This window comes from Symphalangus syndactylus, chromosome 12 (assembly GCF_028878055.3).
Source record: "Symphalangus syndactylus isolate Jambi chromosome 12, NHGRI_mSymSyn1-v2.1_pri, whole genome shotgun sequence".
Classification (NCBI taxonomy): Eukaryota; Metazoa; Chordata; class Mammalia; order Primates; family Hylobatidae; genus Symphalangus; species Symphalangus syndactylus.
In genome coordinates, this window is record NC_072441.2 from 42806320 (window position 1) to 42949330 (window position 143011).

General features: G+C 39.1%; 4 protein-coding genes and 1 long non-coding RNA gene across 7 annotated transcripts; 1 reads left to right on the top strand and 4 right to left on the bottom strand.

Moving 5' to 3' along the window:
• Nucleotides 1-13593: 13593 nt before the first annotated feature.
• On the bottom strand, nt 13594-25873 carry LOC134734074 (uncharacterized). The gene is made up of 4 exons (XR_010117469.1): nt 25840-25873; nt 25110-25265; nt 17611-17701; nt 13594-13999 (listed from the first exon to the last, which is right to left on the bottom strand). It is a non-coding gene; the product is annotated as an uncharacterized lncRNA (long non-coding RNA).
• Nucleotides 17457-34317, top strand: GBP3 (guanylate binding protein 3). Its single transcript, XM_063625355.1, is given in 11 exon segments — nt 17457-17633; nt 19520-19731; nt 25156-25283; nt 25912-26021; nt 26290-26486; nt 27142-27384; nt 28543-28823; nt 29765-29977; nt 31348-31450; nt 31681-31874; nt 32970-34317. Coding segments are annotated over 10 exon segments (1779 nt in total). The 5' UTR covers nt 17457-17633; nt 19520-19541; the 3' UTR covers nt 33090-34317.
• Nucleotides 28352-54899, bottom strand: LOC134734063 (guanylate-binding protein 1). 3 transcript variants are annotated; one of them, XM_063625351.1, is made up of 12 exons: nt 54653-54868; nt 52546-52754; nt 49707-49834; nt 48081-48190; nt 47615-47817; nt 46769-47011; nt 45626-45906; nt 44787-44999; nt 43888-43990; nt 43460-43653; nt 31556-31710; nt 28352-28443 (listed from the first exon to the last, which is right to left on the bottom strand). In XM_063625351.1, the coding sequence occupies exons 2-12, from the start codon at nt 52733-52735 to the stop codon at nt 28371-28373; spliced, it is 1893 nt and encodes a 630-aa protein (XP_063481421.1). In that variant the 5' UTR covers nt 52736-52754; nt 54653-54868; the 3' UTR covers nt 28352-28370. The 3 variants fall into 3 exon arrangements, with proteins under 3 accessions (XP_063481421.1, XP_063481422.1, XP_063481423.1); XM_063625352.1 differs by lacking the exons at nt 28352-28443; nt 31556-31710 and adding an exon at nt 41096-42242 and having other exon boundaries at nt 54653-54899; XM_063625353.1 differs by lacking the exons at nt 28352-28443; nt 31556-31710; nt 48081-48190; ... (1 more) ...; nt 52546-52754; nt 54653-54868 and adding exons at nt 41096-42242; nt 47943-48037.
• Nucleotides 54900-71866: 16967 nt separating this feature from the next.
• LOC134734070 (endogenous retrovirus group K member 19 Rec protein-like) lies at nt 71867-76657 on the bottom strand. Its single transcript, XM_063625369.1, has 2 exons — nt 75862-76657; nt 71867-72579 (listed from the first exon to the last, which is right to left on the bottom strand). The coding sequence occupies exons 1-2, from the start codon at nt 76108-76110 to the stop codon at nt 72514-72516; spliced, it is 315 nt and encodes a 104-aa protein (XP_063481439.1). The 5' UTR covers nt 76111-76657; the 3' UTR covers nt 71867-72513.
• An 18738-nt stretch (nt 76658-95395) lies between these two features.
• Nucleotides 95396-134254, bottom strand: GBP7 (guanylate binding protein 7). The gene is made up of 10 exons (XM_063625354.1): nt 134046-134254; nt 127043-127170; nt 115007-115116; nt 114606-114802; nt 112675-112920; nt 111643-111923; nt 109914-110126; nt 103920-104022; nt 97001-97194; nt 95396-96144 (listed from the first exon to the last, which is right to left on the bottom strand). The coding sequence occupies exons 1-10, from the start codon at nt 134233-134235 to the stop codon at nt 95926-95928; spliced, it is 1881 nt and encodes a 626-aa protein (XP_063481424.1). The 5' UTR covers nt 134236-134254; the 3' UTR covers nt 95396-95925.
• Between the last annotated feature and the right edge of the window lie 8757 nt (nt 134255-143011).

A 143011-nucleotide genomic window follows, 5' to 3' on the forward strand; every position in this document is an offset into this window, starting at 1 on the left:
ATGGAGAATAGTTTGGAGGTTCCTGAAAAAAAAAAAAAAAACCACAACAAAAACTAAAAACAGAGCTACCATATAATCCAGGAATCCCACTAGTGGGTATATACCCAAAAGAAAGGAAATCAGTATATCAAAGGGATGTCTTCACCCCCATGTTTATTGCAGCAGTGTTCACAATGCTGGCCCAAAGTTAGTGCTACATGCTTCATGCTAGTTAGATCCCTAGAGCAATGTTAGGAATATTAATCAACACCAGCTTCTCTAGGTCTTTAAAGAAGGGATACTGATGAAATCCTTTGTGGGGAGTAGAGGGAGAAGATTCTATTATAAATAGCACAAGAATATAAATAATTATCAAACTCGTGAAATAATATGATGTTTAATAATTGTAAACTTTCAGGTAGAAGTGTTAGGAATGGAGTTGGGATAATAAAGTGTATATAAGATGTTCATTCATTTAAAAAAATTATTTATTGTATATATATGTGCCTGGCAACCTTTCTAGACTCTACTGATGCCATGAGGAACAAAAAAGACAAAGACCCTGCCCGCTGGACCTTATTTTCTAGTAGGGAGGGGAGACAGGCAGTAAGTTTGAACAAACTGATCAGTAAGGTAGTGATTAAATATTGTGAGGAAAAATAAAAATTCTGGCCACTAGATGGTGTTCATTGCTTTCTTAATTTCTTTCACTTACCCAGTTCATTCAACTGGGTAGGGATGCTGACTGCATGATGCTCTATTAAAGTTGTGTCTGGGGCCAGGTGCAGTGGCTCATAACTGTAATCCCAGCACTTTGGGAAGCTGAAGTGGGAGGATCGCTTGAGCCCAGGAGTTCAAGATCAGCCTGAGCAACATAGCCAGGCCTCATATCTATTATTATTATTATTATTATTATTATTATTATTATTATTATTTTAAAGTTGTGTTTGGGTCAAAGTAATAGGTTCTTTCTTTTCCTGTCTCCCTTCTCCCAATTTTGATTTGTTTAAATTTGTTTTTTATTTTTTAGAGACAGGGTCTCATTGCTGTGTTGCCTAGGCTGGAGTGCAGTGGTGGGATCATAGCTCATGGCAGCCTCGAACTCCTGGGCTCAAGCAGTCCTCCTGCCTCAGCCTTCCAAAGTGCCGAGATTACACGCGTATGCCACCATGCTCAGCTTCCTTAGAGATTTCCAAGGACATTTTTTTTTTTTTTTTAAGAGGCAGGTCTTGCTCTGTTGCCCAGGCTGGTCTTGACTTCCTGGCCTTATGCAATCCTCCCTCCTTAGCTTCTCGAGTACCTGGGACTATAGGCACACACTACCATGCCCTACTGGATTTCTCTTTCTTTCCTCCCTCCCTCCCTCCCTCTCTCCTTCCCTTCTTTCCTTCCTTCCTTCCTTTCCTTCTTTTCTTTCTCTCTTCCTTTCTTTTTCTTTCTTTCTCTCTTCCTTTCTTTTTCTTTCTTTCTTTTCTCTAATTGACTGATAAGGTGAAATAGGGCTAAGACATACTAAAGAGCTGTGTGAACTGTCTTGTTATAGGGGGATTAGATTAACTCCTCCCTGAATCATAGACATGCTCTCCCCTCAATTTCCTGGGTATTTAATTTTCTTTCATTTGTTTAATATATGTATTCAGCATAGACTTTTAGCTCTTTAAGAGAGAAACACAACCATGTTTCCTAGTCCTTGGCGGAGTATCTTGTAGATAACAAATGTCTTGAATGAATAAATTCCTCTAGCCTAAGCAATTGCTGTTTTCTTTGTAGTCTTACCTAACTTCCTAAAAGGACTGTTTTAGAGTTAGACTGGGGGGAAAATCTATATAATAAAACATGGGAGAACATTAAAATTAGTCTTTGTTAAGGCTAACTCTAGAAAGAAGGTCTTGAGCCTTCTTTTCTATTGTGAGTAGAAGGAGCATTGTAAGAACTACATGGTGATGGAATCTACGGAGATACAGGAATTGTGATCCATCCTGACAGTCTCTTGGTCTTAAAGTAGTTTTAATATACAGATCCTGTTCATGCTTTGTTAGATTTATATCTATGTGTTTCCTTTTTTTGTAGCTATTGTAAATAGTATCCTTTTTAAAATTTTGGTTTCCAGTTGTTCTTTGCTTATATACAGAAACTGTTGAAGGTTGTTTTTTGTGTGCTGACCTTGTATCTTTTGACTGTATTAAATTCATTTATTAGTTCTAAGAGTTTTATTGTAGATTACCTGGGATTTTCTACACAGGCAATAATGTTGCCTACAAATACGGACAGTTTTATTTGATCCTTTCTGATCTATATGCCTTTTATATCCTTTTCTTCCCAAATTGTACTAACACTTCCATTGTACTAACAATTCCGGTGTAATGTTGAATGGGAGTGGTGAGAGTGAACATTCTTGTGTTGTTCCTAGATCTGAGGGGCTTCCAAATCATTTATCCTCTTTCTTTAGCTTCTAAATCTCCCAGAAAGCCACAAAACAACAAAACACATAAAGTGAAACACATGTCATCAGGCTATATTACTCACGACTCCTTTGCTTTAGGTATTCTGGATCTCCCAACCCCTTTATTCACTGAATATTGTAGCACCTGACTCTTCCTCTCTTTACCACTACTCTTGTTATTAATCTTTGGGACTTTTTGCATGGGGTAGACAAGTATCTAATACCCCAGCCTCTCAGCTACTTGACCTTTGAGAAAGTCTTTTCTATCATCTCACCTCAGCCTCAACCTTTTATTTACCAGTAACTAAACCTCCCTCCATAATCTCAATATCAAGTGTCCCACACAATCAGCCCCTGTCATGACCTGCCTGTTCCATGTTGATATGTCAAATTGTTGATTCTCCATTCTCATGTTATGTCTCAGCAATATGACAAAGATAATCATCCCTTCCTTCTTCAGGCATTTCATATTTCGGGCTGCTTATGTAGCACACAGTCTTTGTTTTTCTCTGTCTTATTGGCCATTCTTTTTCAATTTCCTTTTCTGAATTCTTTCTACTTCTTAATTTCTAAATATTATAGCTCTTCAGTTTTTGAGCCCATTTTTTTTCTTTAATCCACTGTCTTGGCTTCAGCAAATCTCTATTCAACGTGTCCAAATTAACAGCTCTAACTTCACTGCCTGTTTGGCATTCCCACGTTGATGTCCAATAAATATCTGAAGTTTTACATATCCAAACCAAAACTCTTGATCTCTCTTGTGATCCTAAACTTCATCCTCCCACAGTCTCCCCTATCTTGGTAAATATAATTCCTTTAACCCCATCCTTGATCCCTATTTTCCTCTCTGTCCTCAAAATCAATTCAACAGCAAGTCCTGTTACCTCTAAATTGGAAATGCATCTAGAGTTGAATAGAACCTCACCATTTCTAGTCTAAGTCCATATTGTCATTCACCTGGAATTCCACACTAGACTCCTACTTTGCTGTATTCACTTTTGCCCTTCTAGATCTACTCTAGTCTTGGTGACTTTTACTTTTTTAAAAATAAAATGAAAAACAACATACAAAAGGAATAATAGCTAAATTATAATCTTACAGTGGATGATTTTTGAGAAGTACATCTGTTCTCGCACTATCATGTAAGGAACTAAATCAAGGAACTAAATTTTGCCAAATACCCTCAGAATCTTAGTCATAGCATCACCCAAATTTCCATCTTGCTAGCCCATGTGCTCTATCGCTTGCTTACTCTCTCTCTGTGTGTCTCTCTCTTTCTCATTAGCTCACACACTCTCTCACTCTCTCCTCCCCTTTCTTTTTTATCTCCCTCTCTCTTTCATGGCTTGCTCATACTGATGAAGGAAGTTATCATGGCAGAAATCTCACATGGCAAACAATTGAGGATGACCTTTAGTCGACAGCCATAAAGGAACTGAGGACCTTAGTCTAACAAGTTAATGATAAAATGAATCCTGCCAATGACCATGAGACTGAGTTTGGGGAGTGGATTCTTCCCCAGAAAAGCCTTGAGATGTCTAAAGCCCAGGAGGCACTTTGATTGCAGCCTGTGAGAAACCACAAAGAAGACACAGCTAAACCTTACCTAAAAGATTCTTGTGAACTTTAGAAAATATGAGACAATCAGTGCTGTTTCGAGTCACTACATTTGGGAGCATATTTCTTATGCAATAGCAGATACTAATACAGAAATGTTATCTGACTTTGAACATCACAGCTTGTTATTGTCTGCTTTTTGTCTTTACATAAACTGAAATATATACCATGTTTTGTTTTTTGTTTGACTTCTTTAACTAAACATTATGTGTTAAAATTCATGCAAGCTTTTGGGTTCTGTAATAATATTTCATTACAGATAACTAGGAGTGGAATTATTAAATATATAGTGTGTATTTTTCACCTTATAGTAGATCATATCAAATAGTTTTTTAATACCATTGTCACCATTTATACTCTCACCAGCAATGTGTAAGAATTTCCAATGCTGCACACTCTCATCGTCACCTGGATAGGTCAGCCTTTTGAATTGTAGTCATCTTAGTGGGTACATGGAGATTTTATTCACAGTCTAATTTGCTTTTCCTTGAGAATGAGAGATAATTAAGGAAGTTGAGCCCCTGTTCATGTCCACTGTTCATTAGGATATCTTCTTTGGGATGAGACTGTTTAAGACTTTTCTTCTATTTCTAGTGAATTGTCCTTTTTTCTTTACTTGGAGACGTTTTTACATATTCCATTCATGTGTATATACATATTTACTTTTTTAAATCTTTACTCTTTTTTTAATCTTTGCCTTTCAGTCTCTTCATTGTATCTTTGGATAAATAGCAGTTCTCAATTTTAATAGTTAAAGGTATTGATTTTTTATTTAAACTGAATAGTTTTGTATCACATTTCCCAACTGGGAAAACCTGAAAATAATGTCTTTGATTTTTTTCTAAAAGTTTGATTGTTTTGTCTTCCACAACTATATCTATAATCCATCTGGAATTGATTGGTTTTTAATGTCAGGAGAGTAGGAACAATGTTTAATTACTTTTTAACACGTGTATAGTAAAGCCCTAATGATGGCAGCCATGGCCCATCTAGAGTGGCTGCTGCCATGACACTGGCTGCACTGGGGAGGTGAGGCTGGGGCTGCATGCTCCATGGAGCCGGTGGGAGCCAGAAACAGGTGGAAGGCCTGCCCACTTCTGATTTGGCAGGGCGGTAGCCTCATGCTCCCTGGGCGCAGCTGCAGCTGCCCAGCCATGGCTCCAAGCCTAGACATCCCTGTGCTCTTGAGGACTGGGAGCAGGCATGAGCTCCAGGCACAGCTGCAGCCACCCAAGCCACAGCTGCAGACCCAGGCAACTCTGCACTCCCAGGGGCCTGGGAAGTCCCTCTTGCCCCTGCAGGCTTGGAAATGCCTGCTCCTGCTTCCTGGCCTCTCCCTGCTCCTGTGCCTGCTCTGATCTGGAGCAAAATTGAGGCCAAGACTGGGTACTACTGCAACCTGGCCGGGTGTGCACACACTTAGGGCAGCCCTGACACACTAGCCCCTGCTGCCTTGTCCCCCTCCAGACTTTGTGCACCACTGAGCACCAGAAGGAGGCTGAGGCAGGGCTGAGGGCAGCTCAATGCTGGCTTATAGGCACCCCTCAGCAGGAAAAGCCTGGGTTACATAAGCAGCAGCAGGAGGCAGACAGGCTCCAGGGTAGAAACAGGTAGGCCCTTGGTGAAGCCCCACCTTCAAGCCAGGGAAGGCCTGAAGCCTGGGAGCTGGGCTGCCAGTCCTGCAGATCAGAGTGGGAACTTATGTTGCTTTTTCCAGGCCAACCCATGGCCACCCATGGACCAATCAGCACACACTTCCTCTCCGCTGAAGCCCATAAAAACCCTGGGCTCAGCCAGACTTGAGGAGATGACAGAATAAGCTGCCTGTGGAGAGGAGCTACCCTCTCTGGGTTCTCCTCTCTGCTGAGAGCTGAGCAGACATTGGGACTTCCAGCTGCAGAGAGGAGCTACCTACTCCAGGGTCTCCTCTCTGCTGAGAGCTGAACACTCATCAGGACATCCCAGTTGAGGAGAGAAGCTACCCACTGTGGGTTTTCTCTGAGCTGTTCTACTGCTCAAAAAAGCTCGTCTTTATCTTGCTCACCTTCCACTTGTCTAGGTACCTCATTCTTTCTGGACACAGGACAAAAACTAGGGACTTGCCAAATGGCAGAGCTGAAAGAGCTGTAACACAAACAAGGCTGAAACACGCCCCTTGCTCACCATGTTGTGGGCAACAAGAAGGAGAGAAGAGAGAAGGAGAGAAGATCTGTGGCCCTTTGGGGATCCCAGACCTAGAAGTTCCCCAAGCCAGGGCTGTGATAACCTCTTTGGGGCTTCACACTTTCTGGTGACTACAAGCTTCTGGGCACCACCGCATTCCCTGGTGCCAGCCATGGAAGCTGCTTGTGGTTTGCCTGGTCCAGTTTCAGCCTCGCAGGGAGCCAGCACCCATGCCAGTGCCTGGAGCTGCCCACCCTGCCACAGCCAGCATGCCTGGCTATGAGCAGTGGCTGAAACCCATGCTCACTCCCACACCCCTCCCCACTCAGCTCACTCTTGGCAGGCACGGGATCCAGGAGGGTAGCGTAAGCCAAGTGCAGCCTGCCAGACTGAAGGGGTGGAACAAGCCCAGTGAGCCCAAGAAAAGCTCAGGCAAAGGATCCACTGGCCACAGAGGTTTCCAGCTGGTGAAGTGATAACCCAAGAATCCCGTGATACTAACACGTTTATTGAAAAGATTATCTTTTCACTATAGTTTCTATAAATCAACTCACTGTATGTATGAGTCTTGCAATTACATTCAATCTATAGATAAATTTGTGGAGAAATGAGATTCATAAAATAATCAGTATTCCAATCCCTAATCATGACATGTCCTACCATTTATTAGCCCTTTTAATTCTCTCAGAAATACTGCATTGTTCATGGTGTATAGTCCTTGCATATTTTGTTAGACTTATTTCTAGATATTGTTAGATGACTTAAGTAAACTACTTTGGAGCATAAATACACATATAGAAAAGTGGACATCATAAATATATAGCTCTATGGATTTGCACAAATGAAACATATCCAGAATGCCAGCACTCAAAGAAAATTCAGAATATAACAGTTGCCACGAAGCCCTTGTCATGCTCCCAAGCAGAGACTACCACCTCTTCCTACACCCATGAAGATTACTATCCTGTTTTGGTACTTTATATAAATGAAATCATAAAATATGTATTTGTTAGTATCCAGTGCCCTTTACTCAATAGTAGATTGCGTAAATATAAGATTGAGTAAATGTAAGATTGGTCAATATTTTTGTGTTTAGCTGTATGTTAAATTATTCTCATTGTTGTATAGTATTTATTTATTATATGACTATATCATAAATCATCTATTCAACTATTTTTTTGAGGAAGAGTCTCACCCTGTCACACAGGCTGGAGAGAAGTGGCATGATCTCTGCTCACTTTAATCTCTGCCTCCCAGTACAAGCAATTCTTGTGCCTCAGCCTCCCAAGTAGCTGGGATTACAGGCGTGTGCCATCACACCCAGCTAATTCTTGTATTTTTAGTAGAGACATAGTTTCACTATGTTTCCCAGGCTGGTCTTAAACTCTTGGCCTCCAGTGATTCACCTGCCTTGACCTCCTGAAGTGCTGGAATTACAGGCATGTGCCACCACATTCAGTCCCACTCAACTCTGATGAACATTTGACTACTTTCACTTTTATGTCTATTATAGTAGTGTTATGAGCATTCTTGTGCATGTCTTTTAGTTCACAAATGTTCAGTTCTTCATGTGTGTGTATTTAGAAATGGATTTCTATAAATGCATATGTTCAGCTTTAGAAGATACTGTCAGTTTCATAGCGCTACTAAGTTATATTTACATGAGTAATGTATGAACATTCTAGGTGCTCCACAAGCTCATCAAGCCTCAATATAGTTTGCCTTTTTTCCACTTGGCAGATGTGTAGTGGTAACACATTGTAGTTTTTCATGACTCATATATTTAATAATTTTTATGACTCAGTAGTGTTATTTACAGACCACATTCTTAAAATCTTATATTACTTTTGTTAAGAAAAATTATGTTATCTATGTATGGATGTATCTCTTCTTTTCATTTTTCTCTTCCTCTTTATTTTTCCCATTCTTTCTTTTCTCTCTCCCTCTTCCCTTCCTCCCTTTCCTCCCTCCCTCCTTTTCATCTTCCTCTTTTCCTTCCTTTCTTTTTAAGAAAAATGTTATTTTAAGTTCAGGAGTACATGTGCAGGTTTGTTACATAGGTAAACTTGTGTCATGGGGGGTTTTAGTACAGATTATTTCATCACCCAGGTATTAAACCTAGTACCCATTAGTTATTTTTCCTGATACTCTCCCTCCACCCCACCCTCCACTCTCCGATAGGGCCCAGTGTGGGTGTTCCCCTCTGTGTTCTCATCATTTAGCCTCCACTTATACGTGAGAATATGGGGTAATTGGTTTTCTATTCCTGTGTTAGTTTGGTAAGGATAATGGCCTCCAGCAATCTCTTAATATTCTTTCCCACATAATCATTTGTATGTGTGTGTATGTGTGTACTTGAATAGCTATTTAATATGGATACAACATTTGTGCTTTTGCATTGAAACATATGGAGGCAGGCCAGGCATGGTGGCCCAAGCCTGCAATCCTAGCAATTTGGGAGGCCATGGGAGACGGATTACTAGAGCCCAGGAGTTCAAGACATCTTGGGCAACATGCCAAAAACCCTTCTCTACAAAAAATACAAAAATTAGCCATGTGCCTGTGGTACTAGTTACCTGGGAGGCTGAGACAGGAGGATGATTGAGCCCAGGAGGCAGAGGTTGCAGTGAGCTGAGATCATTCCACTGTACTATGCCTAGGTGACAGAGCAAGACAAGAAAGAAAGAAAGAAAGAAAGAAAAGAAGAAAGAAAGAAAGAAGAAAGAAAGAAGAAAGAAAAAAGAAAGAAAGAAAAAAGAAAGAAAGAAAGAAAGAAAGAGAAAGAAAGAAAGAAAGAAAAGAAGGAAAGAAAGAGAAAGAAAGAGAAAGGAAGGGAGGTAGGGAGGAAGGAAGGGGAAGGGGAAGAGAAAGCGGAAAGGGGAAGGGGAAGGGGAGAAGGAAGAAAGAAAAAGAAAAAGAAAAGAAACATACTTAGGCTGTTTTTAATGTTTCAATTTGTCTAAGATCATCCCTATTTTTTGCCACCACCTCATCTCTTGCTCATCTTCCAGTGCTTATATCAAAGCCAAACCAGAAGTGAGTCTCCAGGACATTCTGACTTCCACATGAGACATAATAACAAACTTAGAACATTACAAGAATTCTAGCATGTGCCTCCATTCCCTTCCCTGAGAATTCACTTTCAGAGCTGACTTTATTTGCTAATGCATGATGAACTCATTTGCTCTGCTAAAATCAAGTATTGGAACAAAAACAAAATACTCACTCAAATAGCCAAACTGCATGCCCTCCCAAAAGAAAGAGTAGGTTAAGCAGACATTTCCCTTATATTTCTATGGCGTTTGGGTGGTTTTCCAGGGCTAGCTGAGAAAATGCTGTGTCACCGACTGATCCCTTCCAATATGCCTTTTCCAATCATGATGAAGAAGACCTCTCAGTTTGGGGCTGGCAGTTTAATCTGAGATAGAGCTGGACATGGTGCTTCATCTAACCCTCACTCCCAAATGTAAGACAATTGAAAGAGTACATTCGAGCGTAGGAGATTTTGTTAAAGATGTGGGTGTGGAAAGTTTATTCCCTAAGATTTCTTTGATCTCCGGGAGGCTGAGACAAGAGAATCACTTGAACCCAGGAGGCAGACGTTGTGGTGAGCCAAGATCACGCCATTGCACTCCAGCCTGGGCAACAAGAGCAAAACTCCATCTCAAAAAAAAAATATTTCTTTGCTCTCGTAACCTGGAGGAGAACCACAAGCCCTTCACTCCACAATAGCCCAGCCCAGCCACTTCTACCTTGCTAGTTCCCATCTGTCCTCTCCCATGTTCTATCCTCTTCCCTCTACTCACTATCTGGTTTTTCAAAACAAACAAAATTTCTTTCACAAAGAAATTTAACAGTCATTTTTTCTCACTTAGGTTTCTGCTGATACTTAAATTCTTGGAGTCCCATCTCTGTTTCAACAGTCATTTTAAATCTGCTTACAAATACACATATTTCCTTTTCTATCAGAAATTTTGGGACAAGATATTAATACATTTAACTTTTTTTGGCCTTTTTATAATATGCCAGCCCAATAACCATTCTGCTACAAGTAAAAAGGAAACTGTATAAAACCTGTGAGAGTTCCAAATAGTGCACAGACACAATTGGTTTGGAAACTCTGCAGTAAAATAGATCACACACACACACACACACACACACACACACAAACAAAAAAAAAAACAGAGGCATGCAGCTTAAATTAAATTATATATTTTGAGGACTCTGAGGTTTAGGTACCATGGTTTTATATTTTTAATCATGCTCTTCATTAGGAAAAATAGCTAATGCATGCTGGGATTAATACCTAGGTGATGGGTTGATAGGTGCAGCAAAACACCATGGCACAGATTTACCTGTGTAACAAACCTGCACATCCTGCACATGTACCCCAAACTTAAACATAAAAATTTAAAAAAATAGGCTCTTGTTCTGCTAGAATGGAAAAGGAGTAGATCTTAGAAACAAGTCTATTATGGGGCCAAGCACAGTGGCTCAACGTCTGTAATCCCAACACTTTGGGAGGCCAAGGCAGGAGGATCACTTAAGTACCAAAGTCCCATTTGTCTATTTTTGCTTTTGTTGGGTGCACTGCTGAAGTCTTACCCATAGAATATTTGCCTAAACCAATGTCCTGAAGTGTTCCCCCATGTTTTCCTCTAGTATTAATAGTTTTATGGTTGCCTGGCACCATTTATGAAGAGGGTATCCTTTCTTCAATGTATGTTTTTGGTCTCCTTGTCAAAAATAAGTTGGCTATAATATGCGGATTTATTTCTGATTTCTCTCTTCTGTTCTACCGGTCTATGTGTCTGTTCTTATTGTCAGGTCATTTTTTAGAAATCTAAAATTTAATCCATTTCACATAAGTGACATCAGGGTAAATTCCTCATGAGTAAAAGTTTCAAATGTTCCGATTTGTGATCTGAGGCTACATATTTTGGTGTTCAGTGCTTTTCTCTTCCTATTCTCTCTAATCGTTTGATTTTATTAATCTGGGTGTAAGTCACTCTTACCCACTGGAGTAAGTCCTACTGAGGGCAGTGGTTGTATCTAATTAGTCTTCATACCCTCAGCATCCAGCCCAGTGCTGTGCACACATGAATATGGTTCATTATTTTCATAACTTGCAGGTCATGCCTCCCTTCTATATGAGACTAAGTAACCCCAGCTGAATCAATGGATCTCTGCTGCTGTGTACCCTAGAGCATGCTGCCTGGAGTTCTTTATGTAAAAAGCAGCTTAATATAAAAACCTACCATACCTGAAATTTAGAGTCTTCTTTATGTAAAAAGCAGCTTTATATAAAAACATACCATACCTGAAATTCAGAATCTGTTCATGGGATGCTAATATTTGGGACAGTCTTTGAAACACTAAGCATACATACATAAGTTAATGTATTGTATAATAATACTAAATTATGAATGAATTTGATCTGTGACCATCTATTAGGATACAAGGATTCCATAGACTGCAAATCAAGTAAACTGGAAAGTGGAAATGTTGCTTCCACCTACCCACCATTTAAAAGAAAAAGTCCCTAGAAAATTTTTCAAGCAGTCTCATGTAAAAACAAAATGCGCAAAAACTGTTCCCACCTCATTGTAATAAACAGAAAAGAGCAGTTTTCTTAACATCTAGGCTATCTCCCAAAAATGAAGAACTTGTCCCTGCTTCCACTTTCAATCTGACATGTGTTCAAAATAAAAACAGTTTCGAGTTGTTCTGAATTGATATCAGAAATGCTTCACTCACAACAAAAAGTAGAAGAGAGCCTGAGACTTTTCATTTACAAGTACTAATCAGACTTCACAGTTAGAAAGAGTAAAGGGAGAGACATATAGCACCAGAATGTTTCAGTCCACCTTGGCAGAATATAGAACCACCTACGAACCCAATTTGATCCTCTTAAACACACCAATTCATCATTTGAAGAAACCTCAAATCAATCAACTGTCAGGGCCTTGTGGCCTGATAAACTGGTATTAAAAAGCCATTAAACAGCCGTGCTTAATGGTTCACACCTGTAGTCCCAGTACTTTGGGAGGCTGAGATGGGCGGATCACCTGAGGTCAGGAGTCTGAGACCAGCCTGGCCAACGTGGTGAAACCTCGTCTCTACTAGAAATACAAAAATTATCCAGGCATGGTGGCGCATGCCTGTAATCCCAACTACTCGGGAGGCTGAGGCAAGAGAATCGCTGGAACCCGGGAGGCAAAGGTTGCAGTGAGCCGAGATTGTATCCTGGGCTACCGAGCTAGACTCCATCTCAAAAAATAAAAATAAAAAAAAGCCATTAAACATATTTAAACTGTATTTACTAGTCTTTAAAATGCAAATAATACTACCTACATTATAAGCATGTACTGAAGAATGGAATTAACTAATAACACCTGTAAAGAATTTAGCACAATGACTACCATGTAGTAGACACCAGATGCATTTTCCTTCTTATCGTGACACTAACTCAGGCTTCATCGCCTCAAGGAAGCCTATATACTACAAGATAAAAATGTGGTAAACATAGTTATCTAAATATATATTCTTTTTGAGTTGAAATGTTAAAACTGCTTATTTAGAAAACATGTCATTTTATACCTATTAATGGAAGTAAGATTAAAAATACTGATTCTACCTGGTTGGGAAGGAGGTGAAAGACGTGATAAACACTTGAAGGAGTGGGAGGGACTGCATATATTTACAGAGGAAAATTCTATAACATATCTCAAAAATCTTGAAAATGAGCATAACGAACTAACATGTTCACTTCCACAGTTTTGATTTATTCAATTAACAAATAGTTATTAAAAGCTCATTATGTGTCAGGCACTGATTTGAGGTGCTGGAGAGGATTGATCAGTTAGACAAAAAATATCTGCCTTCAAGGGACACAACATTCTAGCAAGTAATAAACAAAAACATAAAACATACAGAATATCAAATAACCACAACTTTCATGCAGAAAAGTGAAGCAGCGATAAGGGAGCGAAAGAGCTGGCAATTTGGAGTATAGCAATTTGACACAGGGGATCAGAAATAGCATCAATGAGGTGGCAGTTCAGGGAAGACCTAAAGTAGTAAGGGGGAAGTCGCCTGGATATCTGGAGAAACAGCATAAGTAGCAAAAGGAACAGCAGGTGTATAGGCCTAAGACATGAACATGCCCAGCATGTTTGAGAGAGGCCAGGAAGGACAGGTTACAGAGTGGGTATACCAATCCCATAAATCCTGTAATCTCTTATACAGATACAGGTTTTATATTACCTAATACAACATGCTATAAGCCTGAAATGAGTCCAGGTCTCCTTTCAACTGCCCAGCACTGCCACAACTGAGATGAGAAGAGAGTTTGACGGGATGAGTCAGTGCATCAGATGCATCTGATACAGTTCACCCCTTCACCACTCTGATCACTGTGCCCTATATTAAACTCAATCCATTGTCAATTCTTCATGTTAGTGACCAGCTGCAATTTATAAAGGACCTAACACACAGGATTTAACAGCACACGCCCCAGACTTCACTCCTGCAACTTGTCTCAAGGCCATAATTGATATTCATCATCTCTCTCCTCTACCATCCATTCCAGATTTTCCTCTCCTGGTCATTGCCAAAAGCAGTTATCCCATTTAGACTTTTTTTTTAACTTGAGCTGTGTGCTTAAAGCACTCCTTCTATAAGACTAACACAAAAAGAAAACATAACTTGAAAGAAACTGAATTATTCAACAACTTCAAGGAACTCACCTTATTCTCTGGTGAAAAATTGAATGATTTCTGTAGTATATGACATAATCTGAAATTAAAAAAAGAAAAATGAGAGCACTACATGGAATGAGTACCACACAACACAGTCTATTTACTTATAAATGATTTATAAAAAGTGCATGTGAAGAAGTTCCATTCCAAGATGGCCAAACAGGAACAGCTCCAGTCTACAGCTCCCAGTGTGATCGACGCAGAAGATGGGTGATTTCTGCATTTCCAACTTAGGTACATGGTTCATCTCATTGGGACTGGCTGGACAATGGGTGCAGCCCACGGATGGCAAGCTGAAGCAGGGCCAGGTATCACCTCACCTGGGAAGCGCAAGGGGCCAGGGGATTTCCCTTTCCTAGCCAAGGGAAGCTGTGACAGGCTGTACCTGGAAAAAATGGGAAACTCCCACCCAAATACTGCCTTTTCCAATGGTCTTAGCAAACGGTACACCAGAAGATTATATCCCACAGCTGATTCCATGGGTCCTATGCCCATGGAGCCTTGCTCACTGCTAGCGCAGCAGTCTGAGATTGACCTGCAAGGCAGCAGCCTGGCAGGGGGAGGGGCGTCCACCATTGCTGAGGCTTGAGTAGGTAAACAAAGTTGCTGGGGAAGCTCAAACTGGGAGGAGCCCACCACAGCTCAGCAAGGCCTGCTGCCTCTGAACAAAAGTCAGCAGGAACTTTTGCAGACTTAAACTTTCCTGTCTGACAGCTCTGAAGAGAGCAGTTGTTTTCCCAGCATGGTGTTTGAGCTCTGAGAATGGACAGACTGCCTCCTCAAGTGGGTCCCTGACCCCCGTGTAGCCTAACTGGCAGACACCTCCCAGTAGGGGCTGACTGACACCTCATACAGCTAGGTGCCCGTCTGGGAAGAAGCTTCCAGAGGAAGGATCAGGCAGCAATATTTAGTGTTCTGCAATATTTGCTGTTCTGCAGCCTCTACTGGTGATACCCATGCAAACAGGGTCTGGAGTGGACCTCCAGCAAACTCCAACAGACCTGCAGCTGAGGGACCTGACTACTGTTAGGGGGAAAACTATCAAACAGAAAGGAATAGCATCAACATAAAAAAAAAAAAAAAAGGACATCCACACCAAAACCTCATCTGTAGGTCACCAACATCAAAGACCAAAGGTAGACAAAACCACAAAGATGGGGAGAAACCAGAGCAGAAAAACTGAAAATTCTAAAAACCAGAGCACCTCTTCTCCTCCAAAGGATCACAGCTCCTTGCCAGCAAGAGAACAAAGCTGGACGGAGAATGACTTTGACAAGCTGACAGAAGTAGGCTTCAGAAGGTTGGTAATAACAAATTTCTCTGAGCTAAAGGAGGATGTTCAAACCCATTGCAAGGAAGCTAAAACCCTTGAAAAAAGATTAGGTGAATGGCTAACTAGAATAAACAGTGTAGAGAAGACCTTAGATGACCTGATGGAGCTGAAAATTGTGGCACGAGAACTACGTGACACAGGCACAAGCTTCAATAGCCGATTCAATCAAGTGGAAGAAAGGGTATCAGTGATTGAAGATCAAATTAATGAAATAAAGTGAGCAGACAAGTTTAGAGAAAGAAGAGTAAAAAGAAATGAACAGTGACTCCAAGAAATATGGGACTATGTGAAAAGATCAAATCTATGTTTGATTGGCATACCTGAAAGTGACAGGGAGAATGGAACCAAGTTGGAAAACACTCTTCAGGTTATTATCCAGGAGAACTTCCCCAATCTAGCAAGGCAGGCCAACATTCAAGTTCAGGAACTACAGAGACCACCACAAAGATACTCCTTGAGAAGAGAACCTCCAAGACATATAATTGTCAGATTCACCAAGGTTGAAATGAAGGAAAAATGTTAAGGGCAGCCAGAGAGAAAGGTCAGGTTACCCACAAAGGGAAGCCCATCAGACTAACAGCTGATCTCTCAGCAGAAACTCTACAAGCCAGAAGAGAGTGGGGGCCAATATTAAATATTCTTAAAGAAAAGAATTTTCAACCCAGAATTTCATATCCAGCCAAACTAAGCTTCATGAATGAAGGAGAAATAAAATCCTTTACAGACAAGCAAATGCTGAGAGATTTTGGCACCACCAGGCCTGCCTTACAAGAGCTCCTGAAGGAAGTGCTAAACATGGAAAGGAACAGCTAGTACCAGCCACTGCAAAAACATGCCAAATTATAAAGACCATCAAGGCTAGGAAGAAACTGCATCAATTAACTAGCAAAATAACCAGCTAATATCATAATGACAGGGTCAAATTCACACAGAACAATATTAACCTTAAATGTAAATGGGCTAAATGCCCCAATTAGATGACACAGACTGGCAAATTGGATAAGGAGTAAAGACCCATCAGTGTCTTGAATTCAGGAGACACATCTCCCATGCAGAGACACACACAGGCTCAAAATAAAGGGATGGAGGAAGATCTACCAAGCAGATGGAAAGCAAAAAAAAAGCAGGGGTTGCAATCTTCGTCTCTGATAAAACAGACTTTAAACCAACAAAGATCAAAAGAGACGAAGGCCATTACGTAATGGTAAAGGGATCAATTCAACCAGAAAAGCTAACTATCCTAAATATATATGCACCCAATACAGGAGCACCCAGATTCATAAAGCAAGTCCTTAGAGACCTACAAAGAGACTGAGACTCCCACACAATAATAATGGAAGACTTTAACATCCCACTGTCCATATTGGACAGATCAATGAGACAGAAGGTTAACAAAGATATCCAGGACTTGAACTCAGCTCTGCACCAAGCAGACCTAATAGACATCTACAGAACTCTCCACCCCAAATCAACAGAATATACATTCTTCTCAGCACCACATCCCACTTATTCCAAAATTGACCACATAATAGGAAGTAAAGCACTCCTCAGCAAATGTGAAAGAACAGAAATCACAACAAACTGTCTCTCAGACCACAGTGCAATCAAATTACAACTCAGGATCAGGAAACTCACTCAAAACCACACAGCTACATGGAAACTGATAAAGTCTTTCTGTGCCTTGGTTTCTATAAAATCATAGGGAAATACTTGTTATGAGATTTAAGTAGTGAAATTCATGTAAAGCAGTCAGCACTGAGCCTGGAACTTGAGTACAATGCATGGAGCCCCCTCCTGACTGTGTGCTGGGCATTAAGTGCCAGGGACTAGGTGTTCATGAGTGTGTAAAACATGCCCTTTCCTCACTTACTGCACCTCTAAAAGAATAGGCAGCTCCATTGTGAATTGTCTCTTGTTATAGGAAATTATATCTAAAAATTAATGTGATGCCTCCTCATTCCACAATTCTCAAACAGATCTCCAATCTTGAGATATATTCCATTTTTTTCAATACCTAATGGACATGTTTTAAAATGATAAATGGTCTCTAAGATCTCTTCCAACAAAAAAACTTTGAAACTTGACTTTAAACCCTCCTACTAGCAGAATCCAGAAGTTGCATTTATGGTTACTGAGTCACTGCCTTGAAAGAAGTACTTTCAGTTTCATTAGGCTCTGAAGCCATTACAAAGGTTGCTTAACTTCTAATTATTTGATCACTGAGGAAAATCCAGAAAGCTACACAACACTGAAGGGGTGAAATAAAAGTCCAGCGATCCAGTGAAAGAAAAGAGAAGTGACAGAAACAACTTTACCTGGACTGAAGAGAAAAGCACAGGTAAGAACTCCTATTGCTTCCTCTCCAGCTCTGAAGTACCTCAGCTCAGGGACATGGAGTCTATAACGCTGTGGATGGGAAGGAATTTATAAGTCAGTTCATTTTCTTAAAAATGACCAGGACCAAATTAGGCTGCAGCTGAGCCTGATGTGAGACACAGGTCAGATGAAATCCTGGTGTTATCAGAAGTACCATGGCTCTAAGTGCCACCACAGTGCTTGTGTTGAATTAGGCACCAGCAGACAGCAACTAAACTGAGAGTTTGAAATGCACTAGAATGGTCTTTCTCTTTGTTGACATTGTCTGTGTTGACCAGGGACATGATTACATTTCCATTGTCAGTGATAGAGCTTGCTGAATCCTGCTCCTATGCAGCTAAGAAATGGAAAGAGCTATAAATGGGTTCTTTTCACCAGAAGGAAAGAACAGCAAAGGTAATGCAGAGTAAGCAGCCCACTGACACGGTTATAGACAAAGGAAAAACTGAAACCCAGCATCAAAGAGGAAGATTCATGAAAACAGTATACTTTTTATTACACATTTGAACTTTGTTTCAGATTGTTTCTCTAGAAATAATCAAGGCTAAAGAGCTTCCTCTCCTTTTTTTTTTTGAGAGAGAGAGAGAGAGGGCGGTGGCCTAGTTTTTCCTCTGGAGAATTTCAGGAGAATTTCCTGTAATGCGTCACTACTAAAGCCAGTATCTTTGCTTACTTTAACCTCTCCCACGCACTCAGACAACTTAGATCCCACCTTCTGGAAACTCCTCCCCTGAATTCCTTGGCAAAACACTAGCTTCACTCATCACCTTGTCTGACATCTCCCTTGCTGGCACTTTCTCTCTCTCTCTCTCTCTCATCTTTCCAGCCCTCTCTCCTCGTCCTCCTCACTTCTATTTCTCCTCTTCCCATTTCTCTTTCTCCTACTCTACAAAATGGAAAAACAGAACAAAACAGAAAACCTAAAGCTGTATTGCTGGAAATATATTTTCTTTTAACATCTTCCCATGTAGCTCTCTTTATGTGCCTCCTGGTCTTTCAGTCCTTATTTCATGGGGTTTTTTGTTGTTGTTGTTGTTGTTTGTTTGATTTGGTTTTCTGGGGATGTGTGCGTGCGTGCGTGCGTGTGTGTGTGCGTGTGTGCGTGTTCTTAGCAACATTCAGTACTGGCAGTTTTGCATTTATACCCACACTGAGTTAGAGGCTACCTTATCATGACGCTAATGAAGCTTAAGTTTCAGGGCCCTTCTCTTGCAAGTGCGCCTTCAAAGCCCTTGGAAAGGTCCCTAGCCATGTGTTTCACATGGTTATGTAGTTCTATAGAATTTGCAAAAGTATGTTACATTGGTTCCACTTCTAGAATGGCACTGTGAGAAGTTTTGTGGATCCTCATTACAGTGAAATAAGCATAACCAGTTGAAAATGGAGGAAGGAACACATTTAAAAATCTCTGGAAATTGTCCTAAGGGCATAAGTTAAACAATGAAACATTTACGCATGGGGTTCTTTATTCACCATAAGAATTCATGAATAAACAAATCAATATTTAATTTCTTACATATAGCCAGGATGTAAAAAAAATTCTCTATATCCTATTTTATCTTCCATTTATTGTCTAGTATAAATTTTTTAATGAGAATCCAAGGGAAGCTTTTCCACAATAAATTAAAGTTCTAGGTTGCAAGAGTAGTTGACTGTTGATAAGTTACTGTTATACCAATATTTAATTTGATGATAATACTTCCATAATTTTTTTAAATGATACAGATTTTCCCTCATCTCTCTCACTGACACACACAAAACTTTTGGCCATCCTGGGGAATTTTGTGACTCTATCCTCTAAATGCAAAAGACTGGAAATTCTAATTCATTCCAACTCTTCCCTTGCAGACAAGAGAACAACGCCCTGGACATGGCTCCAGAGATCCACATGACAGGCCCAACGTGCCTCATTGAGAACACTAACGGGGAACTGGTGGCGAATCCAGAAGCTCTGAAGATCCTGTCTGCCATTACACAGCCTGTGGTGGTGGTGGCAATTGTGGGCCTCTACCGCACAGGAAAATCCTACCTGATGAATAAGCTGGCTGGGAAGAATAAGGGTGAGCAGCATGAGCAAAGCTTTGCCAAGTCCCTTCTGTCCCCCAACACAGTCAGCATCCATTATGAGGATGTGAGGAGAGAAAGTTGGCACTGGGAATAAGCTAACTTTCCATTCACAGTTGGGCTCCTTATCTTCACTCTTCTAGGGGATAAGCGTCAGCTCACGGCTGTTCTGAAGGTAGTGAGTTATCTCAATTGACTGTTCACCATGAGTTACAGCTGAACTCCTTGTTCTACTCTTTCCCCTCACCCTTCTCACTACTGACTGCACTTGACTAGTCTTTTTTTTCTTTTTTTCTTGAGACAAGGTCTTGCTCCTTCCCCAGGCTGGAGTACAGTGGCAAGATCTCAGCTCACCACAGTCTTGACTTCCTGGGCTCAAGCAATCCTCTCACCTCAGCCTCCTGAGTAGGTAGGACTACAGATGCATGCCACCACACCCGGCTAATTTTTGTATTTTTTGTAGAAACAGGGTTTCATCATGTTGCCCATGCAGGTCTCAAGCTCCTGGGCTCAAGAGATCGCCTGCCTATGTTCACATAGTAACAGCAAGTTTACACTGATCTTTAAGGTTGAAAAAATGTTTCAGTCTGTATTGGTTATTCTTGTTTCAAAAAATATGTAAACATAAAATTTATCCTTGTAACCATTATTAAGTATGTAGTTCTGTGGTATTAATTAAATTCAAATTGTTGTGCAACCATCACTACCATCTATTTCCAGAACTTTTTAATCTTCCCCAAAAGAAACTCTGTGCCAATTAAACAAAAGCCCCACCTACACTCATCTCCTACCACAATTCTACATTCCATCTCTATTAATTTGACTACTCTAGGAATGTTATATAAGTGGAGTCATTCAATATTTGTCCTTTGGTGACTGGCTTATTCTAATTCACATAATGTCTTCAAGGTTCACTGTGGTAGCATGTGTCAAAATTCTTCCTTTTTGGCTGGGCACTCATGCCTGTAATCCCAGCACTTTGGGAGGCCAATGCAGGCAGATCACCTGAGGTCGAGAGTTCAAGACCAGCCTGACCAACATGGAGAAACCCCGTCTTTACTAAAAATACAAAATTAGCTGGGCATGGTGGCACATGCCTGTAATCCCAACTACTCAGGAGGCTGGGGCAGGAGAATCACTTGAATCTGGGAAACAGAGGTTGCGGTGAGCCTTTGCACTCCATGCCTTTGCACTCCAGCCTGGGCATAGAGCAAAACTCCATCTCAAAAATAAATAAAGAAATAAAAAATTCTTCCTTTTCAAGACCAAGTAATTATATGTGTATACTAATTTATCTGTTCGCCTGTCAGTTGACACTTGGGTTGCTTCCACCTTTTGGCTATTATAAATAATGCTGATAGGATCATGGGTGTTTGAACACCCGTTCAAGTCCCTGCTTTCACCGCTTTTCAGTATACACCCAGAAGTGGAATTGATGGCTCATATAGTCATTCCATGTTACATTTTTTAAGGAATTGCTGTATCATTTTCCACAGTGACTGCACCATTTAGCATTCCCAACAGAAATGCACAAGGGTTCTAATTTCTCTTCATATTCACCAACATTTTTTTATTTATTGCGGGATCTGTCCAGCAGCCTGCAATGCAACAGGGCCCTCTCTTTGTTCCCAGGCAGATCGGCAGGTCGAGAAATAATAGATACACACAAGATAGTGAAAGCTGGGTCCAGGGGGGGTCACAGCCTTCTGGTCCCACGGTGCCGCCAATGCACTGGATATGCCAGCATTTATTATTAAGTTTAGTGAGGGCGGGGGTAGGTTAGTGAGGGATTTTGGGTCGTTTGATTATGAGGTGAAATGGTCACATGGGGATGAAGTAATTCTTTAACATAACATCTGTATGCAGAAGTACAGTATACAGGGATAAGAATTTACAATATAGTGTGTGCATCAGTAATTTCTAACAGAGTCTTAAAACAGAAACACAGTCTTTCCATAACCTATGATTAGCAAGATATTAATCAGCAGTAACAGTTGCAGCAAAAGCTGGTTACAAACAATCCATAGAAAGAGGATGTGAAGCTAGACAACCAGTTAGACCAGAAATTCTCAGGAGTATGCCTTAACCCTAAAGAGGCCTAGAAGAGCCGTGGCAAGATGAGGGGATTTATAGCCCTATCTTATCCACATGGATAGGCGCCCCCTCTCTCCACAAGGGTCGCATTCCATTCTCAGAGCTATGAATATCTGCTTTTCTGGGATAGGAATCTTGTTGAAGTGAAACCTCCCTGACCGCAGGTCCATTCATAGGCTCTTTGCAGGGGGAAGCACATCACGCGCTGTTGGCTCATTCTGGCAGTCCAACCTGGCATTGTCTTTACACAATCCTGCATGCAATTTTGCATTTACAATAATCAGGAGCATTTCATCTTTTATTCCATAGCAATAGTTTCAGGGGGTCTCCCTACAGTTATTTTAACTTTTTTTTTTTTTTGAGACACAGTCTCACTCTGTCACCCAGGCTGGAGTGCAGCGGCATGATCCCAGCTCACTGCAACCTCAACCTCCCGGGTTCAAGCGATTCTCCTGCCTCAGCCTCCCAAGTAGCTGAGATTATAGGCACCTTCCACCACGCATGGCTCAGTTTTGTATTTTTAGTGTAAATGGGGTTTCTCCATGTTTGCCAGGCCAGTCTCAAACTCCTGACCTCAGGTGATCCACCTGCCTCAGCCTCCCAAAGTGCTGGGATTTCAGGCGTGAGCCCCCGCACCCAGCCCTTTTCAATTTTTTTGATAGTCACCATACTAATGGATGTGAAGTGGTATCTCACTATGGTTTTAGTTTTCATTTCCCTAACGACTAGTAATATTGAGCATCTTTTCAGGTGCTTATTGGCCTTTCTTTAGAGAAACGTCTATTCAAGTTCTTTCTTTACTTTTTTTTTTTTTTTTTTTGAGACGGAGTCTCGCTCTGTCGCCCAGGCTGGAGTGCAGTGGCGCAATCTTGGCTCACTGCAAGCTCCGCCTCCCGGGTTCACGCCATTCTCCTGCCTCAGCCTCTCCGAGTAGCTGGGACTAGAGGTGCCTGCCACCACGCCCAGCTAATTTTTTTGTATTTTTAGTAGAGACGGGGTTTCACCATGGTCTCAATCTCCTGACCTCGTGATCCGCCTGCCTCGGCCTCCCAAAGTGCTGGGATTACAAGTGTGAGCCAGCCACCGCGCCCGGCCTTTCTTTACTTTTTAATCTGTTTGTGTTGCATTGTAGGAATTCTTTATATTTGCTAGATATCAATTCCTTATCAGATACATGTTTAGCAAATGTTTTCTTCCATTCCATGTGTTGCCTTTTTATTCTGTTGATAGTGTCATTTGATACACAAAAGTTTTTCATTTTGATGAAGTCAAAGTTATCTGTTTTTCCTTTTACTGTCTGTTTTTTCTCCTTTGTTTTCTCCCACGAGTTTTATAGTTTTAGCTCTAATGGTTAGTTCTTTGATCCATTTTGAGTTACTTTTTGGATTGTGTAAGCTAACAGTCCAACTTTTTTTTTTTTTTTGGCATGTGAGCATGTGAATATCCAGTTTTCCCAATGTCATTTGTTGTAAAGACTCTTCTTTCTGCGTTGAATGATCTTAGCACCCATGTTGAAAATTATTTGACTATAGATGTGAGAGTTCATTTTCTAGGCTCTACTTTACTCCATTGGTTGATAATAGTGTTTAAGCCAATACCAAACTGTGTTGATTATCCTGGTTTTGTAGTAAGTTTCAGAACTCAGAAACTGTGAGCCTCTGACTTTTTTCTTTCTTTTTGAGATTATTTTGACAATTTGGGGATCTCTTGAAATTTCATATGAAAGTTAGTGTGGATATTTTTGATATTTTTATTTATAAAAAAGTCATTGGAATTTTGATAGGGATTGCATTGAATCTGTATGTCACTTTTACAGGATGTCTTTCTAATTATTTATCTCTTCCTTAATTTCTTTTAAGAATGTTTGGCCCAGCACAGTGGTTCACACCTGTAATCCCAGCACTTTGGGAGGCTGAGGCCAGCAGATCACTTGAGCCCAAGAATTTGAGACCAACCTGGACAACACAGGGAAACTCCATCTCTACAAAATACACAAAAATTAGACAGGCCTGGTGGCACGTGCCTGTAGTCTCAGCTACTCGGCAGGCTGAGGTGGGAGGATTGCTTGCAGCTGGGAGGTCAAGGCTACAGTGAGCAATGATCACAGTCTAGCCTGGATGACACAGTGAGACTCTGTCTCAAAAAAAAAAAAAAAATTTGTAATTTTCATTATACAAGTCGTTCCCCTCTATAGTTAAGTTTTTTGGGTTTTTTGTTTGTTTTGTGACAGTCTTGCTCTGTCACCAGGCTGGATTGCTGTGGCACAATCTCGGCTCACTGCAACCTCCACCTCCTGGGTTCTGGCAATTCTCATGCCTCAGCCACCCGAGTAGCTGGGATTACAGACGTCCACCACCACACCCAGCTAATTTTTTTTTTTTTTTTTTTTTTTTGTATTTTTAGTAGAGACAGGGTTTCGCCACATTGACCACATGGTCTCGATCTCCTGACGTTGTGATCACCTGCCTCAGCCTCCCAAAGTGCTGGGATTACAGGCGTGAGCCACTGTGCCCGGCCAATTTTATTCTGAAGTAGTTTGCCCTTTTGGTGGTATGTTAAATGGGATTGTTTTCAAAATTTCCTTTGTGGATTGTTCTTTGCTACTGTATAGAAATGCAACTGATTTCTGCATGTTAATTTTGTATGCTGCAACTCTGCTGAATTCTTTTTATTAGTTCTAACAGTTCTGTGTAATATTTAAAGTTTTCTGCAGAGATCATATCATCAATGAATAGAGATTATTTTACATCTTCCTTTCCAATTTAGATGCTTTCTGTTTTCTTTTCTCACCTAATTACTCTGGATAGGACCTCTAGTACTTTGTGGAAAAGAAGTGGCAAAAGTGGGCATCTTTTCCTTGTTCCCATATTAGAGGAAAATTTTCAGTCTTCACCATTGAGTATGAAGCGGGCTGTGGATTTTTCATGTATGTCCTTTGTTTTGTTGAGGTAATTTTTTTCTGTTTCTCTATCCCTCTTTTTTTTTTTTTTTTTTTTAAAAACAGAGTCTCACTCTGTTGCCCAGGCTGGAGTGCAGTGGTGCTATCTCAGCTCACTGCAACCTCCCTGTCCTGGGTTCAAGTGATTCTCCTGCCTCAGTTTTTTTCTATTTCTAATTTGTTGATTGTTTTTATCATGAAAGGTCCTGAATCCATTTATGTACTGGATATTCAAATTTTTCTATTTTTCTGATTATAAGTAAGGTAAGTACTGATTGTGGTTTTGGTTATCTCTCTTAACATTAATTATGATGCTACATTTGCCTCAATTTCCCGAAGTACCTGCTATTAAACCTCCAGCCCTTCTTATCCCATCTCTCCTTTACAGGCTTCTCTCTTGGCTCCACAGTGAAATCTCACACCAAAGGAATCTGGATGTGGTGTGTGCCTCACCCCAAGAAGCCAGAACACGCCTTAGTCCTGCTTGATACTGAGGGCCTGGGAGATGTAAAGAAGGTAAGGGTTAAAGATTCAATTTTGAAATAAGCCCCACATCTCTGAATATTTTAAGCACCATTTAGTTTTTTCTTAAAGAAGAGTTTGCATTTAACTATCATTTGTCTTTTCATTTCTGTGTACATGTCATAAGGCCAAACTTAGCAACCAGAAGTGAGAAAAATATTCATAAGACAGAATCCTAGCAAAGCATGGTGGTCAACACACAGTATTCTACTAACTATAGGTTGTAAGCTATGTGAGTTAACACAGATGCATAAAGGCAGCACAAATAAATCCAATGTCATGAGTCCTATCCTGCAGAGAACTTATAATTCAGTAGCCTGAGCAAATTTAAATTATACTTCAGGCTTTAGAACGCCCACTAACCTTGAATGTTTATTTTGCAATTGTCTGCCAATGATCATAAGAGGACCTAGTGAGAATCAGTGTATACCAAAAAACACTAATCAAAAAACTAAACACATTCCACAGCTGAGTAACAATCATTTTGTTTGGATTTGGGTTCTTTTCATAGGTCATTGGTCTTAAAAGAAAACTCTAACTTATGACATACCTTTACTACTGTTAGTCTGGAAAGTGCTGTGACGATGAAACTTGCTCCTGACTCCAGTGTCTTGACTTCCAGGGTGACAACCAGAATGACTCCTGGATCTTCGCCCTGGCCGTCCTCCTGAGCAGCACCCTCGTGTACAATAGCATGGGAACCATCAACCAGCAGGCCATGGACCAACTGCAGTATCCTTTTGTGACCCAGAACAGCACCAAGGTCAGAAGGGACACCTGTATTCATAAACCAGCTGCCTGACTATGAATCCTGATGAATCAAGCTCAAAAGGAGAAAACAAAAAAATAATGCGAGTACAGAGGAGAGATCCCATGTATTCACTTTAGAATTGACACTTAGGTTAGGAGCAAAGGAAAATGGAAGGTTTGGGAATGTGTTGAACTAATATGGGATGAGGTCCCTGTTCATTTTGTCACATTTCCTTAGTTAGCTACTCAGCTATGTGACAGAGCTGACACATTGAGTCCAATCAAAATCCTCACCTGATGAGAATGAGAATGAGGATTCAGCTGACTTTGTGAGCTTCTTTCCAGACTTTGTGTGGACACTGAGAGATTTCTCCCTGGACTTGGAAGCAGATGGACAACCTCTCACAGCAGATGAGTACCTGGAGTATTCCCTGAAGCTAACACAAGGTAACAGGGACGTACCATTGATAAATGAGGATGACAAAACACTAGAAATTATCATTTTTTAGTTTACTACTGATAGTTTTCTCACATTTACAGTTTTCTATATCTCTAGCTTGCTATTCTTAAGAATTAATGCTTGCTATTAGCAATAGAAAAGGTTTTTTGAAAAAAGGAAAAAAGGAATGAATGCTTGCTGAATATCTAAATTAATAGATTAGATTTTAAATTATATTCTCCTGTGTTCTAAAATACGTTTCTTTTTCTTTCATTTTTCCCTATTTTACAATTTAGGTAAATTTTATCTCCTTATGTAGGGTTTGTGATTCTGTATTTACCTGTAAAATATGAAGGACAATGGATATTTACTTAAAGAACATAGATTAAACATGAACAGTGTACTAGTCCAAATGCTGGCAAACTGCAGCCTAAGACAAATCATGGCCAATTCTGCCTGCCAGCTGTCTTTCTAAATAAGGTCTTTTGGGAAGAATGCTATGCCCATTCATTTACATATTGTCTAAAGCTGTTGTCATGCTCCAATAACAGAGTTGAGTACTTGCAAAAGAGACCACCTAGCCTGCAGAGCCTAAAATATTTACTATTTGACCCTTTACAGAAACACTTACATTAAGCAAATTTCTTTATTATGTTTCTCTAGGTACCAGTGAAAAAGATAAAAATTTTAATCTGCCCAGAATCTGTATCCAGAAGTTCTTCCCAAAGAAAAAATGTTTTGTCTTCGATCTGCCCATTCACTGCAAGAAGCTTGCCCAGCTTGAGAAACTACAAGATGAAGAGCTGGACCCTGAATTTGTGCAACAAGTGACAGACTTCTGTTCCTACATCTTTAGCAATTCCAAAACTAAAACTCTTTCAGGAGGCATCAAGGTCAATGGGCTTCGTAAGTCCCCTTCCTAGTACTTCTGCTCATTGTTAAAACTAAAGGATGGCCAGGCATGATGGTTCATGCCTGTAATGCCAGCACTTTGGGAGGCTGAGGAGGGCAGATCACTTGAGGCCAGGAGTTTGAGACCAAGCTAGCCCGCATGGCAAAACCATGTCTCTACTAAAAATACACAAAAAATTAGACAGGCATGGTGGCACATGCCTGTAATCCCAGCTACTTGGGAGGCTGAGGCAGGAGAATTGCTTGAACCTGGGAGGCAGAGGTTGCAGTGAGACGAGATCGTGCCACTGCACTCCAGCCTGGGTGACAGAGGAAAAAAAAATATGAAAGGAGCATGGAATAACTCCACCTAGTATCAGCATTGAACAATCCCAAGCTACTGCTACATTTGTGTTAAATTCTAGATGACACCAACATTTCTAATAGATTTTGTTGGTCAACCTTCTTGGTGGGAAAAGATAGGAAAGCAAAGGAAAAAAGTTTTATTACTTAAAATTGCCACAGTAAACTGGACCTGCACTGTACAGTACAGTAGCTGCTAGACAAGTGGGGCTATCTAAATGTAAATGTAAATTAATTAAAATAAGGAAAAATTAAAGGTCAATTCACATGGCTATATTTCAAAGGCTTATATTTACATGTGCTTAGTGGCTAGCATACTGAACAGCACATACAGAACACTTCCACCATTACAGAAAGTTTTCTTGGACAATGCTGTGCTAAAATAAACCAAATGGAGGGTTCTTTTTGAATAGGAGAGTATCATTTGTTCCATAAGTATTGATCAAATGCTACTGTGAATAAGTTGAGGATACAGTCATAAATGGAATAGCTATGGGTTCCTTTCCTGATGGTGCTTGGGGTTGAAATGGATGCAAACATTCAACTAACACAGGCCTAGGTCATCTAGAACAAGGAATCTCAAATGGTGATATGCATACGTATCATCTAGGGATCTTACCCAAAGAGAGAACTCTAATTCAGTAGATCTGGGACAGAGGCTGACAATAGGCATTTCCAGCAAGCTTCCAGGTGATACTGAGGACCTTGATGCTGTGAGGAAAATAGGTGGAAATTGACATGTTCAGAATTACACAGAATAGAGAGTTTTCTTTAGTACAAGAAACATTATCATTTGTTCTTTATATGTAGGTCTAGAAAGCCTGGTGCTGACCTATATTGATGCTATCAGCAGAGGGGATCTGCCCTGCATGGAGAACGCAGTCCTGGCATTGGCCCAGATAGAGAACTCAGCTGCAGTGCAAAAAGCCATTGCCCACTATGACCAACAGATGGGCCAGAAGGTGCAGCTGCCTGCGGAAACCGTCCAGGAGCTACTGGACCTGCACAGGGTTAGTGAGAGGGAGGCCACTGAAGTCTTTATGAAGAACTCTTTCAAGGATGTGGACCATCTGTTTCAAAAGAAATTAGCGGTAATTTTTCTATCACGTTTACATGGATTTGGATTTTTGAAGGCAAAGTACTGTTAAGAAATGAAATTGGTATTTATTTTGAGAGAAATAATTATTCTAGATTTTAAAATGGTGACAACTAGCTCTTGGTAATCATAATAATCAGAAAAAAAAAATTTTATTATTTCAGACTCAAAGTTTAAAAACATTGCTTGGCCGGGCGCGGTGGCTCACGCTTGTAATCCCAGCACTTTGGGAGGCCGAGGCGGGCGGATCACGAGGTCAGGAGCTCGAGACTGGTGAAACCCCGTCTCTACTAAAAAATACAAAAAATTAGCCGGGCGTGGTGGCGGGCGCCTGTAGTCCCAGCTACTCGGAGAGGCTGAGGCAGGAGAATGGCATGAACCTGGGAGATGGAGCTTGCAGTGAGCCGAGATTGCGCCACTGCACTCCAGCCTGGGAGACAGAGCGAGACTCCGTCTCAAAATAAATAAATAAATAAAAATGAAAATAAAAACATTGCTTATCAGTAAATGGTCTTCCCTTTATTAAATTCATGTAACTGACACTCAGAGCTTCTAATCAAATTACATGCCCACTTTTCTCAGACTGATTTGATATTCTAGCCAAATGCAAAGAAAATTTTCACCTTAGTTATCTTGAGCAGGCTTCTGCTCAGCCACATTTATTCCACATGAAATCATTAGTCCAATATGCAAAAGCAGAGTTTTCCTCTAACAGTTGACATAAAGCTATCAATCTCAGCCCTGAACCTCACCTCGAAAGAGAAAGCGACTTCAGTAGAAAGTGAGGTCAGGAGGAAGAGTGTGGTCCTGGTGAGGAGTCTGTCAGTTTCTCCAGCGTCATTGACTTTTTATTTTCAGAAGTCTTTCCCAAAATTCTGAGGTCAAGCTAACATCCTTTCCCTGTTACTCTTTTTACTTCCTATTTTTACATTAAAGGCCCAGCTAGTAAAAAAGCGGGATGACTTTTGTAAACAGAATCAGGAAGCATCATCAGATCGTTGCTCAGCTTTACTTCAGGTCATTTTCAGTCCTCTAGAAGAAGAAGTGAAGGCGGGAATTTATTCGAAACCAGGGGGCTATTGTCTCTTTATTCAGAAGTTACAAGACCTGAAGAAAAAGTACCATGAGGAACCGAGGAAGGGGATACAGGTAACCAAGATTCATCTGTCGATTATGGAAACCTGCTGACCTGCCTCCTACAAACGCCAAAGTGGCCAAGCTTCATTGCACACAGATGTGCTTTTTTGTCTGTATAACATTCATGCTTTCATTCAATAACACATGCAGGGAAACTGTTATATCAGATATGTCCCAGGTGCTCATCAAAGAGAGTGCAGTCGGCGGGTGCAGTGGCTCAAGCCTGTAATCCTAACACTTTGAGGGGCAGAGGCAGGCAGATTGCTTGAGCTCAGGAGTTTAAGACCAGCCTGAGCAACATGGTGAAACCTGTCTCTAGTAAGAATATAAAAATTAGCCGGGCACTGTGGCACATGCCTGCAGTCCCAGCTACTCAGAAGGCTGAGGCAGGAGAATTGAGCCTGGGAGGTTCAGTGAGCCAAGATTGCACCACAGCACTCTGGCCTGTCTTTCAAAAATTAGTTAATTAGGCCGGGCGCAGTGGCTCACGCCTGTAATCTCAGGACTTTGGGAGGCTGAGGCAGGCAGATCACGAGGTCAGGAGATCAAGACCATCCTGGCCAACATGGTGAAACCCCATCTCTACCAAAAATACAAAAATTAGCTGAGCATGGTGCCAGGTGCCTGTAATTCCAGCTACTCAGGAGGCTGAGGCAGGAGAATCACTTGAACCCAGGAGGCGGAGGTTGCAGTGCTCCAAGATCACACCACTGCACTCCAGCCTGGCAACAGAGCAAGACCTTGTCTCAAAAAAAAAAAATTAGTTAATTAATTAGTCAATTAACTATTGAGTTATAAATTCAATGATCAGATTAACCACCAAGTTGTTGTCATGATCATTACAGCTGGATTTTTTTCTGTTCCAAGAGACAGAAACCCAATGATGGTTGCTTAAAAAAAAATGGTAATTCATCATTTTAGGTTTCAAACTGGATTTAAAGGACATCTGGATCCAAGATTTCAAATAATGTCATGATCTGTCTCTCTGCCCGATGTCCTCCCTGTATCCCCACAGTTCTCTCCCTCTCTTCCTCCCTCTATCTGAATCACTCTGATTTGCTCTCTCAAGAAGGGCTTCATTCTCCAGTCAGCTCAGCCCATATGGAACCACAGCATCAAATTTAGAGCCCTCAATTTGAAAAGGACAGGGAATCTTATTTCCCAGTATCTATATCATCCGCCTAAATAAGACTCTGCTAAGTAGGGTCATCTGATTGGCCAGCTTGGAGCATGTATCTGGCCCTGTGATAGGGAATCTTGACCACCAGGCACACCAGGGCCAAGAGGAAGAATTCTCAGAAGAAAAGATGGCGGGCAGACGAACAGGAACACCTGCTTACAGCCATTTCCTACTTCTCACTCTATGTTCTCTGGGTCCTAAGGCTGAAGAGATTCTGCAGACATACTTGAAATCCAAGGAGTCTCTGACTGATGCAATTCTCCAGACAGACCAGAGTCTCACAAAAAAGGAAAAGGAGATCGAAGGTGAGGAGCAAGTCAAAGGATCAGATTCTCCTAAAGCCTTTCAAATTTTAAATAATTTGACTGGATAAACCTAAGTTCCATAAACTAAGGCAAGACGTGTCTTACTTGTTGAGGTTATCTCTAAGTAGGGCATATGCAGTCAGCAGCAACAATGGCAGGTAAGTGTATAAGGAAGAATGGGGCAACAAGATAACTCCACACAAATTTTTCTTCTTCCTTTTCCTCCACAGTGGAACGTGTAAACGCTGAATCTGCACAGGCTTCAGCAAAAATGGTGGAGGAAACGCAAATAAAGTATCAGCAGATGATGGAAGAGAAAGAGAAGGGTTATCAGGAACATGTGAAACAATTGACTGAGAAGATGGAGAGGGAGAGGGCCCAGTTGCTGGAAGAGCAAGAGAAGACCCTCACTAGTAAACTTCAGGTATCCAAATGCATCACCTTGTGGTTTGCTTTTCTGTTTTCTCTCTGTTCTTCCTGATCACAAACTTAGTATGGCAGAGAGAACATAAAGTCCAGAGGAAGGATTTTGCTTGCTCACTTGTACCTTCTTGTTTCTGTCTGTCTGACTTGAAATGGCCACTGCCCACATGTGGTCACTAAAGTTTATTTGCAGGGTGTCACATTCTGTCCTTTTTTAGTGTATCCTTCCACTTATGGCTGTCATATGCTAGGCATCATAAAAATGCCTTATCTATTATCTCTTGCTTAATACCATATGAAGCGAGAACTTTATCCCTATTACTTAGGAGAGGAAACAGAGGTTCAGAAAATATTAAATAACTTTTATAGTGTCACACAGCTAGTAAATATCTGACCCATCTTCATCACTTAGTGGAATCCACAGTAATATTTTTTCTATCCCATCTAGTATGACTTTGGCTCTAATAGAACTTTTATGAGCAGAAGGACTCCCTAACCCTCACACCTGTAGGGCAGTCTACCACTCCTGCCTGTTTTCTGTGCCCTACTCACAGTTTGTGTTGAGTTGGGAGCTATGTGCAGAAATTCTATATGATAAGTCTGGCACTTGGATTTCCTTGCCTATCTTCTGCTACCCCTGCCAACAGGGAGTAGACACTTAGATCAAATTTCCTGATCTAAGATTCGTATACCTAATCAGATCTTGAGAGCACCTTATTTCTGTATTATGTGTATATAATAATAATATATGTGTAGGTAGGTGTGTTAAAAAGTCTATAATGCATAGGGAAGATTTGAAGTCAAATATATTGTTAAGATTGCCCACAAAGGTTTTATATAATTAATAGGGGGGAAAAAGCAAGACCTTCATCGATAGAGCAGAAGGCATAAGCTGAAACTCTTTTGGCTATAGAAAACCCAGGAGAAATAATCACACAGCCCAAATGCCCAAGAAAAACTATAATTAAAATCAAGGGTAGAGAAAATTTCAAGAAAAAAATTAAGTACTAAATAAATCAATGCATGTGGAAACTAGATAGCTTACAGAGATTTACTTAATTCTACAATTATTTAGCCTCCATTTGTCCCTTTTTAGGAACAGGCCCGACTACTGAAGGAGAGATGCCAAGGTGAAAGTACCCAACTTCAAAATGAGATACAAAAGCTACAGAAGACCCTGAAAAAAAAAACCAAGAGATATAAGCTAAAGATCTAAACAACAAAGCTTTTCTGTCACCCTGACCCAAGGCATAACTGAAACAATTTTAGAATTTGGAACAAATGTCACTATATTTGATAATAATTAGATCTTGCATCATAACACTAAAAGTTTACAAGAACATTCAGTTCAATGATCAAAATCATGTTTTTTCCTTAAAAAGATTGTAAATTGTGAAACAAAGATGCATTTACCTCTGTACCAACAGAGGAGGGATTATGAGTTGCTGCCACTCAGAAGTTTACTCTTCCAGATGACCAGTGGATACTGAGGAAAGTCTCAGGTAAAAATCTTGGGACATATTTGGGCACTGGTTTGGCCAAGTGTACAATGGGTCCCAATATCAGAAACAACCATCCTAGCTTCCTATGGAAGACAGTGTACAGTTCTCCATTATATCAAGGCTACAAGGTCTATGAGCAATAATGTGATTTCTGGACATTGCCCATGGATAATTCTCACTGATGGATCTCAAGCTAAAGCAAACCATCTTATACAGAGATCTAGAATCTTATATTTTCCATAGGAAGGTAAAGAAATCATTAGCATAAGTAGGAATTGAATCATAAACAAATGGGCTAATGAAGAAATCTTTTCTTTCTTGTTCAATTCATCTAGATTATAACCTTAATGTGACACCTTAGACCTTTATACAGCTGACACTGAATTAAATAGTCACATGATAACAATTATGCACTGTGTAATTTTAGTAATGTATAACTTGCAATGATGCACTTTAACTGATGATAGAGAACATGTTAGAAAATTGAACTAATTTAATTATTTGATTGTTTTAATCCTAAAGCATAGGCTAGTCTTTTCCTAATTCTTAAAGGTCATACTTGAAATCCTGCCAATTGCCAATTTTCCCCAAAGGGAATATGGAATTTTTTTAACTTTTTTTTTGAGCAATAAAATAATTGTCTTGTTATTACTTAGTATATGTAGACTTCATCCCAATTGTCAAACATCCTAGGTAAGTGGTTGACATTTCTTACAGCAATTACAGATTATTTTTGAACTAGAAATAAACTAGAAATAAAATAAGTTTCATTAGTTTTTTTATTTCCAATTTCTTTTTTTAGTTTTTCACCAACAAATAAGGTTTGAGTCTTTATAGCAGTGGTTGGCTAACTTTTCTGTAAAATGCCAGATAGTGATTATTTATGGCTTTGCAGGTCAACTGTCTCAACTACTAAACTCTGCATATAGTACAAATGCAGCCATAGACAATACATAAGTAAATGGGTGGGGCTATGTGCCAATAACCCTTCATTTTCAAAACCAGGTGGCACACACAAGCTATATTTTGCAGACCTTTGTTTATAGAAACATTGATCGAAGTTTCATTATATACCTGCCTTATTTTACTTACATTTATAAGAATCATAAGGATTAGATTGTATATTTTAGAATCTTGAAATAATTATGTAGTGTTTCAAAATATTATACGATGAATCCCAAGAGGACCCACAGACCCTCTGAAGGAAGCGGACTGCTCCTGCAAAACCCAGGAAACACTCCAAATATTCTGACTGCCCCAACTGCAGAAGTGGGAAAGGGAGACCCTCCTCTCCGGAACACACACCCACTGGAGAAGCTGAAGGTCTGTGTGCGAGAGGAATTTCCGACTTTACCTGAAGCTGAGTCAAGTTAGAGAGCTGAGCGAAATACAGGGGTAGAGGAAGTAGTTGGAAGGCCCTGGGGGTTCACTGTGTCCCCAGGCAGGCCATTCCTGCCTGGCACCACAGGGATCTATCGGGAGGTCAGCCAGAGGAGCAATGCGTAAAACTCCACAGAAAGAAGGAATTCTCCAATCGAACTTTGTAACAATTTGAATGGGGCGAGAAGCCTCCTACCAGAACTCGGGGAGGGCACAAATCCAGCATGCAAACTTCACAGGCTGGTGAAGAACTAAAGTCCTTTTCTTTTTCAGCTGGGAGGCAGAAAGGCTCAGCCAAATTTTAAGCCCGCCCCTCTTGCCCTCTGCCTGGAAACAGACTCAGGGCTGTTGGCAGGGAGAAGGGCACAGTGGGAGTGAGACCGGCCTTCCAGTTTGCATCAGAGCTGGGTGAGGCCTGTGACTGCCAGCTTCCCCCACTCCCCTGACAACCTGCATGACTCAGGAGAGGCAGCCATAACCCTCCTAGGTACACAACTCCAGTGACCTGGGAATCTCACCCCCATCCCCCACAGCAGCCACAGCAAGACCCAGCCATGGAGAGTCTGAGCTCAGACACTCCTAGCCCCACCCCAACCTGATGGTCTTTCTCCATCCACCCTGGTAGCCGAAGACAAAGGGCATTTAATGTTGGGAGTTCTAGGACCCTGCCCACCACCCGTCCCTCTCCCACTGATGCTTTCTGGAAAGTGCCACCTCCTTGCAGGAGGCCAACCAGCACAAAAATAGAGCATTAAACCACCAAAGCCAAGGACCCTCATGGAGTCCATTTCACCCTCCACCACCTCCACTGGAACAGGCACTGGTATTGTAGCAGGACAAGCCACCAACAAAACCCCTCAGACACTGAGTTAAAGAAGGAAGGGCTTTATTCAGCCAGGAGCTTCAGCAAGACTCATGTCTCCAACAACTGAGCTCCTGAGTGAGCAATTCCTGTCCTTTTTAAGGGCTCACAACTCTAAGGGGGTCCACGTGAGAGGGTCGTGATCGATTGAGCAAGCAGGGGGTACATCTTCGAGCTCTCAATGAGCACAACAATATCCAATTCAGCAAATAGGAGTGGAAATGAACTTCTTTAAACCGATCAAGGGGCAATTCATATTGTTTTGTGAGGCTGAATTGAGATAATGTACATAGAAGTCTTATCTTATTTTGAACACCGAAAATTTAGTAAAACTTTCCATTAAGTATTAAATATCAACACATATCCTAAACATGATATTTAAATATATGTTCTTTCTAAAAAGGTTTCCAGAGCATAAAATTTGTAATAAGGTGTGAATGTGTGATCTTTTATGTAGTTATCATTAATATTTTTCATAATTTCTGTTTTGATTTTTTTTTTTTTTGAGACAGAGTTTGGGTCTGTTACCCAGGCTGGAGCACAGTGGTGCAATCTCAGCTCCCTGCAACCTCTGCCTCCACAGCTCAAGTGATCCTCCTGCCTAAGCCTCCTGAGTAGCTGGGAACACAGGTGTGCACAACAACCTCTGACTAATTTTTATTTATTTATTTATATTTTTTTCTGTAGAGATGGGGTCTCCCCATGTTTCCCAGGCTGGTCTCAAACTCCTAGATTCAAGTGATCCACCTGCCTTGGCCTCCCAAAGTGCTGGCATTATAGGCATGAGGCACCATGCCAGGCCTGTTTTGAAATTTCATACATTATTTATAAAACATATGTTCAGGATGAGAGAATATATGAAGAAGTTACATAGCATCGTGTATCTGTATAGAATAAAAATGGTCTAAATCAATGTCATCAGACCTTGGCTTTATAGACATCATCTTCTAGTCAAATCACTCATCTGTTTTTACCCAGTGCTCATATTGTGGGAAAAGTGTAGGAGCACAGAACAGTGAACACTTTCGGGAATGTTGGAATCATTCTCTATTAGAATTTTATTCTTATACAAAATATTGGTGAATCAGTCTGGATTTGGTCATGGAAACAATGCCACCATCAATCATTATGGAAAGAAAGTGTTTCATGTGGGAATTTTAAGAATATAGGACAAACAGGATGTGGGAGAGCTGGGGTTTCAAGGTCTGATAAGGGAACGTTTGGTGGGATAAAGAAATAGTGACCAAGCACATGAGCCTGAAGAGACTTCTTAGAAACCTATCAGGCCCATATTTCCTTCTCCCAAAAGGCAAAAATAGTACTTAAGTCATTCTCACCACGAGATTTGGCTACAGAAATGAATAACCCAATTTTTAATCTATTCAGCTAGTCTCACCACTGCTACCCAAAGAGCTACCTGAGAGTCTTGGAGACACAACCGAACACCAATGATAATCTCTTAGATTATAGCTGGGGATATTACCAAAGATGTGATTTACCCAGAAGGATTAACTCTAGTGAAGCAGCTAGATCAGGAAGGTTACTGGGGTCTGGGTTTGGACTATGCCCTGCTTGGAATGAATATATGGTCAGAAATCTTTCTTGTACTGTTAATAGAATGACCTGCTCCACTGGCCAAACCATCAGAGAACAGCAGAAGTCCCAAACTCCCTTGCTCATGTGGTCCTAGACAACTACATTGTTTTCGACTATCTCCTTGCTGTATAGGGTGATGTTTGTGCTGTTGCTAACATTTGCTGCTGCACCTGGGTAAATACATCCAGTTAGCTTGAATTGGAAACATCTAAGATCCTAAAGTTAGCCAAATCTCTGAAAGGGAAACCTTCAAAAAGCCTCCTGGCTGGACTTCCTGGTTTGAATTTACAATTTCCAGATATTTTCAACTGGCTTTTGTCTCTAGTCTAGGATACCTTCTGTGTTCCATCCTACAGATCTTAATGATCCTTCTATTTGGGCTAATCATTTGGGTACTCTTTTGAATTGTTCTAGCCTGTTTTTTTGTTTGTTTTGCTTTGTTTGGAGATGGAGTTTCACTCTTGTTGCCCAGGCTGGAGTGCAATGGTGGGATCTCGGCTCACTGCAACCTCCGCCTCCTTGGTTCAAGCGATTCTCCTGCCTCCGCCTCCCGAGTAGCTGGGATTACAGGCATGCGCCACCACACCCGGCTAGTTTTGTATTTTTAGTACAGACGCGTTTTCTTCATGTTGCTTAGGCTGGTCTCAAACTCCTGACCTCAGGTGATCCATCCGCTTTGGCTTCCCAGTGTGCTGGGATTACAGGTGTGAGCCACTGTGCCCAGCTCTTCTAGCCTGTTTTAACAGATATCTGCAAGAGACTTGGATCATGCTGACCTAACCCACGAAACTTTAAATTTATTCCAGACAGGAACCAGAATCAACATAACCTACGAGACTTCGATTAGAATCTAACAGGTACCTGAGTGCCTTTTGTAAGTAAATGGCTCTAGTTGCTCAATTGGCCACTGCTCTGCCACCAGGATCCCTAGAAGAGACCAGATAAACCTGAAGCACGTAGCTAATCACTTCCATGCTGTGATGGAATGCAATGCTGTCTGCTAACGAGTTTGAGCCAATCTTTCAAGATGCATCCTGAGTGGCTAACTGGGCCTACATTTCAAGTTGAGCCAAGGGACCACTTGCGAATGAGGGGACACATACATGTTCTGAGTTCACCCAAAACACATACCTTATTATTTTGGGGCTTTTCAGCTCACCTGCCTCTGCCAATCAGGGCTCAGCTGTATTGACCAATTAGAACTCAGCTGGGTTGACCAATCAGAACTAAGTGAGTTTCAAGTTTTAATTCTCAATTGAATGAACAGACCTGATTGGGAACCTGCGTGGGAACTTTGGCTATAAAACCTGAGCATTCTTTCTGTTCTCTGGAAGAAATAATGTTTAAGTTGCTAACGCTTTATGCATTTTCCTAAAATTGAATCAAACAACTCCTTCTGAAACATAACCCTGATATCAGGGAAGTCATACAACATCGTGCTAAACAATTTTATTCCTCTAACGAAGGTCTGTGCTCTAATCAGCAGGAAGTGCTAGAGTGCCTGTCGCCCATTCTCCCTCAAGATTGAGAAATGAACAATGAAAAAACGGGGATTTGAAAATGCAGAACCAGCCCAATGTGGTTCGAGTTTGTGTAATAAAATAATGCATTGTTTTACAGTTGCCACGGACTCCTGGTTTCAAGTTATGTTACCTGAGCATGCCCAGACACACTCTGCATGCAACCACGGTGGAACCTAAGTACTTGGACCAAGGAGCAGGGCTGAATTAAGGAGACACCTCAGGGCTTAATCTGTGATCTAATCGGATCCAGCCCTGACATCACCTCATGGCACGACGCAGTCAGATCGCACCTCATTACCCTCTGTCTATAAAACCTGCCTCAACCCCCAGATCCGAGAGACAAATTTTTAGATATGCTTTCCCCATCTCCTTGCTAGTCGAATAAAAATAAACCTTTCCTTCTACAAAACCCTTGTGCTTCCTTGTTTGGCTTTCCATTGCAATCAGGCAAACGGCCTCTATTAGTGTAGGTAACTAACACTCCCAAGACTCAAGGAGCTGCCGCGCAGCACTATTTTGAGAGCCCAGCCCCCATCAGACTGTATCTTGCTCTGGGGCAAACAGCCCCATCATCTCCACGTCCCTGAAGTCCTGCGGACATCTCTTCATTTCCACCCAGAGGGCTGCAACTTTGTCCTGTGGGCTGAATCCAGTGGTGCAGTAAGGAACAGGCAGTGCACCCGACCGGGGAGGCTGCTCCCAGGACAAAGGGAGCCCAAATGCACACTCCTCAGTTTCTGAAAGTCACTTGCCTGGGGCCACTGTCACTGACAGCAACGCTCTCAACCTTCCACCCGAAGCAGGGCCACCAAGCATCTGCATGTGCCTCCAGTGGTCCTGGAGCTGGTCTGCCCAGACACTGTTCTGTGTCCTGAGGACAGGCTCTCACACCGCCCACCACGCAAACATGCTGCCCAGGGCCTGGGGATCATGCTGCCTCAACTGTAGCTGCGGGCGTGTGCACACAACATCAGGAAGTCTGACAGCAGGCTCAGGTCACCTGCCACTGGGACCCAAGCATGCCATCCAGGGGCCTGGTGATTGCCCGGCCCCACTCGCCATAGCCTGCACCCTTGCACACCATCGGAGGGCCTAAAGGCAGGAAAGCAACATGCCTCCCTGGAGAGAGCTTGATTCTGTTCTGGCATATGCTAGAGAAAAGTACTAAACCAAGTCAGATGGTTTGGAATGTGGTCTAATTTTTTTTTTTTTTTTTTGGACGGAGTCTCACTCTGTCGCCCAGGCTGGAGTGCAGGGGCACGATCTCGGCTCACTGCAAACTCTGCCTCCTAGGTTCACGCCATTTTCCTGCCTCAGCCTCCCGAGTAGCTGGGACTACAGGCGCCCACCACCACGCCCAGCTAATTTTTTGTATTTTTAGTAGAGACGGGGTTTCACTGTGTTAACCAGATTGGTCTCCATCTCTTGACCTCGTGATCCGCCCGCCTTGGCCTTCCAAAGTGCTGGGATTACAGGCGTGAGCCACCGCGCCTGGCCAGAATATGGTCTAAATATTAATACTACCAAACTGGGGAGGAAGTAACTTAATTTTGCTGATTTTTCATTTTCTTATACTTTATTGGTTTATAAAGAAACCATTATTTACTTTTGAAGGCAGAGTTATTCTTTTCTACTGTGAAGTTACTTCAACTCATAAAAATGTATTTTATTTACACCTTTGTAGCAATAGAGTTTGGAAGAAAATATAAAGCATATCTACATGAACATTTCATCTAGTATTCTGTGGTCTCACCTGGTCTTCTATGAAGTTTCAGTTCAAGTGAGGAAACAGCACCATGCTCTATTGTGAAAGGAGGCATTTGCCATGTGATTGGATCACAGGTAGTTCAAGGTAATAAAAGGCCTCAAAGCAATTAGGAAAGACAGGATTATTAATGTGGATTTAATGGCATTAGCTGCTTCCTTGCTTTTTTCTTACTGTGTTATTTTGAATAACCACATAGTTTTTTCAAGATTCTAATATATATAATCTAATCCATATGACTTTTATACATGTGAGTTACACAAGGCAGGTATATAAAACTGACCAATGTTTCTGTAAAACAGAGTTCTGCAAACTATGGCTTATGGGTGCCATCCTGTTACTGAAAGTAAAAATTGATTGGAACACTGCCACACCTATTGGTTTATGTATTTTCTATGGCTGTGTTTGCACTACCTGCAGAGCTGAGTACTTCAGACAGAGACTGTATGACCTGCAAAGCCATAAATCGTTACTATCTGGTGTTTTACAGAAAAGATTACCAGCCATTGCTATAAAGACTAAAACCTTGTTTTCTGATAAAAAGAACTACAAAAGAGAAAATCAGAAATAAGAAGCCTAGTGAAATACATTGTATTTTCAGTTCAAAAATAATTTTTAATTGCTATAAGAAACATCAACCACTTTCCTAGGACTTTTGACACATGAGATAAAGTCTACATATACTATGTAAACACAAGAGCATTATTAAATGGGTCAAAAATGTCAAAAAACATCCTATATTCTCTTCTGGGGAAACTCAGCAAGATTTCAAGTATGAGTGTTAAGAATTAGAAAAGACTAGCATAAGCTTTAGCATTCTAAATAATAAATAATTGAATTAGTTCAGTTCTGTTACACAGGATCTTTTAAAGTCCATCTTTGCAAATTATACATTGCCATAAAGACAGTGTGTAATTGGCATTATGTGACTTTGTTTAATCCAGTGTCAATTGTCTAATGGTCTAAAGTGTCCCATTGAAGTTATAATCTGGATGAACTGAACAAGAAGAAAAGTTTTCTTCTTTAGCTCATTTGTTTATCACTCAATTCCTGCTTCTGCCCATGGTTTCTTCCACCTACCTCTGGAGAACTTAAAGAGATTCTAGATCTCTGTATAAGGTGGTTTGCTTTAGTTTGAAATTGTCAGTGAGGATTATACATGGGCAATGTCCAGAAGTCACATTATTGCTCATAGACTGTGTAGCCTTGATCTAATGGATAACTGTACATTGTCTTCACTAAGAAGCCAGGGTGGTTGTCCTTGATATTGGGACATTGTAGACTTGGCCAGACCAATGCCCAAATATTTCCCAAGACTTTTACCTAAGACTCTGCTCAGTATCCATTTGTCTGCTGCTGGTCATCTGGAAGAATAAACTTCTCCTGAGTGGTACCAGCTTATGAGATTTCCTGAGTTGATAACAGAGGTAAATGCATCTTTGTTGCACAATTTACAGTATTTTTTTTTAAGAAAAAACATGATTTTGATCATTGTACTGCATGCCTTTATAAACTTTTGATGTTATGATGCAAGATCTAATTATTATCAAATGTGGTGACGCTTGTTCCAAATTCTAAAATTGTTTCAATTATGCCCTGGGTAGGGGTGACAGGAAGGCTCTGGTCTTTAGCTTATGGTACATGGCCTTCGTCGTCTCATTTTCGTCTGGAGATCCTTTATCTCATTTTGCATTATTCTGCTTTCTTTTTGAAATCCCTCTTTTAGTAGTCGCTCCTGCTCCTAAAAAGGGACAAACAGAGGCTGAGTAAAGTGTAGCATCAGGCAAATTGAAATATTCTATCTGGTTTCCACATTCAATGATTCGTTATTTAATTTTCTCTGAGTCACGCAAGATGTAAACGTCGTACTTTGGTCTATCCTTGACCAAAGCACAGCCATGTCCCTTATCCTATTATGTATATGACATAACACAGAAATAAGCAAAGTATCCTCAAAATCTCATAAGGTATATGAATCATGGATTAGGAAATTTGATCTAAGCTGCCACACCTTGGTGTCAGGGGTAGCAGAAGACAGGTAAGAAATCTTAGTGCCAGACTAACCATACTGAGTTTCTGCACATAGCTCACAACTCAAAACAAACTGGGAGCAGGACATAAAAAAAACGTCAGAATTAGCAGAGTATCACACAGGTGTGATGGTTAGGAGCCTTTCTGCTCATAAAGGTTTCTTAAATCTAATTTCGTACTAGGTGTCACGGAAAAAAAAAATCATTGTGGATTCCACTAAGTGATGAAGACAGCTTTGATATATTTACTAGCTGTGTGAACTTAATTATTTATTCTTTTTAGAACCTTTGTTTCTTCTTCTAAGTAATAAGGATATAGTTCTTGCTTCATATGTTATTAAGCAAGAGATACAGATTTTTTTTTTTTTTGGAGTCTTGCTCTGTTGCCCAGTTTGGAGTGCAGTGGCACGATCTCAGTTCACTGAAAGCTCCGCCTCCTGGGTTCACTCCATTCTCCTGCCTCAGCCTCCTGAGTAGCTGGGACTACAGGCGCCCGCCACCACATCTAGCTAATTTTTTTGTGTTTTTAGTAGAGACGGGATTTCACCATGTTAGCCAGGATGGTCTCGATCTCCTGACCTCGTGATCCGCCCGCCTTGGCCTCCCAGAGTGCTGGGATTACAGGCGTGAGCCACCACACCCCACTGAGATACAGATATTTTAATGATGCCTAGCAGATAATAGCTGCCTTGAAATGAAGGATATACTGATAAAGGACTGAATGTTACACAACTGCAGATAAAAAACTTTTAGTGACCAGACTTGGCAGTAGCCAGTCAGGTTGGACAGACAGGAATTGAAAAGTACAAGTAAGCAAGCAGGGTCCTTCCCCTGAGCTTCAAGTTCTCTCTGCCACACTAAGTCTGTGATCGGGGAGAATGGAGGGAAAACAGAAAAACAGAAACCTCAAGGTGATGCAATTAGATACCTGAAGTTTAAGAGCGAGGGTCCTCTCTTGCTCTTTCAGCAACTGGGCCCTGTCCCTCTCCATCTTCTCAGTCAGTTGTTTCAAGTGTTCCTGATAACTCCTCTCCTTCTGTTCCATCATCTGCTCATTCTTTCTTTGCATTTCCTGCAACATTTTTGCTGAAGCCTGTGCAGACTCAGCTTTCACACGTTCCACTGTGGAGGAAAAGGAAGAAGGAAAATTTGTGTGGGGTTATCTTGTTGCCTCATTCTTCCTTATACACTTACCTGTCGTTGTTGACTGCATATGCCCTACTCAGAGATGACCTCAGCAAGTAAGACACACCTTTGTGGATCTTGCTCTAGTTAAAGGGTCCCATGTTTATCCAGTCACGTTATTTCAATTTTTGGAGCTTTTGAGGCCATCTAATCTCTTAACTCACTCCTCACCTTCAATCTCCTTTTCCTTTTCTGTGAGACTCTGGTCTGTCTGGAGAATTGCATCAGTCATAGACTCCTTGGATTTCAAGTATGTCTGCAGAATCTCTTCAGCCTTAGGACCCAGAGAACACAGAGTGAGAAGTAGGAAATGGCTGTAAGCAGGTGTTCCTGTTTGTCTTCCTGCCATCCTTTCCTCTGGGAATTCTTTCTCTTGGCCCTGTTGACCTTGGTGGTCAAATTCCCTGTCAGAGCGAGAGGCACATGCTCCTGGCAAGCTGATTGGAGCATCCTCCTAAGCAGTCATTTTTAGTAGGCTAATATAGGTACTGGGAAAAGGAGAGTCTCTGTCCTGTTTAGATTAAGGGCTCTAAGTTTGGAACTGTTAATGCTGTGGTCCCATATGGGCTAAGCCTGCTGGGCAATGAAGCCATCATTGAGAAAGCAATATCAGAGTGACTCAGATAGAGGGAGGGTGGGAGGGAGAAAACTGTGGGGATGGGGGAACACTGGACAGAGAGACAGTTCATGACGTTACTTGAAACCTTAGACCCACCTGTCCTGTAAAGCCAGTTTGCAGCCTAAATCAATGAATTACTATTTTTGTTTAAGCAGCCACCATTAGGTTCCTGTCTCTTGCAACAGGAAAAGCCCAGCTGTAATGATGACAATAATAACTTCGTGCTTCATCTGCTAATTGAATTTATAACTTAATAGTTAATTGACTGCACTCTCTTTGATGAGCACCTAAGACATATCTGGTATAACCGCCTGTTTGCATATGTTATTGAATAAAAGCATGAATATTATGCAAACAAAAAAGCACATCTGTGTGACAAGGCTTGGTCACCTTGGTGTTTGTAGGAGGCAGGTCAGCAGCTTTCCATAATTGACAGATAAATCTTGGTTACCTGTATCCCCTTCCTTGGTTCCTCACAGTACTTTTTCTTCAGGTCTTGTAGCTTCTGAATAAAGAGACGATAGCCCCCTGGTTTCGAATAAATTCCTGCCTTCACTTCTTCTTCTAGAGGACTAAAAATGACCTGAAGTAAAGCTGAGCAACGATCTGATGATGCTTCCTGATTCTGTTTACAAAAGTCATCCCGCTTTTTGTCTAGCTGGGCCTTTAATGTAAAAATAGGAAGTAAAAAGAGTAACAGGGAAAGGATGTTAGCTTGACCTCAGAATTTTGGGAAAGACTTCTGAAAATAAAAGTCAATGACGCTGGAGAAATTGACAGACTCCTCACCAGGACCACACTCTTCCTCCTGACCCCACTTTCTACTGAAGTGGCTTTCTTTTTGGAGGTGAGGTTCAGGGCCGAGATTGATAGCTTTATGTCAACTGTTAGAGGAAACTCTGCTTTTGCATATTGGACTAATGATTTCCTATGGAATAAATGTGGCTGAACAGAAGCCTGCTCAAGATAAGTAGGATAAAAGTTTTCTTTGCGTTTGGCTAGAATATCAAATCGGTCTGAGAAGAGTGGGCAGGTAATTTTATTAGAATCTCTGGTTGTCAGTTGTATGCATTTAGGTAAAGGGAAAATTATTCAGGAAAAAATGTTTTAGAACTTTGGGTCTGTAATAATACAATTGGTCCTTCTGACTGATGTGATTACAGATCTGTTGTTGTCACCATTATGGAAGCTAGGAGGAATTACTTCTATCGAAATAAATACTAGTTTTCTTTCCTTGTAGTACTTTGGCTTCCATGACCCTAAACCGTATACATTTGAGACAAAAATTACCGCTAACTCCTTTTGAAATTGATGGTCCACATCTTTGAAGGAACTCCTGATGAAGACTTCAATGGCCTTGCTCTCACTCTCCCTGTGCAGGTCCAGCAGCTCCTGGAGGGTTTCCGTGGGCAGCTGCACCTTCTGGCCCATCTGCTGGTCATAGTGGGCAATAGCCTTTTGCACTGCAGCTGAGTTCTCTATCTGGGCCAATGCCAGGACTGCGTTCTCCATGCAGGGCAGATCCCCACTGCTGATGGCATTGACATAGGTCAGCACCAGGCTCTCTAGACCTGCATATGGAGAACAAATGATAAATGTTTCTTGTGGTAAAGAAAGTCTCTATTCCCTGTAATTCTGAGCATGTCAAATACCACCTATTTTCGTCACAGCATCAATGTCCTCAGCATCACCTGGAAGCTTGCTAGAAGCACAGACTCTTAGACCCTGTCCAAGATCTATTGAATTAGACTTTTGTCTTTGGAAAGATCCTCAGAAGATATGTATGCATACCAACATTTGAGAGTTCTTGTACTAGATAACATAGACTTGTGTTAATTGAATGTTTGCATCCGTTTTAACCCCAAGCACCATTAGGACAGGAACCATATCTATTTCATTTATGTCTGTATCTTCAGTCTATTCATAGTAAGCATTTGATCAATATGTATGAAACAAATGACACTATTCCAATAAAAAAGAGTCCTCCATTTAGTTTATTTTATTGCAGTATTGTTCAAAAGTGCTTTCTGTAATGCTGGAAATGTTGTATATGTGCTTTTCAGTGTGCTAGTCACTAAGTACATGTAAATATTAGTCCTTGAAATACAGCCATGTGAATTGACTTTTAAATTTTCCCTATTTAAATTATTTACATTTATGTTTACATAGGACACACCTGTCTAGGGGCTACTGTATTGCATAGTGCAGGTACAGTTCACTAGAGCAATTTCAAGCAGTAGAACTTTTTTCCCTTTGGCCTTTTCCTAAACTGGAAATGTGATTAACAATATATATTAGAAACATTGGTGTCATCTAGAATTTAACACAAATATAGCAGTAGATTGGGATTTTTCAATGCTGAAACTAGGTCGAAGTTATTCTATGCTCCTCTAGTCTTAAACAATGAGCAGAAGTACTAGGAAGGGGACTTACGAGGCCCGTTGACCTTGATGCCTCCTGAAAGAGTTTTAGTTTTGGAATTGCTAAAGATGTAGGAACAGAAGTCTGCTACTTGTTGCACAAATTCGGGGTCCAGCTCTTCATCTTGTAGTTTCTCGAGCTGGGCAAGCTTCCTGCGGTGAACGGGCCGATCAAAGACAAAGCATTTTTTCTTTGGGAAGAACTTCCGGATACAGAGTCTGGGCAGGTTAAAAGTCTTATCTTTTTCACTGGTACCTAGAAAAACATAAAAAAAAAAAAATTGCCTAATATAAGTGTTTCTGTAAAGGGCCGAATAGTAAATATTTTAGGCTCTTCAGGCTGGATGGTCTCTTTTCCAAGTATTCAACTCTGTTACTGGAGCATGGCAACAGCTTTAGACAATATGTAAATGAATGGGCATAGCATTATTTCAAGAAAACCTTATTTACAAAGACAGCTGGCAGTCAGGATTTGCCATGATTTGTCTTGGGCTATAGTTTGCCCATGCTTGGACTAGCACACGGTTCATGTTTTAGTCTATGTTCTTTAAATAAATATCCATTGTACTCCATACTCCATGGCTAAGTAGAAGATCACGAACCCTAGGCAGGGAGAAAAAATTAACCTAATCACAGCATACACAAAGGTGAAAGAACAAGAAACTTGTTCTAGAACAATGACAAATGTAATTTAAAATAACATCTATTAATTCGAATATTCAGCAAGTATTAATTTCTAGGAATAGCCAGCTGAAGACATAGAAAACTGCAAATGTGGGAAAACCAGCAATAGTAAACTGAAAAATTATAATTTCTTGTGTTTTCTCATTCTCATTTATCAGTTGAAGCTCTCTGTTACCTTTCTTCAGCTTCAGGGAGTTTGTCAGGTACTCATCTGGTGTGAGGGGTTGTCCATCTGCTTCCAAGTCCAGGGAGAAATCTCTCAGTGTCCACACAAAGTCTGGGAAGAAGCTCACAAAGTCAGCTGAATCCTCATTCTCATTCTCATTCTCATCAGGTGAGGAATTTGATCGGATTCGATGTGTCAGCTCTGTCACATAGCTAAGTAGCTAACTAAGGAAATGTCACAAAATGAACAGGGACCTCATCCCATATTAGTTCAACACATTCCCAAACCTTCCATTTTCCTTTGCTCTTAACCTAAGTGCCAATTCTAAAGTGGATACATGGGATCTCTCCTCTGTACTCGCATTATTTTTTGTTTTCTCCTTTTGAGCTTGATTCATCAGGATTCACAGGCAGCTGGTTTATGAATACAGGTGTCCCCTCTGACCTTGGTGCTGTTCTGGGTCACAAAAGGATACTGCAGTTGGTCCATGGCCTGCTGGTTGATGGTTCCCATGCTATTGTACACGAAGGTGCTGCTCAGGAGGACGGCCAGGGCGAAGATCCAGGAGTCATTCTGGTTGTCACCCTGGAAGTCAAGACACACTGGAGTCAGGAGCAAGTTTCATCGTCACAGCACTTTCCAGAGTAACAGTAGCAAAACTATGTTCATATGTTAGAAGGTTTTTTTTTCTTTTTTTTTTTTTTTTTAACACTAATGACCTATTAAAGGAAGACAAATACAAAAAGTATTCTCAGTAGGATGTGGCTTTTGGGTAGTTTTTCGATGAGTGTTTTTGGGTTGCCATGATTCTTACTAGGTCTTCTAATGGTCATCAACAGATAATTGTAAAATTAAAATTCAAGGTTGGTGGGCATTTTAAGGCCTGAAGTACGATTTAAATTTAAAATTTTTTATCCTTTTTTCAATAACAAAATTCACATATAAGATTGATACTATTAGTTGCTATTTTATTGAATAATTAATATACACCTGAAATGTATTATCTTATTAAATATTCAAAATAATACTATATGGCCAACATATGTCTTTCCATACATTTTAAAGATTAGAATGTTGAGGCGAAAATAAGTCAATTTTCTCAGGCTACTGAATTAGTGACAGAATTTAAATTTGAATACAAAGTCACGGGGCTTTGGCACCCAAATTCTTTTTTTTTTTTTTTTTCATATTCACTCTATTTTATCTTAAAGGCATATTACTTCATATGTTTCAGGGAGATTCACATAATAATACTTCATACTTTTCAGGAAGATTCACATAATTATGACATAACAAAATATGGTAGCAATTAAAAATCTTGGGAAAATTTTTTTTTTTTTAATTTAAAAAAAATTTTTTTTATTATTATACTTTAGGTTTTAGGGTACATGGCAGGTTTGTTACATATGTATCCATGTGCCATGTTGTTTTGTTGCACCCATTAACTCGTCATTTAGCATTAGGTATATCTCCTAATGCTGTCCCTCCCCCCTCCCCCCACCCCACAACAGTCCCCAGAGTGTGATGTTCCCCTTCCTGTGTCCATGAGTTCTCATTGTTCAATTCCCACCTATGAGTGAGAACATGCGGTGTTTGGTTTTTTGTCCTTGTGATAGTTTACTGAGAATGATGTTTTCCAGTTTCATCCATGTCCCTACAAAGGACATGAACTCATCATTTTTTATGGCTGTATAGTATTCCATGGTGTATATGTGCCACATTTTCTTAATCCAGTCTATCGTTGTTGGACATTTGGGTTGGTTCCAACTCTTTGCTATTGTGTATAGTGCCGCAATAAACATACGTGTGCATGTGTCTTTATAGCAGCATGATTTATAGTCCTTTGGGTATATACCCAGTAATGGGACAGCTGGGTCAAATGGTATTTCTAGTTCTAGATCCCTGAGGAATCGCCACATTCTTAACTAAAGTTCTGTGCAGGATAAGACTCATGACACTGGGATTATTTGTGCTCCCTTTATGCATCTGTGTTAACCCACACATATTACAGCCTGTAGTTAATAGTTAATAAACAATTAACCAGTGCATAAAATATTCAGAGAAGAGGGGCTCACTCCACAATTGGATCCTTGAGTCTCACCTTCTCTACATCTCCCAGACCCTCGGTGTCCAGCAGAACTAGGATGTGGCCTGGCTTCTTGGGATGGGGCACACACCACATCCAGATTCCTTTAGTGTGAGACTGCACTGTGGAGCCCAGAGAGAAGCCTGCAAGGGAGAGAGGAGACCAGAGATGGGGATTTAGTAACAGGCAGTTCTAGCAACTGAAGGAAAAGGTAGCATATTTTAAGGTTAAGAGAGAGAACCGAAACAACAATCAGTATTCACCTTACTTACTTACAATCAAAGAAATAGGAAATTTGAATATGCAATGCATGGAAACATTCAGGAGGCTTTCATGATAAAAATAATCAACAAAGTAGAAATAGAAAGACAGTACCTCAACATAATGAAGGCCATATATTAAAAACCCACAGCTCACTTCACATTTAATGATGAAGCGTCATAGCTTTTCCTATAACATCAGGAACAAGAAAAGGATGCCTACTTTTGCCCATTGCATCCCACAGAACACTGCAAGTCCTATCCAGAGTAATTAGACAAGACAAGCATAAAGGAGGCATCCTAATTGGTAATGAAAAAGTAAAATTATCTCTGTCTGCTGATGATAGTATCTAATTTGTAAAAAACATTAACTATCGAACAAAAAACTATTAGAACTATTAAAACAATTCATCAAAGTTGCAGCATGCAAAGCCAATATGGAGAAATCAGTTGCTAGAGTAAAAAATAGAAAAGGAAATTTTGAAAACAATCCCATTTAATAGCATCAAAAGAATAAACCACCTAGGAATAAGCTTAACCAAGCAGGTGAAAGACTTGTAGAGTGAAAACTTCAAACACCCTTTAAAGAAATTATAGATGACATAAGTTATTAGAAAGATATCCTGTGTTTATGGATTGGAAGACTTAATATTCTTAAGATGTCACTACTACCCAAAATGATGTACAGGTTTGATATAATCCCTACCAACATTCCAATTACTTCGTATAAATAGAAAAATCCACCATAAATTTCATATGAAATTTCCAGAGATCCCCTAATTATAAAAATAAAAAGGAAGAGCAAAGTTGGAGTCTCACAGTTTCTGAGTTGTGAAACATATTACAAAACCATGTGTGGTACTATTATAAAGACTGACATATAAACCAATGGAATAGAAAAGACAGCCCATAAATAAACTCTGATATATATGGTCAAATGATTTCCAGTACGGGTGTCAAGATCATTTAATGAAGAAAGGAGAGTCTCTTTAACAAACGATGTTGAGGAAATGAGATATCTCCTTAAAAAGTTGGGCTGTTACCTTATAACTTACAAATATGAACTCAAAATGGATCAAAGAACCAAACATTAGAGTTGAAACTATAAAAGTTGTAGAAGAAAACAAAGGGTAAAGGTTTTATAATATTGGATTTGGCAATTATTTTTTGAGTAAGAAACCGAAAGTATAGATGATAAAAGAAAAAATAGATTAGTGGGACTTCAGCAAAATTTAAAACTTTTGTGTATTAACAGACACTATCAACAGAGTTAAAAAAGGCAACACACAGAATGTAAGAAAATATTTTCTAAACATGTATATGATAAGGGATTGATATCTAGAAAATATAAAAAAATTTACAAAGCAACACAAATAAACAACTAGATTAATAAATGAACAAAGGACTTGAATAGACATTTTCCCAAAGAAGATATACAAGTGGCCAATAAGCACGTGAAAAGATGCTCAACAACACTAGTCATTACGGAAATCAAAATCAAAACCACAACGAGATACTACTTAACATCCATTCGTATGGCCACTATCAAAAAAAAACACTGAAAATAAAAAATGCTGAGGATGTAGAAAAATTAGAACCCTTGTGCATTTCTGTTGGGAATGTAAAACGGTACAGTAACTGTGGAAAACGGTACAGTGATTTCTTAAAAAAAGTTAACATGGAATGACTGCATGAGCCAGCAGTTCCCCTTCTGGGTATATTCCCAAAAGAAGTGAAAGCAGGGACTTGAACAGATATTCAGAAACCCATGTTCCTATTAGCACTATTTATAATAGACAAAAGGTGGAAGCAATCCAAGTGTCCATTGACAGGTGAACAGATAAACAAATTAGTATACACGTACAATTACCAACCTTAAAAAGGAAGAGTTTTGACACATGCTAACACACTGATGAACCTTGCAGACATATGAATTGAAATAAGCCAGTCATAAAAGGACAAATATTGAATGATTCCACTTATATGAGGTTTCTGTAGTAGTCAAATTCATAGAGATAGAATGTAGAATGATGGCAGGCAATGGGTTTATGTGGAGCTTTAGTTAGTACAGAGTTTCTGTTAGGCAAGATGAAAGAGTTCTGGATATGGATCGAGGTGACAGTTGTATAACAATGCGAATTTCATTAATGCCACAGAGCTGTACCCTTAAAAATGGTTACGAGGTTAAATTTTATGTTTTTTTTACAACAATAAAAGAGAATATCCACTACAGACTGAAACATTTTTTCAACCTTAAAGATCACTGTAAACTCTCTGTTATTGCATAAAAATTGTAATAAACATTGTATAGTTTATTATAGTTATTATTATGTACATTAATTGTTTTTATTACTGTCTTACTCCTTTTAGGAAAGGCATAATTTGTGCTTTTCAAAGGGAAACTAAGGTATCATGGGAATAATTAATGAATTGATTCTTATCCCCTAGAACAGCATGAAGATAAGGAGCCTGTGAATGGAAAGTTAGCTTTCAGTATTCATCCTCATCTCTTTCTCTCCTCACATCCTGATAATGGAGGCTGACTGTGTAGATGGACAGAAGGGACTTGGCAGAGCTTTGCTCATGCCACTTACCCTTTTTCTTTCCAGCCAGCTTGTTCATCAGGTAGGATTTGCCTGTGCGGTAGAGGCCCACAATTGCCACCACCACCACAGGCTGCGTAATGGCAGAAAGGATCTTCAGAGCTTCTGGATTCGCCATCAGTCGCCCATTAGTGTTCTCAATGAGGCACACTGGGCCTGTCATATGAATCTCTGATGCCATGTCTGGGGTGTTCCCTTGTCTGCAAGAGAAGAGGTAAAATAAATGAGAATTTCTAGTGTTTTGCAATTATAAGGGAGAATCATAAGATTCCCCAGTATGGCCAAGTTTTGTGTGTGACAGCGAGAGAGATGAGGCAAAATCTGTATCATTTGAGAAAGTCATGGAAGTATTGTCAAAGTAGGTCATTATAAAAAATGTTAGCATGACAGTGATTTATCAACACTCAACTACTCTCACGACCCAAATATTTCGTTTAGTTTATTGTGGAAAACTTTCTTTTTGGATTCTTATTAAATATTTTCACTAGTCAATTAATGGAAGATAGAATAGGATTTAGAGGATTTATTTAGCATCCTGGTTGTATGTAAGGAATTCAGTATTGATTTACTTATTAATTCTCACAGTGAATAAACATCCAACACAGTGAATCAGTATTCATAGTTTGATGTTTACCCTTAGAACAATTTCCAAAGATTTTTAAATGTGTTCCTTCCTCCATCTTCAAATGGTTATGCTTATTTCACTGCAATGAGGATTGACAAAGCTTCTCACAGTGCCATTCTGGAAGTGGAAACAATCTAGCATACTTTTGCAAATTTTATAAAACTATACAAACATGTGAAACACATGGCTAGGGAACCTTCCAAGGGCTCCTAAGGGTCATGTCCAAGAGAAGGGCCCTGAAGCTTAAGCTTCATTAGAGTCACGATAAGGTAGCCTCTAACTCACTGAGGGTATGAATGCAAAATTGCAAATACTGAATGTTTCCCCCAGATAATGAAATAAGGATTAAAAGATCAAGAGGCACATAAAGAGAGCTACCTAGGAAGTTGTTCAAATAAAATATATTTCCAGCGATACAGCTTTAGGATTTCTGTTTTGTTCTGTTTTCCATTTGGTAGGGTAGGAGAAAGAGAAATAGAAAGAGGAGGAATAGTAGGAGTGGAGAGGAGGAGGCTAGGGGGCTGGGAATGTGTGTGTGTGTGTGTGTGTGTGTGTGTGTGTGAGAGAGAGAGAGAGAGAGAGAGGAGCTGTCAGACCAGAGGCGATGAATGAGACAAGTGTCTTGACAAGGCATTCAGGGGAAGACTTTCCAGAAGGCAGGATCAAAGTAGTATGAGTGCATGGAGAGGTCAAAATAAGCAAAGATATTTTCTCTAGAGATGCATTACAGGAGAATTAAAGAGGAAACACTTTAGGCCCCGCTCTCTACTAAAAAAAGACAAAATTGGAAGCACTTTAGTGAAGCAGTGGGGTTGAATTTCACTTCTAAGGGACAGGGGATCAGTGGGCACTAGGAAATTAGTAAGTCTGGACTATTTCTAAAGAAAGTAATCCATTCTGAAACAAAGTTCACAAATGTAATAAAAAGTATACTGTTTTCATGAATCTTCATCTTTCAGACTGAGTTTCAGTTTTTTCTTTGTCTTTAACCGTGTCAGTGGGCTGCTTACTCTGCTTCTCATTTGCTGTTCTTTCCTTCTCATGAAAAGAACCCGTTTGTAACTCTTCCATTTCTTAGCTGCATAGAAACAGGATTCAGCAAGCTCCATCACTGACGATGGAAATGTAATCATATCCCTAGTCAACATAGATAATGTCAGCAAAGAGAAAGACTATCCTAGTGCATTTCAAACGCTCAGTTTAGCCCGTCTACTGGTGCCTAATTCAACACAAGCACTGTAGTGGCACTTAAGGCCGTGCTGTCCCTGATAACACCAGGATTTCATCTGACCTGCGTCCCACTTCAGGCTCATCTGCAGCCTAATTTGGTTCTGATGATGTTTAAGAAAATGAACTGACCTTTATAAATTCCTTCCCATCCCTGCTACAACCTTATAGCTTCCATATCCCTGAGCTGAGATCCTTTGGAGCTAGAGAGAAAGCTGCTTAATGAGAAGTAGTAAAAGTTCTTACCTGTTCTTTTTCTCCTTAGTTCACGAGGACTGGCTTCTAGCACTTCTGTGTCTCTCACTGGATCCCTGGACTAATATTTCACTGTTCCAAAGTTGTAGGGCTGGGATTTCTTAGGTGATGAAATATTTAGAAGTTAAGCAGATTTTTAATGGATTTAGAGTAATATGAAACTGAAAGTACTTCGTTCAAGTCACTGACTCCACTACCATAAATGGAATTACTGGAGTGTGCCAGTGGGAGGGTTTAATGATTGCTCAACCGGAAGCTTCAAAGTTTTTTTGTTGTCGTTGGAAATCTTAGAAACCATTTGTTGTCTAACAAAATGCCCATTAGGTTTTGAATACAATAATACATGTCTCATGGATTGAGTCAGTTTGAGAATCCTAGAATGAGGAGGCATCATGTTAATTTTCAGATACAATTTCCTAAAATAATAGACATTGACAATGGAGCTGCCTATTCTTTGAGAGGTGCAGTACATAAGGAAAGGGCATGTTTAACACACTCATGAACACCTAACCCCTGGCACTTAATGCCCAGCACACAGTTAGGAGGCGGCTCCATGTGCTGTACTCATGTTCTAGGCTCAGTACTGATGGCTTTACATGAATCACACAACTGAAAACTCAGAATATTTCCTCATGGTTTTATAGAAACTGAGCACAGAAAGACTTCATTAGTTGTCTAAAATCGTAACACTGTAACTAATCTGAACCCAAGGACTCATGATCCCATACCCTCTTCTTGAACCACTTCACTATGCTGCTTATTTGCTAAGTGAAAAATTGTGGAAATATTTTATTTATAGGTTTTTTATTTTTAAATTTATTATAGTGTGATTTTATTTTTACAGATTGTTTTCTAAGAGCTGTTTGTGTTTTGTGTCTAATTCAGTAATGACTTCTAACATAGAGAATAAATGGCATTATCTCTATTTTACAGCAAAAACAAATAAAATAGTAAAAAGCCTGAGTGAACATTTCATTTAAAAAATATATTTATAGTGATGTGGTTTCGCTTCATTGCTTAGGTTGGTCTTGAACTCCTTCCTTCAAATGACCCCCTGCCTCTGCCTCCCAAATTGCTGGGATTATAGGCGTGAGCCACCAGACCCAACCTTGTGTGAGCATTTCTTTTTTTTCTTTTTCTTTTCTTTTCTTTTTTTTTTTGAGATGGAATTTCACTCTTGTTGCCCAGGCTGGAGTGCAGTGGCACGATCTTGGCTCACTGCAACCTCCACCTCCTGGGTTCAAGCAATTCTCCTGCCTCAGCGTCCCAAGTAGCTGGGACTACAGGCATGCACCACTATCCCGGCTAAGTTTGTATTTTTAGTAGAGACGGGGTTTCTCCATGTTGGTCAGGCTGGTCTCGAACTCCCGACCTCAGATGATCCACCCACCTTGGCCTCCCAGAGTGCTGGGATTACAAGTGTGAGCCACCAGGCCCGGCCAAGCATTTCTTACTTACACATTAAAATTATATATTAGATGTATATAAATTGCAGATATAGTGTCTTTTCTCATTCATACTTTGTAAAATAATTTTATCTAAACTCTTTCTATCATCCTTCCTTAACACTGTAGCTCCTTTATTATTAAAACTACTTTAAAGTCTTTTACTTTTTAAAGCATAACATTCTTACATCTGTCAAAATTATTTGAACCATTTAAAATCTCTGCAAATTGTCCTGGAAGCATACATCACAAGGAAACATCTGTTCAAGCAGAGCTCCTATAACTCTGGTAAGAATAACAAGAGTCTGTGGCACTTGGCCGTTGGGCCTCTTCATCCTCATTTTCAGTTCGGGTTGACAAAAGGTCCACTACTGGGGGCTATGGAAAGAAGGTGGGGCTGCCTCTTCTCTCACATTCTGAGCAGGGATAACATCTTCCATCAGGAGTGCCAGTCCACCAGCATTTTTCATCCCCTCCAATAGTGAGTTGTAAAGACTAAATTTCTGGTGAGTGTGACCAGAAGTCAAGGGCTCCCAACCTTTCCCAGGCCCACTCATAGAGCAGAGGCTCTGTAACTGCCCAACAGGTTCTCCTTGCCTGTTGCCTAGATAGAGCTGATTTATCAACACAGAGGAATTGCGGTAGAGAAAGTGTTTAATTCATGCAGAGCTGGCTGTATGGGAGTCTCAAGTTTTATTATTACTCAAATGAGTCTCCCTGCAAATGTGGGTATGGGGGTTTCTGAGGATAATTTGGTGGGTAGGAGGTTGGGAAGTGGGGAGTGCTGATTGGCTGGGTTAGGGATGAAATCATAGGGTGTCAAAGCTGTCCTCTTGCATGAGTCAGTTCCTGGGTGGGGGCCACAAGACCAGATGAGCCAGTTTATTGACCTGGATGGCAATTGGAGAGGTCTTGTGGCCTCTAGCCGCATGACTCTCAGACCATAATTTCTAATCTCATGGCTGATTTGTTAGTCTTGCGAAGTCAGTCTAGTGCTCAAGGAAGAAGGGCTTTTATTTTGGGAAGAGGCTGACTAAATTCCTTCCAATGCCAGTTCAGCCTATGCTCAGGGATGAACAAGGACAGCTTGGAGGTTAGAAGTAAGATAGAGTCAGGTCAGATCTCTTTCACATAATAATATTCTCAGTTATAATTTTTGCAAGAAGATTTCAGCTTTAGCTCAGGAATGGCAGAATGAGAAATGCTGGCCTGTCACCCTCACTCTGGTTCACTTGTAGGGTGGTTTTTCCATGTTGGGAGGGGCAATTGGCAAAGACCAGAAGCTACCATCTCTCCCCAGTGGAAGGGGTCATGGCTCAGAGATATTTTCCAGAGAGAGAGAGGCAGTCCATAAAATCAGAGCTCTAAAGCTTTTCCCACAGAAACTGACTTTATTTGAAAAAAAGTGTGGGCCGGGGGGAGATTCAAGCCTGGAAACATAAAATCTACTACTAGATGATTGACTTTATAAGAAATACTATTAATAAAAGAAGGTTTTCAGGCAGAAAGCAGATGACTCCAGATGGCAATACACATCCACATGGACAAACAAAGAACACCAGTAAGATAATTATATAGTTATAAAAGACTGTATAAATGCATATTTCTTCTTATTTCTCTTTTTAACTAATTTGTAGAAGACAGTTATATAAAACAGTATGTATATAATTGTGTTTCAGACCCATAATATATAGAAATGTGATATACTTAACAAGAACAGGACAAGAGAGGACAGTATGAGCAAAGCTGCATTGGAATAAAGAAATGATAGCAGATGTTAACTTGAACCCCCAGGAATACAGTAAGAGAACCTGAAACTGTAAGTTAATATAACAAGCTCTATACATTTATACCTTCCCCTTCAGCTGCTTTAAAAGACATAAAATTGCATGAATTAATTATAACAATGTATTATATTGTTTGAACATATATTTAAGATATTTAATAATTTAGATATTTAATAATTTAAGATATTTAATAATTTAGATATTTAATAATTTAAGATATTTTAAAAAGTGAGAAAAACTAGTATTTTTAGACTTATAAGAGTAAAAATTGTCTCATCGGAATTGATTTAGCATAAATGTGAGATACATTCTCATAAATTATATATATGATATGCTCTAGAGCAATTAGTAAGGAAATATTAGAACTCAAATCAATAACCTAATCTTTTACCTTAAGACACTGGTAAATGAAGAGCAAACTAAATCTGAAGCTAGCAGAAAGAAGAAAATAATAAAGAATTTTGGAAATTAAGAGTAGAAATTAATGCAATAGAGAATAGAAGACAAAAGTAGAGAAAAACAATAAAACCAAAAGCTGTTCTTAGAAGAGATCAACATAATTGGCAAAACAAAACTGTTTTGTTAGACTGGCCAAAACAAAGCAAAACACCCAGCAGAAGAACAGGAGACTCAAATTACCAAAATCAAGAATGAAAAGGGGGACATTACTTCTGACCTTACAAAAATAAAAAAGATTTTAAGGTGATGCTATCAACAACTGTATGCCAACAAATTAAATTAGACATAATGGACAAATTCTTAGAAAGACTCAAACTACCAAAATTGCCCCAAATTGAAAGTGAAAGCAGGAACAAGCTCTTCATTTCTGGGAAATAGACTAGATGTTAAGAAAACTACTCTTTTCTGTTTAGTGCAATGTATTGGGGACAGTCTTTGTGCCTTTTGTTTTTATGTCAGACAGCTGGGAAAAAATATCTAGGGTATTTTTCATTTAGATGGTGGGGATGAGGAAGCATCATTTCCTCACTTTTCAGTTCACTTAGTTTGCAGTCTGTGGAATCTTTCTAGTAGGTGGTCACAGATCAAATTAATTCACAGTTTAGTATTATTACATGATGCAATAATTAATGTATATATGCCTAGCGGTCTCAATATTAGCATCCAATGAACAGACTGAATTTCAGGTGTGGAATGTTTTGATAATAAGCTTATTTTCACACAAAGAGCTCTATGCGGCTGGCTGTAGAGTGCACAGCAAGAGGGATTCAGTGATTCAGCTGGGGTCACTGAGTCTCATGTCAAATGGAAGCAAGACCTGCAAGCTAGAAAAACAACCATATGCACGTGTGTGTATAGAGACCAAATATACTGCATGCACAGCACTGTACTAGGTGCTGAGAAGTGTATGAAGGTTAATTAGACACAGCCACTGCCCTAAACTGGACTTACTCTAGTGGGTAAGACTGACTTGCACTCAAAGCATAAAAGCAAAGGCCTGGAGAGGAGTGGAAGAATGGAGCACTGAACACTGAAATACGTAGCCCAAGATTGCACATTGGAAGATTTCAAACTTTTATCCATGAAGAATTTCTTTTCATGTCACTTAAGTGAAATGGGTTGAGTTTTAATTTTATAAAAAATGACCTGACAGTAAAAAACAGACACATAGACCAATGGAACAGAATAAAGAATTCAGAAATAAATTTACATATTTAAAGTCACCTTATTTTTGACACAGAGGCCAGCAATACACACTGGGGAATGTATGTTCATAATTGATGCTGGGAAATGTGGATATTAATGTGCTGTATGAAAAATCAATTCAAAATGGATTAAATATTTAAATGTAAGACCCCAAGCTGTAAAACTACTACAGAAAAACATAGAGAAAACACTTGCAGACATCTGTCCAGGCAAAAATTTGATGGGTAAAACTTCAATAGCACACTCAACAAAAGCAAAAATAGACAAATGAGACTGTTAAACTAAAAGGCTTTTGTGCAGCAAAGGGAAAAATCAACAGAATGGAGAGTCATCTTATGTAATGGGATAATGTATTTGCAGCTATTCAACTGAGAAAGGACTAATATTCAGAATACACAAGGGTCTCAACTCAAAAACAAACAAACAATCTTATTTAAAAAATGGGCAAAATGTATGAATAGACATTTCTCAAAAGAAGACACACAAATGGCTAACAAGTATATAAAAAATGCTCGACATGTCTTAGATCTGGTAAGATGACTGAATAGGAACAGCTCTGGTCTGTAGCTCCCAGTGAGACCAACGCAGAAGGTGATTTCTGCATTTCCAACTGAGGTACCCTGTTCATCTCATTGGGACTGATTAGGCAGTGGGTACAGCCCATGGAGAAGCAGGGTGGGGGCGTTGACTCACCTGGGAAGTGCAAGGAGCCAGGATCCTCCCTGCCTCAGCCAAGGGGAGCCCTGAAGGACTGTGCTATCCAGCCCAGATACTATGCTTTTCCCATGGTTTTTGCAATCCACAGACAAGGATATTCCCTCTTGTGCCTACACCACCAGGACCCTGGGTTTCAAGCACAAAACTGACTGGGCAGCTGTTTGGGGAGACACCAAGCTAGCTGCAGGAATGTTTTTTTCATACCCTAGTGGCACCTGGAACCCCAGTGAGACAGAATTTTTCACTCCCCTGGAAAGGAGGCTGAAGCCAGGGAGCCAAGTTGTCTTGCTCAGCAGGTCCCACTCCCACAGAGCCCAGCAAGCTAAGAACCACTGGCTTGAAATTCTCACTGCCAGCACAGCAGTCTGAAGTTGACCTGGGACAATGGAGCCTAGCGGGGAGACGGGCATCCACCATTAGTGAGGCTTTGAGTAGGTGATTTTTCTCCTGACAGTGCTAAGGAGGCTGGGAAGTTTGGACTGGGTGGAACTCAACACAGCGCTGCAAAGCAGCTGTGGCCAGACTGCCTCTCTAAATTCCTCCTCACTGGGCACAGCATCTCTGAAAGAAAGGCAGCAGCCCCAGTCAGGGGCTTATAGATAGAAAAACTCCCATCCCCCTGGGACAGAGCACCTGGGGCAAGGGGCGGCTTTGGGCACAGCTTCAGCTTTAAACGTTCCCGCCTGCTGGCTCTGAAGACAGCAGCGGATCCTGACAAGGAGGATTCTCCCAGCACAATGCTCGAGCTCTGCTGAGGAACAGACTGCCTCCTCAAGTGGGTCCCTGACTAGGAGAGACCTCCCAACAGGGATTGACAGACACCTCATACCAGAGAGTTCCAGCTGGCATCAGGCCGGTGCCCCCCTGGGACATAGCTTTTGGAGGAAGGAGCAGGCAGCAATCCTTGCTGTTGTGCAACCTCTGCTGGTGATACCAGGCAAACAGGGTCTGGAGTGGACCTCCAGCAAATTGCAACAGACTTGCAGAAGAGAGGCCTAACCATGAGAAAAAAACTAACAGAAAGCAATAACATCAACATCAACAAAACAGACACCCCCACAAAAACCCAGTCCAAATGTCATCAGCCTCAAAGATCAAATGTAGACAAATCCACAAAGATGAGGAAAAACCAGCACAAAAATGCTGAAAATACCAAAAACCAGAATGCCTCTTCTCCTCTAAATGATCCCAATTCCTCTCCAGCGAGAGCACAAAACTGGACAGAGAATGAGTTTGACAAATTGACAGAAGTAGGCTTCAGAAGGTGGGTAGTAACAAACTCCTCTGAGCTAAAGGAGCATGTTCTAACCCAATGCAAGGAAGCTAAGAACCTTGATAAAAGGTTATGGGAACTGCTAGCTAGAATATCCAGTTTAGAGAAGGACATAAATGACCTGATGGAGCTGAAAAACACAGCACAAGACTTTCCTGAAGCATACAAAAGTATCAATAGCCAAATCAACAGCGGAAGAAAGGATATCAGAGATTGAAGATTAACTTACTACTATAAGGCATGAAGACAAGATTAGAGAAAAAAAGAATAAAAAGGAAGGAACAAAGCCTCCAAGAAATATGGAACTGTGAAAAGACCAAACCTACAATTGATTGGTCTACCCAAAAGTGATGGGGAGAATGAAACCAAGTTGGAAAACACACTTCAGGATATTATCCAGGAGAACAGCAAGACAGGCCAACATTCAAATTCAAGAAATATAGAGAACATCACTATGATACTCCTTGAGAAGAATAACGCCAAAACACATAATTGTTAGATTCTCCAAGGTTGAAATGCAGAAACACACGTTAAGGGCAGCTAGAGAGAAAGGTCAGGTTGCCTACAAAGGGAAGCCCATCAGGCTAACAGTGGATCTCTCTACAGAAACCCTACAAGCCAGAAGAGAGTGGGTGCCAATATTCAATATTCTTAAAGAAAAGAATCTTCAACCCCAAATTTCATATCCAGCCAAACTAAGCTTCATAAGTGAAGGAGAAATAAAATCCTTTCCAGACATGCAAATGGTGCGGGATTCTGTCACCACCAGGCCTGCCTTACAAGAGCTCCTGAAGGAAGCACTAAATATGGAAAGGAAAAACTGGTACAAGTCACCACAAAAACATACCAAAATATAGGGACCATCAATACTATGAAGAAACTGCATCAACTAATGTGCAAAATAACCAGGTAGCATCTTAATGACAGAATCAAATTCACACAGAACAATATTAGCCTTAAATGTAAATGAGGTAAATGCCCCAATTAAAAGACACAGACTGGCAGATTGGATAAAGAGTCAAGACCCATTGGTGTGCTGTATTCAGGAGACCCACTGCACGTGCAAAAACACATATAGGCTCAAAATAAAGGTACGGAGAAAAATTTACCAAGCAAATGGAAAGAGAAAAAAAAGCAGAGATTGCAATCCTAGTCTCTGACCAAACAGACTTAAAACCAACAAAGATCAGAAAAGACAAATAAGGGCATTACATAATGGTAAAGGGATCAATGCAACGAGAAGAGCTAACTATCCAAAATATATATGCACCCAATACAGGAGGACCCGACCTAAAAAGAGACTTAGACTCCCACACAATAATAGTTGGAGACTTTAACAGCCCACTGTCCATATTAGACAGATCAACAAGACAGAAAATTAACAAGAATATTCAGGACTTGAACTCAGCTCTTGACCAAGCAGAACTAATAGACATCTACAGAACTCTCCACCCCAAATCAACAGAATATACATTCTTCTCAGCATCACATAGTACTTATTCTAAAATCAACCACATAATTGGAAGTAAAACACTCCTCAGCAAATGCCAAAGATTGGAAATCATAACAAACAGTCTCTCAGACCACAGTGCAATCAAATTAGAAGTCAGGATTAAGAACCTCATTCAAAACTGCACAACTACAGGGAAATTCAACAACCTGCTCCTGAATGACTACTGGGTAAATAATGAAATTAAGGCTGAAATAAAGAAGTTATTTGAAACCAATGAGAACAAAGAGGCAACATACCAGAATCTCTTTAGCTGGGACACAGCTAAAGCAGTGTTAAGAGGGAAATTTAAAGCACTAAACGGCCCCATCAGAAAGCAAGAAAGCTCTAAAATTGACACCTTAACATCACAATTAAAAGAACTAGAGAAGCAAGGGCAAACAAATTCAAAAGCTAGCAGAAGACAAGAAATAACTAAGATCAGAGCAGAACCGAAGGAGATAGAGACTCAAAAAACCCTTCAAAAAATCAATGAATCCAGGATCTGTTTTTATGAAAAAGATAACAAAATAGATAGAACAAACTACCATCAGATAATACTATAAACACCTTTAGACAAATAAACTAGAAAATCTAGAATAAATGGATAAATTCCTGGACACATACACCCTCCCAAGACTAAACCAGGAAGAAGTCAAATCCTTGAATAGACCAATAACAACTTTTGAAATTGAGGCAATAATTAATAGCCTACCAACCAAAAAAAGTCCAGGACCAGACAGATTCACAGCCAAATTCTACCAGAGGTACAAAGAGGAGGTGGTACCATTCCTTCTGAAACTATTCCATAACTTGTTTTATGAAGCCAGGATCATCCTGATTCCAAAACTTGGCAGAGTCACAACAAACAAAGAAAATTTCAGGCCAACATCCCTGATGAACATCAACGTGAAAATCCTCAATAAAGTACTGGCAAAATGAATCCAGCAGCACAGCAAAAAGCTTATCCACCAAGATTAAGTTGGCTTCATCCCTGGGATGCAAGGCTGGTTCAACATATGCAAATCAATAAACGTAATCCATCATATTAACAGAACCACATAATTATCTCAATAGATGCCAAAAAGGTCTTCAATAAAATTCAACACCCCTTCATGCTAAAATTCTCAATAAACTAGGTATTAATGGAACATATCACAAAATAATAAGAGCTATTTCTGACAAACCCATAGCCAATATCATACTGAATGGGCAAAAGCTGGAAGCATTCCCTTTGCAAACTGGCACAAGACAAGGATGCCCTCTCTCACCACTCCTATTCAACATAATATTAGAAGTTCTGGCCAGGGCAATCAGGCAAGAGAAATAAATAAAGCACATTCAAATAGGAAGAGAGGAAGTCAAATTGTCTCTATTTGCAGATGACATGATTGTTTATTTAGAAAACCACATCATCTCAGCCCAAAAATCTCTTTAAGCTGATAAGCAACTTCAGCAAAGTCTCAGGATACAAAATAATTGTGCAAAAATCACAAGCATTCCTATTCACCAATAATAGACAAGCAGAGCATCAAATCATGAGTGAACTCCCATTCACAGTTACTACAAAGAGAATAAAATACCTAGGAATACAACTTACAGGGGACGTGAAGGACCTCTTCATGGAGAACTACAAACCACTGCTCAAGGAAATAAGAGAGTACACAAACAAATGGAAAAACATTCCATACTTATGGATAGGAAGAATCAATATCATGAAAATGGCCATACTGCCCAAAGTAATTTTGAGATTCAATGCTATTCCCATGAGGCTACCATTGACTTTCTTCACATAACTAGAAAAAACTACTTTAAATTTCATATGGAACCAAAAAAGAGCCCATATATCCAAGGCAATACCAAGCAAAAAGAACAAAGCTGGAGGCATCATGCTATCTGACTTCAAAGTATACTACAAAGCTATAGTAACTAAACAGCATGCTATGGTACCAAAACACATATACAGACCAATGGAAGAGAACAGAGGCCTCAGAAACAACACCCACAACTACAACCATCTGATCTTCGACAAATCTGACAAAAGCAAGCAATGGGAAAAGGATTCCCTATTTAATAAATACTGGCTAGCCATATGCAGAAAACTGAAACTGGACCCCTTCCTTACACCTTACACAAAAATTATTTCGAGATGGATTAATGACTTAAATGTAAAACTCAAAACCATAAAAACACTAGAAGAAGACCTAGGCAATACCATTCAGGACATAGGCATGGGCAAAGACTTCATGACTAAAACACCAAAAGCAATTGCAACAAAAGCCAAAATTGACAAATGGGATCTAATTAAACTAAAGAGCTTCTGCACAGCAAAACAAACTATTGAGTGAACAGGCAACCTACAGAATGGGATAAAATTTTTGCAACCTATCCATCTGACAAAGATCTGGTATCCAGGATCTACAAGGAACTTAAACAAATTTACAAGAAAAAAAACCAAACAACCCCATCAAAAAGTAGGCAGAGGATATGAACAGACACATCTCAAAAGAAGACATTTATGCAGCTAACAAACACATGAGAAAAGGCTCATCATCACTGGTCATTAGAGAAATGCAAATCAAAACTACAATGAGATACCTCTCACACCAGTTAGAATGGCGATCATTAAGAAGTCAGGAAACAACAGATGCTGGAGAGGATGTGGAGAAATAGGAATGCTTTTACACTGCTGGTGGGAGCGTAAATTAGTTCAACTATTGTGGAAGACAGCGTGGTACTCCTCAAGGATCTAGAACCAGAAATATCATTTGACCCAGCAATCCCATTACTGGGTATATACCAAAAGGATTATAAATTATTCTACTATAAAGACACATGCACATGTATGTTTATTGCAGCACTATTTACTATAGCAAAGACTTGTAACCAATCCAAATGCCCATCAATGATAGACTGGATAAAGAAAATGTGGCACATGTACATCATAGAATACTATGCAGCCATAAAAAAGAATGAGTTCTTGTTCTTTGCAGGGACATGGATGAAGCTGGAAACCATCATCCTCGGCAAACTAACACAGGAACAGAAAACCAAACATCACATGCTGTCATTCATAAGTGGGAGGTGAACGATGAGAACATATGGACACAGGGAGGGTAACATCACACATCAGCCCTTGTTTGGGGGGTGGTGGGCAAGGGAGGGAGAGCATTAGGACAAATACCTAATGCTCGCAGGGCTTAAAACCTAGATAATGGGTTGATAGGTGGAGCAAACCACCATGGCACATGTACACCTATGTAACAAACCTGCACATTCTACACATGTATCCCGTAACTTAAACCTCACTAATCATCAGTGAAATGCAAATCAAAACCACAATGGTATATCATTTATCCTCAGTTAGAATGGCTATTAAAAAAGTTAATGCAAATACTAAGAAAGATGAGGAGAAAAGAGAACTCTTATATGCTATTAGTGGGAAAGTAAATTAGTAAAGCCATTCAAAAAACAGTATGGATCTTTCTCAAAAAAACTAAAAAGATGGAACTACCATATAATTCAGTTTTTTCCATGATTAAGTCTTTATCCAAAGGAAAGAAGGAAACAACAGACATTGGGGCCACCTTGAGGGTGGTAGTTGAGAGGAGGGAGAGGATTGAAAAACTACCTGTTGCATACCATGCCTATTACCTGGGTGATGAAATAATTTGTACACCAAAATCCCATAACATGCAATTTAGCTATATAAGAAAATTGCACATAACCTAAAAGAAACCTAAAATAAAAACTAAAAAGGAAATTAGTATATAGAAGAAATATATGCACTCCATGTTTATTGCAGCACTATTCAAAATAGCTGATACTGCATCAACCTAAATATCCATCTACAGATGAATGCATAAAAACAGTATAGTGTAGCTACACAATGGATTAGTATCCAGTCATAAAAGTGAAATCCTGTCATTCATGACAACATGGATGAGCCGACATTATTAAAATGAAATAAGCCAGGCACAGAAAGATAAATACTCATGCATATGAAAGCTAAAATAAGTTGAGCTTATGGAAACAGAGATTAAAATTGTGATTATTAGAGGCTGGGAAAGGTAGACAGGAGAGGACAGTAGGGAGAGATTGGTTAACAGATACAATAATATAGCTAGATAGGGGGAATAAGTTTTAGTGTGCTATAGTATTGTAGGGTGAATATAGTTAACCATAATTTATTGTATATTTTCAAAATGCTAGGAGAGAGGATTTTGAATCTATCTAACACAAAGAAATTATAAATGCTTGAGGTGATGAATGTGAGAAATATGCTCACCTGTCCAAACCCAAAGAATTGACTTAGAGGTATGAAGAACAGCAAAAGTGAGACTTTTAATAATGGTGTTGCAAGATTGGGCACATGGTAGGCACACGTGGGGCAGTTACAACAGGTAATTTACCTCCTAGCATGCAAGTCCCTCCCCCAGTTCCTTGTTGGTTGAGTACTATGGGGTTAAAATCTTCCCAGACATTGCCTAAGTTTCAATATCCCCCTTATAAGGTTATACTCCCTCCCCTTCCCCACTTAAGTTTCGATTTCCCAATAATGAAATTTTCTTCCCTTTTATGTGCTGACTCCTCATCTACATTCTGTTTGCTTATTGTGATCTTCTAGGTGCATGAGCCATGTGGTTTGTTCCATTTGCCTGCCAGTACTTAGATTTATCGTGTCTTGAAAGTGGACCATTTAAAATGTTTTCTCACAATGAATATGCTAATACTCTGATTTGATCATTACACATTATATATATGTATCAAAATATCACTCTATGTCCCATAGATATGTACAACTATTATGTGTTAACTAAAAAAAAAGCCTGACAGTTGTTCTTATATACACTTAAATTTGTTTCTCAATCATCTATTCTGTTCTATTTTCTGTATATTCTAGTAAACTCAGTACTACACTAAAATGACTCATTTATGTTGTGTTTTAACACTGGAGCTAATTCTTTTCCAATACATTGTTTTGTCTCCTATTATCAACTGTTGTGGGAAGTCAGGGACCCCAGACGGAGGGACCAGCTGAAGCCATGGCAGAAGAATATAAATTGTGAAGATTTCATAGACATTTATTAGTTCCCCAAATTAATACTTTTATAATTGCTTACACCTGTCTTTACTGCAACCTCTGAACATAAATTGTGAAGATTTCGTGGACACTTATCACTTCCCTAATCAATACTCTTGTGATTTCCTATGTCTGTCTTTAATCTCTTAATCTCATCATCTTCATAAGCTGAGGATGAATGTTGCCTCATGACCCTGTGATGATTGCGTTAACAGCACAAATTGTTTAAACAATATGAAATCTGGGCACCTTGAAAAAAGGACAGGATAACAGCGATGTTCAGGGAACAAGGGAGATAACCTTAAAGTCTGGCTGCCTGTGGGCTGGGCAGAACAGAGCCATATTTCTCTTCTTTCAAAAGCAAATAGGAGAAATATCGCTGAATTCTTTTTCTCAGCAAGGAACATCCCTGAGAAAGAGAATGCGTTCCTAAGGGGAGGCCTCTGAAATGGCCGCTTTGGGAACGTCTGTCTTTTACGGTTGTAGATAAGGGATGAAGTAAGCCCCGGTCCCCCTTAGCGCTCCCAGGCTTACAGGATGAGGAAATTCCCTCCTATTAAATTTTGGTCAGACCAGTTGTCTGCTCTTAAACCCTGTCTCCTGATAAGATGTTATCAATGACAATGCATGCCTGAAACTTCATTAGCAATTTTAATTTCACCCCATCCTGTGATCTCACCCTGCCTCCATCTGCCTTGTGATCTTTTGTTGCCCTTGAAGCATGTGATCTCTGTGACCCACACCCTATTTGTGCACTCCTTCCCCTTTGAAAATTGCTAATAAAAACTTGCTGGTTTTATGGCTCAGGGGGCATCATGGAACCTGCTGACATGTGATGTCTCCCCTGGACACTCAGCTTTAAAATTTCTCCCTTTTGTACTCTTTCCCTTTATTTCTCAGACCAGCCGACACTTAGGGAAAATAGAAAAGAACCTACGTGAAATATCGGGGGTGAATTTTCCCCAATAATTAACCAATTTTTCTGAGTGAAAATTAGGATCACTTTGTGAATTGCACCAGCACTGGATTTTTACTGGATGTGTGTCAAATATACACTGATTTATAGATACCATTTTTAGTTAACTGCCTTAGTTTTCAATCATGGCTTCTTGCTGTATGTATTCAAAACTCTTTTTTAATCTCATTATTATTTGGTAGTTTTCTACATTTCAATTCAAATGTAAATTTCATAATCAATTTGTTGATGTATTAACTTTTTTCCTTTTAAATTTTTCTCTAACGAGCTTTACATATTACATACAATTTACCATCATAACCAGTTTTAAGTGTACAGCTCAGTAGTGTTAAGTGTATTCACATTGCTGTACAACAGCCTAGGAATTTTCCATCTTGTGGAACTGAAACTGTGTGCCCAAAAAATCCCCAGCTTCCTAAAATGAACAGCCTCTTTGTAAAAAGATTTCAAGAAGTGACTGCCTTAAACACTTGCTATTGAAAACAACAGCAAAAGGAAGGTGTTTCTCCTCTGTCCCCAGCAAGTTGCACACACTTCCAGTCATTGTGTTTAAAACAGTCTTGTATATGGTCTTGCATAAAGGGTTTCTGGACCAAAGAAAAGCTCTTTGGTCAATCCAAGGCAGCTGGAAATGTTGCTTTCTGTGATTGTGATTGAGATTAAAACTGAAATCAATGAATAGCTACTTACATAGCAGGCTTATTTCTAAGATCCACTCCTTTTCTGTTCTTGTAGAACAATAACTTTATTTTTAAAAATATAAATCTATAGAACTCTTCATGAGAGCCATCTGCTAAGGATTAAATAAACCACTGTACCTGAAGTTGCCTTCAGACCCAACATTCTTCCACTGGAGCTACATCTGTTTCAACTGCCAGGACATTTCATGACATGTGCAGCTGATGCTCTGCTAAAAATTCACCTAAACCTCAGGGTCCTCAAAATGCCTAATTTGATTTAAGCTCTTGCCTCTGTTGTGACATATTTTGCCACAAAGTTTCCAAAGCAATGGTGTCTGTGCACTATGTGGAACTCCCATAGGTTTTCTGTAGAATTTCCTTTTCACTTGTAGCAGAATGGCTATTTGGATAATGTATTATAAAAATGTAAAAAATAAAGTTCATTGTTTAATATTAACGTCAGGCTCCAAAATTCCTGATAGAGAGGGAAATGTATGTTTTTGGAAACAAACTTGAAATGCATATTGGAGAAGAGGCATAGCTCCAACAATTTAAGTATCAGCAGATACCTAAGCAAGAAAAAATGACTATTAAATTGCTTTGTTAAAAAATTTTGTTTGTTTTGAAAAACAAGGTAGTGAGTAGAGGGAAGAGGATAGAATATGGGAGAGGACAGATTGAAACTAGCAAGGTAGAAGTGGGCTGGGCTATTGTGGAGTGAAGGGCTGTGGTTACCCTCAAAGTTATGATGGTCAGAGAAATCTTAGGAAGAAAACTTCCAACACTTACCACTTTAACTAAATCTACTACACTCAAATGTGCTTTCTCAATAGTCTTACATTTAGGAGTTAGGGTAGATGAAGCACTACGTCCAATTCTATCTTATGTTAAACTGCCAACCCAAAACTGAGAGGTCTTCTTCATTATGGTTGGGAAAGTCCTATTGGAAAGGATCTGTCAGTGACACAGCATCATCTCAGCTGGCCCTGGAAAACCACCAAATGACACAGGAATATAACGGAAAACTCTGCATAACCACAGACACCAGAGTTAGACATAAAAGTGAAAGCACTCAAATGTTCATCAAGAGTTGAGTCATAAATAATTCATGATATATTCATATAATAAACACTATAGAGCAATGAGAACAATTGACATACAGCTAAACCCAAAAATATCTACCAATCTTACATGTTTATTATTGAGTAAAAGACACTGGATACTAAGAAATATGTACTCTAAGATTCCATTTGCCTAAAGTACCAAAGCAGGATAGTAGTCTTGATGGGTGTAGGAGGAGGTGGTAGAGCATGAAGAGGGCTTCATGGCAACTGTTGTATTCTGAATTTTCTTTGGGTGCTGGCATTCTGAATCTAGTTTGTTCAAATCCACAGAGCTGTATATTTATGATGTGTCCACTTTTCCATATGTGTATTTATGCTTCAAAGTAATTTACTTATCTAACAAAATATAGAAATAAATATAACAAAATATGCCAAGGACTATACACTGAAAACTATGCAATATTTCTGAGAGAATTATAAGGGCTAATAAATGGTGGAACATGTCATGATTACGGATTGGAAGACTGACTATTTTATGAGTCTGATTTTTCCACAAATATATCTATATATTCAATGTAATTGCCAGACTTATACATATAGTGAGTTGATTTATGGTAACGATAGTGAAAGGATAATCTTCTCAATAAATGGTGTTAGGCCTTCTATACACATGTTAGAAAGAAATAAAACCTGGTTCTTACCCTCCTGACATTAAAAACAATTCAATTCCAAGTGGTTTATAGATCTAAATGTGGAAGATAAAACAATCAAACTTTTAGAAAAAAAGTCAATGACATTATTTTCACATTCTCCAGATTGGGAAACTGATACAAAACCTATAATATTAAGTGTAAACAAAAAGTCAATACGCTTAACCACGTGAAAATTGAGAACTGACAAAGATATAACTAAGAGACTGAAAAGGCAAATCAAAGGTTAAAAACATATTATATATATAATTAGAATATGTAATGCAGTCTTCAAATCTACAAAAAAAATAGAAGTAAAAGTCCTAAATAAGCTCATCCAAAAGAGGATATCCTAATGAACAGCAAACATGAACACAAGTTCAACTTCTGTAATTGTCTTTTATTCCCAAGGAAAATCAAATTAAACTGTGAATGAAATCTACATGTACCCACTAGAATGACTATAATCCAAAAGGCTGACATATCCAAGTGATGGCAAGAATGTGGAGCATTGGGGAGTCTTAATATTGCTGATGAGAGTATAAATTGTGACAATCATATTAAAAACCTATTTGATATTATGTACTATGAGGTGAAAAAATGCATGCTATATATTGAATACTTCCACTCCTAAGTATCTGTAGTGAAATATTATTACAGAACCCAAAAGCTTTCACACATATTTTAACACATAATATTGAGTTAAGGAAGTCAATCATAAAGCAAGACATTGTGTATGTTTCAGTTTATATAAAGACAAAAAGCAGACAATAGCCAGATGTGGTGGCTCATGCCTGTATTTCCAGCACTTTGGGAGGCTGAGGCGGGCAGATCACGAGGTCATGAGTTCGAGACCAGCCTGGCCAACATGGTGAAACCCCATCTCTACCAAAGATACAAAAAATTAGCTGGGTGTGGTGGCATGTGACTGTAATTCCAGCTACTCGGGAGGCTGAGGCAGGAGAATCGCTTGAATCTGGGAGGCTAAGGTTGCAGTGAGCCGAGATTGTACCATTGCATTCCACCCTGGGTGACAGGGAGAGATTCTGTCTGAAAAAACAACAACAACAACAACAACAAAAAAACAGACAATAACAATCTATGCTCTTCCAAGTCAGGTAAAAGTTTCTGTATTAATTATCTGACATTGCATAAGAAATACCCTCCAAATGTAGTGAACTGAAACATTTATTGTCTCATAGTTTCTAAAGTTCACAAGAATCTAGGAAGAAGGGGGATAATTATCTTTGTCATATTGCTGAGACATAAAATAAAATGAGGATGGAGAATTGACCATTCGACCTATCAGCATGGAGCAGGCAGGTCATGAGAGGGACTGATTGTGTGGGACTCTTGATATTGAGATTATGGAGGAGGTTTAGTTACTGGTAAGGAAAAGTTTCAGGCTGAGGTGAGATGATAGAAAAGACTTTCAGCTATTAGGAGGTCAAGGAACTGAAAGGCTGGGGAGATGCTTGTCTACCATATCTGAAAGGGCCCAAAGATCAACAAGAGTAGTGGTAAGGAGATAAAGGGTCGGCTGTTAAAATATTCAGTGAATAAAGGGCTTGGGAGATCCAGGATGCCTGGCACAAAGGAGTTTTGAGTAGTACAGCCTGATGACATGTGCTTCACTTTATGTGTTTGTTTTGTTGTTATTTTGTGGTTTTCTGGCAGGTTGAGGAGCTAAAGAAAGAGGGTAAGTTATCCGGAAGCAACAATGAAGAGGAAGAAGGGCATCTAATCTGTCACTTCAAGCTCTGTCAAATTAGGAATATGGAGGAAAAGCACGGTGTCAACACTTGAGAAAGGTGCTGGCATATCGCATATGGAAAGGAACTCTGCCAGTCGTCAGCTTTGTGAGTTCTCTATGCCTCATTTCATCATCTTCTCAATAAGCACATCAATACCTAATTCATATTGTTTTGTGAGGCTGAATTGGGATAATATACATAAAAGTCTTAACACATTATTAGAGGCTCATTTTGAACTTTGAAAATTTAGTAACACTTTCAATTAAGTATTAAAACACATTTCCCAAACTTAGTATTTGAATGTATGCTCCTTCTAAAAATGTTTTCAGAGCACAAAATATGTAATAATGTTATCTTTTATGTTGATATCATTAGCACGTTGCTTAATGTCTCTTTTGATATTTCACATATATCTATAAAATGTCTATTCAGGATGAGAGGACATAAAATAAATTACATAGCATTTTGTATCTGTATGAAATAAATATGGTCTAAATAAGTATTGTCAGAATACTATGCAGCCATAAAAAAGATTGAGATTGTGTCCTTTGTAGCAACATGGATGGAGATGGAGTTCATTATCCTAAAGAAACTAACACAGGAACATAAATCCAAATACCACAAGTTCTCGCTTATAAGTTAGAGCTAAACATTTATTACATAGGGACACAAAGAAAGGAACAGCAGACACCAGGGCCTTTTTGAGGGTTGAGGGATGAGAGTGAGGGTTGAAAACTACCATCAAGTACTATGCTGATTACCTGGGTGATGAAATCATTGATACACCAAATCCCTGTGACATGCAATCTACCTATATAATGCTTGCACATGTACCCCTCAACTTAAAAGTTGGAAAATAAATAAAAATAAATGTTGTCAGACCATGCTTTATTGACACCATATACTAAGCAAATAACTGTTTTTGTCTAGTGTTCATACTGTAAAAAAAGGTAAAGAAAGAGGATAAATGATTTGGAAGCAAAAAATAAGAATAAAAGGCATCAAATCTGTGACTCTGAGCTTTGTCACATCAGGAATATGGAGGAAAAGCATGGTGTCACCACTACAGGGAGGTGCTGTCATATCACATATGGAAAGCAACTTTGCCACTCCTCAGCTTTGTGAGCTCTCCATGCCTTATTTTGTCGTCTTCTCATTGAGCACATCAATATCCAGTTCGTATAGTTTAGTGAGGCTGATATAAGATAATGTACATAAAAGTCTTGGCTCATTTTGAACATTGAAAATGTAGCACTGTCAATTAATTATTTAATATCAAGATACCTTTCCCAAACATATGTAAATACATGCTTTTTCTAAAAATATTTTCAGAGCATAAAATTTGTTATAATGTGTAAATATGTGATCTTTTATTAAGGAATTTTTTTGCCAATCATTTACATATTCCACAGTTTGAACAGAGGAGTGTAAAGCAATTCCAGCAGCCGCAGCAGTACCTGTGACTATAATAAGGCCCATAATGACTGTTATAAGGGTAAAAATAAATCTTTTTGTTTTGGTAAACACTCCCCTTAACATTTCTGTGATGATATGAATGGAAGGAGAGGCTTCCCAAGGTCTATTGAGGGAAACCTGTATCCAAACTCCTTCTCTAGCCCTCACCAGCAAAACAGATGTTTTTACACCAAATGTGCAATCAATACAGATGAAAAGGCAACAGTTTTGACAAGTAATGGTTTGAGAATTTGGTCAAATATTAATATTTCTGACAATTAACATAAAAGGAGGCTTGACACAACTCTGAATGGGTATAGTTTGGTTGGAAGAAAACTGATACGTAAATGGATGTCTCCCACCTTCTCCATTAATATGATTTTTTTTCCAAACCCGAATATGAGATTGGGCCATCATTAACTTTCATAATTCAGGATGCTTAGGGTCTATGATTGGATTAATCATTTTTGGATGTGGGTTGGCCATACCAAAATTGGTCCAAATTATGGGAAAATGAGCACGTTTTTCAGTGTAAATGGTGTCATCTCTTTGATAATATAGTTCTTGGTTTAGTCCTATCTTGCATCTATCACTCTGATTGGTACAATTAACTGCAAAGGTCCCCTTAGGGGCCCAGTCAATGCTGATTCCATAGGAATTATTTTGCAGTACCACGGCGTGATCAGCGATGCAATCCTTCCAAATCAATATTTCTAAATCCTTTGACCATTATTGAGGTTGTTGACACCTCTCTTTTCTGGGCTTAGACTATTCCAATTGAACCAAACTTTGTAAAATAAATGACAGGATACTGGTCTTTTATTATGACCTGGAATCTTAACTAGCCAATGTTGTCAGTAGCCTTTTAGGCAACAGATATAGCTGGCCCTGTGCAAACAGGCGGGAACTGATAACCCATGGACACATTTATTAACATTCCTTCCTCCTCTGGGTGAGAGGGCCCACGAGAATCTGCAGGCTCAGGCATCCAAACACTACTATTAACATAAACCTCAACCGGGGTTTCCAACCATGTGACAGCCCTAATTAAAGGCAGGAATGGGACATATGCCCAACAGGCATAATTAGCTGCAGTTGCTCCTGCAGGCCTGGAGAGACTTACCACCGTTGACACAATCATCAAGGCTGCAAGCTGCATATTCTCTGGAGTTTGGATTACCCTTGTGTTCTTTAGGCTTTTTTCAGCTAACTGTGTCAGCTTCTTTAATTGTGCCCAAGTCGGCGGCTCCACTTTCTTGGTGGATGACAACTGTATCTGTGAGTTGTAGGTACCTAAACTAGAAGCTGGTTTTTTCCTGGGGAAATACAAGCAAAACCTCTCCCACATGTTATCACTTTCCCTGTTTCCCATGTTTTATTTTTATTATCTTTCTACCAAATCAGTTTTCCTTCATGTGGGCTGTTCCTTTTACCAGTAAGATGTTCTGCAGGGGTAATGGTCTGATTTCTATAAATGTTCAAAAAATTTAAAGTATAGAGTACTAGATTAAGTTGCATCTAGGGAGTGTTAATACTCCTTATTGTCTTTTCCTTTTTTGTTTGTTTAACCACTTGAGATTTGAGTGTTCTATTAGTTCTTTAAATTATGGCCTGTCTTCGGGAATTATAGGGAATTCCTGTTGTACGTGTAATTTTTCACTGATTTAAGAATTTTGAAAAGCTTCACTACAGTATCCTGGCCTGTTGTCTGTTTTAATTTTGTTTTTTGGAACTCCCATGACAGCAAAACAAGATAATAAATGTCTTTTAACATGGGAAGTACTTTCTCCTCTCTGGCAGGTTGCCCGTATGAAATGTGAATAAGTATCAACTGTCACATGGACAAATGACAATTTTACAAATGAAGGTACATGTGTGACATCCATTTGCCATAACATATTAGGACTTAGACCTCTGGGATTAACTCCTGCCTCCTGAGTGGGCAGGTGTAGAATCTGACACTGAGTGCAATGTTGTACAATATTTTTTGCCTGTTTTTGTGTGATATCAAATTTATTTTTAATCCTGCTGCATTTACATGAGTCAAGGCATGAAGTTCTTGTGCTTCCATGAATGCAGATGATACTAGCAAGTCAGCTTGTTCATTTGCTTTAGCTAAAGGCCATGGTAAATTAGGGTGTGCTCGAATATGAGTAATACAAAGTGGGAAATTTCTTTTTCTTACAGTTTGTTGTAACAAATTAAACAGCTCATTTAACTGATCATCCATACTATATTTGATTAGGGCTGTCACATGGTTGGAACCCCCGGTTGAGGTTTATGTTAATAATAGTGTTTGGATGCCTGAGCCTACAGATACTCATGCGCCCTCTCACCCAGAGGAGGAAGGAGTGTTAATAAATGTGTCCATGGGTTATCAGTTCCCTCCTGTTTGCATAGTTCCCTTGGCTGCGGATGGGAGGTCCCTGGCTTCTTGCACTTCCCGGGTGAAGCAACGCCCCACCCTGCTTCTGTTCGCCCTCAGTTGGTTGAACCTACTGCTTAACCTTCCCAATGAGATGAACTGGGTACCTCAGTTGGAAATGCAGAAATCACTTGCCTTCTCCGTCGGTCTCGCTGGGAGCTGCAGACTGGTGCTGTTCCTGTTCGGCCATCTTGGCCCCTCCCCTCAACTGGCACTCTTTAAATAATAAAAATCTTACGAGAATCATCAAACCATTTGCTGAATTTGATCCATTTTCTCATGAGTACTTGGAAAAATGGCAATGTGTGAAAATAAATACGACATTTGTATCCAAAATAAATTATGAAGACTTAATTGAAATAGAAATAGGCACATAGAAAGTGAAATGTTAAATAAATAAAGCAGGTTCTAAAAACTACTTCCTTATTAGATTTTATATGATTGGATAAATACTGATCATTGATTCTTACAAGCTAATGCTTTTACAAAAAATCTTAAAGTATTTTTTCCAACTCAAATTATTTATCTGACTATATTCAACAAATGAAGCAAATTCTAGTTGATTGTAACATGCCATTGAACAGGATTTGTGGGATTAGTCTGACTCTGTCCTATGACAATATAGCTATTATGAAAAGTAAGGATTAAAGATGTGTGCACTCCTTAAAAACATCAGTAAATAAACAGAATGTGCTATATGGAGCTTATTCTCTTTTATAAGGGAATAAACTGACCTCATAGTACTCAAAATGTTAAATACTAAGGTACTTTCAAGTTATATTTTGTTTTTGGGTTCATCATGAAGAAGAGTGTATTATGCACACAGATCAATGTGCATTTTCTTAATTTTTATTCTTTATGGATACATAATAGTTGCATGCATTTATGGGTTACATGTGATATTTTGATACAAAAATAAAATATGCAATGATCAAATCAGGATAATTGGGATATCCTTCACCTCAAGCATTTATCATTTCTTTGTGTTCGGAATATTCCAATTCCACTCTTAGTTTTTTGAAATATGGGTACAAAAATATAGTTAGAAGAAATAAGATTAATGTTGTTAAAAATAGTTTAAATGAAATGTCTACTTCTTGTGATGACAAAGGGAAGGAAATATAAGTGGTAGGGGAGGGATAGGATGAACGTCAATTCTGCCTTTGATTGAAGTTGCAGGAGCAAACTGTGGTATGTGCCACCAATTCCTGTTTATTAAGTTTTTTGTAGAACTGTAGCTGGTTATGAACTTGAGGACTTGGTAATAGACTGAATTTAATGTAGGGTGGGCACAGTGATCAGAGTGCTGAAGGGGTGAACTGTATCAGATGCATCTAATACACTGACTCATCCTCTCAGTATCTCCTTTCATCCCAGCTGTGAATGGAATGAAGCATTCAAAGGAATTCAAGCTGATAGCACCTTGCTTTAGGGCAGGGGTTGCTTGTCTTTCTGTTTAATCCTAACGCCATTTCTATAAAACAGACACTTTTTTTTTCTGTATTAAGAGTCTGTTTATCACCGGGCGCGGTGGCTCACGCTTGTAATCCCAGCACTTTGGGAGGCCGAGGCGGGCGGATCACGAGGTCAGGAGATCGAGACCACGGTGAAACCCCGTCTCTACTAAAAATACAAAAAATTAGCCGGGCGTGGTGGCAGGCGCCTGTAGTCCCAGCTACTCGGAGAGGCTGAGGCAGGAGAATGGCGTGAACCCGGGAGGCGGAGCTTGCAGTGAGCTGAGATCGCGCCACTGCACTCCAGCCTGGGCTACAGAGCCAGATTCCATCTCAAAAAAACAAAAAAGAAAAAAGAAAGATAGATGATTTCCAACTGATAGGTTACTACATAACTCAAGACTAGGGCAAGTGTTTGATCAGGGAATTTAGTACAGGTCTCCAAAATTCGGAGGTAACAGAAATAAATTGAGGAGATCAGGGCTTATGGTGGGCCATAGGGTATTTCTGGGCAAACGTAAATGTGGAAAAGAGCCCAGAGAACAAGAAAGTGTTGGCACTATGGGCACTTAACAGTGTGCTTAAGTGGGTAGATGGTTAGGGAATCTTTCTTTCTTTTTTTTTTTGAGATGGAATTTTGCTCGTTGCCCAGGCTGGAGTGCAATGGCGCCATCTTGGCTCGCTGCAACCTCCGTCTCCCAGGTTCAAGCGATTCTCCTGCCTCAGCCTCCTGCATAGCTGTGATTACAGGCATGCGCCACTATGCCCAGCTAATTTTGTATTTTTGATAGAGATGGGGTTTCTCCATGTTGGTCAGGCTGGTCTTGAACTCCCGACCTGAGGTGATCCACCCCCCTTGGCCTCCCAAAGTGCTAGGATTACAGGTGTGAGCCACTGCACCCGGCCTGGTTAGGGAATCTTTCTACTCATAACAGTGCTTCCAGACATAAAGTCTTAGCAGGCATGACAGAAACAAAATCCCCATGGATCCCTCTCAGTAGGAAAGACTGGCTAGATATTTCTCCAGGTAGTCTGATGCAGAAAAGTTACTTATTGCTCATGAAATTAAAATTACTTCATTTAGCAAATGAGAAACTAATAGTTCCTCTGCCATTAGAGGAAAATTTGATCACATAATGTAAAATACTTGTGCAGTGCCTAGCAATGTTTATTAGTGATAGCGTAATAAAGAATTCCATGTGATTGTATCCCGCAAGTAAACAGTCTTTACTAACCAGAGATGACTGGCATAAAAATAGTTAGGGAAGGAAAAATGTAGTAGTGTCTGGGCTAGAAAGTTTTTTGGGAGGCATTAGGTTCTCAATCTTATACTTCATTTTTGATATGGGGCACTGGAAGAGAAAATTGAGATGATGCAATTGAATACCTGAAGTTTAAGAGCGAGGGTCCTCTCTTGCTCTGCCATTAACTGGGCCCTGTCCCTCTCCATCTTCTCAGTCAATTGTTTCACATGTTCCTGATAACTCTTCTCTTTCTGTTCCATCATCTCCTCATTCTTCTTTTGTGTTTCCTCCAATATTTTCTTTGCGGCTTCTGCAGATTCAGCCTTTATACGTTCCACTGTGGAAGAAAAATAAGCAGAAAAAAATATGAATATTCAATTGCAGGTGTTCCCTTTTCCTTTCCCTTGTTTTTGTTTGTCTTATCCTTACATCATTGAGAAAACTTCTTGTAATTTTGCCTTGGGTAACCAGAAAACCAATGATCATACAGATTCGTTAAGAAAACTCTCATAGAACTATGAATGATACTTGCCATTCTTTCTCTACAATAATAATTCCAGGTGGACCAATATTACTAACATTTTGTGAGCTTTCCAACCATGTAGAGTGTTTTCAGCTGTTCTCACCTTCAATCGCTTCTTCCTTTTCTGAGAGCGACTGATCAGTCTGTAGAAGTGCATCAGCCACATCCTCCTTGGACTCCAAGTATTTTTTCAGCACCTCTTTGGCCTGGTTATACAGAGAAAGGTAGAATGAAGAAAGAGTGATTGTGGGTTAGAGCAAAACCCTGCAATACATCTGTTAATTCAATTTAATTTTAGCATTCATGTAACAATTCACTTTATAATTCAAATAGTATTTCAGATTTAGTAGGTCTGAAATGCAACTCTAGATCTCCCTTCAAACCTATTCCTTCCCAATCACCCCAATTTTAGTAATTAATAACTCTGTTCATCTAACTGTATCCTGGATATCCTTCTTGTCTCACATATCCCGTAAACAATCATCTGCAAATTATGTTAGCTTTAGCTTCAAAATACAGCCAGAACCCATCACTTGTCACCTGCTTCATCCAAACACCTTAGTCCAAGACGGCATCACCTCCAGCCTGGAGAACTGTTAAAGCTTCAGAATTGGTCTCTCTGCTTCCACTCTTTTTTTCCCTACAGTCCATTCTCCTCAGAGCGGCCAGAGTTTTGCTATATTATTTAAAGAAAAATCTTACCACTCTTATAATCAAAGCCCTCTATTGACTTTCCAATTCATCAAAAAAAAAAAAATTCAAACTTCTTTCACTGGACTTCAACATACTCCCTGTCTGGCCTCTGGTATCTGACCACTCCTCTGAACGTATCTCTCACCAATCGCTCCTTGGTTCACTGCCTGCCAGCACATTAGCTTTCTTGCTATTCCTAGGACACAAGCCAATTTATTTATCTGGATCATTTCTGTTATTTGAAGTTCTCTTTTCCTAGAGTCCATTTGGCTCACTCTTTAACTTCTTTGAAGATTCTGCTGACACTTTATCTTATCTGAGAGACCTTCTGTAATAACATACACATAAAATTGGTGCACTTTTCCTTCCTCTTCTATAGCTGTATCCTGCTTTTTCTTCACAGTGCTTTTTGTCACTGTGACAGGGACTGCTAGAGTCATTCTAAATCTCTATTATCCTCTGTGTACTTTGTAACAGAACTGTGATTTTTTTCCCAGCTGGGCACATGGCGGGTCGTGGTAAAACACTGTCTTTTCTTTTTATTTTTTTCTTTTTGAGAGGGAGTCTTGCTCTGTCACCCAGGCTGGAGGGCAATGGCGTTATCACGGCTCACTGCAACCTCTGCCTTCCGGGTTCAAGTGATTCTTCTGCCTCAGCCTCCCGAGTAGCTGGAATTACAGGCGTGCACCACCATGCCTGGCTGATTTTTGTATTTTTTTTAGTAGACACTGGGTTTCACCATGTTGGCCAGGCTGGTCTCGAACTCCTGACCTCAGGTGATCCACCCACCTTGGCCTCCCGAAGTGCTGCGAATACAGGTGTGAGCCACTGCACCCAGCCAATATTCTCTTTTCTACTCAACCTCCCTTATAGCTGAGGTTCTCATATGGCCAGACTAAATTCTGGCCAATAACATATACTCAGAAGTGTTATATAGTATATCTTGAAAATCTCTTTAAAGAAAGTTGACTCACAGCCCTTTTACTCTTTTCTTTTTCCTTTTTTACCCCATCTATAATGTGGAACCAAAGGCTGAAATTCTAAGAGCCATCTTATAGCAGAAATTGACATTGAAGATCAAGGCCATGTGCTAAGGGGCTGGAGCAGAACAAGGGAGGACCTAGAATCAAGATGAATGTGAAGTCATCACAGCAGCATTCAGCTCTCTCTTCCTGATTTCTTACAACATACATACATACAAGAAAGAAAGAAACTTCTACCTTTTAAAGCCACTGTTGTTTTTTCATTTTAAGTAACATATAGCCAAACCTAATTCTAACTTATGTAACCTGAGTATACCAGCATAGAAAAATTGCTAAGAGCATAGATTGTGCTACCTGCGTTTGCATCCAAGCTGTATCATTCATTATTTGTGTGATATTGGTAAGTCCTTGCACTTCCCTGTGCCTCAATTTTTTATATAAAATTGAGTTGTTGAGGGGGCAAAGCAAGATGGCAAAATAGAAGTTTCCACTGATCATCCCCCAAGTAAGGACGCCAATTTAACAACTATCTACACACACAAAAAGCACCTTTATGAGAACAAAAAATCAGGAGCACACTGACAGTAACTGGTTTTATCTTAATATCACTGAAAGAGGCACTGAAGAGAGGTTAACAAAAAAAAGAGTCGTGAATCGTTGAAGCCACCCCTCCGCTAACCCCTTGGCAGAGGCAGTGTGGTATGGAGAGTGATTCTGTGTTCTAGGGACAGGGAGAGCAAAACTATTGTGAGGCGTTGACCTGAATACTGCTCTGTTATAGCAGAAAGCAAAATAGGTCCAAACTCAGCTGACACCTGTTCACAAAGGGGGCATTTAAACCAGACCTAGCCAGAGCGGAAATGCTGATCCCAGTGGTTGGAATTCGAATTCCTGCAAACCTCACTGCTGCAGGCTGAAGTTGTTGGAGTGCTCAATAAACCTGAAGGGCAGTTTAGGCCACAGGAACTGTAACTCCTAGGTGAGTCCTAGGATGAACTGGGCCCATAGTCAGTGGACTAGGGGGCACATGACCTACTAAGACACCAGTCAGGATGGCTAGGGGAGTGCTGGCATCATTACTTCCCTGACCCCAGGCTGCAAAGCTTGTGGCTCCAAAAGAGAATCTTTCCTTCCTCTTGAGGAAGGAAAGAGAAGAGTGGGAAGGACTTTGTCTTGCATCTTGCATACCAGCTCAGCCACAGCAGGATAGGGTATCAGTCAGGGTCATAAGGCCCCTGTTCCAGGCCCTCCTGGATGACATTTCTAGACACACCCTGGGCCAAGGGGAATCTGCTGCCTTGAAGAGAAGGATCCAGTCCTGGCAGGATCCATCACCTGCTAATTGAAGAGCCTTTGCTCCCTGAATAACCAGCAGCAATACCCAGGTAATATGTTGAGGGCCTTGAGAGAGACTCTGAGACTTGCTGCTTCAGGTGAGACTGAAGCACATTCCCAGCTGTAGTGGCTATGGGGTGAGACTCCTTCTGCCTGAGAAAAGTGGAGGGAAAAGTACAGGGGATGGTGTCTTGCACTTTAGGTACCAGCTCATCTGCAGCGAGAGTAGAGCACCAGGCAGGCTCTCGGGATACCTGATTCCAGGACTTTAATCTTCGATGGCATTTCTGGACCTGCTCTGAGCCAGAGAGGAACCCTCTGTCCTGAAGGGAGAGTCCCAGGCCAGGCAGTATTCACAAGCTGACGAAAAAGCCCTTGGGTCTTAAGACAATATTGGTGGTAGTCTGGCAGTACTCCCAATGGGCCTGTGGTGGCTGTGGCCATGGGGTGATGCTCTGCTGCCTTTGGAAAGGAGAGGGAAGAGTGGCAAGGACTGCATCTTGTGGTTTGAGTGCCAGCTCAGCTGCAGTACAACATAACACCAGATAGATTTCTAAGGTTTTTGACTGTAGTCCTTGGCTCAAGGATGGCATCTCTGGACATGCCAGGGGCCTGAGGAAACTTACTGTCCTAAAGCGAAGGACACAGGCCTGGCTGGCTTTGCCACCTGCTGATTGTAGAGCCTCAGGTTCTTGAGTGAACGTAAGTGGTAGTCAGGGAGTTGTTATAGCAGGCCTCAGGAAGGACCCAGTGCTGTGCTGGCTTCAGGTCTGACCTAGCACCGTGCCAGTTGTGGTGGCCACAGGGGTGCCTGTGTCACTTCACACCGAGCTCCGTTTGGCTCAGAACAGAGAGAGAAAGACTTCACTTGTTTGGGAGAAAGTAAGAGAAGAGAACAAGATTCTCTGCCTAGTACTCCAGAGAATTCTGGATTTTGCTCAAGACCATCAAGGCAGTACCTCTGAGTCTGTAATAATCATGGTGTTACTGGGTTGGGGTGCCCCCAAAGCAGATACAGCTTAGATCATGATACCCAAGTCCTTTTGAATATCTGGAAAGCCTTCCCCAAAGGACGGGTACAAATAAGCACAGACTGTGAAGATTACAATAAATACCTAACTCTTCAATGACCAATTCATCTTGTTGATAAAAATGAACAAGTATCAAGACCATCCAGGAACGTGACCTCTCCAAATGGACTACATAAGGCATCAGGGACAAATTCTGGAGAAACAGAGATATGTCACCTTTCAGGCAGAGAATTCAAAATAGTTGTTGTATTAGTCCATTCTCAGACTGCTGATAAAGACATAGGTAATTTATAAAGGAAAAGAAGTTTAATGGATTCACAGTTCCATATGGCTGGGGAGATCTCACAATCATAGTAGAAGGTGAAAGGCATGTCTTACATGGCAGCAGACAAGGGAGAATGAGAGCCAAGTGAAAGGGGCTTCCCCCCTTATAAAACCATCAGGTCTCATGAGACTTATTCACTACCACAAGAACAGTATGGGGAAAACTACCCCTATGATTTAATTATCTCCCACCAGGTCCCTCCCACAACACATGGGAATTATGGGAGCTACAATTCAAGATGAGATTTGGGTGGGGACACAGCCAAACCATATCATTCCACCCCTGGCCCCTCCCAAATCTCATGTCCTCACATTTCAAAGCCAGTCATGCCTTCCCAACAGTCCCCCAAAGCCTTAACTCATTTCAGCATTAACTTCAAAGTCCACAGTCCAAAGTCTCATCTGAGACAAGGCAAGTCCCTTCTGCCTATGAACCTGTCAAATCAAAAGCAAGTTAGCTACTTTGTAGATACAATGGAAGTTATAGGCATTGGATAAATATACCTGTTCCAAGGGGCAGAAATTGGCCAAAACGAAGGGCCTAAAGGCCCCATGCAAGTCCAAAATCCAGCAGGGCAGTCAAATCTTAAAGCTCCAAAATGATCTGCTTTGACTCTATGTCTCACATTCATGTCATACTGATGAAAGAGGCAGACTCCCATGGTCTTGGGGAGCTCTGCCTCTGTGGCTTTGTGGGGTATAGCCCCTTCCTGGTTGATTTCATGGAATGGCATTGAGTGTGTGCAGCTTTTCCAGGCACATGATGCAAGCTGTTGGTGGATCTACCATTCTGGGGTCTGGAGGATGGTGGCCCTCTTCTCACAGCTCCACAAGGCAGTGCACCAGTGGGGCCTCTGAGTGGGGGCTTCAACCCCACATCTCCCGTTTGCACTGCCCTAGCAGAACTTCTCCATGTGGGGCCCACTCCTGCAGCAAACTTCTTCCTGGACATCCAGTCATTTTCACACTTCCTCTGAAATAGAGGTGGAGATTCCCAGACCTCAATTCTTGACTTTCATGTACTCACAGGCTCAACACCATGTGGAAGCTGCCAAGGCTTGGGGCTTGTGCCCTCTGAAGCTATGGCTGGAACTGTACCTTGACCCCTTTTAGCCATGGCTGGAGTGGCTGGGACACAGGGCACCAAGTCCCTAGACTGCACACAGCAGAGAGGCCATGGGCCTGGCCCACAAAACCATTTTTCCCTCCTAGGCCTCTTGGCTTGTGATGGGAGGGGCTGCCATGAAGACCTCAGACATTCCCTGGAGACATTTTCCCCATTGTCTTGGTGATTAATATTCAGCTCCTAGTTACTTATGCAAATTTCTGCAGCTGGCTTGAATTTCTCCTCAGAAAATGGGGTTTTCTTTTCTATTGCATTGTCAGGCTGCAAATTTTCTGAACTTTTATGCTCTGCTTCCCTTTTAAAATGAAATGCTTTTAACAGCACCCAACTCACCTTTTGAATGCTTTGATGCTTAGAAATTTCTTCCATCAGATACTCTAAATCACCTCTCTCAAGTTCAAAATTCCACAGATCTCTAGGGCAGGGGCAAAATGCCACCAGTCTCTTTGCTAAAGCATAACAAGAGACATTTTTGCTCCAGTTCCCAATAAGTTCCTCATCTCAATCTGAGACTGCCTCAGCCTGGATTTCATTGTCAGCATTTTGGTCAAAGCCATTTAACAAGTCTCTAGGAAATTCCAAACTTTCCCACATTTTCCTGTTTTCTTCTGAGCCCTCCAAACTGTTCCAACCTCTGCCTGTTACCCAGTTCTTTCCTGCCCTAGGCATTTCCACATTACATTATTTGCTATAAAGCTATTCCTCTATGTGCTTTGGTTAGCTCTTAACCATTTATTTAAAATATGTATATGTGTATATATATATATATATAATATATATAAGTTACTGTGATGTTTGACTAAAAGTAATTTTCTATTTTCATTCCTTCTACATGTATTAGAGTTCTAATGTGAGCAAGAACTGCCCTTTCTCCTCTATTTATTTTATTTACTTATTTAATCATTTAGTTGTATCAGTGTAGATCTATAGATATTTATTTTATCATACAGGTAACACTTTACTATCACTATTTTATATATATAAAATATATATTATAATATATATAATATATAGTATGATATAAATATATATCATATGATATATATGATATGATATATATTTATATCATAATATATAATATATAATAATATATAATTATATATTATAATATATGTAATATATATAATATATAGTAATATATAATTATATATTAATTAAATTAATTAATATTAATTAACTAATATAATTATTAACATTGTGTTCCTTCCAGAAAGGCACATTTATACTCTTAGTATAAAATAAAAGTAAAGTGGGAAGAGTCAGTTGACTGTAATCCTCCAAAGTCAATGTAAAGAGCTCATTAATGGACTGAGAGTTAGCTTTCAATATTCATTCTCATCTCTTTCTATTCTCACATCCCTAGGCTGGATGTTCACCATGTGTATGGACAGAAGGGGCTTAGAGCTTTGCTGATGTCACTCACCGTTTTTCTTCCCAGCCAGCTTGTTCATCAGGTAGGATTTGCCTGTGCGATAGAGGCCCACAATCGCCACCATCACCACAGGCTGCGTAATTGCAGATAGGATCTTCAGAGCTTCTGGATTGACCACCAGCTGCCCTTTAGTGTTATCAATGAGGCTCATTGGACCCGGCAAGTCGATCTCTGGAGCCGTGTCCAGGGTGTTGTTCCCTTGTGTGCAAGGAAAAAGATGAAATGGAAAGCAGTTTTTAGGTAGCTAGCTATGCTGAACTTTACAATATGGATTAAATTTTTGTTTTCTGTGCTTGAACTTCTTTACATACACGTTTTTTAAAGCCCGGTTTCTCTTTAAGGCTGTCTTACAAATTGGTTCACTGGCTTAGAAAGCTGAAACTGGATCCCTTCCTTACACCTTATACAAAAATTAATTCAAGATGGATTAAAGACTTACAGGTTAGACCTAAAACCATAAAAACCCTAGAAGAAAACCTAGGCAATACCATTCAGGATGGGCAAGGACTTCATGTCTAAAACACCAAAAGCAATGGCAACAAAAGCCAAAATTGACAAATGGGATCTAATTAAACTAAAGAGCTTCTGCACAGCAAAAGAAACTACCATCAGAGTGAATAGGCAACCTACAGAATGGGAGAAAATTTTCGCAGCCTACTCATCTGACAAAGGGCTAATATCCAGAATCTACAATGAACTCAAACAAATTTACAAGAAAAAAACAAACAACCCCATCAAAAAGTGGGCGAAGGACATGAACAGACACTTCTCAAAAGAAGTGCAAATAAAGATTCATCATACTTCCATAAGTTTTTCAGTCACTATTTTTAGCATCTGTTGGTAATTCTTGTTTATAAGTTACTGTGATGTTTGACTAAAAGTAATTTTTCTATTTTCATTCCTTCTACATTTATTAGAGTTCTAATGTGAGCAAGAACTGCCCTTTCTCCTCTATTTATTTTATTTACTTATTTAATCATTTAGTTGTATCAGTGTAGATCTATAGATATTTATTTTATCATACGGGTAACACTTTACTATCACTATTTATCTCATTGTTCAACTCATCCCAGATTAGTTCACTGAGAGCTCCTTTAAGCTATAGCCCAGGTTCTATGGACATGCTTCCATCATATTTTCAGTGCTTCTTTCCTTCTGGCATTACAATATATGCCAGGCTTATCTAATATTTTTTCTGCTTCAGCCTTAGAATCGACCATTTCTCCCAAGGGCTCTGGTTGCTTTCATTGGATAATGGTAGATAGACAACAAGATTATCACACTAGGTGTGGTCATTACTTCTAGGCCCTCTCAGGGGGAAAGTTAAGAAATCTATGTTTGTATACCAGCACATGAATACACACATCTACATTTATTTCTCATCTATCCATTCCTATATATGAGCTTAAGTTTCTTCTCATATTTCTAATTCCAATTCAACAAAATAAAACTTATTCATGTTTTCCCCTTGTTTTTAAAATCTTTTCTCTGAGTGTGTCATTATACATAATAAATTTAGTTATTTGCTCAATTCTAGTACATATAATTTGTTTTAAAGTTACTAACTCGTAAGTGTTTGAAAGATAAATTTGCTAACTAGAGTGCACTATTAGTTAAAAGTTCTTCTTGTCTTTGGTCTTACACATACAGTCAAAACACTGTATTCCAACGTTGCTTAGACTACTTTTTCCTTCTCCATTCTCTTTGGTGTAGTTAACTTATTTATTTGTAATATAGTTAGGTTCATTTGTTGGTTGATTTTAAGTATGCATTTATTTTTGAGTATGCGAAATATCATAGTTCTGAAAGTCAGAGCTTTACAACAAGCTGTAGTCAGAGAAGTGTCACTTTTCCTTCATCTTGCCACTGCATTCCCATTCCATCTGTCTTTCTATTCTTTCCACTTCATGCCCACTTATCCTCCATAGATATCCAATCTTGTTAGTTTCTAGTTTACCTTTCTTGGACTTTTTTTTCATTAATGAGCATATACATGTATATTTTCTTATTCACATTTTCCAACATAAAGATCACATCACATAGAAGTATGGGAGTCTTTCCATATCAGTTCATAGGAAGATTTCTCAGTTCTTTTGACAGATATCTACTCCATTTATGTGGACATACCACAGTTTATTCAACCATTCTTTTATGTATAGACATTTAGATTGTTTCTAATATTTAGCAATTACAAACAATGCTGCAATGAAAACCTCTGCTAACCTTGTGAGTGTATATTTTTATATTGCTATAGGAGTAACTTTAGGATAGCGTCCTGTAAGTGAGATTGCCAGATCAAAAGGTAAGAGCATTTTATTTTGTTAGATATTGCCAAGCTCCTCTCCAGAAGGATGTACCAGGTTGAATTCCCACCAGATCATCTTGTATCTCACTGTTCAGAAAATGGATTTTTTTTCTAGATATGTCACATTTTCTGATTTAATTACAAAATTTTCTTTGGAAACTTTTCACATTCACATTTAGATATTTGGACTGAGCAAAGCTGAGCTTGCTAAGCTCACATACACAGTAATAGGAACTTTTACCTGGGGAATCTTGTGTCATACATATCTCCATACTTTGAAACATAGATACCATTCTAACCCAGCCTTGGTCCTGATTTCTTCCAAGCCCCTCTACGGACTCAGGTTACCCAGTGGCTTCTTCCTATCACTATGCAGGAAGCCCTTTGAGCTACCACAGGACATCACTTGTTCTTAATATTTGCTGTGAATCAGCATTCACCTGCTGTTCACTCAAGCTTGGTATCTCAAATCTGACATGTAGAAAATCTGTTGATATTTTACTCAATTATGTTACCAGATTTTAACCTCTCTGTGTTTTAAGACTGATTCTTTATTACCTGCATGTATATCAGTTTGCATATTGCTTTCAGTTATTTCAGGTAATGAAGCCAGCATCAGGAAACATTCTCTGATGAACCAGGGCTTGTTTTTTTCTGACTTCTGCTTCATGGAGAGCAGTATATACACAATTGTAGGCATATCCTGTTTAACCAGGCCTTGATAATTTGATAATTTTGTAAATTTAGAATGAGCAAAAAGCCTTCCTGTAGTAACATCTTAATTTGTGTTTTTGCCTTGAATGTCTCAATCCCTGTAACTTAAAATGATCATGATATAACATTTATAATTTCTTTAACATACAATCATAGACTGTAAGCATTACAGCTTTCCTTCTTCTATAATAAAGAGTGCTTTGTTTATAATATGGAGTCAATTACTTCTGACTTGCTCTGATGAAGGCTTATATCTAATTATCTGTTTCCCATCTCTTCAGGGGACAATGGCCAAAAACTATTTATTTTTCTGTGGTCAGGACCCATTTTCTCTTACAGCAATGGCTCACAGAGACTTCTGGCAAGACTTCTGTTTCATTTTATAGCATGATGTACACCACCTTAAAATGGGAATCAATCAATGACTGACTCAGAAAAGTAGCTGCACAAAGATTGTATAAGCTCCCTAATTATAACAACTTGTTCCCTCTCTTCGCAGATCCCAAGTTGCCTACCTTCATTTACCTAGAGCTCTACAAGTGGCAATAATGAATGTGATAGAGCCCTAACTTTATTAAGCAGATACTAATAATGATAAAGTTAATTTAAGATGGTGTCAAGAAAGAAATAACAATTTCGAAACATTCCCATCTCTCTATGTAGGCTCCACCTCTGCTGGAGACCAGTTCACAGCAGGAGCAGAGAGCACTAAGGAACCTGCAGCCACTTGATAGGGCCAGGATAGTATGTGGACTTGTGTCCCACAGCAGCCTCAGCTGCGGCCTATCGTGGGAATGGTCAATTTAGATAAAACTGATGAACCCTGGTAAGTATTTTCCCAGCCCTGCCCCAGTCTTGCCCAGATCAGAGATCCTTTAGCGTTGGAAAGAAGGTTGTTCCAACGTGGAAGTCGAGTCCTTTTCCTCCTCTCTTCTGAGTTTGGCTGCACTGCTTTCTCCCTCTTTTTTCTCTCACAGTAACTGTGGACTTTTACTTTACCCCTCCGACGTCCTGGGGCTTCCTCCAACGTCCAGGCTCTGTCAATGTCAGAGACCTGACCAGAGACAAGAAAAAGAGGTAACCTCTGCAAAGAAATGGACTAATATGAAACAGAAAGTATCAACTAAAGCAGTGACTCATTCACCATAAAAAGAATTGTTGACAGCTGTGCTAGTAAGAGGGTTTGTCATGATTTCTCAACCAGGAACTTCCCATTTTATTATTGGAAAAGATCTTAGAGACTGCTTGCTATATTAAGTTTTAAAAACCCCTTCATTGGGTCATTTAAAATAGTGCTATTTATCTCATGTTTGTAGGCCAGTTTGAGAAGCATGTGGATGAGAAAGCCTCATATAATATTTTCTTAGGTCCAATTACCTTGAATATTAGCTTGAGCACTGTTAGGTTCCCTGAGGGAATATCTATGCCTTATATACTTTTGAATTATCAGCACCTAACCCAGGTCCTGACACTTAACATTTAATAAATAATAAATAATGATGAAGGTAACTCTCATTTATTGCACACTTGATACAGACACAGTAATAACTTCTTTATATTAATCATACCATTGTATTATTTTGTATTTGTTTATTTTTTAGAGACAAGTTCTTGCTCTGTTGTCCAAGCTGGAGTGCAATGACATAATCATAGTTCTCTAACCTCAAACTTCTGGGCTTAAGTTATCCTTTTGCCTCAGCCTTCTGAATAGGTGGGACTACAAATGAGGCATCATACCAGCTTGTGTGTGTGTGTGTGTGTGTGTGTGTGTGTGTGTTAGATATGAAGTCTCACTATGTTCTGAGGCTGGTCTCCAACTCCTGGTCTCAAGTGACTGTCCTGCCTTGTCCTCCCAAAGTGCTGGGATTACAGGTTTGAACCACTGCACCCGTTCCCCCTTGCATTCTACAGTAATTTCACCACAATGTTACCAAGAAATTTAACAACTTGTTAATATTACAGAGCTACCAAGTAAGGTTTGAACCCAAGTCTTCCTCTAAAACCCATATTATCAACCACTTCACTAAAATACCTCTGTGTTTGGTGACTGAACAACAATAACATTTCTTATTTATCAACTACTTTCTAGGCCAGATTATTTACATATATTATTTAAACAACACAATACTGCTTCAAAATATGGGGTGTTTGTTATTCCTTTTGTCCAAGGAGGAAAAAGAGAAAGAGATTAAGCAATGTCTAACTAAAACCATTGAGCAACTTCAAACTAGCAAGTCATTATGTGAGATTCTAACTTGAAAAATCAATTTAATTAATATCACGTTATATCTATGTTCCACGCTGTCTCTAAAAGAAAGAGAAAAAAATAAACAATGAGAGAAGAGAGTAAGATTGTGTGTGTGTGTGTGTGTGTGTGTGTGAATACTGGTGACATTGAAAGTGAAAGTAGAGCAGGGTTATTTCAAAATAGAAGTAATTCTAGGAAATCAGCTGCTTTTTTTCTTCTCAACAATAAAATCTATCATTTATATCGGGGAACCATAAAATAGCTCCAGGGACAACTGAATCTTTGTGAATTATGTATAGTCTAAGGGTAAATAAAGATGAATACTTGTTTATTAGCTAAAAGAGCCCTTTTTTCTAAGTTTCTGGCCCTTCCTTCACTATGCTAAACATTCCAATTGCCCTGTGAGCCAAAGGCAGTAAGTTCATTCCAGGGTGATTATCATAGGTGAGAAACTTGAGGAACACAGGGGCCATGTGGTGTCCAGTCCCTCGGAGAGAACAGGGTAAATTCAGACAAGTGTGCATGTTCTTTCTAATTCAGTGACTCCCTTCTGCACTAGTTTCTAAAATTGTGTCCTTTATTTTGAGAGCTCTAGAAATTGGGAATACGGTGAGGATATGGTAAATTGGGGCCATATTGGAGGGTAGCTTATGTACTTAGCTCACACCTGAGCTTATGTGGTGGGTTTTGTGCTTGGAACTAAACCTAAGTTGATGAAGAAGACCTAGCACCTGAGATCAAAGGTGGTAGACGGGTGTAAATAGGCATTTTCAATGTTACAATTATATAAAAACTTCAATGGTAGGAGTGACAAAATGGTGCCAGGGCAAAACCGGGAAGGGCATCTCATCCAGCCTTGGAAAGTTAGGAAGTAGGACACTTTAAGGATGAGTGGGAGCTGAGAAATAACAGATATAGGGTGAGGAAGCAGGGTTTTAAGAAATCTTTGCCCCTTTTGCAAAGGCCCTCAGTCAAGAGAATATGCACAGCTTATGGACTTACAAGGAGTTCATTCGAGTTCATTCAAGTACTGAGAACTAGAAAGCCAAAGCAAATTCCTAAAATGTTGAGTTGAAAAAAAATTTCCTTCTACTTCATCATCTTTATAAATATGGGACAGCATTTAGAGACCATTCCAAGCAACATCCCAGGGGACTTTGTATCTGAAAGTATACTTTGGAATAAACTTTGAAATCTTTATTGAAAGGTCATAATAAAAATGAAATTAGGATGCATGTCTTGTGCCCTTTTTAGTTCCTTGTTCTGATGAGCTGGCTTTTCCTGTTGAGCTGACTTATGCTATTTCTAGTGGTATTAATCACTTTCTTCCTATCATGGGAACTCTCCCATTCATTCATTATTATTTCCTTTTTAATTTTAATAATAGTTTTTATCTATGTTTGAATACATATAAATAATAAGTTCATATAAAATATTAAAGGCACAGAAGATCACGAAGTATGATTTTTTTTTGGTGGATTAGTATGTAGAAACTGCTTTCGGCTCCCTGAGAGGCTGGATGGAGGTGGAGGCTACGTGCTTGCGGTGCTGGTAGAGGTGTTACAATAGAATGTAATTTACTATGGTGCTGAGGTCACCCTGGTTAATGCTGCCTGCGTGAAGAGGACAAATGCATAGAAAGACTCAAGAGAGTGGGACAAAACCATATTGACAAAAGAGTGAAAGACTTCTGGAGTGCACACATCAGAGGAGCTTCTTTCTGGCTTCATAATGCCTTGGAAGAGGAAAGAACAAGAGATTTTCATAAGAATTTGCAATCACTGCTTGGCCTCCCAAAATCTTGAACAAATTAGATCAAAGATCAAATCCATGCTGTGGCAGCAATTCTTTATAACTAAATGGAGCTCCCTATATGGAATACAAGAAAGTAAGACTTTATAAGTAGTTTAAAATCCTTTAATGTATCCTTTTTTTCAACTAAGTATATTATATTTGTGTTCATCTTGACAATCTTCTCTTTGTTTCGCTTTTGATATGTCTGACAACTCAGTTTAAGACTGATTATTCCAGTCCTTGATAATAAAGTCTATGTTATGGATTTGGAGTTATGAAATACAAGTTGAGGTCATAACTTGGCAACCTAACGGATGATCTTGGGCAAATAGATTAATCTCACTATCTTCCTTTTATTGTCCATAAACTGAAGATAACATTTGCCTTTCAAGATTATAGTAAGAACTAAATGAAATCTGTATTTGTTAACCTAAAGCACTCAACAAAGATAATAAATATAACATTAATGCAATCAATTTTTATAAAAAAATAAAAGCACAGAAGAATATATGATGTGAAATGAGTTATCTTCTAATTTCTCACCTCAACTATTCAGGTTCATTCCTGCTGTGACCATCTATACTAGATTATTTTCTATTTTTCCAGAAGGAGATAATAATATATGCACACATTTATTACTTTCTAAATTCAGTGGTAGTAATTATACATGCTTCCTGCATCATTTTTTTTTTGTTACTTATGATACATCTTGGAGACTTGTCATTGTTAGTTCAAATAGAGCTTCTCCCTTCATTTTAGTGGCTGTAGAGTATTCCTTTATGAGTGTTTCCCAAGATTTCCCTTATCAGTACCTGAAAGAGGGACTTTAATGTTTTTTTCAGTCTTTTGGCATTATAACAATGTCACAACATAAATACTATTTTATATATACCATTTTCAATTTGAGTAAATCAATCTATATGATAGATTTCTAAATGTGGAAATGCTAGGTCAAAGGTATGTGCACTTAAATATTTCATATATGATTCCAACAGTTCACACTCTCACTAGCAAATATGAGACACTGACAATATCCTTAAACCCTTGCCAGCTCAGTGCCCTGTCAAACTGTTCTTTCACGCCCATGATAAATTGAAGCAAGAACCTCATAGTTTTTCTTTGCACAACTTTTATTGTCAGTAAAATTAAACATTTTTATTATCATATTTTTGCCTGTTTAAAATATGTGGTGTTACTCTCTTCTCACTGATTTGCAAGAGCTAATTATAACTTAAATTATCTCTGTGACTATAATATTAATTGAAAATAATTTCTTTATCTTACCATTTGTCCTTTTGCTTTACTTAAATCTTTTCTAGGAATAATTTTATCTTCTAACTTGTTCCCCATTTCTTTTAATTATTACTTCAGTCAAAATTAAGTTTGTTTTTATGAACTTCAGGCCATAATATTCTTTGAAATTTGCTTTTTAATTTTAAACTTTTCTTAAACGAAAATGCAATAACACATATACTTTTAAAATGAGCAACAGTGTTATACCATTTTAACAAAAGAAACCTCAGCTTATAATTTTCTTACCAGGATTTCTCAGCCTATTACATAAATGAGCTAAGAATTTTCATCCCTAAATCAACTAGCATAGCAGCCCCAGGTAGTGCTGCAATAAATATATTGCCAGCCACCTCGAGAATCTGTGAAAACACTGAGGGCTGTTCATTTTCAGCTGCTTCAATCTCTTCTTTCAGTCGATTAATCTCTTCATTTAATGACTCAAATATCTCTTTAAATCCTTCAGTAAGTGGTTCTTCTAAGACCTATGAAAGTAAAAGAGCCTACTTTTGAAAATCCCCAATTTTTAAGAGTCTAAGTTTTATATTTAACAATTTCATTAGTTAAACACGTGTCCATTTCTCTAACATCTTAGAAAATCTTTGATGAGTTTGTCTGACATTTCCAGATGACTGGACCTAAATAATGGGAGTATCTATGATTTACACCTTTGTGACATTTCCTCAGCACCATCTCACTGGAGGTGGGGAGGAATTTTGTTCCAGCACAATGAATGCCCTTTGAGAGGGAATGCAGATTTAATTCTAATTGATTCCCCTTTCCACTGATATAGCAAGGCCATGCTCATCTAGCAAATAATGGGGACTGCTGACCCTGTGTAAAACACTGGTTGTCAAGCTCCAGGTAGGGACAAGGAATATATTTTACTCTAGTTGTATAGGATGAGTCAGGCAGATACAGAAACAAATGGAGCAATTTGAGATCATTCAGTATCATTTCATATCAAGCCAAATCTGATACTTTCATCCAGATGGATCTATTTTGGGTCCTTTTGATGGTTGTGCCAAGAATCCTAAGGGCTGGTGGCCTAAGGTCCTAATTAATTGGGGCACAGTGAGACCATCCTATAATCACCACAAACAGCAGCCCGGCACCCTGGGGGATGTCATGTGTACTCTCCAAAGTCTAACACGACAGAAAGTGCTGGAGTCTTGTAAACTTACAGGCTTCAGTAGAATTCATATGTATTTGAAATTTAAGTGAAATATATACCTTTTGTGTTTCCTTCTGGAATCTTGACTAAGTTTAAAATTTTGGCCCTTCCCTAACTGAGGAACTGGCATTGTGCCTCAAGCACTGCCAGGCTTCATCCAGACTCACCTTCATCTTGTGACTCAGCATCTTTCTCAGCTCTCTCATATAGTTTTCCCTTTCCCTCTCCATCTTCTTCTTGAGTTGAGCTATGTTTTCCTGGAAGCTTCTCTCTTGAGCCTCCATCATTTGCTGCTGTTCCTTCTGTTTTTGTCTTAGCAGCTCCTGTTCCTTTTCAGCTGCCTCCTTCTTAGCCTGCTTAGCTGTTCCACAGAGGTTTTACAGAGGGAAGAAAATAATAGTCAGGTGGGAGAAGAATCATCATGGCTAAGTAGACGGAGTCAGGAAGATCTTCTCCCACTGAGAGACCAGACCATAAAGAAGACTGATAAACTCCAAGCAGGACTTCAGAAGGAAGGCATTGAGAGTTGATGAAGGAAGGATGCAGACCCAAGGCTGAAGGAGAGGAAGCCGGGAACCTTGCACAGGTTGCCAAGCACCAAGACTCGTTCCTAATCCTGAGCAGCTCCTGGGGAAGGGGTGAGGTAAATTGGTGCGAAGTGGCCCACTCTCCCCATGGACCTCTGAAATCCTAGCTTTAGGAGACCCCACAACTCCCATAGATGTTTGAGGTGGCAAAGAGAGCTGCTTGGAGAGTTGGTAGGGACAGGACTCTGGCCAGTGTGGAGCCTAGATATTTGGCACAGGAATGGCTGCAGTGGAGCACAACCAGGAACTCCCATACCCCAAGGCTTGCCATGCCCAAATAAGTGGCCTTGGCTTTTGTCGACTATTGGTCCTGGATAGAACTGGGCTATCTTGCCTGTGGGATGGGTCCAGTATGATCTGAGCACCTCCCAGTCTGCTAGCCTCTCTCATGGTCCCTGCCTGGCTGCATCCACTTAAAGTGCAACGTCAGATGCCTAACCAAAGCACTTCCCAGCAGCCATCACCATATCTTCTTTGCTGACATACCCTACCTAACCATCATAGAGCTTCAGCAGATGGGCTCACACCAGTGTGCACTCAATGCACCCTCTCCCCACTGTTTTGCTGGCACACACTCGCTTGCAGCCTCTCACCACCGCTTTGCTGGTACACACACCTGTGCAGACCCTGTCAACCTGCCACCACCAATGCACGTGCACAGAACCTGCAGCACTACTGCCCTGCTGCTGCTACTTACCCACGACCTTGGACCCCATTGCCACTGCTCTGAGAAAGTACTTTTGCCAGCACTCCTCATCAGCATGTTGTTGCCCGTTAACCAGGACCAAGTTGGCCCCTGCAGCACAGCAGGTGCTTAACCTAGAGGGGCCAGAGAACAAAGCCACGGGCCTGGTCCCAGACTACTAATGTTCAAGCCCCCAGCCCAGGAGTGCTCATCTGAGCCTTGGCCCCTTGAAATCATCCAGAAAAAAAAAAAAAAAAAAAAAAAAAAACCCGATCAAATGAACCCAACTTATACCAGTTGAATCTTCAAGAGAATAAAATAAAATAAAAGCCAAAAACCCCATGAAAGAAACAGACACTTCAACGACTAAAGGAATATCAGCCCACACAGATGAGAAAGAAACAGTGAAAGAACTCTGGCAACTCAAAAAACCAGAGTGTCCCTTACCTCCAAATGAGTCCACTAGCTTCTCAGCAATAGTTCTTAATCAAACTGAAATGGCTGAAATAGTAGACATGGAATTCAGAATCTGGATGACAATGAAGATTATCGATATTCAGGACACAGTTGAGATACAGTCCAAGGAATTGAAGGAATTCAGTAAAATGACTCAAGAACTAAAAGATGAAATAGCCATTTTAAAAAAGAGCCAAACTGATTTGATAGAGCTGAAAAACACGCTACGAGAATTTCATAATACAGAGTATTAAATGTAGAATAGACCAAGATGAGGAAATAATCTCAGAGCTCAAAAACCCATTTTTCAAATCAACTTAGTCAAACAAAAATAAAGAAAAAAGAATAAAAAGGAATGAAAGAAATCTCAGAGAAATATGAGATTACGTAAAGAGACCAAACCTATGACTCATTGGCGCCCGTGAAAGAGAGGGAGAGATAGCAAGCAATTTGGAAAGCATATTTGAGGATAATGCCCATGAAAATTTCCCCAACCTCACTAGAGAGGTTGACATTCAAATTCAGGAAATCAGAGAAGCGCTGTGAGATCCTATATAAGATGACCATCCCCAACACATATGAAATGGTCATCAGATTTTCCAAGGTCAGCTCAAAAGAAAAAATATTAAAGGCAGCTTGAGAAAAGGGGCAGGTCTTCTACAAAGGGAATCCCATCAAGCTAACAGTGGAACTTTCAGAAGAAACCCTACAAGCCAGAAGAGACTGGGGACCTATATTCAGCATTTGTAAAGAAAAGAAATTCCAAGGAAGAATTTCATATCCAGCCAAACTAAGGTTCATAAGAAAAAAAAATCCTTTTTAGACAAGCAAATGCTAAGGGAATTTGTTACCACCAGACCTGCCTTACTCAAGCTGCTGAAAAGAGCATTAAACATGAAAATGAAAGACCATTATCAGCCACTACGAAAGCACACTTCGGTACATGGATCATTGACACTACAGAGCAACAACACAATCAAGTGTGGATCAAATCCACACATATCAATATTAACTTTGAATGTAAAACGGCTAACCACCCCAATTAAAAGGCACAGAGTGGCAAGTTGCATAAAGAAATAAGACCCAACTCTCTTCTATGTTTAAGAGACCAATCTCATATGTAATTACACCAATAGGCTCAAAGTAAAGGGATGAAGAAAAATCTGTCAAGCAAATGTAAAACAAAAAGAGCAGGGGTTGCTATTCTTATTTCAGACAAAACAGACTCCAAACCAATAATGATCGAAAAGGATACAGATGGGCATTACATAATGATAAAAGTTTCAATTCAATGAGAAGACTTAATTATACTAAATATGTATGTACCCAATACTAGAGAACCCTAGATTCATAAAACAAGTTCAAAGAGACCTATGAAGAGACTTAGATAACCACACAATAATAGCTGGAGTCTTCAACACTCCACTGACAATATTAGACAGATCATTGAGGCACAAAACTAACAAAGATATTCAGGACCTAACTTGACACTTGACCAAATGGACCTAACAGACATCTACAGAACACTCCACCCAACAATAACAGAATATACATTCATCTCATCTGCACATGGCACATACTCTAAAATTGACTCCTTGCTCTGCCATAAAGCAATTCTCAACAAATTAAAAAAAAAACCCAAATCCTGCCAATGCTGTCAGACCACAGTGCTGTAAAAATAGAAATCAATACAAAGAATATCTCTCAAAGCTATACAATTTCATGAAAATTAATTAATCTGCTTCTGAATGATTTTGGGGTAAACAGTGAATTTCAGGTAGAAATAAATTATTTGAAATTAATGAAAACAAAGATATAATCTACCAGAATCTTTGAGACACGACTAGAGCAGTGTTAAGAGGAATGTTAATAGCACTAAATGACTACAGTAGAAAGTTAGAAATATCTCAAATTAACAATCAAACATTACACCTTGAGGAACTAGAAAAACAAAAGTGAACCCAGCACAAAGCTAGCTGAAGACAAGAAATAACCAAAATCAGACTTGAAGTGAACAAAATGGAGACAAGAAAAACCATACCAAAGATCAATGAAACCAATGGTTCTCTGGAAGAATAAATAAGATGGATATACTTCTAGTTAGACTAAAAAAGAACAAAAAAAGAGAAGATCCAAATAAACACAATAAAAAATGACAAAAGGGACATTGCTACCAACTCCACAGAAATACAAAAAATCCTCAGAGACTATTAGGAACACCACTATGCACACTCACTAAGAAACCTAGAAGAAATGGATAAATTCCTGGAAACATACAACCTACCAAAAGTGAACCAGGAAGAAATTGAAACCTGGAACAGATTAATAACAAGTTCCAAAATTGAGTCAGTATTAAAAAGCCTACCAAGCAGAAAAAGCCCTAGACCAGACAGATTCATAGTTAATTCCACCAGACATAGAAAGAAAAGCTGGTACCAATTCTACTAAACTATTCCAAAAAAAATAGGGAGGAGGGAATCTTTCCTAATACATTCTACGAGGCCAGCATCATTCTGATTTTAAAAACCTGGCAGAGACACAACAAAAAAAGAAAAATGCAGGACAATATTCCTGATGAACATGGATGAAAAAATCTTCAACAAAATACTAGCAAACCAAATCCAGCAGCACATTAAAAAGCAATTAGGCTTTATTCCTGGAATGCAAGGTTTATTCAGCATATGCTAATCAATAAATTGATTCCTCACATGAACGGGACTCAGAACAAAAACCACATGATCTTCTCAATGGGCGCAGAAAAGGCTTTTGATAAAATTCAATATTTCATGTTAAAATATCTCAACAAACTGGGCCTCAAAGGAACATACCTCAAAATAATAAGAGCCATCTACGAAAAACCCACAGCCAACATCATACTGAATGTGAAAAAGCTGGAAACATTTCACCTGAGAGCCAAAAACAGACAAGGATGCCCACTTTCACAACTCCTATTCAACATAGTACTGGAAGTCCTAGCCAGAGAAATCAGGCAAAGGGGAAAAAAAAAGTTATCCAATAGGAAGAGAGGAAGTCAAACTATCTCTCTTCATAGACAATAGAATTCTGTACTTAGAAAACTCCATAATTTCTGCCCAAAGTCTCCTCCATCTGATAAACGTCAGCAAAGTTTCAGGATAAAAAAGTCAATGTACGAAAATCAGTAGCATTTCTACACACCAATAATGTCCAAGCTGAAAGTCAAACCAAGAACACAGTCCTATTCACAATAGCCATTGTGAATAACCAAGAATAAAATACCTAGGTTTACAGCCAATCAGGGAGGTGAAACATCTCTACAATGAGAACTATAAAACATTGCTGAAAGAAATCTGAGACTGCACAAATAAATGGAAAAACATTTCATGCATACGGATAGGAAGAATCAATGTTGTTAAAATAGCCATACTGCCCAAATTGATTTACATATTCAATGCTATTCCTATCAAACTATCAATGACTTTTTAAAAATAGAATTAGTAAAAACTATTCTAACATCCACATGGAACAACAACAACAGAAAAACCCGGAGTAGCCAAGGCACTCCTAAGCAAAAAGAACAAAGCCAGAGACATCACACGACCTGACTTTAAACTGTATTACAAGACTACAATAACCAAAATAGCATGGTGCTGGTCAAAAAACAAAACAAAACAAAACAAAACAAAACAAAACAGGCACATAAACAAATGGAAAAGTTTAAAGAAAGCAGAAATAATGCCACACACCTACAACTATCTGATCTTTGGTAAAGCTAACAAAAAAAGCAATGGAGAAAGAATGCCCTATTCAATAAATGGTGCTGGGTTAACTGGCTAGCCATATGCAGAAGATTGAAACTGGACCCCTTCTCACTATATACAAAAATCAACTCAAGATGAGTTAAAGATGTAAACGTAAAATTTAAAACTATAAAACCACCAAAAGAAAACCTAGGAAATACCATTCTGGACATAGGCACTGGCAAAGATTTCATGATGAAAACTTCAAAAGCCACTGCAACCAAACAAAAAGTTAACAAGTGGGACCTAATTCAACTAAAGAGTTCATGCACAACAAAGGAAACTATCAACAGAGTAAGCAGACAACCTACAGAATGGGAGAAAATATCTGCAAACTATGCATCCGACAAAAGTCTAATATCCAGAATCTATAAGGAAGTTAAAGAAATTAAGAACAGAGCAAACAACCCCATTAAAAAACGGGCAACGGACATTAACAGACATTTATCCAAGAAGACATACATATGGCCAGCAAGCATATGAAAAAATTCTCACCATCACAAATCATTAGAAAAATGCAAATAGAAAGCACATGAGATACCATCTCATAACAGTCAGAATGGCTGTTACTAAAAAGCCAAAAAATAACAGATGCTGGCAAGGTTGCCAAGTAAAGGGAATTCTTAAACACTGCTGGTGGGATGGTAAATTAGGTCAGCCACTGTGGAAAGCAGTTTGGAGATCTCTCAAAGAACTTAAAACAGAACTATCATTTGACCCATCAATCCCATTACTGGGTATATACCCAAAGGAAAATAAATCATTCTACCATAAAGACACATGCATGTGTTTGTTCATCGGTGCACTATTTGCAATAGCGAAGACATGGAATCAACCCAAATGTTCATCAGTGGTGGACTGGATAATGAAAATGTTGTACATATATGCCTTAGAATACCACACAGCCATAAAATGAATGAAATAATGTTCTTTGCAGCACTGTGGATGCAGCTGGAGGTCAATACTCTAAGGGAATTAATGCAGGACTAGAAAACCAAATATCACATGTTCTTACTTATGAGTGGGAACTAAATATTGAGTACACATGGACACAAAGGGACCAATAGACACCAGGACCTACTTGAGGGTGGAGGATGGGAAGAGGGTAAAAATTGAAAAACTACCTATTGGGTACTATGCTCATTACCTGGGTGATGAAATAATCTGTACAACAAATCCCCATGACACAATTTACCCATGTAACAAACCTATTTGTGTACCCTCTGGACCTAAAATAAAAGTTGGAAAAAAAAAAAAAAAGTAACAGTCTTGTCTGAGTTCTACTCTCCTGAGTTCAGAAGTCAAAATGACTTTGAAAAAAGCACCAAGGTGGGGAATTGAGAATCTCTGAATTCTCTCACTAGCCATGTCAGCAAGAGCATGTTTAAGAATGTTGTGGGAAGGAACTGAGTGGCTGGATGTTCAATCCCAACTCCCCTTGTTATTTTCAGTTTTAGCACAGCATGTGTTCCCTATGAGAAGAAGGCTCCTGGTATAAGGAAAATCCTTTTTTCTGAACATCAAGAGAGTGTTGCAAGAACTTACCCATTTACCTGAGAGCTGAGCCCTGCCCCTGTACCTGCTATGGCCTTCTCTCCAGCAGTGAGGGCTTTGTCTGACTGCAGGATGGATTCCTCTATAACCACCTGTGACTGCAGGAAGCTCTGGAGGACCTCGTCTGCCTGAAGAACCAAGAAGGAGCAAAGACCTGTCAGGCAGCACAAATCTTGTCTTGTGATGAGGAAATTATTGTTCAACAAAGCCACAAATCTAACCTTGTAAACTTCACATTATTCTTAAGATTCCACAGTGGTTTCTTTCCTTCCACAGCCACAACAAAAAGTCCAAGCTCTTTGTTGAGACATGAAAACCCTGTGTAGCAGCCTCCCTCCTGCCTGTCCAGCCTCTTCTCCCAGGGATGTTGCTCACCGCCCACCCCACAGTGCAGACAACCAGATTTCTATGCAGTTCTACAAACACACATCCTCCATAGTTTGCATTAGTTGCTTTCTTTTTTCTTCTGCCTGGAAGCCTGTCTACCCTTTTCAAATTAGGATAACATCTATTGATACTTTACCTAATAGCTCTTACCTCGCTGGAAGCTTTTCTAGGCTATTTATTTATTTATTTACTTTTGATCACTGTTAAGAATGTTGATAATAGTTCATTAAAAGTAAACAATGTATTCAAATTTAGTTTAAAAAGTTAAAACCTTAAAAAGACCGAACAGGTAACTATTTAGTCTATTTACAGGAGTAGTGGTGAATATAATGGAAAATTAAACAGTTGAGAAACTTTTTTTTCTTTTTTGAGACCTTCTCATTCTGTCACTCAAGCACAAGTTCAATGGTACTATCACTTCAACCTTGAACTCCCGGGCTGACTGCTGCTGCCTCAGCCTCCCGCATAGCCGGGACTACAGATGTGTGCCACCACGGCTGGCTAATTTTATTTTTTATTTTTGTAGAGATGGAAGTCTTGTCATGTTGCTCAGGATGGTTTCAATCTCCTGGTCTTAAGCAACCCTCCTACCTTGGCCTCCCAAAGCGTTGGGATTATAGGTGTGAGCCACTGTACCTGGCCTGAGAAACTGTAAGAATCTGAAACTTTAAGGGAGTAACATGGCTGTCTAAAATGGGAAATTACCAATCAAGGAAAATACAACACTGCATAGACTTAACAGTCACACATGGGAAGGAAAAAGAGGCATAAATACCTTAGCCGAAATTTGGGTGGGTGGGGCACATCACAGAAGGAAGGACCTAGGCATTTTTTGATGGTTATTTTCCTTGTTCTCTTCTTTCAAAAAAAAATTTAGATTCATGGGTGTGTTAGGCCATTCTTGCATTGCTACAAGTACCTGAGACTGGGTAATTTTTTTTCTTATTGTGTGATTGTAGCTTATTCATTTTCATTGTGATATAGTACGCCATTATGTGAATACACTAGTTTACTTGTTCTATTGTTGGTGGACATTAGGGTAAAATTTCAGTTTGGTGCTATTGTGAATGATGCTGTTGTGACCGTTTCTGTCCCAGTCTTTTAAGTCAATGTATATGTCTAGGAATGGATTTGCTGGGTCATTTGGTATTTGTTTTTCAATTTTAGCAATTAAAACCAAACAGTTTTCCAAATTGGTGTTCTGATTTATACCTAATTAGCAATGTGTGAGAATTCCAGTTGCTTCATATTCTTGTCAACACTTGGAATTTTGATATCTTAAATACTAAACAGTCACCTTCTTTTCATTTTGTGAGGAAATTGAAACTCAGATAAGTGAAATTACCTGACCTGTACTAGGCTTGGTTCTGAGAATGCAAAAGACCTTGCAGTTCAGAATTAAGCACTTTTTTCTGTTTAACTGGTAGGGACTTATGAAGTAAAAAATCATACTCAGATTTGATACACATATCTTTCCAAGGAGGATTACAAGTAGCTATTTATTTTTATCTGATCTGAATTTAAAATCGTTTTTTGGACACTACTGTTTTAGGGTGAGTGAGCAATAATGATTTAGGTATAGAGTTAGGATCTACTTTTAATTTTTTTTATTTAACTTTTATTTTAAGTTCAGGGGTAATTTATAAAGCAAAGAGGTTTAATGGGCTCATAATTCTGCAGGCTTTACAGGAAACATGGCTTCTGGTAAGGCTTCAGGAAGCTTTTACTCCTGGTGGAAGATGAAGCAGGAGCTTGCATGTCACATGAGAAAAGCAGGAGCAAGAGAGAGCGAGAGACAGTGGTGGGGGGGAGGTGCCACATACTTTTAAATGACCAGACCTCCAGAGAACTCAGTATCACGCAGACAGCAGCAAGCCATAAAGGATCTTCCCCCATGATCCAAACACCTCCCACGAGGCCCCACCTCCAGCACTGGGGATTACAATTCAATATGAGATTTGAGTGGGGACAAATAGCCCAACTTGATCAATGGGGTTCACATGCACGTTTGTTACATGACTATATTGCATGATACTGAGGTTTGGGCTTCAGTCAAAACAGTCACTCAGATAGTGAACGTAGAACCCCAAAGGTAGTTTTTCAACCCTACTTCCCTCCCTGCCTCCTCCCTCTTGTATTCCCCAGTGTATATTGTTCCCATCTTTATGTACATATGTATTCATTGTTTAGCTCCCACTTACAAGTGAGAACATGCAGTATTTGGTTTTCTGTTTCTGCATTAATTCACTTAGGATAATGGCCTCCAGATGCATCCATTTTTCTGCAAAGGACATGAATTCATTCTTTTTATGGCTGCATAGTGTCTCAAGGTATATATACACCACATTGTTAAAATCCAGTCCACTATTGATGGGCACATAGGTTGATTCTGTGTCTTTGCTATTGTGAATAGTGCTGTGATAAATATATGAGTGCAGGTGTTTTTTTGGTAGAATGTTTTATTTTCCTTTGGGTGTATACCTAGTAATGGGATTGCTGGGTTGAATAATAATAATAATTCTATTTTTAGTTCTTTAAGAAATCTCCAAACTGCTTCCCACAGGGGAATTTACAATTTGCAATCCCACTAGCAGTGTATAAGCATTCCCTTTTCTCTACAACCTCACCAGTATCTGCTATTTTTCCCTTTTTAATAATATAGGCTAATTTCTAATTTTGTTTTACAAGTTTTTTGAAGTTGATTGATAAAAATTATGTTTAAGAGGAACAGCATGATATTTTGATATATGTATACATTGTGAAATGATTATTATAATCAAGCTAATATATCTGCACCTCATGCAGTTATCTTTTTTTTTTTGTGGTGGGAACACAAGGGACCTACTGTCTCAGCAAATTTCTAGCATACAGTACCTTGTTTTAACTATAGTCACCACGCTATGCCCTCGGCATCCAGAACTGATTCATCTTATAACCGAATGTTTGTACCTACTGACCACTATCTCCCCTTTCCTCCCACCCCTCTCCCTCTGGTAACCACCCATTCTACTCTCTGTTAATGTGACTTTCATTCTTTTTTTTTTTGAGACGGAGTCTCGCTCTGTCACCAAGCTGGAGTGTAGTGGTGCAATCTCGGTTCACTGCAACCTCCGCCTCCTGGGTTCAAGTGATTCTCCTGCCTCAGCCTTCAGAGTAGCTGGGACTACAGGCATGCATCACCATGCCAGACTGATTTTTGTATTTTTAGTAGAGACAGGGTTTCACCATGTTGGCTGGGATGGACTTGATCTCCTGACCTTGTGATCCACCTGCCTCAGCCTCCCAAAGTGCTGGGATTAGAGGCGTGAGCCACTGTGCCTAGCCGACTTTCACTCTTTTTAAATAATTTCACATAAAGGTGCATCACACAGTATTTGTCTTTCTAAGAATGGCTGATTTCGCTAAGCATAATGTCCTCCAGGTTCATTCATGTTGTCGCCAGTGGTAGGATTTCTTTCTTTTTAGGATTGAATAATACTTTATTTTATATATCTATATTTACATATAGATATGCATATATATCACATTTTCTTCACTTGCTCATTTGTGGATGGACACAGGTTGTTTTCATGTCTTGGCTATTGCGAATTATGCTGCAATGAACATGGGAGTGAAAATATCTCTTTGAGATAGTGACTTTAGTTCCTTTGGAAATACAACCAGAAGTCCACCAATAGCTGTTAAACTAAAAAATTCAGTAAAGTTGGAGAATACAAAATTAGCATACAAATTCAGCTACATTTCTATGCACTAAGAACAAACTATATGAAAAAATAAGAAAACAATCACGTTTATAATAGCATCAAAATTATAAAATGCTTAGAAATAAATGTAACCAAAGAGGTGAAAGATCTGTACACTGACAATCATAAAATGCTGATGAAATTAACTGAAGAAGACATAAAATAAAGAGATATTCCATGTACATTGACTGGAAAAATTAATATTGTTAAAATGTTCATACTATCTAAAAAAAATCTACAGGTTTACATAATTTCTATCAAAATTCCAATGGTGTTTTTTCACAGCGGTAAGAAAACCAATTATAAAATTCATATGGAACCATAAAAGACCCCAAATAGCCAAAACAAGAAAAATAGAGCCAAAGGCATCATACTATCTGACTTCAAAATCTACTACAAAGGTATCAAGTAGCATAATGCTGGCATAAAAACAGACATCTAACTCCATGGAACAGAATAGAGCCAGGAAACAAACCCACAAGTTTACAGTCAAAGACTTTTCAAAAAATGTGTCAAGAGTACACCATGAGAAAAAGGTAGTATCTTTAATAAATGGTGGAATGGTGGTGGGAGAACTGGACCCTTGTACTACACACAAATGTCAACTAAAAATTGGTTAAAGATTTAAACATAAGACCAGAGACTGTAAAACTCCTAGGAGAAAACCCAGGAAATACTCCTTGACACTGGTCTTGGCAATGATATTTTTGAATTTCACACCAATAGCACAGGAAACAAGTGCTAAAAGAAACTAGTGGGACAACATCAGACTAAGTTACCACTCAATAAAAAAACAAAGAAAGGAAAAAAGAAAAGGCAACATACAGAATAGAACATATTTGCAAACCATATATCTGATAAGTGCTTAATACCCGAAATATATAATGAGCTCATATAACTCAATAGCAACACAACAAAACGAAATACAACAAAACTGATTTTAAAAAAATGAGCAAGAGACCTGAACAGACATCCCTCAAAAGAAGACATTTAAATGGGCATCAAGTATGTGAAAGCATGTTCTGCATCACTAATCTTCAGAGAAATGCAAATGAAAAACCATAATGAGATATCACCTCGCACAGAATGATGATTATCAAAAAGTCAAAAGATAACAAGCGTTGGCAAGGATGTGGAGAAAAGGGAGCCCTTAGACACCGTTGCGAGGAATGTAAATTAGTATAGTCATCATAGAACACAGGACAGTTTCTTCAAAAAGGAAAATCCTGAGTTTCCAATGGCGTTCAAGTACACAGATCAGCCCATCAGCTCCACCACTTGGTGACTGTGTCATCTTAGGAAATTTATTAGCCTCTCCATGCATTAACATTTCTCAGTTGCCTATGTGGAAGATAGTAGTAACTAATTTACACTATTCTGAGAATGAAATTGATCATCCAACAAAATCACCTTAAATAATACCTGATACACAAAATGAATGCTCAATGTCTATGAACCATTCTTTTCATCATCACCATCATTGTCACCACTATCAATGTATACCAACATGATAACCACAATCACACCATATCCAATTGAGTATTAATTTGTCCATCTTGTGTAAAACCATAAGCTTCTGAAAACAAAAGTTTTTCCTTTCATAGTGTATTTTCTGTACTTAGCACAAAAACTATCACATTATTCGATAAATAAAAGAAATGGTTTGTTTCACCCGGACTTCTGATTCTAAATCCTCTTTTGGAAAAAAATAGTTCTGTTTTAGTAAGAGTAGCTAAATAATTGTGGATTTTAAGATTTAAAATATCAAGGTATTGCCATGCTTCACTTTTTGTCAATAAATGGTGCTGTGTTCTTAGATTTTCAGAAGAGGCAACAAAGATCCTCTGACTATGCTCTGTCATCCATCCCCTTCTCCCCTTATTCCTCACCTTAACTCCTTTTCTGGGCACTAGTGTATAGTCCTGTTCAATCTTCTTTTTTGCTTCTAAGTAGATATTATGCCCTCCAGGAACAAAGAAAGTTCCTCTTGAAATACTTTCCAACAAGAGCTCTGAAAGCCGCTTAAGCTCAGCCTGACAATATTTGGCAGATGCCTCTTCATTCTGCAGCACAAAGTCTTCCTTCTTTTTCTCCATGGTGTCCTGCCAGAAAAGTATAGGGAAAAACAGTAGAAAGAAGCTGTTAGAAGGGAAGGTCCAACTGTGATCCTCTTGGAAGAAGTAGTCTGATGGCCTCAGAGCAGACTGAGTTATGGTGTAGACTAAGAGTCAGAAGACTTGTTTTAGTTCCAGTTCTGATCAATTCTCTGCATGACCTGTGGAAAGTTCATGAACTCTATCTTTCCTTCAGCAAAAGTATGATTAACAGTGATCTAACTATAAACAACAAGCAAGGGACAATTCAGTTGTGGCAGTAGTAGTGTCCTTAGAGAACATGGATTGCTATGGATAAAATGTGCACACAGAAAATCAACCCTTCTGGTATAATCACATCCCAGTAATGACTTGATTGTACCCTGAACAGAGCTTGGAACTCTTTTGAAATTCTTCCAAAAAGGATCTTAAAATGTGAAGATACGGGAACATTATTATTTTTTTGCTTACACTTGTAAGCTATGATTGCATCTGGGTTTTCTCAATATGTACTAAGGGATTTCTGTCACTTGTGGACTGGTAATAGACAGACTGAAAGAAGGCTATTCAATAACAGTGCCAACGGCAGATTGAAGATATCCCTCAGGATTTCCCCTCCGAGGTTTCCACACTCTCCATAGTCTCTGGGCTTATTAATATGATGGAGTGTACTCCAGTGTTTAGGTAACATTATATGATATCTGTTGACTTTTAGAAATGGAGAGTATTCAAGTAGTACTGAGTACACTCAAGAAAGTATTTAAGAATTACCAAATTACATGAGCTCTTTGAAAGCAGAGCTCTTTTGTTTACCTTGAGGCAGAACAGGAAGCCAGAGAGATTAGAAACAAGAGAAACATTTGATGCATTATTGCTGACTTGAAGATGGAGAGAGGTTCCCCTGAGCATACAGGTAAGAAGTAAGCTCAATCAACACCTTGTTTTCAGCTTGTGATACACTGAGTGGAGCACACAGGTGCCCTAAAAAGAACTTCTGACTTACGCAGCTGTGAGCTTAGGCATTTTTCCACACTCAGAGTCAGGCAAGTGCTTCTTTATTTTACCTTTTTAAAATAAAAAAAATTCTGTATGTATAATGCTTACATCATGTTATTTTGAAATGTAACATAATCTGTACAAGAATTCTGTTTAACTTGTATAGATTATGAAATTACTAAATCAAGCTAATTAACATATATATAAACTCAAATATTTGTCATTCTAAATACTATTCTCTTAGTAATTTTCAAGAATGCAGTACATTGTTATTAAATGTAGTTAGTATGTTGTATAAATGTGTTGTTAAATGGGCTACAATCATAATTTCTTATGCATAATAGAAAATTAATAAATTTCCCAAATTTTAGAAAAATAAAACACTGTAGCCCATTAAATTCAGTCACATAAAATAATCCAAGCTCTCTTTACCACGAGAAGGAGATGAACCATGGCATTAAAAAGGTGGACTATAAGTATCATTCCAGAAAGGCAGGAATCAAGAAAAAAAAATACAAAGACAGATTACCACAAGCTTCTTCTGAAATTCCTGGCTTTTATCTTTGAAGGAGTGCTCCATGAAGACTGCAATGGCTTCCCTCTCACAAATTGCATGCACGTCCAGCAGCTCCTGGAGCGTGTCTGTGGGGAATCTCACTTGCTGGGCCATCTGCTGGCTGTAGTGGTTGGCTGCCCTCTGCACGGCTGCTGAGTTCTCATGCTGGGCCAGAACTGCCATTGCATTCTCCAGACAAGGAGTTGCTCCACTGTTGATGGCATCCAGGTAGGTCTCCACCAGCATCCCTAGCCCTGAATGATTTAGGAAATTTAGGTAACAGAAAGTTTTCACTCATTGTTTTACGAGTGGTATGTATCAGCATTCTAAAAATCAGAAAAAATTCCATTTAACATGAATTTTCCCTCCTTCTCCTTCTTTCAATTCTACTATTACTACTACTACTTTTTATGGAGTCACTTTCTTACGATGACATCACTGTTGTTCCTATTTATTCTATTTTGTTCTCCAGATCAGCACATTACAAAGTTAATTACTAATCACAAACAATATGTAGCAAGGGTTTCTTGAAAAAAAAAATACCTTTCTGCTGAAGTAAAAATTTAAAAGCATTTATTCAGCAAAGTAAATTATATCATTTGTGGGTCATAATTCTGAATGTAAATGCAGGTGCCTTTATAAAAACACTTAAGACAGTGCCAGAACATCAAACCCTGTGAGAAGCTCTTTTCTGTACATAGCACTAAAAGACTGCACAGGTAACATGTTCATGAAGCCAGCTTTGTTTATAAGATTACGCTGAATTTCGTATCTCAAAATCTCAATAGGCTTGCAGAAACTCATGACATGCTACTTACTTTCTGTTTTGTATAAATTCACAATACAGCTTTTATACCCTCACTGGGAAAAATATCCTTCACTTATCCCACACCTCATAACATAGATGTTATCTCCTTACCAGTTGTTCGTGCTTATAAGCTTAGTTTACTAGTTTTTGAGATACAGTAGGCCTCAATAAACACCCATATAGAGAAATAGACTCACGGTTTCCAGTGACAAGGATTCCCTCTCTCAGGGTCTTGGTCTTTGCATGGGTGAGGATATAAGAACAGAAGTTTTCTGATTGCGTCTGGAAATTGCTATCCAGTTGGTCTTCTGGTACTTCTTCAACATGGAGTAAGAGTTTTTTGTCATTTATTGGCCGGTCAAAGACAAAGCACTTCCGTTTTGGAAAGAAATGCCTGATCCACTCCCTGGGCTTGTTAGAATTTTGGATTTGGGGATTCTTGCCTGCAGAATTAGTGAAAAAGTGACTACTGAAGAACAGGTTTTAAGCGAGCCTGAAGATTTTCATTTCCAAAGTTCCTTCCATCGATCACTACAGTCTCTTGTGTCTGTGAATCTACTCTATGTAACTAAATCTCTCATGCAACCAAACTTACGCTAATCTACTTAAGGTATGAAAAGTCAATTTCTGCACAAAGCAGAGTCAGAAAGGTACTTCTGGAAATAAAGGGAACGCATCCACCTCAAGTGAAGGAATTTGTGGTTTGTTTCCTCAGCCACTGTATGATGTCTGGTAGACTGACGATTTTTTAAATGTTTGTTGAATTATGATTAACTAAAATATGATAAGAAGTACTTTCTTTAAAATTATATATATTTAAGGTGTTATAACATGATGTTTCGATATACATGTACATAGTGAAATTACTACTAAGTAAGCAAATTATATATCCAATACTTTCTATACTTTTCTTCCCTTTTTTTGTGGTAAGAGTACCTAAAATCTAATCTCTGTACATTTTAAATGTAAAATACAATATTGTTAAGGATAGTTCTCCTTCAGTATATTAGATCCCTACACTTTCCCACCCTATATAACTTCAAGTTTGTACCCTTCACCCACATGTCCTCATTTCCTCCCTCACCATGCCCTGGTAACCACTGTTTTACTCTCTATGTATTTGACGTTTTGAAATAGAATCCATATAGAAATGAGGTCTGTCATATTTTTCTTCCTGTTTCTGGCTAATATTACATAGCAACATGGACTTTCTCAATCTTACTGTCCCCATGTCAGAAATGAAATGTTGGGCTTAAAAATAAAGTAATGCTAGAAACAAGGACAAGATGCGGCTGGGGAAAATGTTGGAAAGAGACGGAAAATACTCAGGTCAGATTATATTAGGTCTAACATTGTCTTGCAGAGGGATTCTGTGACATATATCAGTTACTCAAAACAAAATTTGTTGAAAGGATGAACAAATGAACAAAGATGGATATTGATTGTAGGTGCCAACAGGTATCCACTCCACTAAATATAATCTGTTTAACAAATGTATAATAGATTGACAACATATTATATGAGACTGTAGAATGAAGCAGGTGATGTTATGAAAACGGTAAAATAAAGGATTTGACAGTCCTACTGGAAGCATATGTCTGTGTATTTTTTTTTAATTTCCTGAATCATTAACTGTATGAATCTCCTTTTTCTCTAAAGGTTATAACTATCTAGGCTAATAAAATAGACCAAGTGAAATATATTTCCAAAATTGGATCATTTGACTTCTTGTGATTCTGTGTTTACCAGCTTCCAAGCTTATTAGTTAATTTTCTCCAAATAGAATAGGAGGAGCACTTGAAGTTAATAAGTAACACAAATATATGAGTCTTAGGATGTGATAATATTAATTGTAATCCTCAATATATTTTTCATGGTACTTATTGGTCCAAAATCATTTGATAGAACTTGGAGATTTAAATTTCCTCAATGAATTTGAACCTCAGCCTCTGGGAAATTTCAAGCAAAAATAACCACAAAAATCATAATCACTTGTCAATCACCAACCACCACGAGCAAGGGCCTCAATCCAGTCCAATATAAAAATTTGTGTCAGGTGTTGAATGGTAGGTCCTAGTTGATCCCACCCACTACTGAAGCTTCTCCCATCTAGGCCATGCTCTGATACCTGGAATCAGCTTCAAGGCATTCTCCAGGTACTCATCTTCTGTGATGGGGTGTCCATCTAACTTCAGCTCCAGGGTAAAATCTCGAACAGTCCAAATAAAGTCTGGAAAGAAACTCACAAACTCGCTGGAGTCCTCAACTTCATCAGGTCTGGGGCAGGATTTTGCCCTGATTAGCTCTGATAGCTCAGTCACGTAGCTGGGATCTCAGCTAAGGAAGGAGTAGCACCCTACACCATCATTTCCACATCTCACTTAGAAACAAGTTTTATACACGTTCCCTTTTGCACTGTTTCTCTTCTTACTCAACCAAGACAACTGAGTCACAGCAAAGAAGACACAGTATCGGTTTCCATTCCCCTAAACTCCATAAAACCTGGCTCTTCACTTCCTGGAAGGATACTGCAGCTGCTCCAGGGCCTGGTGGTTGATGGTGCTCATGCTGTTGTAGACAAAGCTGCTGCTTAGAAGCACAGCCAGGGCAAAGATCCATGAGTCATTCTTAGGGTCACTCTAGTGTTGAAGAAAAAAAAAAGGAAGCCACAGTTTAGATACATCTCAAGGTCAACTACTTGTATTCATGTAACCAGAATTGAAGTCATTCCAGTTTTCCCAAAATGCTGTGTCTAAAGGAAACACAAATGTAAGCTTTATATGCTTGCCAGCATGATTCAGTGAAATTAAATAAATCAGCTATAGAAAAAGTGCTTAAACATCTCTATTTGCTCTAAAAATATTGTTAATGTATAAAGCCAGTCACAAGATAAGTAAGTATATTTCTTCCTTTATGCTTTATCAATGGTGCTGTAACCATTATGAGGAGAGCATCTTGGTATGAAGTCTCGTGAATGATGCTCTCCACTTTTTGTATGCAATAAACTTAAATTTTTCCAAACTTGATCTGATATTGTTTGTGACACTAGAAAGCACATTACAGTTAGGACTTAAGAGTCTCCTTTTGATTCATTCACTTATTAACTCATTCATTTGGTTGTTCATTCACTATTTCAGCTGTAGTATATATAGCTGAAGAGTAGGGCATGTAATAGGAATTTTGAAGATCATGTTAAAGTCAAGCTGTATTTTTGCCATTTATATTGATTTTCTCAGGGCTTCTCTTTCTTTAGATATTAAAAGTAGCAATTGACACTGTCAATGTGTAAAATATTTAATGCAGTGCCTACAGCATAGTAAGTGTGTAGTAATTAGTGAACAATAATCCTTTTGCAAATTTTCTCAATCATGCCTATATTAGGAATGCCAATGTTAATCAATTGAATTCACCAAAAATTGTTCAGCTATGTACAAAATGCAGATGCTGCCTTTGGTTTTTGTGGATGCAAAGTTCCATAATCACAAGAAGATGACTTTCAGGAGTGGCAGATAGCATTGTCAACATAAAAATGCAACCAAGATGATAACTTCTGCCAGGAGTGGAACAAAAGTCGTAATGTAAAAAACAAAACAGACAACAATCCAAAAAATGGGAAGTGGGAAGGAAGGAAAATAAAGAGAAAGAAATGCTCTGTGAGTTCAAGCAAGAAGTTACTATGTCTAACTCGAATAAGATGGCAGTAGGTTGAAAAGAGCTGGACGTTAAGGAGTATATAAAATCAGGACTTGTGGAAATGAAAGAATTAAAAAGGTGAAAGACCCAACAGAACCCAAGTCAAAATTGTTAGGGTATGATCACATAACGATATTACAGAGTTATTTAATTCAACTGAATGAGTGAATAGGTATGTGGAGAAGACAAGGCTGGAAATAATATTCAGGGCAAGACATGAAGGTCCCTTAAATAGAATTAAATGCTGACCAAATCCACAAATTCCAAGGCCGATAAGTAATTTTGCTTCCATCAAGCATGCATATATTTGTATATTTTTGTCCCTTGAACAGTCATACTTTTGCAAATAAAAAAGTTTATGCACATTACAATCTATTTCAAATCAATATTTCATCTTTGTTGTACACTGAAATGATGATTGATAACTTTAGTACTATATGTTTAAATTCACTGTTTCTAAATGAGACCCACACACATTTATAATTTTTGCAGTATGAAAGTCAAAAATTCTATTTTCTTTTTTTTGAGATGGAGCCTTGCTCTGTCGCCCAGGCTGCAGTGCAGTGGTGCAATCACTGCAACCTCCACCTTCCAGGTTCAAGCAATTCTTCCACCTCAGCCTCTGAAATAGCTGGGATCACAGGCACCTGCCATCATGCCCAGTTAATTTTTGTATTTTTAATAGAGATGGGATTTCACCATGTTAGCCAGGCTGGTCTTGAACTCCTGACCTCAGGTGATCCACCCACCTTGGCCTCCCAGAGTGCTGGAATTACAGGTATGAGCCACCACACCTGGCATCTATTTTCTTTTTTTTTTTTTCTTTTAATTTAAGTTCAGGCTTACTCCCAAACAAAATAAAATAAAATAAAATACATTAAAAATATTTTATTTTAAGTTCACGGGTGCCCCTGAACTTAATGAAATATCACGAAAGTTAATAAAAGTTTAAAAAAAAAATAGAGAAAACATTCCTGTCTGACAGCTTTGAGGAGGGTAGTGGTCCTCCCAGCACAGAGTTTGAGATCTGAAAATGGACAGACTGCCTCCTCAAGTGGGTCCCTGACCCCTGAGTAGCCTAACTGGGAGGCACCTCCCAGTAGGGGCAGACTGACACCTCATACAGCCGGATGCCCCTCTGGGACAAAGCTTCTGGAGGAAGGATCAGGCAGCAACATTTGCCGTTCTGCAATACTTGCTGTTCTGCAGCCTCCAATGGTGATACCCAGGCAAACAGGATCTGGAGTAGACCTCCAGCAAACTCCAACAGACCTGCAGCTGAAGGCCCTGACTGTTAGAAGGAAAACTAACAAACAGAAAGGACATCCACACCAAAACCCCATCTGTGCATCACCATCATCAAAGACCAAAGGTAGATAAAACCACAAAGATGGGAAGAAACCAGCACAGAAAAGCTGAAAATTCTAAAAATCAGAGCACCTCTTCTCCTCCAAAGGAATGCAGCTCCTCGCCAGCAATGGAACAAAGCTGGATGGAGAATGACTTTGACGAGTTGAGAGAAGAAGGCTTCAGATGATCGGTAGTAACAAACTTCTCCAAGCTAAAGGAGGATGTTCGAACCCATCGCAAAGGAGCTAAAAACCTTAAAAAAAGATTAGGTGAATGGCTAACTAGAATAAACAGCATAGAGAAGACCTTAAATGACCTGATGGAGCTGAAAAGCATGGCACAAGAACTATGTGATGCATGCACAAGCTTCAGTAGCCGATTCGATCAAGTGGAAGAAAGGGTATCAGTGATTGAAGATCAAATGAATGAAATGAAGTGAGAAGAGAAGTTTAGAGAAAAAAGAGTAAAAAGAAATGAACAAAGCCTCCAAGCAATATGGGACTATGTGAAAAGACCAAACCTACATCTGACTGGTGTACCTGAAAGTGATGGGGAGAATGGAACCAAGTTGGAAAACACTCTGCAGGATATTATCCAGGAGAACTTCCCCAACCTATCAAGGCAGGCCAACATTCAAATTCAGGAAATACAGAAAATGCCACAAAGATACTCCTCGAGAAGAGCAACTCCAAGACACATAATTGTCAGATTCACCAAAGTTGAAATGAAGGAAAAAATGTTAAGGGCAGCCAGAGAGACAGGTCGGGTTACCCACAAAGGGAAGCCCATCAGACTAATAGCAGATCTCTTGGCAGAAACTCTACAAGCCAGAAGAGAGTGGGGGCCAATATTGAACATTCTTAAAGAAAAGAATTTTCAACCCAGAATTTCATATCCAGCCAAACAAAGCTTCATAAGTGAAGGAGAAATAAAATACTTTACAGACAAGCAAAGGCTGAGAGATTTTGTCACCACCAGGCCTGCCTTACAAGAACTCCTGAAGGAAGCACTAAACATGGAAAGGATCAGCCAGTATCAGCCACTGCAAAAACATGCCAAATTGTAAAGACCATCTATGCTAGGAAGAAACTGCATCAACTAACGAGCAAAATAACCAGCTAACATCATAATGACGGGATCAAATTCACACATAATAATATTAACCTTAAATGTAAATGGGCTAAATGCTCCAATTAAAAGACACAGACTGGCAAATCGGATAAAGAGCCAAGACCCATCAGTGTCTTGTATTCAGGAGACCCGTCTCCCATGCAGAGACACACATAGGCTCAAAATAAAGGGATGGAGGAAGATCTACCAAGCAGATGGAAAGCAAAAAAAATGCAGGGGTTGCAATCCTCGTCTCTGATAAAACAGACTTTAAACCAACAAAGATCAAAAGAGACAAAGAAGGCCATTACATAATGGTAAAGGGATCAATTCAACCAGAAAAGCTAACTGTCCTAAATATATATGCACCCAATACAGGAACACCCGGATTCATAAAGCAAGTCCTTAGAGACCTACAAAGAGACTTAGACTCCCACACAATAATAATGGAGACTTTAACACCCCACTGTCAACATTATACAGATCAATGAGACAGAAAGTTAACAAAGATATCCAGGAATTGAACTCAGCTCTGCACGAAGAGGACCTAATAGACATCAGAGCTCTCCACCCCAAATCAACAGAATATACATTCTTCTCAGCACCACATCGCACTTATTCCCAAACTGACCACATAGTTGGAAGTAAAGCACTCCTCAGCAAATGTAGAAGAACAGAAATTATGACAAACTGTCTCTCAGACCACAGTGCAATCAAACTAGAACTCAGGATTAAGAAACTCACTCAAAACCGCTCAACTACATGGAAACTGAACAACCTGCTCCTGAATGACTACTGGGTACATAACGTAATGAAGGCAGAAATAAAGATGTTCTTTGAAACCAATGAGAAGAAAGACACAACATACCAGAACCTCTGGGACACATTTAAAGCAGTATGTAGAGGGAAATTTATAGCACTAAATGCCAAAAAGAGAAAGCAGGAAAGATCTAAAATTGACACCCTAACATCACAACTAAAAGAACCAGAGAAGCAAGAGCAAACACAACCAAAAGCTAGCAGAAGGCAAGAAATAACTAAGATCAGAGCAGAAGTGAAGGAAATAGAGACGCAAAAAACCCTTCAAAAAAATCAATGAATCCAGGAGCTGGTTTTTTTTGAAAAGATCAACAAAATTGATAGACCACTACCAAGACAAATAAAGAAGAAAAGAGAGAAGAATCAAATAGATGCAATAAAAAATGATATAGAGGATATCACCACCAATCCCACAGAAATACAAACTACCATCAAAGAATACTATAAACACCTCTACCAAATAAACTAGAAAATCTAGAAGAAATGGATAAATTCCTGGACACATACACCCTCCCAAGACTAAACCAGGAAGAAGTTGAATCTCTTGATAGACCAATAGCAGGCTCTGAAATTGAGGCAATAATTAATAGCCTACCAACCAAAAAAAACGTCCAGGACCAGACAGATTCACAGCCGAATTCTACCAGAGGTAAAAGCAGGAGCTGGTACCATTCTTTCTGAAACTATTCCAATCAATAGAAAAACAGCGAATCCTCCCTAACTCATTTTATGAGGCTAGCATCATCCTGATACCAAAGCCTGGCAGAGACACAACAGCAAAAAAAGAGAATTTTAGACAAATATCCCTGATGAACATCGATGCAAAAATGCTCAATTAGATACTGGCAAGCCAAATCCAGCCGCCCATCAAAAAGTGTATCCACCACGATCAAGTTGGCTTCATCCCTGGGATGCAAGGCTTGTTCAACACATGCAAATCAGTAAATGTAATCCATCATGTAAACAGAAACAAAGACAAAAACCACATGATTTTCTCAATAGATTCAGAAAAGGCCTTTGACAAATTCAACAGCCTTTCATGCTTAAAACTCTAAATAAAATAGGTATTGATGGGACGTATCTCAAAATAATAAGAGCTATTTATGTCAAACCTACAGCCAATATCATACTGAATGGGCAAAAACTGGAAGCATTCCCTTTGAAAAGTGGCACAAGACAGGGATGCCCTCTCTCACCACTCCTATTCAACATAGTGTTGGAATTCTGGCCAGGGCAATAAGGCAGGAGAAAGAAATAAAGGGTATTCAATTAGGAAAAGATGAAGTCAAATTGTCCCTGTTTGCAGATGACATGACTGTGTATTTAGAAAACCCCATCGTCTCAGCCCAAAATCTCCTTAAGCTGATAAGCAACTTCAGCAAAGTCTCAGGATACAAAATCAATGTGCAAAAATCACAAGCATTCCCATACACCAATAACAGACAGAGAGCCAAATCATGAGTGAACTCCCATTCACAATTGCTTCAAAGAGAATAAAATACCTAGGAATCCAACTTACAAGACATGTGAAGGACGTCTTCAAGGAGAATTACAAACCTCTGCTCAATGAAGTAAAAGAGGACACAAATGGAAGAGCATTCCATGCTCATGGATAGGAAGAATCAATATTGTGAACATGGCCCTACTATCCAAGGTAATTTATAGATTCAATGCCATCCCCATCAAGCTACCAATGACTTTCTTCACAGAATTGGAAAAAACTACTTTAAAGTTCATATGGAACCAAAAAAGAGCCCACATTGCCAAGAGAATCCTAAGCCAAAAGAACAAAGCTGGACGCATCACACTACCTGACTTCAAACTATACTGCAAGGCTACAGTAACCAAAACAGCCTGGTACTGGTACCAAAACAGAGACATAGACTAATGGAACAAGACAGAGCCCTCGGAAATAATACCATACATCTACAACCATCTGATCTTTGAGAAATCTGACAAAAACAAGAAATGGGGAGAGGATTCCCTATTTGATAAATGGTGCTGGGAAAACTGGCTAGCCATATGTAGAAAGCTGAAACTGGATCCCTTCCTTACACCTTATGAGAAAATTAATTCAAATGGATTAAAGACTTAAATGTTAGACCTAAAACCATAAAAACCCTAGAATAAAACCTAGGCAATACCATTCAGGACATAGGCATGGGCAAGGACTTCATGACTAAAACACCAAAAGCAATGGCAACAAAAGCCAAAATAGACAAATGAGATTTAATTAAACTAAAGAGCTTCTGCACAGCAAAAGAAACTACCATCAGACTGAAGAGGCAACCTACAGAATGGGAGAAAATGTTTACAATTTACCCATCTGACAAAGGGCTAATATCCAGTATATACAAATAACTTAAACAAATTTACAAGAAAAAAATCAAACAACCCCATCAAAAAGTGGGCGAAGGATATGAACAGACGATTCTCAAAAGAAGACATCTATGCAGACAACAGACACATGAAAAAATGGTCATCATCACTGGCCATCAGAGAAATGCAAATCAAAACCACAATGAGATACCATCTCACACCAGTTAGAATGGTGATCATTAAAAAGTCAGGAAACAACAGGTGCTGGAGAGGATGTGGAGAAATAGGAACACTTTTACACTGTTGGTGGGACCATAATCTAGTTCAACCATTGTGGAAGTCAGTGTGGTGATTCCTCAGGGATCTAGAACTAGAATACCATTTGACCCAGTCATCCCATTACTGGGTATATACCCAAAGGATTATAAATCATGCTACTATAAAGAAACATGCACACGTATGTTTATTTTGGCACTATTCACAACAGCAAAGATTTGAAACCAACCCAAATGTCCATCAACGATAGACTAGAGTCAAAAAACACGGCATATATATACCATGGAATACTATGCAGCCATAGAAAAAGATGAGTTCATGTCCTTTGCAGGGACATGGATGAAGCTGAAAACCATCATTCTAAGCAAACTATCGCAAGGACAGAAAAGCAAACACCGCATGTTCTCACTCATAGGTGGGAATTGAACAATGAGATCACTTGGACACAGGATGGGGAACATCACACACCGGGACCTGCTGTGGGGTGGAGGGAGTGCGGAGGGATAGCATTAGGGGATATACCTAATGTAAATGACAAGTTAATGGGTGCAGCACACCAACATGGCACCTGTATACATATGTAACAAAGCTGCACTTTGTGCACGTATACCCTAGAACTTAAAGTATAATAAAAAAATAATTTAAAAAAGTACCTTAACTTCCTCATCTGTGAAGATTTTAAAATGAGATTAATTTTCACTTAGGGAGGAAGCAAAGTGAAGAACACAGATTTCACAGGTGGGATGCCTGGCCCAAATTCCAGCTTGACCGCTGGTAGCTGTGTGACCGTGGGCAAGTTTCTTGACCTCTCTCTACTCAGTGTCCTTATCTGTCGAGTACGGATAATAATAGTACATATTTCATAGGGACGTTGTATGATTAAACAAGTTATTATTTATCGAGTGCTTAGAATAGTTCCTGGCACATAGTTAGTGCTATATGTGTTTAGTAAATAACTAAAATTAGAAATAGAGGCGACAAAAAAGGAATAATTTCGTCACAATAAAGGCTTATTTCTTTCCTTTCCAAATGCTTAAAAACAACACTTAAAAAATTTCTTTTGAAAAAAATAGAATTAGTATGTTTTGGCTTTCATACTGCAAAACAGGGGTTTGTTACATAGGCAGACTTGTGTCATGGGGGTTTGTTGCATATATTATTTCATCACCCAGGTATTTAGCCAAGTACCCATTAGTTTTTTTTCCTGATCTTTTCCCTCCTCCTATTATCCACCCTCTGATAGGCTCCAATGTGTGTTGTTTCCCTCTATGTGTCCATGTGTTCTCATCATTTAGCTCCCACTTATAAGTAAGAACATGTGGTATTTGGTTTCCTGTTCCTGCATCCATTTGCTAAGGATAATGACCTCCAGCTCCATCCATACCCTGCAAATCATCTTGTTCTTCTTTTATGGCTGCATAGTATTCCATAGTGTATATGTACCACATTTTCTTTATCTAGTCTATCATTTATGGGCCTTTGAATTGATGCCATGTCTTTGCTATTGTGCCATAATGAATATTCACGTGCATGTATCTTTATAATAGAACAATTTATAGTCTTTTGGGTACATACCCAGTAATGGCATTGCTGAGTCAAATGGTAGTTCTGTCTTTAGGTCTTTGAGTAGTTGCCACACTGTCTCCCACGATGGTTTACCTAATTTACACTCCCACCAACAATGGACAAGTGTTCCTATTTCTCTACAACCTAACCAGCATCTGTTATTTTTTGACATTTTAATAATAGCCATTCTGACTGGTGTGATCATGATAGTATTGTGGTTTTGATTTGCATTTCTCTAATGGTCAGTGATGTTAAGCTTTTTTTTTCATATGATTGTTGGCTGCATGTATGTCTTCTTTTGAAAAGTGTCTGTTCATGTCCTTTGCCCACTTTTTAATGTATTTTTTTTTGTGTGAATTTGTTTACGTTCCTTATAGATGCTGGATATTAGTCCTTTGTCAGATGCAGAGTTTGCAAATATTTTCTCCCATTCCTTAGGTTGTTTGTTTACTCTGTTGATGGTTTCTTTTGCTGTGCAGAAGCTCTTTAGTTTAGTTAGTTCCCATTTGTCAATTCTTGCTTTTGTTACTATTGCTTTTTTGGTGTCTTCATCGTGACATCTTTGCCCATGCCTATGTCCTGAATGATATGGCCAAGGTGGCTTTCCAAGGTTTTTATAGTTTTGGGTTGTATATTTAAGTCTTTAATCCATCTTGAGTTAACTTTTGTATATGGTCTAAGTAAGGAGTCCAATTTCAATCTTCTGCATATGGCTAGCCTGTTATCCCAGCACCATTTATTGAATAGGGAATCCTTCCCCATTGCTTGTTTTTTTTTTTTTTTCATGTTTGTCAAAGATCAGATAGTTGCAGGTGTGCAGTCTTAAATTCTGGTTTATCTGTTCTGTTCCATTGGTCTAAGTGTCTGTTTTTGTACCAGTTCCATGTATTTTGATTACTGTAGCCTGTAGTATAGTTTGATGTCGAGTAGCATCCAGCTTTGTTCTTTTTGCTTAGAATTGCCTTGGCTGTTTTTTGCCTGAGCTCTTTTTCGGTTCCATATGAATTTTTTAAAAACAGTTTTTTCTAATTCTGTGAAGAATCTCAATGGTAGTTTAATAGGAATAGCATTGAATCTATAAATTGCTTTGGGCAGTAAGGTCATTTTAACAATATTGATTCTGTCTCTCCATGAGGAAGGAATGTTTTTCCATTTATTTGTGTCATCTCTGATTTCTTGGAGCAGTGGTTTGTAGTTCTCCTTGGAGAGGTCTTTTACCTCCCTAGTTAGCTGTATTCCTAAGTAGCAATTATGAATGGGAATTTGTTCCTGATTTGGCTTTCAGCTTGACTGTGGTTGGTGTATAGGAATGTTAGTGATTTTTGCATATTGATTTTGTATCCTGAGACTTTGCTGAAGTTGTTTATCAGCTTAAGAAGCTTTTGGGCTGAGACTAAGGGGTTTTCTAGACATATAATCATGTCATTGGCAAATAGCGAGAGTTTGACTTCCTCTTTTCCTGTTTGGATGCCCTTTATTTCTTTCTCTTGCCAAGTCTTCCAATACTATGTTGAACAGGAGTGATGAGAGAGGGCATCCTTGTCTTGTGCTGGTTTTCAAGAGGAAAGCTTACAGCTTTTGCCCATTTAGTATGATGCTGACTGTGGGTTTGTCATATATGGCTCTTATTTTGAGCTATGTTTCTTCAATACCTAGTTTATTGAGAATTTTTACCATGAATGGACATTGAATTTTATTGAAAGCATTTTCTGCATCTATTAAGATAATCGTGTGGTTTTTGCCTTTATTTCTGTTTATGGGATGAATCACATTTATTGATTTGCATATCTTGATCCATTCTTGCATTCCAGGGATAAAGCCTACTTGATCATGGTGGATAAGCTTTTTGATATGTTGCTGGATTTAGTTTGCCTGTATTTTGTTGAGGATTTTTGCACTGATGTTCATCAAGAATATTGGCCTGAAGTTTTCTCTTTTGTTGTTGTATCTCTCCCAGGTTTTGGTATCAGGATGATGCTGGCCTCATAAAATGAGTTAGGGAGGAGTGCCTCCTCCTCAATTTTTTGGAATATTTTCAGTAGGAATGCTACCAGCTTTTCTTTGTACATCTGGTAAATTCACCTGTGAATCCATCTGTTTCTGGGCTTTTTTTTTTTTGGTAGGTAGGTAGGCTATTTATTACTGCCTCAATTTCAGAGCTCGTCATTTGTCTGTTCAGGGATTCAATTTCTTCCCAGTTAAGTCTTGAGAGGGTGTATGTGTCAACAAATTTGTCCATTTTGTGTAGATTGTCTAGTTTATGTCCATGGAGGTTTTCATAATATCGTATTTATGAGGGGTCAGTGGTAACATCCCCCTGTCGTTTCTGACTAATCCTATTTTCAGTTTATACTCAGACTAATATAAATAAAGGAAAAGACTGCACTTAATACTATAAAGCAAAATTATCTAGAATTAGCCAATTTGCAAGTTTTTGTGTGGGGCTAGCTCACGCTATTCTAGAAGTCAGTGATGACTGCATTGCCTAGCCCAGTAAAGTGGGTAAAAACTTTTATAAATGTTCCTGGTATAGCTGGTGGTTTTCTTTTTTTTCTCTTTTTTTTTTTTTTTTTTTTTTTTTTTTGAGATAGAGTCTCACTCTGTCACTCAGGCTGGAGTGCAGTGGCATGATCTTGGTTCACTGCAACCTCCACCTCCCGGGTCCAAGCGATTCTCCTGCCTCAGCCTCCTGAATAGCTGGGATTACAGGCACCCGCCTCCGTGCCAGGCTAATTTTTGCATTTTTAGTAGAGATGGGGTTTCACCGTGTTGGCCAGGCTGGTCTCGGACTTCTGAACTCAGATGATCCACCCGCCTCGGCCTTGCAAAGTGTTGGGATTACAGGCGTGAGCCACCGCGCCTGGCTAGCTAGTGCTTTTCTATGCATTTAAAAACAGATTATTTCAGTGAAATTCTATTTTCCTGATTTCTACCTTCAAGCCTACGGACCCCACACACCTTAACTAGTAGCACCCATTAATCCCACAGGTTACAGCTTCTTCCAGGAAGCTTTCTCCTAAATTCTATCATTGGGTTAGGCCCTCACTTCCAGCATCTGAGCACTCTAAATGGTCACAATGTTGTCTTCGCCACTAGGCTCTGAGCATTTACCTGGTTCACTGATTAGCATACAGCTTTGAAATTCAGGATTCTGTATTAATATAGCACACAGCCCTAGACTTCTGCTATGCAGTAAGTATTTATTAAATTTTATAATTCATCCAACTGTTAAAAATAAGAAGATGTATCACCAATAGTCCAAAATATTTGAGCTTACCAAGAAAGTAAGTGTCAGGAAATGAAATTTAGCTTTGTTTCCCATAATCAGATTTGTGATTCAGGAATAGGCCAGAGAAGTTGGATTGATATTATGCATAAAAACATAAATAGAGAATCAAAGGTAAAGAAGATTTCTCTATGTCTCTTTCTTACCTTTTCCATATCACCCAGGCCCTCCGTGTCCAGAAGGACCAGGGTGTGGTTTGGCTTGGAGGGGTGGGGCACACACCACATCCAGATGCCTTTGGTTTCAGACTTCACTGTGCAGCCCAGAGGGAAGCCTTCAAGGGAAGAGGAGAAACAACATATAGTGACAGCAGAATCCGGGCAGACAAGGCCTATACCGGTTAAATGTATAGGAATGTTAAGTTCCTGGCAGGGGAAACAGGTTGCTTCCATTTCAGCAAAGACAACCAATCAAATCTTTATTTATATAAATGACTTTCTCAGGAAGTACTTGGGTCCCCTATTCACTTCATATCTATATGGGCTCAAATAAGTCATATTACAGAATTAATGTAAACTCTGTTAACCTGTTGCTATGGTCTGAACGTTAGTCCCTCCAATCCTCCTTTCATACGTTGGAACTTCAGTGAAGTCTGAAACCAAACCCCAAGGTGATGATATTAAGAAGTCAAAAGTGGGCTGGGTGTGGTGGCTCACACCTGTAATCCCAACACTTTGGGAGGCTGAGGCAGGCAAATCACAAGGTCAGGAGATAGAGACCATCCTGGTCAACATGGTGAAACCCCGTCTCTGCTAAAATACAAAAAATTAGCCAGGCGTGGTGGTGCATGCCAGTAGTCCCAGCTACTTGGGAGGCTGAGGCAGGGGAATCACTTGAACCCAGGAGGCAGAGAGATTGCAGTGAGCCGAGATTGCACCACTGCACTCCAGCCTGGTGACAGAGTAAGACTCTGTCTCAAAAAAAAAAAAAAAAAGAAATCAGAAGTGATTAAGTCATGAAGGGTCATGTCCTCAGTAATAAAGTTAATGCCCTTATAAAAGGCCTTGAGGGATGAGTTCATGTCCTTTGCAGGGACATGGATGAAGCTGGAAACCATCATTCTCAGCAAACTAACGCAGGAACAGAAAACCAAACATCACATGTTCTCACTCCTAATTGGGGGTCCAACAATGGGGACACATGGACCCAGGGAGGGGAACATCACACACCAGGGCCTGTTGGGGGGTGGGGGGCTAGGGGAGGGATAGCATTAGGAGAGATGCCTAATGCAGATGATGGGTTGATGGGTGCAGCAAACCACAATGACACGTGTATACCTATGTAAGAAACTTGCATGTTCTGCACATATATCCCTGAACTTAAAGTATATATTAAAAAAGACCAATTTCATTGTTCCTTCTGCCCCTTCTGCCATTTGGGGACAGTGGGAAACCTCCTCTATGAGTAACAAGCCCTCACTAGACACTGAATCTCCTTGTGCCTTAATCTTGGACTTCCCAACCTCCAGATCTGTGAGAAATAAGTCTTTATTATTTTTAAATTACCCTGTCTAATGTATTTTGTCATAGTGGCAGACACAGACTAAGATACCTATGTATTTTTATGCAACACTCAAGAGGAAGAAAAAAAGCATGCATTCATAAGTAAAATTAGAGAAAGGGCTGATACAAGGGGTCCAGGTACTGGGTTCATCTTCATGTAGTGATTCTTTTTCCTTATGCAGGTCCCACGTTAACAGAAGGATATCCAAATGGAGGAGATTCTGACATGAAAAGGACAGTATAAAGCATACATTCTAGTATAGTCTGTTGAAATGGCTTCCAGGAGTGGAGTAGTGAGAATAAAATCTTGAAATGTAGTTAAGGAGTCTGTGATTTGAACCCCTGAATATGTAGCCCAGTAGACCAGATTTGTTAGTAACAGAACCCACTGAAGTGTTTCAGATGGATGATGACAAAAACTAGGAAAATATTTAAGAAAATCCATGAGGTATTAGAATACCACAGGAATTAAAAAGTTATACCTTGGACTAGTAAAAGAGTTCTAGAATTTTAAAGGTGGAAAGTGTGAAAGTTGTCAGCATCAAAATGCCAAACTTGAATGAAATGAAGTCAGCAGACCATGAAGGAAAAGCTCTCGCACACACTTTCCTGTGATAGGAAGTGCCATTGAAGATGTTGCTAATCCACAACCTTGCAGCAAAGGCTAATGTTCTGAGGACATCTTTCCAGTAATAGCCAGTCCTAACTGTAAACTTGCAAGTGGTCTAACTTGCAATCACAGTCCCTGAAATCAGGGTGCCTTCTGTGAAGACTCTCTCTTAGCAACAGCCAGCACACATACTAAGTCCTGTGAGTAAGCTCCTGTAGACAAATAAACTTTTGTTTCAAAACACACTGCATGTACTTCTTTTTGTCTTTAAATTTTCCCACTGTCTCAACCACCCTGGATGCACCTATGATTTATTATAATGTGCATACCTGAATTTGGTATGCATCTGGTCCCCTGCTCATTCTTAAATAAACTCATTTCTTTGGAGAACTACTTTCTTTGTTGTTATTTTAGCTTGACATAATCTGGCATCAGAAGTAGGACCAAAAGTGAGCTCATCTTGGAATGGTCATCAGCCCCTGAAACCATGCATGGTATTCACTTGTTGAGCCCTTTGATTTCTTCATTTCCACAGCTGACCTTTTCTACTGTGTTGAGTCTCCACTTGGGTTAAAATACCTTCTTTTTGTCTAGTTCAGGATCTTATTTGGATAAGGTCACCTCAATAAAAGGCCTTGAATCCTTTCTTAGCCTAAAAACGACTTTGTCTTTTCTGGCAAGCCCTTCACGAGATAAGAACGCTGTCTGTCCTTCTGGGGAGTACTCTGTTTGTTTTTTTTGTTTTTTTTTTTTTTTAACTTCTGCATGCCTGGTTTAATATTTTGTTTGGCCTGCCTGCTTGATTTAAAATTTTGGTGAATTGAGTCTTTTCTTACTTCTGAACATCTGCCAAGAGCAAAAATAAACGTACCAAACAGTAGGCATGAGTTGACCAATTTAAAGCAATTAAGGCAGTGCCATCATTAATGAGGGACTCCAGTCTCTGAAGATAAAGTATTTTGTGTGAAGGTAAACTGGCCATGGATGGGCAAGGTTACCATTACAGCATCTGCCACACTTAAGACTTAAGTTTCCATGCAGCAGGGAAAATGTGGTCATGGGTTGGACAACTAAGGCAATGACTGTCCACCAACTAAAATAAATACACTGGACCAGGTACATTGTAAAACAAAACACCAGTCCAAACTCCTGACATTCCTAACCAGATTCATAGGATTTTATTTTTTTCTCTTCAGAGATTAATGAGAAACAAAATGAGATACTCAAATTTAAAGGCATGTCAGAATAATGTTTCTCCTGGGACTCTAGCCAGCTATATTTATGGTCCATCTCATGCACACTTCTCAATTGATGGGGAAATTACACCAAAAGTAGTTTAGAATTACAATGGCCATTATGTGGAACATTCCAGATGAACTTTCAAGAACTGCACTTTAAGAAGAGCATTTAAAATTGGAAGGGATCCCAAACATCTCAGAAACAATGAGATGTATTTCTGATTGGCATATAGAGGCTTCTAACTTCTCTATTTTTGCTCTATTTTTCCTCTTACTTTTTCTCTTGGTTACCTGCCCATTCCTAAGGAGAAAAAAAAGGAAAAGAACTAGATAAGTATTTATAAAAGTTAGGCTCTCCAATCAACTAGGTCTGCTTTTTAACCCCCTTGTGCTTTGGCCAAAATCTAGAGCTCAGAGTAATAATAGGTCTCTCTGTGAGTAGAAAATGTCTTCACTTCCATATGGACCAGAGAAAACAGAAAAACTGAAAATAACCTTTTAAAAAATATTCCTAAAATATTTTCCACCTATGCTGACTATGAGCAAAGCAAAACAGAAAACAGAAGAAAGGTAAATTTGTTACTAAATTCAAGACTGCTTGGAGCATTTATTTTTCCACCAGCTCTAGCTAAAATATAAACATCTAATGAATTAACCACTATACTCATTTGAGACTGAACTTTTTTTAAAAGGAAGACAAATATTTTTACACTTAAAACCAAACTGGCCAGGCGTGGTGGCTCACACCTGTAATCCCAGCATTTTGGGAGGCCAAGGCGGGCGGATCACCTGAGGTCGGGAGTTCAAGGCCAGCCTGACCAACATGGAGAAATCCCGTCTGTACTAAAAATACAAAAAAAAAAAAAAAAATGGTAGCCGGGCGTGGTGGTGGGCTCCTATAATCCCAGCTACTCAGAAGGCTGAGGCAGGAGAATCGCTTGAACTCGGGAGGCGGAGGTTGCGGTGAGCCAAGATCGCGCCATTGGACTCCAGCCTGGGCAACAAGAGCAAAACTCCACCTCAAGTTAAAATAATAATAATTAAAAAAACTCCTGTGGAAACTGCAATTTACCCCAAATTTAGTCCACAGCCTCCATAGAATTAACAGTTAAAGGCAAATGAAAAATCTCAAAAGGTTAGCCATTTGAGCAAGTAACCTTAACTTATTCTATTTTTTCAGAAAAATAAGTTTGGATTTAGCTGTCCTTTTACAAACAAGTGAGTTTGTATCTCTATGTTTTACCGTGTTATGACTAAAATTTTTAAAGTGAAAAACCCTGTGACCTTTGCTTGTGTATGTATTTATGTTTGCATGTTTTGTGTATGTAATAGTTTTCTTCCAAGATATGTGAAAGAGCTCTATTTAATTGGCTTAAAGTGTCAACAAAGCAAACTGAAAAGAGCCTCATGACTATTCTTGCTGTACTTGTATAAATAATCAGGCTTTGTTTGATGAGGTTAAATTTATTCTGCAAACAAAGAAACCTTATCTTGGTAAAAACTGGAATGACTAGAGGAGAAAATTTATGATTAAGAAAGGAAAACTATAGTTTATCTGTCATTAGATTGCAGCCATATGCATTGCTTTTGAGTTTATTATTATTTATCTACAACCCGGACTAAATTTTGAATTCTTCTAGGTTCGTCCAGCCCAATTTTCTGGACTGGAATTGCTAAAATAAAAAACTGCTCTGTTCCTGAAACTCTATACACTAAAGCTACACAACTCAATGTAGATTTCAAGGGATGAGTCTCATGTCTCATGTTTGGGCCACACAAAAAGTTCACCAAACCACTCAATGCCATACCCAAAGACATTTAGTGTGTAAACCAGTATGAGAAGTTGATGGCTTCATGCTATGAACAGCTTTTTCTAAGAATGATAGAACAATACTTATAAAAATGAGACTCTTATCCTTCTCAAATTTTCTTTGCTTGTGCCTTCTTTTTCACTTGACAGGATAATGCTATAGTTATAATTTCATAATCAGCAGCTTCTGTGCATACTTGATGGAATGCTAGATCTGTCATGCCAATCCCAAATCTTTACATGACCTAAGAGATGCTTTCTTCCATGTATTGAATAACTTTGGCAATATTCCTAACACAACTTTTTGTTCAAATTGTACCAGTGATCCCTTTTTACAGAGTTAGAACTCTTGGCTTTAATTTAACCAAGTCATGAGATACTAAATAATAGAATCACTAATCAAACTACATAAAAGACTCAATGCCTATAACAAATCTTACCCAGTTCCACATGGTATTTTAATTTGTTCAATTGGCCTCTTGGTTCAGAACCATCGTCCAAAATGAATTTGTTATGCTCCTGTTGGTTTTGCTTTGCATTATTTTCTTTAAGCTTTGTACCTGTTACCTGTCCGACTTCTGCAGAAATGACACTCCTAACTGAATAATGCTGGCTCAGTACTTAAAGAATATGCCGAAAATGTGGAATTGAAAAAATTGACTTAATAAGGAATTCCAGGTAGAATTAGCCTGAAACCCACTCCTTCCAAACCTCCTTGTTGCTCAAATGTGGCTAAAAGGGTTTTGAAAATGACTCCCAGTCACCAATCACTTTCCCCTGACTTGGGTCCACACCAACCAAATCAAGTGCATCCAAGCACTAAGGAACACAAAGTATAAAACTACAGGATGATCGATCAGAGATGCTTTCAGAGAAAGATCTTAATCAAAGGGGGAACTGCAAAATTGTAAGAAGCAAAATGGAGTCACTTATGCCAAACCCTAACAAAATGGAGTCATGAGTTCATGAAGGAAGGGCTTTCATGTATACTTTCTTGTAGTGGAAATTGCCATTAGGACATTGCCAAACTACAACCTTGCAACAAAGACTACTTCTGTACTTCTAGTAATAGCCAGTCCTAACCACAATCTTGCAAGTGGCCTTACTTGCTGCCATCAGGGTCCCTGCAGTCAGGGTTCTATGCATAAAATTCTCTCAAGGAACAGCCAATGCACATGTCCCCACCTGCAATATGATCCTGTAAACCAATGAACTTTCATTTTACATCAACTGGCATATATGTCTCCTTTTTACCTTTAAAAGTTTCTCACTGCCTTAACATTTCCAGATGAGTTTATTATTTGTTATAGCATGCATTTCCAGAATTTATAAATCCCCTGCTTATTCCTGAATATATTCATTTCTTTGGAGAGTGACTATCTGTTGTTATTGTGAGTTAACAGAGGAACTCAAGATATGGTAGTCAAATCACTCATTTCCTGAATGATGAAACTGAAGAGTAGAAATAGTAACTGATTGGCTTAGTTAGAAAGACATACAAACTACACTTTAACATCAGCCTTCTGACTGGTAGCTTGGTGCTTTGTAAGCCACTGAGCCCCTGACACTGGACAACAGTCTCCTGTAAAAGAGATAAGAGAAATTATAACCAATAGTGACTTTAATTACAAAAAATAGAGAAATTAGAATATCCAATATGCGTTGAAACATTCATTTTATCTTAAAATTCTGTGGAAACTTGCTATTACTACATAAATATTTTAGTAAATATTTAATAATGCATTATTATTTAAGTTAATTTTTTATTAATGCCTTATTTATATATGAAATGTGAAAACAAAGGCAAAGTGAGAAGAGTCAGTTGACTCCAATCCTCCAGAATGAATGTAAAGGGTTCACTGATGACTTCAAAGTTAGCTATCAATATTTATCCCCAACACTAACTTTCTCTCATCCCATATTCATACTGGATACTGACTGTGTAACTGGACAGATGGGGCTCATCCATGCTTTGCTGGTGCCACTCACCTTTGTTCTTCCCAGCCAGCTTGTTCATCAGGTAGGATTTGCCTGTGCGGTAGAGGCCCACAATTGCCACCACTACTACAGGCTGTGTAATGGCAGACAGGATTTCCAGAGCTTCTGAATTCACCACCAGATGCCCTTTAGTGTTCTCAATGAGGCACACTGGGCCTGGCATGTGGATCTCTGATGCCATGTTCAGGGCGTTCCTATGTCTGCAAGGAAAAAATGAAGTGGAAAGTAATGTCTGGTCAGTCAGTTGAGCTGAATTCTACAATAGGGCATAAATTTTTGTTTTCTATTCTTGAACATTGTTTCTTGTGCATTTCTAAGAAGACCTGTGGCCCTTTAAGGCTGTCCTATAGACTGGGCCACTGGCTGCCTTTTAAAATAATTTCATTTTGAAATAGATTTACAGAAAAGATGCATGATGGGTATGAAGAGTGCCCATACACCACTTCCCTGGCTTCCTCTAACGTTGATATTTTACTTAACCACAGAACAATTACTGAAACCAGGGTTTTAACATCAATACAGTGATAACTAATCTACACTCCTTATTCACATTTCACCAGTTTCCCACTAATGTCCTTCTGCTTCACGATCCAATCCAGGATCCCTCATTGCATTTAGTCATTATGTTTCTGTAGTTTTCTTGCATCTTTGATAGTTCCTTATTCGTTCTTTGTCTTTCATGTCTTTGACCTTTTAGAATAGCACTGGCCTGTGATTTTGAGGAATATCCTTCAATTTGGAGATTTCTGATGTGTCCTCATTGATTGAAGTTATGCATTTTTTTTTGCCAATGTCACAGAAGTGATGTTCTGCCATTTTCAGTGTCTTGTATGAAGGGATTCATGATGTTAACATTACTTTTTCTGCTGCTATGACTTTAACTTTGATCACTTGGTTAAAGTGCTTGCTGCCAGATTTCGCCACCTTAAAGAGTTATGTGCCACTTTGTCGCTAAAAAGTTTCCATTTTGAGAAACAGTTTGGAGACTATGCAAATACAGTCTCATCATACTTTGGTTTTCTTTTTTTCAGCCACTACTTTTAGTTTTTATTGATGATTCTTTTTGTGGTGTTTGCCTAAAGAGGATTTTCTATTATAGTCTTTCTTTCTATATTTATTAACTGGAGTTCTACCATGAGCAAGGGCTGTTCCTTCTTTATTTATTTTGTTTGCTCATTTAATCATTTACTTGTATCAATACAGACTCAGAGATATTAGTTTTATTCTGAGGGTTTCAATACTTTACTGTCAATATTTATTTTGTTACTCAACTTGTCCTAGATTTTGTCACTGAGAGCTTCTTCAAACTGGATCCATTTTTTTTTTTACATGCTTCCATCATATTTTCAGTGCTTCTTTCCTTTTTGCCTCCACGATATATTCTAGAAAAAATATCTGTATTTTTCCTGCTTTATCCCTAGAATCCAACATTCCTCCCAGTATCTTTGGTTTCTTTTACTGGATAATGGTACTTTGACACCAAGATATCACTCTAGGTGTGTTCATTTCTAGACCCACTCAGAGGCAAAGTTAAGAAATATATGTATGTATACTAGGACACATCTATATTTATTTTTATCTGTACATTTCTATAATAAAGCTTGAGATTCTGTTGATATTTCCAGTTCCAATCCAACACATCTGAGCTTATTCAAACTTTTGACTTTCCTTTTTAAACTATTTTCTCCAAGTAAGCTAGACTTTGGTCTTCTAATACATAATACATTTGTTTCCTTGCTCAATCCTAGTATATTCATATAGTAATTTCAAAATTGATAATAAGTCTGTGGAAAAATAAATTTACTTCCTGTAGAAAATTATTAGTGTACAGTTCTTTTGGTCTTTAGCCTTATATACACACTCAGAACATTGCATTCCAAAGTTGCTTAGGTTAGTTTTTTCCTTCTCCACCTTCTTCAGTGTGGTTAAATTATTCATTTGTAAAACAGTTAGTTATATCTGTTGCTGTTTGTGTTTCATGTTGGCCTCCCTCACATCTTGGTATCTTGGTTGATTTTAAGTATGATTTATTTTTTAAGTTCGTGAAACATCATGTTTCTGAAATTCAGAGCTTTTCAAAAAGTTACAGTCAGAGAAGTGTCACTTTTCCTTCATCTTATCACTCCACTCCCATTGCAGTGGTCTTCTATCCTTTCTACCACATTCCCACCCATCCTCCATAGATCCCCAATCTTGTTAGTTTCTGGTTTACCTTTCTGGGATTTTCTTTTCTCAAATGAGAATGTGCATATTTTCTTCTTCACATTTTCTAACACGAAGATCACATCTTATAGAGATTTGGAAATCCCTCCACATCTGTTCATAGAAAGCTTTTAAAATCCTTTTAACATGTATCTACTCCTTTATGTGGATTATACCCCAGTTTATTCAATCACTCTTCAATGTATGGGCATTTAGATTGTTTCAAATATTTTGCAATTACAAACAATGCTGCAATGAATAACTCTGCTAACTTTATGCATGTGTATTTTTATATTGTTACAGGAGTAATTTCAGGATAGATTCCTACCAACGGGATTGCTGGGTCAAAAGATGAGAGTATACAATTTTGTAGATATTGCCAAGTTCCTCTACAGAAAGTTGTACAAGGTTGCGTTCCCACCAGCTCATCTGGTATGTCATTTTCCAGAAAATGGAATTTTTCCGAGGTGCCCCGCTTGCTCTTCTGACTTAATTACAAAATTTCCTTTGGAAGCTTTTCACGTTCACATTTATATCTTTGGACTGAGCAAAGCTGAGCTCGCTGAGCTCATGTATATAGTAATAGTAATCTTCACCTGGGGAACATTGTGTCATACATATCTCTATACTTTGAAACATAGATACCATTCTAACCCATCCTTGGTCCTGATTTCTTGTAAGCCCCTCTGTGGGCAGGGTCTGGTCAGACTGTGGGACTCAGGTTACCCAATGACTTCCTCCTCTCACTGTGCATCAGCATTCACATGTTATTCAGGCAAGCCTGATAGCTCGCACCTGACACTTACTCTGTTGATTTTTGACTCGATTATGTTAACAGATTTTGAATTCTCTGCATTTTAAGATTGATTCTTTATTACCTCCATGTATATCAGTCTGCATATTGTATTAATTATTTCATGTAATGAAGTCACAGCATGAAACATTCTTTGAAAAACCATGGCTTATTTTTCATCTGATCTCTGCTGTATAGAGAGTAGCATATGCACAATTGTAATCATGCTCTCTTTATCCAGGGCTTGATAAATTCAATATTTTGATAATTTTGTAAAGTTAAAGGAGTGAAAAGCCTTCTTGTAGTAATGCTTTAATTTTGTGTTTTTAAGTTGAATGTCTCAATCCTTATAACTTATGTGATCATGATACAAAATATAAAATCTCTTTAAGATACAAGCAAATATAGATGATAGATACTGCAGTTTTCATTTTTATCCTATAGTAGAGTGGTTTGCTTCCACTATAGAGTTGGTTACTTCTGATTTGTTCCTCTGGAGACTTGTATTAAATTATCTGACTTCCCATCGCTTCAGCAGAAGATGGAAAAAAAGCCGTTTATTTTTCTGTGATCATGACCCATTGCCTCTTATAGCAATGGCCTACAGGATCTGCTGGCAAACAAGAAGGGCAAACCAGAAACTAAAAAGATTCGGTATCTATGGAAGATGAGTGAAAACAGAGTATGGGTCTGTCCGATTCTATAGCATATACTATGCTACCATAAAATAGGAATCAATCAATCACCGGCTCAGAAAGGTGGTGGCACAAAGAGGTTATAAGCTCCTCGATTATAATAATGTGTTGCCTCTTTTTGCAGATCCCAAGTTGCCTACCTTCATTTACCTAGAGCTATAAATGTTGGCAATAAAGAAAGTGACAGAGTCTATTAGGCAGATATTTAAAGACAACAGTAATTTAAGATGGTGTCAGAAAAGAAATAACAATCTTAGAACACTGGCTTCTCTGAAAATCTGTTCCACCTCTACTGAAGCCTAATCTGACACAGCAGGAATTAGAGCACACTAAGGTACACGCAGCCACCTAAGAGGCCAGGATTTCATCTGGACTTGTATCCTGTAGCTGGCTCAGCTGCAGCCTATCTTGGGGGTGGTCAACTTAGAGAAAACTAATGGATCCTTATAAATCATGAAATCCTTATAAGTCCTAGTCTTACCCAGAGTAGAGATCCTCTGGACTTGGTAAGAAGGCAGCTTCAATGAGAAAGTTACGAGTCTTTATTCTCTTCTCTTTAGTTCTGAATTTGGCTGCACTGATTTCTCCCCCCTTTTTTCTTGCTGGAACTTTGGACTTTTACCTTACCTCTCCAATGTCATGGGGCTTTCCAGACTTTCTAGAGACCTGTATTTATACTGTAAAAAACAATGCAACCTCTGCAAATAAATAGATTAATATGACAGTCCATGATTTAGCAGCCATAAAAGAAATTGCTGACAGCTGTGCTAGTGAGAGGATTTGACATTTCTCAAACAGAATCTTCCAATGTTATTATTGGAAGAGATCTTAGAGACAGCTTGCAATTATTAAAAAATTTTCAATGAATCGTTTAAAATAATGACATTCATCTCATGTTTGTGGGCCACGTTGAGAAGTACAGGAATGAGAAAGCTTAATATAATATTATTTAGGTTCCATTGGCTTGAATATTAGACTCTTTTAAAATGGACCTCATTATTTGTGTTTGATAATGAGGACTGTAAGTGCCTTGAGGGAATGTCCACGTCTTATACATGTTTGAATTATTAGCACCTAACTCAGGTCTTGGCACTTAACATTTAAAAAATAATAATGAAGATAGTACCCGTTTTGTTTACATAGATTATCCCATTGTATTCTTATCATGAATACTTTTACCACATTGTTAAAAGAGAGATTTAATACTTTGTTACAATTACAGAGCTACTAAATAAGATTTGGGCCCAAGAAGTCTTGCTGTCAATCACTTCATTAAAATACCTCTGTGTTTGCTGAGTGTACAATAACAATGTTTTCTCCTTATCAGCTCCATTCTAGGCCATATTCTTTACACATACCATTTTAAATATCAAAATACCTCAAGATAAAGGTTGTTTAGTATCCCCGTTGTCCAAGGGGGAAAAATAATCAGAAAACGGGTAATTAATATGTCTAACTAAAGTCATTGAGCTACACACCAAGGTAGCAAGTAATTGAGATTCAAACTTGAAAATCCATTTGATTAAAACCACATTGATTCTCTACTGCACATTGTCTCTAAAAGAGAGGAAGGTGGGAAGCGGGGAAGAGAGAGAGAGAAATGGGAGCAGAGGGTAAGACCTCTGCATGTGTGTGTGAATATTGATGAGATTTAAAGTGAAAGTAAGGCAGGGTTATCTCAAAACAGAACTATTGCTAGGAAATCACCTGCTTCTTCTAAGCAATAAAATCTATTGTTTATATCATGCAAACAAAAAATAGCCCCAGGCAAAACTGAATCTTTGTGAATCATGTATAATTTAAGGGTACATAAATTTAGAAGAAAAAAAGATCCCACTTTCCCAACTTTTTTTTTTTTTTTTGAGACAGAGTTTCTCTCTTGTTGCCCAGGCTGGAGTGCAATGGAACAATCTTGGCTCACTGCAACCTCCACCTCCTGGGTTCAAGTAATTCTCCTGTCTCAGCCTCCTGAGTAGCTAGGATTACAGGCATGAGCCACCAAGCCTGGCTAATTTTGTATTTTTAGTAGAGATGGAGTTTCTCTATGTTGGTCAGGCTGGTCTCGAACTCCCAATCTCAGGTGATCCACCTGCCTCAGCCTCCCAAAGTGTTGGAATTACAGGTGTGAGCCACCATGCCAGACCCCAGCTTGTTTGTAGAGTGTTTCTTTGGAGGCAAGTGGGCCAGAGTCCTTTCTTTAACCTTTTGAATATAAATAGAGCTTTCTAGGGGCTAAATATCATTGCCAGCTTTACAACTACAACCCAGAGATGTCTTCAAGGGTCTGGGCTCCATGCCTTTTGAAATGGAAATATCCAGAAAGACAGAGACCCAGGCTTCCTGACACTTTGGGAGCTTAAGCCCAGTGCCTATCCTGTCTGTAGCCATTTCTTCCAAGGGAGATAAATTTTAATATTCTTTCGGATAAGCAAATAGCTACCACATTTCCAAGGTGAGCATAGGATGAAGAATAAAAGGAAGGTATAGCAAAGTTCAGGATGTACCAGCAAATTGTGTTGTCAATTCTCTAATGGGAAAACAGGATGGCATTGATCCTAAGGAAACATGTTATATAAACCAGCTAAAAATAATGCAGTGTAAATGCTGGGCGAGGTGGCTCACACCTGTAATCCCAGCACTTTGGGAGACTGAGGTGGGTGGATCACTTGAGGTCAGGAGCTTGAGACCAGCCTGGTCAACACAGTGAAACTCCGACTGCAAAAATACAAAAAAATTAGCCAGGTGTGGTGGTACATGCCTGTACTCCCAGCTACTAGGGAAGCTGAGGCAGGAGAATCGCTTGAACCTGGGAGGCAGAGGTTGCAGTGAGCCGAGATAGCACCACTGCACTTCAGCCTGGTGACAGAGTGACAGTCTCTCTCAAAAAATTATCTTATAAAACATGAATAAGAAAAGACACTACATCTGCATTTTATATATATTTGATATGTAATTTTAATGTGTAAGTAAGAAATGCTCGCACAGGTTTGGGTCTGGTGGCTCACGCCTATAATCTCAGCTACTTGAGAGGCTGAGGCAGGATAATTGTTTCAACCTGGGAGGTGGAGGTTGCAGTGAGCCCAGATCGTGCCACTGCACTCCATCCTTGGCAACAGAGTGAGACCTCCTCTGAACAATAACAACAACAAACAACAAAAATAAAAATAAAATAGTGCAGTATAAAGAGATCTTATGTGTTAAGATGTATAAATACTGTGAACTTTCAACCTGATTTTGCAGTCATTTGCGGAACACCTATCTGCTTGTATTTGGTTCTTGTTAATAATAAAACAGTGTTCCATTTTTTCTAAATCTTTGTGGAGATGACATTTTTGGCACAACTTTTATTTCACCAACAATATGAAAGAATTAAATTTACTACTTTTCCTACGTACACCTTTCCAGAAAAACTAAAGTTGTTACCTATAGATAAATTTAGATATGTTGATTAATTCAATTCATGGTACATATAAAATAGTTCTATTTATTAAAAACCTAGGAATCAATGACAAAGAACAAAAGCCTAGTAGTAGGATATCTACTGTAAAATTAACAGTATTTCTAACTCATTGATGAGATTAGAAGTTATTTTTTATTTTTACACTTTCCAGCGTATTGTGACTCTTTTCAATGACTGAATTATCATCCTGGGAAAACACATACACATCGAGAAAGTAATTTTCCTGTTGAAAAATAAAATCACTTATTTCAAGAATCATTTCTGCTAGGTATTCGGTATTGTAATACATTGGTCATTTACTTGTTAGACAGGTATTTAATAAGAAATGACTACACACAAAGTCCGTCATACCTTAGTGTTTAATTGTATAAAATTGAAGTATTTATATTAAGGCAAGTCAGGTAGGAAAGGGTACTTAAAATGAAAATCTTATTCTTTTGATGTGGACAGAAATCAAAGGCGTTTGATATAGTTGTATGAGGTGGTTAATGACTATGTGAATTGCCCTAGTCTGAAATAAACATTTTATGATTTAGTGATTTAGTACAGGAAGCATTTTTTTTTCTGTATTAAGAACAAAGGGTTTTTTGTTGACATAGGATTGATACAATAGTGAAGACACGGGGTTTAAAGTATAAGGTTGTTTTGAAATCGCCTTTCCAAAACTATAACTGAGGAAATTGTGACAGTGAAAGAAATCAGACCTGACTCCATCTTGCTTCTAACCTTCAACCTATCCTTGTTCATCTTGGGGCCTAGGCCAAACTAACTTTGGGAAAGAATTCAGTTCATGGTTTGACTCTGAAACAAAATTGGTAACAGCCTTTTCCTGAAAAGACCCCCTTCTTGCCTGGGAACCAGTCTGCCTTTGCAGGACTAACAAATTAGCTACAAGATTAGAAACTACAGTTCAGGGGTCATGTAGACTCTGGCTCCAAGAGTCTGAACCTCCCCAAATTGCTCCCGGGGATAACATCACTATTGCAAAATCTAAGATCAGTGCTTGAGATATTTTGCAGACCCTGCACTTGATGAATCCGCTGATACCACCCAGACCAGTAATCTGGCCCAAGCAGCTCACAACCACCCAGACCAGTAATCTGGCTGAGCCAGTTCTGCCATCCCACCCAGGAAAAGAAACCAGCAAGAAAAATTGACTTCGACCCCCTATGATTCCATCTCCAACCTGACCAATCAGCACTCCCCACTTCCAAAGCCCCTACTCACCAAATTATCTTTAAGAACTCTGATCCCCTAATGCTTGGGGAGACTGATTTGAGTAATAATAAAACTTGGGTCTCATGCACAGCCAGCTCTGCGTGAATTACTCTTTCTTCATTGCAGTTCCCCTGTCTTAATAAATTGGCTCTGTCTAAGCAGTGGGCAAGGTGAACCCATTGGGTGGTTATAGTTTAGGAAAAGTAAACAAGTCACAGTTTACCTTTATGAATATGGCAAAAGGTATGTCAAAGCCCTGGTAGCTCATCCTAGTTGTGCTGTATTTCAGGGACTGGAGCTGCTGCCCAGCTTCCTTCACTCCAGAGAGGATCCTGTCTCTGGTCTACCTGCAAGGCTGTAGGACCTCACTGTGTCCACCTCGGGGTGTGTTTTCTTCACAGACAGGGAGCTCCCATTGGGAGCAGACACATCGCTGAAATGTTCTTACTTTCTGTCTATATTCAGTGTGATATAGGAGTAAAGAATAAATTATTTAGGCAGGTAGTGAGGGTACGGGCATCCTCGGTAAGGTTTTCCTTTTAATCAAAAGCAGCCTCCAAATAATTTTCTTTTCTAAAAAAGAGCAACT

Bases quoted from the DNA above. Each gene is read 5' to 3' on its own strand.
- GBP7 (XM_063625354.1), bottom strand. From the start codon at position 134,235: ATGGCATCAGAGATCCACATGCCAGGCCCAGTGTGCCTCATTGAGAAC. The intron at 111,924-112,674 runs GTGAGTCTATTT...TAAATCATTCAG, and splicing joins AATCCTTGTCACTGGAAACC to GGCTAGGGATGCTGGTGGAG. The intron at 110,127-111,642 runs GTAATCTGTCTT...CTTTTCTGGCAG, and splicing joins AATTTCAGAAGAAGCTTGTG to GACACCATGGAGAAAAAGAA.
- LOC134734063 (XM_063625351.1), bottom strand. From the start codon at position 52,735: ATGGCATCAGAGATTCATATGACAGGCCCAGTGTGCCTCATTGAGAAC. The intron at 49,835-52,545 runs GTAAGTGGCATG...TCTCCCTTGCAG, and splicing joins GCTGGCTGGAAAGAAAAAGG to GCTTCTCTCTGGGCTCCACA. The intron at 48,191-49,706 runs GTGAGACTCAAG...CTTGACTTCCAG, and splicing joins GTCTGGGAGATGTAGAGAAG to GGTGACAACCAGAATGACTC.
- LOC134734070 (XM_063625369.1), bottom strand. From the start codon at position 76,110: ATGGGAAACAGGGAAAGTGATAACATGTGGGAGAGGTTTTGCTTGTAT. The intron at 72,580-75,861 runs GTAAGTCTCTCC...TTGTTTTTTCAG, and splicing joins TGATGATTGTGTCAACGGTG to ACAGAATCTCTCCCTGTCAC.